This window comes from Haliotis asinina, chromosome 2, assembly GCF_037392515.1.
Source record: "Haliotis asinina isolate JCU_RB_2024 chromosome 2, JCU_Hal_asi_v2, whole genome shotgun sequence".
NCBI lineage: Eukaryota > Metazoa > Mollusca > Gastropoda > Lepetellida > Haliotidae > Haliotis > Haliotis asinina.
The window spans coordinates 89,195,889-89,340,067 of record NC_090281.1 but is presented as its reverse complement, the minus strand read 5'-3'; the positions used below and the strand labels follow the sequence as shown (position 1 = coordinate 89,340,067).

At 40.2% G+C, this 144,179-nt stretch overlaps 3 protein-coding genes and 1 pseudogene across 12 annotated transcripts; 3 read left to right on the top strand and 1 right to left on the bottom strand.

Annotated features, from left to right (window-relative positions):
- Positions 1 to 6,551: 6,551 nt before the first annotated feature.
- LOC137274547 (CD109 antigen-like) lies at positions 6,552 to 49,420 on the top strand. 10 transcript variants are annotated; one of them, XM_067807793.1, is made up of 37 exons: positions 6,552 to 6,694; positions 17,386 to 17,447; positions 19,790 to 19,944; positions 20,070 to 20,095; positions 20,633 to 20,786; positions 21,616 to 21,686; positions 21,915 to 22,040; positions 22,185 to 22,224; positions 22,891 to 22,975; positions 23,330 to 23,444; positions 24,012 to 24,239; positions 24,477 to 24,701; positions 24,996 to 25,094; positions 25,495 to 25,557; positions 25,691 to 25,876; positions 26,030 to 26,179; positions 26,495 to 26,665; positions 27,358 to 27,415; positions 32,481 to 32,661; positions 40,913 to 41,030; positions 41,255 to 41,368; positions 42,416 to 42,517; positions 42,688 to 42,816; positions 43,154 to 43,292; positions 43,701 to 43,877; positions 44,371 to 44,452; positions 44,639 to 44,795; positions 45,273 to 45,347; positions 45,555 to 45,726; positions 45,916 to 46,130; positions 46,350 to 46,499; positions 46,864 to 46,926; positions 47,349 to 47,458; positions 47,921 to 48,068; positions 48,428 to 48,530; positions 48,985 to 49,067; positions 49,272 to 49,420. In XM_067807793.1, exons 2-37 carry the CDS (start codon positions 17,395 to 17,397, stop codon positions 49,287 to 49,289), a joined length of 4,341 nt encoding a protein of 1,446 aa, XP_067663894.1. In that variant the 5' UTR covers positions 6,552 to 6,694; positions 17,386 to 17,394; the 3' UTR covers positions 49,290 to 49,420. The 10 variants fall into 10 exon arrangements, with proteins under 10 accessions (XP_067663894.1, XP_067663896.1, XP_067663897.1 ...); XM_067807795.1 differs by lacking the exon at positions 32,481 to 32,661 and adding an exon at positions 39,829 to 40,006 and having other exon boundaries at positions 6,642 to 6,694; XM_067807796.1 differs by lacking the exon at positions 32,481 to 32,661 and adding an exon at positions 37,845 to 37,995 and having other exon boundaries at positions 6,642 to 6,694.
- An 11,992-nt stretch (positions 49,421 to 61,412) lies between these two features.
- LOC137272088 (CD109 antigen-like) lies at positions 61,413 to 98,524 on the top strand. Its single transcript, XM_067804452.1, has 34 exons — positions 61,413 to 61,439; positions 64,139 to 64,164; positions 64,565 to 64,718; positions 65,439 to 65,509; positions 65,738 to 65,863; positions 66,522 to 66,561; positions 67,652 to 67,736; positions 68,267 to 68,381; positions 69,335 to 69,562; positions 69,788 to 70,081; positions 70,488 to 70,586; positions 73,145 to 73,207; positions 74,434 to 74,628; positions 74,769 to 74,918; positions 75,323 to 75,478; positions 75,817 to 75,883; positions 78,244 to 78,391; positions 84,418 to 84,535; positions 85,105 to 85,218; positions 85,503 to 85,604; positions 86,398 to 86,526; positions 87,696 to 87,834; positions 88,585 to 88,761; positions 89,650 to 89,731; positions 89,844 to 90,000; positions 91,545 to 91,619; positions 92,656 to 92,827; positions 93,330 to 93,544; positions 93,996 to 94,142; positions 94,590 to 94,652; positions 94,774 to 94,883; positions 96,623 to 96,770; positions 97,062 to 97,164; positions 98,391 to 98,524. Exons 2-34 carry the CDS (start codon positions 64,153 to 64,155, stop codon positions 98,522 to 98,524), a joined length of 4,188 nt encoding a protein of 1,395 aa, XP_067660553.1. The 5' UTR covers positions 61,413 to 61,439; positions 64,139 to 64,152.
- Positions 98,525 to 101,826: 3,302 nt separating this feature from the next.
- LOC137272981 (CD109 antigen-like) lies at positions 101,827 to 143,763 on the top strand. Its single transcript, XM_067805419.1, has 37 exons — positions 101,827 to 101,853; positions 103,025 to 103,083; positions 106,002 to 106,156; positions 111,680 to 111,705; positions 111,894 to 112,047; positions 112,628 to 112,698; positions 113,157 to 113,282; positions 113,774 to 113,813; positions 115,517 to 115,601; positions 115,831 to 115,942; positions 117,192 to 117,419; positions 117,978 to 118,205; positions 118,449 to 118,547; positions 119,241 to 119,303; positions 119,442 to 119,633; positions 120,802 to 120,951; positions 121,075 to 121,185; positions 126,316 to 126,370; positions 127,155 to 127,365; positions 127,744 to 127,861; positions 128,192 to 128,305; positions 129,787 to 129,888; positions 130,612 to 130,740; positions 130,981 to 131,119; positions 131,550 to 131,726; positions 132,015 to 132,096; positions 132,786 to 132,942; positions 133,431 to 133,505; positions 133,844 to 134,015; positions 134,322 to 134,533; positions 134,790 to 134,939; positions 137,719 to 137,781; positions 140,013 to 140,122; positions 140,715 to 140,862; positions 142,256 to 142,358; positions 142,851 to 142,936; positions 143,638 to 143,763. Exons 2-37 carry the CDS (start codon positions 103,034 to 103,036, stop codon positions 143,653 to 143,655), a joined length of 4,311 nt encoding a protein of 1,436 aa, XP_067661520.1. The 5' UTR covers positions 101,827 to 101,853; positions 103,025 to 103,033; the 3' UTR covers positions 143,656 to 143,763.
- LOC137272980 (uncharacterized) lies at positions 122,267 to 123,185 on the bottom strand (annotated as a pseudogene).
- Positions 143,764 to 144,179: the final 416 nt, after the last annotated feature.

The window sequence follows — 144,179 nt, the reverse complement described above, 5'->3', positions numbered from 1 at the left end:
TAAGCCAAAAACCCAGCCAGACATCAGGGATGGTAACTTCAAAATATTTCCAGCCCAAGAAGGATTTAGTCAGACCAGATCTGGCGAATTTACTCAGATGAATGGAACATCCAACATGTCTTTATTATACATTATTAGACTTTATAAGGCATGCTATCTGTAAATTTAGACTGTTCGTCAGAAATCTAGCCTGTTACAGGTGGTCAAATGGGCCTTACTTCATACACTGATGGCATAAGGCTGGTCGTACAAGTGTGTAGCCTTCACATTCCTGGTTGTTATGACCTAGTTGGTTGTTATGACCTAGTTGGTTGTTATGACCTAGTTGGTTGTTATGACCTAGTTGGTTGTTATGACCTAGTTGATTGTTATGACCTAGTTGATTGTTTTGGACCTAGTTGATGGTTTTGGGCGTAGGCTTTCATGGTTACATGTGAAGACATTTGTGTTGTGTTTCACACAGGACAGATTTATCTCACCATGTGTATATATTAATGTTTTTTATTAGGATACTCCCACGTCCATTTGATTTATACTACTCAAAAGAAGTTAAGAAACACCCTGGCTATGACAGTTTAAATACACTTGTATGAATAAATCTAGATATTCTTTAACTTTTCTTTTAGCAGTGTATGGTGTTATATATTGATTGATGTTGATTACATATTCAGCACCTGGAAAATTGAATGAGTTAACATGATGGTTTGCTAACCCAGTGCCTGAACTGTCATCTAATTTCTTAAGAAATTAAATTAAAAAGTAAGAGGGAACACCACAAATTATAAACTACAATTCGTTTATTGTCATTCAGCCATGACATCACAAAGGCTTTATGACACTGACTTAAAAGTGGTATCAACTTAGTTTCAATCAAGCTTTCTTCATTGTCACCAGAGATACCATATGGCAATCTGTAGAGTGTCATCTATGTTTGCTTTGAAAGGTTATGTCCCTTGTATTGGACAGGCCATTGGTCAGCATGGGTTTGATTCCTTGACTCCTGTATCTTGCATTTCTAGGTTTCTAAACTCGAACTAGAGGGTTTCAACAAGTTTATAATTTCTGAGGCATTTATTGCTTAAAGCAGGTTTTAACTACACTAACTCACTCACTGTTTGAGTTACTCACATGCTGTCAGTGTTTGTGTTCACTGAGGAGTGTTTAATGTTTTTTACGTATTTATCATAAATTGTACTTTGATGAGTTTTTACTTTCTCACTCAAGGATGTGCTTCCACTACAATTGTTCATTGCAGGTGTTTATTTTAAACTAATTTTTATGTAGTCATTGTAAGTTTCGATGGGATTTTTACACAGAAACAGAGTGTCTAAATCAGCATAACATCAAATAAAACTGGATCTCCCTGATCAAGGCTGTTGGAAACTAAAACTTCCTGACCACTGTTGAGCTGAATCTGGCGTCACTGTCAGACTTACCAAAGCTGGATGTCATGTTTCTTCAGTTTGGTTTATTGTGGTTTTGTTACAATGGAACTTCCTTTAACATGTTGACTGAGGGTGACCTGTGTCTGTTATAGACAGACAGACAGACAGACAGAAGATTTATTCAGTATTTCAAACCATTTGACATACAGTACAGTTATGGTATTCTGAGATTTTACAGGTGAGTTGCACCCCTTGACATGTTGGTAAAACAATTGCTAGATTTGGCTCAGGTTCTTTAAACTTTTGTCATCTTTTCAATGATGAGTGAACACCTTAACCACTAGGCTGTTCCGCTGGGCCTTATTGCACAGTCCTATAATATGTTTATGTAACTTGCATATAATGGTGACTCTCTAAATGCTTGCTGTCTTACATTTGGGGTTTTTGTGTACCTTTGACGAACATGGTGCTAGATATGTGAACCTTGGGACCAGATAGTGGTAGGAATGGAGAATCACATTCCATTTGCCAGAAACATATCAAAACATATTTTTAGATTCAATTTTTGATGGAACAATATCTTTGGAAGAATGCATGTAATGAGATATAGAGAGGACATAGGTTGTGCTGTGTGTATTATTGACATTGTCAAGGATAGGCACAGTTTTCCTCTGCCTTACTAGTCAGGGAATGAGCTTGTCAAACCAGTAACGATAGCTTCCATGACTTGACATTAATTGGGAGTTTGAAGGGAGCTGCATTCACATCCTGGTGCAACCTGGTGCAGTGCATGGATTGTGTGCAGTCAAATAGCTGGAAGCTTTGAACCCATCCTCTCTGCTAACTTTGCTAGCCTCTGTACACCATGATGATTATATGCATTATTGAGTTATAGTGCATGTTTTTGCAATATGCTAAAATACAATATTTTACCCAGATTCCACCCTTTGAAGAAACAGGCTTCCTTTTATGCATTTTTTTGTAGTGATGCTGAAAGTCAAGGTCATGCAAAGTTCGTCATTTGATGAAGGCTGTCCATATTTCATTTCTTACTCAGTTGAATTCTTGATGATTCTAGTGCTTGACAGTATTGAGTGATATATATTATATATAGCTTCTGCTGAATTAGTATATTTCAGTATATATTCCATATTAGCACATTACTGCCATAAGCCATTATTGTGAAACATATGGGACCATTCCAAGACCCGGACCATTCCAAGAGCTCTCCTTTCATGTGCATTGCATATTTCATAGCATTTTCATAAGGTTTTACAATGGAAACCTATCTCATCAACCATTGATTATTATATATTTGTCAAAAGAAGAACATGATGTTTTTCATAAGACAAAGTCTCCAATGACGTCTTTTCATATCACTAAAATATTAATGTAATCATTAAATATGCCAAAATGATTTTCAGGTATTTTCAGTGGTGTATATGCCTCAGTTTTTCCTTTAATTAAGAAACAAAATATATAATCACACAAATATACATTCATATTATTTCATTTTGGGGTGGAGGATTTGCCATGTTATACAGATAACTAGACACAGTTGCTCTTGTTTGTGCACACCCATTTTTCACAAACTTTACTGAATGTGACTTGACTATATTTAGTTACTGATTTCCTGTGCACGGCCATGACAGTATGTGATGTACGACACAGCTATTGTCTGGTGGAACTCGAAGTGTGCAAGCTTCTGCACTATCTCAGCCTTTGACCTTTTATACCCATTGGGATTCTTTGTTTTATGTGTCAATGAAATTAAATATGTGAAATAAGTCGTCTTGCGCTGGTTATTATTACTGATTACGTATCCTGAGAAGTGGTATCAACCACAGTGGTGGAAAGCAGTCTCTGTAGAGTGGCGGTGAAATGGCCTAGCCTTGTGGCTTATGCCTTGACTCATCATGGAATGTTTGGATCCATGGTTGAAATTCTACCTCTTGTTAATCTGCTCAGTGCTTGACATACAGGGGGTATTATAAACACATATCACCTCATATATGCTGTGAACGAGTGGGATATCCACTGTATTTGTCCATCTACCCTAGGTACAAGCACACGCATACTCGTGTCCATGCACACTGATGAAAAGATCAAGTCTCAAACATATTTTAAATCCATGAGGGCATTTAAGTATTTTCAATTTCAAGTCCACCACGCGGCAAAACAGCAACTAAAATTTTCCAACTTTTCTGCCCTACGAAAACCCAGCCAAGATCCGGGTTAGAATCGGTCTTCAGCAACCCATGTTTGCCGTAAGAGGATCGGGTGGTCAGACTCGCTGACTTGGTTGGCACATATCATCGGTTCCCAGCTGCGCAGGTTGATGCTCATGCTGTTGATCACTGGATTGTCTGGTCCAGACTCGATTATTTACAGACCGCCGCCATACAGATGCAATATTGCTGAGTGCGGCGTAAAACTAAACCCACTCATTCACTCCTTATAGAATTTCTAGCATTGCACTAGAATTTAAAATACTTCACATGGATGTTCCAGAGACACGGTGACACCATGACAGAATTCTAGGAGACATCTGGCTTTACAGCACTCCCACGTGTCGTTACGCGACACAGCATCGCAGCTGGTTGAGATGTAAAAACAGATAATTCTCTGGCGCATGTCGCAACGCAACATTATCAGTAACGACGTCCTTGCGATTTAACATGTAAATAAGATTTACCCTTTATGTGTCACTCTTGACTCCCATGCTATTCCGACAGCGATCTCTTGCACCATACAGTCCATTTCAGCTACATCTGTTGAAGAAACAGCTTGATGTCTGGGTTTTTAAATCTCTTGACCTGCGTTAGAATGAGTGAGTGAGTTTAGCTTTACGCCGCACTCAGCAATATTCCAGCTATATGGTGCCGGTCTGTAAATGATCGAGTCTGGACCAGACAATCCAGTGATCAACAGCATGAACATCAATCTGCGCAATTGGGAACCGATGACATGTGTCAACGAAGTCGGCGAACCTGATCACCCGATCCCGTTAGTCGCCTCTTATGACAAGCATGAGTTGCTGAAGGCCTATTCTACCCCGGGACCTTCACTGGTCACCTGCGTTAGACGTAGCTAGGGGTCATGCTCCTGATATGCTATGTAGTCGCAGTAGAGATGTGACAAGGTTTAGAAGTGAATGAGCTGAAAAACTGTGGGTGAAAAGCATGTCTAATTCTAGGAATTGAAACGAAGCATTTTGAGGCTAGGTTGTGAAACGCTGTTTCATAAAATAAAATTAAATACGTTTCAAAACATTAATTGTAGCACTGTGGGTTTAGAACCCTGGTGTTGCAATTTCGCCAGTTACTAGTCTATGCAATCTATGTTTACAACGGGTTTTAGAAACATTGCATATCAACAAGAAACTCACCGAAGACTGTCAAGCAGTAAGCTTACTGACGTGACTTAAATACTATCAACCCTTCATACTGACACTCTCTCCAGACCAACAGAGGGTTACTTGTGTACGATACTGTACATATACACTATACATGCTGACCGCACACATTCATTATGTCGCATACTGCCCCAAGGCGGGGATTGTTCTCCACAAATCATATTGTAATACTGTGACGTTTTAGAAGAATGAGCAGAGGAAGCATTGACATAATTAACTGATTGCACTCCATTCTACGATGCTCATCAGTGACAAAAGCGACAAAACCTTCCTTTGTTAATCGAAATCTGAAAACTTCTGTCATGCATTACAGTTTAATGTGTGTATTTATTATTCGATACTCAACAGAAGCCACATGAAGTATTTCCAAAGGCAGAAGGAATCTCCACAAGAAGTGGATGTTGGAGCAGATTTGTGAGAATGAATTTTAGCCATCCCACTTTGAAGTGGTCTTTTGCACCCCATGCTGATGAGATCAGCTGGTCTGGCTTGATGACTTAGTTGAACACATTTCATCGTATCCTAATTGTGTCGATCGAGCTTATGATACTGATCACATAAAATGATCGATTAATCCAGACTCGAATTTTTACAGACCACCGCCATATAGCTAGAATATAGCTGTGTTAAACAGTAAACAATACATAGGAAGCAAAACAACCCACCCACCTACCACCCAAAAAACAAAAAGGAGAGCTATACGTCAGTGGAGCCCATCACAAATACATGTAAAGTCAAGCCAACTGTTCACTTACAAACAGCATACATCAGTTCACATGATACAAACAAGAAAGATAAAAGACGTGTTCGTAACAAAATCGCAGTCGCCAATTGCTTTTGGAAATAACGTTTTCGTACAGATTTTAAAGGATGTGTTTCCTTTCAGTCATCTTACATTGGCAATTAGGCTGACTTTTACTACGTAGTTCAGCCTGCTGACTTTGGAAACAAAACAAATAACATCTTATTATAAGTTATCGTGTTTCTTTATTTGTGGAGTAAACACGCCTCTGTCATGGTCTACATCTCCACGAACATAACTCTTGTCGTCAGTCTGTCACCTAGCAACAGGATGTGGTGACGTCATTTCTAGAGCAACCAATAGGGTTAATCGTGTTATGGACACTTGTTAAACGTGTCACCTTACAACCTGCACGTAACTGGCCTTGCTTCCGTGTGTATCTGTCACAGAATTTCAGGTCGTTTTTTCCCCTCAAGGGACAGATTTCCATTTCATTCATAAAAGAAATGCTAGTGAATGTTATGAATAGAAATGAACAATCTACCTGTATACGAAAGATGCATTAAGTCTATGAAATATTATATCTCATATTCTAATAATACACTAAGTCGTGGAAATTTTAAACACCTGAAATAGTTTGTAATTTTAGCTCAAAGTAAGGCGAACATGTTATGTTTCTAACCCAGAATGAATTTCTTTAAATGTTTAACCTGAAAACCCATGTATTACATCTATCTGTTTTAAAGCGTTTCAACTTGTTTATGGTGTGGAGAGAGAGAGAGAGAGAATAACTACTTTTCACACATTTGTATCAATTACTGTTTTGTCTATTAGATACATTGTATTTCAGTGTTGATGAATGTTGACAGCAGATGGTATTTTGAATACCTTTTCTCCAGTTTTGTTCATACCTTTAAATAAACAATGTTTATGCTAGGCTGACTCATTATTGAGTGACTCCCGTAAATTCTGATATACATGTATGTAAGTTATTTTTCTTCATGTCCTGAGGGGCGTTTCTTTACGTAATAACAACACGCAATAACAACCAATGCTCGCCTCCTCTTTCAACATCCGGAATGAAACAAGAAATAAAGGGGGCCCATCACTAGCTGACAGCCTCATAGGACCTAGTGAGAGCCTAGAGCACAGGTATGTACACACTCAGTCTCCCGATGCTCCACATAACGATGTCGCGTTGTGGTGTGGACCATGTGCACGTTAGTCGTGTAACCTTCCTCGGAAATAGATCAGTGTCAACACGTGTAGTCTGATATATTTCTGCCATGGTTTTGTTGTGACTACGACAAAAGAAATGTGTATTGATATATTTATTAATGTTTCATAATGTGCACGTGTGGTAGAGGTGGTGTGTGGTGGGATGGGGTGGGGGGTTGTGTTGTGTTGTGTTGTGTTTACAACGCAGGCTCGTCAAGACGTATATCTGTATAACCGGACAGTTGTATGTCATGCCTTTTTCCTTGAACCCTTCCTCTAGTACTCTACATGTGACTGAAATATGGCTAGAATGACACTTTCCGACGTGCAATGGTCGTGCAATGCGAACACGTCGAGCAAGCAGAGAGTGAGGTCCAAGTAACTGTAACTAAACACCTTGTAACACTTTCCAGATGACTCAAAGTCCTACGTACAATGGACTTACAATGCTGACACTTTGAGAAATTAGTAGAAAGCAGGCTACAAGTAAACATGAAGTAAATATGAAGTAAATATCACCTAAGACCTCGTTACACTATCAAACTGGACCATGTTTCGTACCTCTGTTGTTGATAATGTAATAAGGGCTGTGATTAATTTCGTAAAGTTAAGATCATAGATTGTACTTCTATACTGCAGTCGATGAACATTGTTATTTTTTGTATTTTTTTCTATTCATACCGGAACATTCATATTTATTCGGAACCTACATGTTCACTGATGTTCACTTAATTGTTCAGTAATTTCATGTTTTGCTATGGATTAAGCGTCACGTGGGCTGAATTCGTTTATTAATGGACGTACAGGGAAAATATACTTTGATAGACTTGAGTTGCAATGTCTAAATGTCTTTATCTGCATATTAAGTAAATTTACACGCCAATGTAAAGGATAATTTGTTCTGCTCATGATAATGCCTCGGCTTGCTGGCATTCTTGTTTCATGAACGTGCATCTGACGCAGCAGTTGTCATCAGCAGAGATGCCATGGTGGCGTACTATAAAAGGCGAACAGCAAAATTACTATACTGCTTCGTTACTGTTTCTGTTTTGTCATCATCATCGTCGTCGTCGTTAACATTATTATCACCATCACCATCACCATCACCATCACCACCATCATCGTTATTATCATCGTTATTATCATCAGGGCGTTGGGGCAGTCCAGTAGTTAAGCGTTCGCTCCTCGCGTCAAACACTCGGATTCGATTCCCCACAGAGGTATGACCATTGAAGTCCATTCATCATCATCATCATCATCATCATCATCAGTGTCATCATTATATGCAATAATTAGATATATTTATAAACAATAATGAAATGCAAATTTTATCATAATGTCAGCGTCGTTACAATCGTTACAGTGCAGTGTTAGATACTAAAGATTAACAGTATTAGTCGTTGTATTGCAAGCATTCCCATTTAAACACTACACTTTCTCTTGTCAAACACAGCAGGTCTTCCCGGATGATATTCAAAACACGGCTTGTTCTTCTGACACCGAGGACTGACGCCTTGGGAGATGAACTCCTCCGTGCAGATTTTTATGAGTAATGGGTAAATGTGACAATTAATACTTTATACGTTTATAACTATATATTCAAAATTGTAAATATAATCAAATTCTTAAATCCTTTCAATCAGTCTTGCAGGACAACACTTTGGTTGTGTAACGTGTTATAAGCACTGAAAGCTTGGTCCCAGATGTCTGTGTTGGTAACGAGTAGTCACCATCAAACATTGCCAAGGTGTTGATTTGCTCTCGTTACATTGACTGCGAAGCTATATTTTAAGTATGCCAGCTGTTATACCTTGTTTATTGTGAGCTGCACGGTGGTTACGCTGACTGTGTCGACCTTCGTCACGTAATTCTGCGTTATCTCTCGCTATCAATTTCAACACTTTTTATATGACATGTGACGTTTGACATGTCAGGTCTGTTAAATCATCTACGCCGAGTCGCCGGACTTGATTTTTCTTAGTTTCAAAATAAATTTAATTTTACGAAAAAAAAGTATAGCTACGTATATGTATTCATTCACTGACAGTCGACATCCAGTCGACACGTTGAGTTAAATATAGATAATCATATAATTTTATGAAACAATTAACAGATTTTGAGAACAGATGTGCAGATATTGGACGTTGGTAGGACAGAAGGCCCAATCATATTAGCGATATTAATCGCATATTCCTTTGCTCAAGTTGAACTCTGTTTGGGGACGAGCTCAACAGGGATGCACATTTTCTTATAGGAGCAGTTGCTCATAGTTAAATGACAGTTCCGGCAAGTGCGAATCGCCGGTATAGCAATTTACTTCACTTTGACTGTCAGCTTATTCGAGGCAAGGAGGGCCAGATGATCACTGATATTCAAACATATATGGTGGCGGTTCGTAAATGGACATCACTGACATGGATCATGAGCATTGATCTACACAGTTCGTGTACGATGTCCACCCGATCCTGACCACCCGATCCTGACCACCCGATCCTGACCACCCGACCACCCGTTTGTCGTTTCTTGCGACATGCTTAAAGACCGATTCTAACCGGAACCCGGTGAGCGGAATGGACTGCGTATAGAGTGTTCCAGTTTTATCACGTTGGTTGAATCTTGCTTCGGTTAAACCAACGCTGCCTAACCTAGGGACATAATCGAGGCCAATGTGTTTCGAGAGCAATCATGTGTTTCCTCGGGTGACAGCATATTGCGTCGCCTCATTCAAATGGGCAACTTGCGCCCTAACTGACAGGGTTAGATCGTTGACTTTGTGTTCTGACGATTAGGTACAGGATTTTGAGAGGGTGGATTTGAATCCCTGATTGTACTCAACCTAACAAAGTACTAGAACCTAAATGTGTGTGTTCACAGACGGACAGATTTCTCAAATCCGCGCAATAAGAACATTCACCGGGGCTGTGGGGTAACTTTGTGTGGGGTAGCCTGGTGTGGGGTAGCCAAGCCTTACGCTGTAGACGTGGGTTCGATTCCCCATATGGGTGCATCGTGTAAAGCTCATTTCTGAAGTCCCACAGCGTGATATTTCTGGAATATTGCAGGGGTAAAACGGAACTTATTCATTACTCTTGCATTAAGTGGGTTTCGACGGCAAACAAATTTGCTGGGAGTGGAGGTTTCACCTTGGCGTGTGCACTTTCTGAATGGGGAACCGGTTTGAATAAACGCACGTCCTGAAGAGCTAATCCCATCACTGTGTTCCAGGAACCTGTTACATTCAACGGGTTCCGGGACGGTCTTTGAGTTTTAGTGGGAGAGTCCCAAAAACAGTGTTTGAGTGGATAAACATCCTTTTAGAATCACAGATACGTGTTCTAGGTGAATTGAATTGAAGTGTGTACATATCGTCATCAATGGCCATGAGCTATGTCAGAATATACGTTCTAAACCAGTGAGATGGGCATGTCTGTGATGTCATACGTGTTACATAGTTCATCTGAATAATATGTTTTTACCAAAATAATTGTTACATTCGTGTACGATTATTGCATGACAGAGCAAGTATCTGTAGAAGTAGGCGACATTCTTCGTAAAAAACTCACCTCACAAGTGTGTATAATTAGTTATGTGTCACCTGCTCTTGTAGTCGTCAGTTTGACTCACAGAAGAAACACGTAAGCAATTATTATTAAGCCGTGATCAACTAACGATAAATGTATCTTTCCTCCGCGAAACACTCTGATACGACAGCTTAATTGTGAAGATCTACTTTAAAAAAGTAATATGATCAAAGGGGTAAATAGTGATTTATTGATTTAAACAAGTTATGCAACATGACAGGATAACGATACTCACACATAGACTCGATGTTCTGTATCTTACAAGTAGTATATATCAGGGAAGATGTTAGGTGTGATGTTATCATTGCACTAGGGATCTAATCAACAGGCTAAATCATTACCTCTACTTTTGTAACCGAGCTCTCAGCTAGGTCAGATACAGGCCAGAAAGTAGCACATACATTTAGCAGTATTTCACGTGTGACACAGCGTCTGTCCGAGGAAAGGGAGCTAACTGAGTTTTACTGGGCATTCGTTATTCGTATTTATTATTTTACTGGGCATTCTTTATTATTAACTAATCGCCTCTTTGAGTGACTCACAAGAATCTTGCCGGAGTGACAAGACCAGTTCCGAATGAAGTCTACCATTGGTTATTACGAGTGTCCCTTTCATTTCACTGTATTTTCACCAATCAGATTCGGCCTATTTTACCAAATGTATTAGTTTTTTTTTAAAATGGTGTGGCATCCAATCAGAACTATCTGACCGATAACCAAGATCTTGCATCACAAGTACATCAGATCACCGTGATTAAAAACCTGTTGAAAATGGGGAAATTCTACCGTACATAGAGGTTCAGCGCACGGTAATAAAACGGATACCGATTTTATTGCGCGAGTTCAACCAAGTTTGTAAAGGGTAGAACCTTTAGTTTTACCGTCAATAACCTTGTCTCGCAAAGATAATAAGACTGACACCTGTTACAAAAGGAGTCTGCAGCCAGCAAACAAGTGATCGATATCATGCCCAAAATCCAAGGCTGCCGTGGTAGGATATTCATGTCTTCTGACCAGCCCACCTTCCGCCTGACGCCAAACAGATGTTGCAAGGGACATGCAAAGCAATACACAAGGATAATCCATACTTATCCCACGAGTGGACCCATGAAGATAAGGGGTAGAATAGGCCTTCAGCAACCCATGCTTTCCACAAAAGACGACTATGCTTGTCGTAAGAGGCGAATAATGGGATCGGGTGGTCAGGCTTGATGACTTGGTTAACACATGTCATCAGTTCCCATTTACGTAGATCGATGTTCATGTTGTTGATCCTGGACTGTCTGGTCCGGACTCGATTATTTACAGACCGAAGCCATAAGGCTGGAATATAGCACGGCGTGAAACTAAATGTAATCACTCACTATTCCAAGAGTGATTCATAGCGTACTGAATCGCATAAACAAGTACATTGACGGGACAATCCATCTGTGTACTCCATCCTAATCTTCTTTTGACGTAAGGTCATTTTTGTGACGCCGTAACAACACTGTGTTGTTTTCTCTTACAAACCCTTCTTATACCCAGTGAAAGAACTATTTATATGTCGAAAATCTTAAGTTTTTTTAGTTGACTGTAGTTAATCTATAATTCTATAATGGTATATCTACTTAAACAGTGCCCGTTCTTCAACTTCGTTTGAGTAGTATAACTACTGTAATCTAAACTTAAGATTTCCGACATATAAGTATTCTTCCACTGGGTATACCTATATGTATTTGAAAATATGCCGTGCATTGCGGTCACTTTGTACATAGGGGCTTTGTTCTCAGCGCGGTTAAAAAAACAAAAACAAACGAAAACATCCTAGACTAGTCCAAAGTTTAAAACAAAAGGATCACAACAACAGTACGATCTACACCCTTAACCTCATGAGATAACACGAATAACACATTCCCGTGTATCCCGACAAGACGATAAGCGTGTTTACCGATAACCAATAGGTGTCAAGCTGGAAAGGGAATATTGACCGAAATCTCAAGAGAGTGTTCATATGCAAGCAGAACGTAGCGTCCGCACAAATGCGTCATTGACAAATTAGTATCTTTGAAAGAACTTCAGATTTTTGCGTTCTGTAGTGTGCCATTCACGCATCTTTACGACACTTCAAATACAAATTTTACCCTTTATTTATGATTTATAAAAAATGATTTATGAAAAAAAGTAATTTGCTGTTGATCGCACGGTTGTCTGGCCTTTCACAATTCGACAGATATTCCAGACTGACTATTCACAAGCGCTGACGGGTTACATGTATATTTATTTGTATGATGTCAAACGTAACGGGCGCGGTTATTTTCATATATTGAACAGTGAGTTATTTTACTCCAAGTCATCAGTACTCCAGGAACCATGAAGATTCGGGTTAGAATTGATTTCCAACCAATGCTTGTCGTAAGATTCGACTAACAGGATCGAGTGGTCAGGCTCGTTAACACATGTCATTGCATCACATTGCAGAAACCGATGCTCGTGCTGTTGATCACTGGATTGTTTGGTCCAGTACTCCGTTATTTACAGACCGCTGCCATATAGCTAGAATATTGCCGAAACTAAACTTACTCACTCGAAACTGGGATAGGAAAACCAGTGGTTAATAACATGAACAACAATCAAGGTGGATAGCGAAAGATGATGCATTGTCAGGTTACTAAGTTCACAACTGTTCATGTCCCCATTAAATTCCCAGGTGGGTGGAGACAAGGGACTTGTCCTTGGTGGAGGGTGTGTCTCTCAAATGTGCCAAGGGCAGTAGATAAAGAGAGGGAACCCCAGGCAACACAAAGGTAAACAGGATATGACAGTGATGACACACTGAATTTGATAGACCACGAGTGACTATTTGGTGACGTTCTTTAGTTTCTATTGAGTTTTTGCGCGTTTGGTACCTAGTGGTTAAAGCGTTCGCTTGTCACGCCGAGGACCCGGTTCGATTGTACTCACCTGAATACAATATAATGTATACCCTACTTCTTGAGTCCCCCGCCCTGATAATAGTGGAGCATTGATTGATGCTGATTAAAACGTACTCACTTTCTCTCTTTGGAGCATTTCGTAATCTGGACTTAAGCTTTATTCAAAAGCTCAAACCAACAACAAACGAACAATTATAGAGTATGTGTTAAAATAACACTGCGGTGTGGGACTGATGTCTTCGTGATAAGAATCAATTTCCAATGATGTCGGAAATCATCGACTGTTAGCTTAGATACATAGCGTTCGCTGACAGTCGAGAGTGAGACAGTGCACGTGGATCTCATGTATGATCTGGACATGTTGGTCACAATGGACTGGTCCGGATAAGCCTTCCGTCCCTCCTGTTGTCATAGACTGCACGGATACCGCAGATCTGTAGATCCATGTGCTAGGTTGTGCTTTTGTTTGTGCATTTTCTCTTTTTTTTGCGATATTCTTTTTCAGTGCCACAGCAGGCAAATAGCAGATTTTGACTTGGTTAAAATATGGTATCGTATATTATTGATAGTGTTTGATGTTAGGCAACTTGTCACTGTACGTTTATTTTATTTGCCGTACATATTTTATCTCTACATTCTGTCAAGTTGCTTGAGCCGTCGGCTCGTACATTATCACGTGTCCACCTGCGTAACTCGGACAAAGTTCAATGTGATCGTTCGCTCTGGAAAGTTACCGAAAAATTTGCTTCGTTTGCAGATAGTTCAGATTTTAAGTTCCATCTAATGTTGTTTACAGAATAACGCTTGTTGCACGTTTTAAATATAAATAGAAGAATGCAGTTTGGATACGAATGGCATAGCATTAACGTTGCATGAACCCTAGTGATGCCAGAATGTCTTTGTATATGGTTTATGCAAATTGATGATTTTACGAATATCCCAAGACACGTTTGCTTCATGATTTTACTTTAAATACGCATAAACCCCCATGCAAAGTCCTCCCCAAAACATATCTTAACTTTTTGTTATTTTGTGGAGAAGGTATATTTGGATTTAAAACCACATGTTACAACATGCTCTGCTTTTAGACACACAATTATTGAACACGGCAGTATATATATTGTGTACACCCCATGCTGTGGGTGCGCCTGCTTAATGTGGTTTAGCCTAATGGTTAAAGTATTCTCTCTGCATCCGATAACCCTGGATTGATTTCCCACATGGGTACAATGGGTGAAGATCATTTCTGGTTTCACTTGTTGGAATATTGTTAAAAGAGGTGTAACTCTAAACTCACTCTCTCTCCACGTTCATCAGAACATTCTTCAGTAGGTCTTCGTCAATAAGTCCTGAGAACATGTAACATTTACAAGTCACATGCAACCAAAGAATCAAACATAATTAAAACACAGTTATCACTTATTCGTGATATATAAAATGCATTGCTGATTAAGTAAAAATACCCAAGTAAACAGAATTATAAGCGTATAATCGCAAATCAAAAGTGCAATATTTTGTACTTGGGTTTACCTCCCTCGAAACGAAGCACCCGCGATAACGAACCCAGTCAGAGCCAGCGGGTGTGCATCTAAGTGTAACGCAGCTTTTCCACTGGCCACTGGTTCATTTGCCGATACGCTTAGTCGTCTCTTTGTTTATGGCTTATAAGCCCAATAGGTGTTAATTCCAAATTGGATGTCGTCAATGACTGAAGTTGTGCATTGCATAGACAGGCAGGAACACATAGAGGTGTGAATAAACCAGGCATTGAGTTTTCTTTGTGACAGAGTCTGCTTAGCAGAATCAACATGTTTTGTTTTGGTTTGGGTTTTGTTTTTTGATGTAACGAATAGATTTTTCACTTGTTTGTGTATACAACCAAGATTAGATTACTGCTCACGAGCTGTTACTTCGGGCAGGCATACTGTTTCAAGCTCCGCGAACTACGATTTCGAGAGCTATTATTTCAATCATGTCTTTATTCAACTTTATAGGTTGAATTGGCACTTTTGATGATTTGTTTCGGTAAGTATACACCGAAAGGTATCAGAATCTGCAAAGTTGTGTTTTACGTTGCATGTGACCTTAAGCAATTGAGCAAGTTTACCCACTCACTCACTCTTTTGAGTCACTCAGATCTAGTCCACGAATTCACGGTGAACTTGACCCAGATAACCTGGCGCCAAAGTGTCAATTACTCAGATACTGTCATACTTCAGTCAAAACATTTTCTTTTCAAATGGTTGAGTGCATGACAAATAAAGAATTGTGCCAATACCACGTGGCCTTACGTAACTCGCCTTTATGACGGAAAACGTATGTTAATTACCCTTGAACTATATCATCTCAGAAAGTGATGAATGTTCTCAACTGTTAATGTTGTCGTAACTTGGCCTCGTTAGCGCGTTGACCGTTTGCCTCACAATCTCCTGCATCTGATAACGGAACACTCATCTTCATCTGTGAAAACAGACACGCATGTGATTCAGACACTTACACGTGTACCAGCACACACATATATAACGATAGCACAAATATACACATACTCATTGAACGACTGGTGTGTATATAAATTATTTAGTGGTCAAGGCAACTTGGAGTTTTGTTGGTTAGTGGAAAGTATTGTTTTCATACATTTTTATGTATCTCCGCAAAGGAATACATAACTGGATAATACGTTTTGCCAATCATAGTCGCTTTGATTCAAGCGCCCAACAGTGAGTGAGTGAGTATGGCTTTGTGCCTAACCTACGTCTATTCAATAGCGCTAAAAGAGCTTCGAAAATCTAGACACAATTTCACTATAAACATCCATAGCATACTACGGTTTAAACGAACATACCTATAAGGAACTGACGAATATAACGAACTGCTTCTACCCGGCATTCGCTGCATATAGCAGCAAAATGCGTACACGAACTACAGCCCGTTTGATTTCATTTGGAACTAATGAATTGCTCACTTACACACAATCTAATCATTGCAATAAAATCAAAGCTTACTGCAGAATTCAGAGTAATTCACTTGAATATCACCTCATTTCAAGGCCAGGCCTGCTCAACGGCGCTTTTCAGGAAAGCGGTGGACAAGAGTCCACTGATTTGAGATCCACTGGGATTACACACACACATCTATATTCGTGCATTGCTGTGATACATCAGTGTAAATTATGTCAGTAAGACTGTAGCTTGAGTGACCCCGGCGAATCAGCTGATATAGCTAAATGTCACATCTTTAATCTCACCAAATGTGTACCCTGTCAGCTGAAAGGAACACATTTAAAAACACTTGAGATATGGTCGGTTACCCCGTTATCTCAGTGCTGGGACACTATATAAGTCCACCCGCTCGGGGCCCAGGTTAGCTTTGGGGGCTGACTTTGATAAGGTGAGATGTTTTGGATAAAACAGTCCATATGCATTGTCTTCGTTAGCTACATTTGGCAATTTTATGCAACAGTTGGTCATCACTGGATGTTAATCAACTGTTGCAAGAAATGTTTTCATAAAATGAGTAGAAGTCATTTCATTTTGATTTTTTTGCAAACATCTTGGAAATCAACCTCTGGTACATAATTTTCCCTCATCTTTCCGTTGATTAGTTATCGAATGACTCCCGATTATATATCTTTTATCTATTTATATTTTTTTTGTTTAAAAAAATGTTTTCCATCATAAGATCAAAATTTATTCGGAAATTTTAGCCACTGAGATTAGAACTTTATTCGTTAATGGAACATTAAATTTGATTGACACAGCGTTTTCAACTCAACGACTTATTTGACTCATTATGCAGAGCTGTCAACAAATTCACGCTTCCATTTATTGCCTGTCGCATACACAACATGATATACTGAAGGAAATATTTCTATTCTGCCGCCGGTTTAACGAGATCAAGTAATGAATTCTGTCAATGACGGTATTTATGTATTGCGTTATAAGTAACACAAGGCCCGTCAATGAAATAGGAAACACAATCGTTTACAGTATTGACGTAACTTCATGCTGATGTTCTAAGATCCGGCGCTTTGTTGTCAAATGCCAATCGGAACATTTCAATCTATCAAACAACGTGAATTAAAATATCACGCACATTTGAAACTGAAATTCACTTCTCATTTTGTTTTCCAGGTAGCCACGATGCTGAAGCTGTTCGTTGTAGCGGCCCTCTTGGGGGCCACGTTCGCCAAAGAGTAAGTAAACCAATTTTAGTTTCATCAACATAAACATAACAAGTTAAATTTTGTTCTATTGTACTCCAGTAGACTGAATTTCCGCTTAAGACGAAGTAAGATTATTACATCATTGTGGGAAAACAGATCTATTGTTACATTAGCATTACGCTTGTCTCGAAGTTCGACTTATGCAATACGCTACTTCTCTTGATTGTCACCATTACTTCGAGTTTCATTTTATCTTACATGTCCTACAGACGCTTTAACCTTAGGCTAATGGTTAAAGCGCCCGCTCGTCATGCTGGTGACTCGGGTTCGATTCCCCACATGGATGCCATAGGTGAAGCCCACTTCTTAGGTCTTGGGTCCGACGTAATTTGCTGGAATATTGCTAAAACCATACTCACTCACTCACTCACTCACTCACTCCTATCCAACATTCTGGACGCTTTCAGAGAAAGTCGATTTTATAAAAAATACTTTGAACAATAGAACCTGCTTCTAATTAAAATAACATAAAGAAATGCAGGCACACTTATGAGAAGACAATCGTTGAGATGAACTTCAATGTTTTTTAATAAATATACCATAGCTAGATTATTTAGTTAACAAGAGTTAGGAAACTACGCAGTCAATGCTGACACAAGACTGTTGCAAACACGCCTTACACGATCTCACAACATGACTAATGAACTGACAAGGTTGTTTAAATAAGGGTGAGAAGATGACCACGGATTTACCCCGACTATACCATTTTATATCCCAACTGGCACGGTAACACACCGTACCCTGGCACACTGTGGCCATGGAAAAACACTATACCCGATAGATGGTACCCCTATAACCTGTTCTACAGTGTATTAATTGAAACATTATCGAATCTAATTTGATTCAAGCTTATTCTATAACTATGGACAAGAATATCAAAACTGTAACTATCACCACTGATGATAATGGCACAGTAAGGGTGCCTCCCGATTTAATTACATCATGTTTTATAATACATTGTGTATGATGTTTCGTTATGAAACAGATCCTGGATGCAGGATCCGCTACAGTTGTAGTGCTTCCGATGTTCCAGTACCCGATGGCGTCCACAATATCATAAGACAGGACACATTCATATTATTCGTGGTATTTAACCCTTGCTTCGTTCAGTACAAACGTGGACGATGTAATTAGTTTTATGTCAGGAAACAGTTTACAACACTTACAGACTGACTAGGGCGGCTGTCTCAAACTGTATACAGACTGAAGTCTGGCCGATAATATGATAACAGAAGGGTAACCTACGCTCGGGCCTATATCTAGACACTTGAGTTAGCCTCAGGTAGAGTGTTGAAATGGGACATGTAGTCGGACAGGTTTGCCTTGAACATTTAGCTTAAACCTTTTAGTTGTTTCGTCTCCTTACGTCTCCAAACATTTGGATAACTTGCTGAACCCTGAAACGCCAGCCATTCTTGCGTTGGTGTGAGTAAATATCCAACTACCGCTGATGCAGTGACCTGCTCAGATGGTCTCTCCGTAATTTGTTCAGACCGCCATCTGGGCTCTTTACTGTTAAGTCAGATTAGACATTATAGTTTTGCACTTGTAGTTTTAGAATTGCATCAAGCACATGATGCAAGGCTGTAAATACAAACACGTGCGTCACGACAAGTATCGATAGAGTGATGCTGTGCAATACCTTGGTAGGCATAGGGATGGTGGCGTTCGCCTCAACCTGGTTCGATTCTCCACATGGGTAGTTTTTGAAACGATCCCTTGTGATATTTCAAGATGATTGGCATAGTTGATCGACATAGGGGTGGTGGGCTAGCGTTTGCCCCAACCTCGTTCCATTCCATATAAATGACTAGTTTTAAGATAATTTCTGTTTTAAGATAAGTTAGTTCCAGAACATGGTATAAAATGGTGTAAAGGTATACTCTGTTGATAGACGTAGAGATGTCTGGTTAGCGTAGTGGTCGAGGCGCGCCTTACCATATTGGTTTTGATAATGTCCTGCATTATAATGTGATTAGAATCATATACATGATGTATATACCAAGGGTGGCAGAGTTCAAATCCCAGCTTCTTCAAGATTATGTACATATCTAGGACTGTTAGAACCATAAGTGGTAAATGTGAGGGTTGCCCCAAGGGCTTTCCTTCACACAATGCGTTCTCACTGACGTTTTGTTCATATCTGCGTAAACAAATTGACAAAACATCGTGCAAACGGTCAACATGGCGAACACAATATATGTGACGTTAAACTCGCACACTCAAAATCACATCACATATACGTAATTATACATATATGTAATTATGCATGATATATATCAAATACAGAAATAATGACATTTCTGTTCCAGTTCCTACGTCATACTGTCCCCGACAACCGTCAGACCGGGTATGGATTTTGAGGTCAGTGCTAACATCCTCAAAGCCACCGGTAACGTAAATGTCAAGGCCACACTTGCTAAGGGGACGCAATCCATCGCTTCTGCAAGCGGACTTCTGACTCAAGGTAGGTAGCCATTCAGAATAATCACAATTAACGTTAACCCTTAACAGGCCAGTTGTATTCTAACATCCTTTCACCTCTGTTGCTATACGCAGTGTATTTTAATCAAGGTTTTATTCCATTTACAGGTCAGCCCCAAAGTATAACCATTAAGGTAAATAGAGCAGTTTTCAAGATTATATTGTTTGATGGGTCTATACAGGTAGCGTTATTCATCATCAGTAAATCAATCTCTAAAATGCCTGTAATATCTGTTAAGAAACCCGATCTGAGGATCGGGATTTTGGGAGACTGGGTCGTTGTGTTCATAATGCACAGGCCATCATGAAATCACTTCGATAGTGATGTTCCGGTAGATTTGTTTGATCATTTAATGCCACTCTCATCAATATTCAAGCTGTATGGTGGTGATTTGTAAATACTTGAGTCTGTACCAGACAATCCAATGATCCACAACATGAGCACCAATCTACGAAATTGAGATACGATAATATGTATAAACCTGCGATGACACGAGTCTGACCACTCCGTTAGTCGCCACTTCACGGGTCTGTGGCGTTAGATAACACTGGTTCATTTATTAATGTATGTCTGTTTCATTTCATGGATTGGTTGGTGAGGCATTACTTGATCTGAATACAGTTATATCATTTTTCGAATGTGTATCACAGCCGATTCCTCATATGACCAGGTACCCACAGATCTCGGAAGCGGAAGCTACAAACTGAAGGTTACCGGAAGTGGTGGTTTGACATTCAGTAATGAGACGACGCTGACCTTCAACCACAAGAGCATGTCCATCCTGATCCAAACAGATAAGGCCATGTATAAGCCTGGACAAACAGGTCAGTCAGCATGACAGTCTTGTGGGTCCTACTGTTTAACTTTCGGGAGCGTCATGGAGGTTTCGCCAAACGTCCCGGAGTTAAATATTGCATTTGAGTCCGTTAACATTCTCTTTAAGATCATACCTTAGTTCTGACCAATCCTAAAACAACCGGGCACACCTTTACTTCAGTGTTCAGAACGACCTTTCTTTCGACCATTGAATGCATTGCTTATCAGATTGGGAAAGTGACGAACGAAAATCATTTTTCAGTAACGTAACCTCGGAAAGGTAAAAGCAGTGTATGTGACCAACAACTGTGAGCTCTACTCTCTGTTGCTTCAGTAGGGTAATTATTTGAACAGAAAACACTTGCCATAGATCTCGACCACCGGCAAGACATTTTGACATTTGAAAATAGTGGCGTAAAACTTGAGGAAGCTGATGGCCTAATGTCGACCTCTTGCTAGTAATTACATTGGCAGTCCAAAGTCGGGAGGTCTTTCTGATATAACCTGTAGGTCCAGTAAACACGGGTTTATCACTTTTATTGACATTAAAAAGAAAGCATATAGTGTTTGTAGAACACGGTCTTCAAATTTCTAGTCTTTCATTTGATTCAGTTCCAACTGAAAGGTGTCATTGTCATTGTCGCAGGTTTCAACTATTTTCTAATAATTATGCCTCATCTTGGTTAAAACATAAACTAAGTTCTATAATCGAAGATAAATAGACTAAACGCATGAATCGAAAGTTTTAACCATTAGTCTTCCCAGCTCCCCCCAAAATGCACAAATGTAATATAATTTTAACTTGCTTTTAATATAGATTTGTTTCGTTAATTTCAGTAAATTTCCGGGCATTTTCCATGTTCCCCGACATGAAACTGTACACCGGCGCCATGAACATCGACATCTTCGTGAGTAACATCTACAGTTTTACATCTAACACTTTATGCTGTTTAAAGTTAAACACGCCACTGTTTACTAAACAATGCGCCTAAATAGTCCGTTGGAGATAGATTGGGAAAAGCACCCCTCACCAGTGTACTGATTTACAAATATAAAAAATTCGAAATTTATATATGTTAGTATCGCAGGAATGTTGTTTCCATTTCATTTACATAAACTGTTTTCAATGTTTTTAGGACCCCAACTCCAACAAGATCAAGCAGTGGGTGGGTTTGAAGGACGCTAGCGGCGTCATCACCAACTACCTCCCCATCTCGAGCCAACCAGTACTCGGTGACTGGAAGATCAAGGTCACCGCTGGTGTAAGTGTTGCTTATTGTAGGTAGATGGCACTTCACTGATAGAGGGCACATGGTGTATATATATGCAGCTAGCTTTGATTATATGTACATGTATATTGTATAATCCATAGTTGATAACGTGGTTCTAAATATTATCTTTTACAGAGTATGACAGAGGAGAAAGTGTTCACAATCGCAGAATATGGTGAGTTTTGTGTAACGGAACTCCTCGTAAATAACAAGCGATTGACTTGGTGAGATTGAGTAGGTGGTTTACCCCGTGTTTACAGTTTGGGTCAACACCATGTTGGGGAACAGCATATCAAAATCTTGTGGGTAGTCGGACGCGGACGCTTCAGAGTAGTACTTACTCAATTGTTTAGAAGTCTGCACCAGACTATCCAGTGATCAACAATATGAACTAGGCAACTGATGTTTAGAAGTGAACATGACAATCACTATCAATGACTGGAAAATGAAAACATAATCTTGACATTCACGAAGGACCGGGATCAGTGGGGTAGCCTAGTGGTTAACGCGTTCGCTCGTAACGCCGAAGATCCAGGTTCGATTCCCCACATTTCTGGTGTGCCCCGCCATGATGTTGCTGGAATAGTCTATGAGCAGCGTGAAACCAACCTGACTCACTCACTTGGAATCAGGTGGCCAGAATCAGCGTTGGTTGTCATGGCTCCACGATTCTGTGGGTCGTCACTCGTGCAGCAGTCACGGGTTACAAGGTCAAGACTCGATTATTTTCATTGATTCAATAATACTGAATTGCGGCTTCAAATACGCCACCCAGCCAGCCATTGTTGATCCATCTGTTATCGACGGGATAGTCACGGAAAGCGGTTCTTTTTCATTTCAGTTTTGCCTAAATTCGAAGTAACAGTGGAACTACCATCATATGCACTTGTAACAGACGATCACATCACGGCCACAGTCAAGGCCACGTAAGTAAAGGCTCTTCTTTCATAGGTGTATTTGAGGTTAGAGGTGATTAACTAGAGAAATGTAGTGAGCGAGGCGTTTTGAATCTGTCGTCACATCGGACATATGTCAGCCACATCGTATCGAGAAAAACTGGAGTAATGTCGTTTGAAACATGTATCAGTCGATCTTAACAATGCATGTTTAGTATGATTTGCAATGTTCTTCTCGTAACAGAACGACTTCAATGTCTGTTCATCAAGGAGGAATGTTAGCCCAAAATGTGCGATTCTAGTACCATTTTCTCAAAGCATAGACTTACTCTCAACGCTTGCTCTGTTTCATTCTGTCATCATTTACGACAACCTCTTATTCAGGTACACTTACGGCAAGCCAGTGAAGGGAACAATCAATCTGCAAGCCAAGATGGAAAATTACTACAGGCCCTGGAATTATCATGGGGAGGAACCGATGGTTAAGAAGACAATGACTGTGAGTGTTCATTGAGATAGACTAAAGAGACAATTGTTGTAGCCAAAGACACAACAATATTTTCAATGTAGGGACGTTGTAGTCCTCGTCCATGTATTAGAAGACAAAGTAGATGAAAAAGGAAGAAATGGTAGTGGTAGCGGGGGTAGTAGTAGTGCGAGGAGGAGAAGAAGTATCGTAGGAGGAGAAGTTGTGGTAGAATAATGGTAGTGGCAGTAGCAGTAGTAGTAGTAGTAGTAGTAGTAGTAACTGTAGTAGTGTCAGTAGTAGTGGTGGTAGTAGCTCATGTAGTAGTTGCTGTAGTAATCAATGTATATTAGTCGTATTAGTAATACAGTGCGTTGGTTGTGTTCTACAGGATTATTTGTTGTAGTGTAGACGTGTTACATGCGTACTGTTTACAATAGTAGATGCCAACAGCGCATTCGAAGCACTTTCTGCAGTTAGAACAGTGGGTGGCAGCGGATATGTCATCTGCCGTGGTGTTTGTATTATGAAGACATGTAAAGCAGTTGATGACCGTTTCATTGATCGTTGTCTCTATCAGAGCATCATGTGCCTTTCCAGACTGATGGAGAGAGCAGGGTGACCCTCTCCCTTGCTGATATGAAGAAGGTGTTCCCTAATGGTCTCCAAAACCGGGAGATCAGGGTGTCCGCCAGTGTGACAGAGGAACTGACTGGGATAACTCTAAATGGAACCAGCAAGGTCAAGATCTACCAGTACGCCACTAAGTTGTCCTTCGCCCCGTCGGACCCCAAGACCTTCAAACCCGGGCTCAAATACATCGCATATGTAAGTTGAAACCCCTGTTTCATGGCACAAAACTGTCGTTAAACTTTCCAGCTGATATGCAAAATCAACAAAAGGAATAAACAGATTTTATGGAAGCTTTGGGTAATTTGTATATTTCTATCTTGATAAATGCATTATAATGTCTTCACCTGTAACTAAGGTAATTGCAAATATGAATGTTTCGATCACCGTCGTCCTTTCTTGAACTCCATGGCCATTGTCGTCGAAATTCCGCAGCTGCAAGTTCAGCAACAAGACGGCCGTCCAGTCCAGACAAGCACCCAGCGAGTGACCGTGAGCACTAGAGTGACCAGTCAGATCAAGGAGACGACCACTCATGCCTTCTACTATCCCAGAACGACATCTTACGCCATCCCGGACCAAACTTTCTCAGTGCCAGACACAGGACTTGTCCCAATTGAAGTCCAAGTCCCATCCAACGCTAGCAGCGTCAGTCTTACTGTACGTATGACCATACCAATGCCATAACAGTACCATACCATACCGCTCATGTACCATACCATTAACTGTATGTATGACCGTATCGGTACCATACCAGTACCATATCGTACAATACTGTTCCGTATGACGAGACCAAACAATACTGCTCATTTTTCTTTCGAGATACATTAAATCCAACATATTAGTACAGATCCAAATGTTCAGTTGATTTTAAAATTCAGTGATGTGACCTGACGTGAAGGTTTTCTTGCAGTAAATATATCAACACATATATGTCTGTGTTTTCTGTTGTAGGCAAAATATGGCAAGGTTCGCGCCAGCAAAAGCATTGAGAAGAGCTATTCGCCTAGTGACAACTACATCCAGCTGCTCCTGAAATCTCAACAACTTTCAGTAAGTATATCATGTAATTGTTTCCATCTTACCAGAAACCGTTTCCATCTATAGTTCAAGACAAAAGAACGGACAAGTACCTACCTCTCTCTTTGTGAGACGGTCCAGTCTGTATTAACGGTACAAATGTACAGTTCGACGTCTGTGCGTTTTCCACGGGATGGTCTTCTGTCTAAGCACTCATAGATTACTTCTACATTGCTGAAAAATATGAAAGATTCATTCTGTTAATTTCCCTCACCATTTTGTAACAGTTTCGGATACGTTTAATATTACATGTGAGTCACCCACGTATGTACCGTCACACAACACATGTACGTAGCAGACTGTGACGCATACCAGTGGGCGTCAAACCATATTTGAATAAACTGTAATGACACAATGTGTTGGTGGTTTACAGGCTGGAGGCAATGTGAATTTCGACGTGAAGGTCACCGAATCCATCAGTAAGCTGGTCTACCAGGTATGTTAAATTTAAATTGTGTCAACAGAGTGTCATGTAACAGGAAATCAAAAGTAAAAGAGATTTTGTTCAGTTCAAGCTTTCTGATCAAATTCCTTTTCTAGATGTTGACTTAACATGATATTTATTCAAGGTCATGTCTCGTGGTTCTATTGTGGCCACTGGCACAATCAGTCAAGCCAGCCTCGCATCATTCTCCATCCCGGTAACATCCAAGATGGCGCCTAATGCCCGGATCATTGTGTACTACGTCAGGGCAGATGGTGAAATTGTCACTGACAGTATCAGCTTTGATGTTGACGGCGCGTTCGAGAACAAGGTATGCGTAGCAACAGTCCTGTATCTAGTTGATCAAGGCATTAAGCGGATAACCGCAAATCTGGCAGAAAGAACTGACTGTCGAAGGTATTAATTCAACCCGACTAAGGCCACTTACGAAATCAGTGTCACTCAGTTGTATTTTCCACTTCAGGTGTCCATCTCTATGGACAAGACCTCTGCCCAGCCTGGTGACAGCGTCAATGTACAGGTCACTGCTGACCCCCAGTCCCTGGTCAACCTCCTGGCCGTAGACCAGAGTGTCCTCCTGCTCAAGTCCGGAAATGACATCACACAATCTGAGGTAGGTGAAAGATGATCGACGATGTCAAGGTTAAAGTTAACGAGGTCTTATGTGATTCGCACAATCTGAGGAAGGTCAATGTTAACTTGAAAATGAAAATCACAGGTAGGTGAAGGTCGAAAAACCAGTTACCTGTTCACACAATCTCAGACAGGTCAAGGTTAACTTGGTTTCTCTTTATATACGCCATCTCAAGTAGCAGGTAGGTCAGGTGTCACCCAGCACAAGTAATAAATGTTCAAAAATGCAAATTCTTCATCCCGACCACGAGTGAATGTAATCTTGAATCACTATTTACAATTAATTTGTTAACAGGTGATCAGCGAACTGAAGTCATACGACACCATCAAGAATGTAGGTGGGGGGTTTAGAGGCCCCATTCCTCTGGGTGCTGTGGCTCGTCGCAAGAGGATGGTGATGCCTTGGGGCGGATGGTGGGGATTTCCCACCTACTATGGCGGAAGTGACGCCAACCAGATCTTCAAGGTATGCAAACATTCAGTAACATTGTATGAACCTCTAGTTACACACGGACATGTCGAGAAAATTTTATTTTGATTGAAAGCATTCAATTTGTTTTTTGACGAATACATACTGGATTTTGAATAAAATCACCCAGTCAATCCTGCATTGAATAGGTTTTGGGAGCACGTTTTAGGCATTAACTTTAAGCCTATCCTCAATGCCAAAGAAGATTACTGCAGCTTGCAATCTTCCAGAGGTGGTTCTTCATTTGTGTTCCCTGTTTCTAGCTGAAAGAGTAAAACCGTTATATTCAGTTTGATAGAATTACTCTATACCTAAGCGTCAAGAGAGTGTAATTGGGATTTTCTCCTTTTGTACATTTTTCAGTTATTTATCCAGTAAAACCGTTATATTCAGTTTGATAGAATTACTCTATACCTAAGCGTCAAGAGAGTGTAATTGGGATTTTCTCCTTTCGTACATTTTTCAGTTATTTATCCAGTAAAACCGTTATATTCAATTTGATAGTATTACTCTATACGTAAGTGTTCAGAGAATGTAATTGGGATTTTCTCCTTTAGTACATTTTTCAGTTATTTATCCAGGTTACCATTTCAGTGAATAAAGACATCTGTCTTCGGCTGCCATTTTCTAAACAGCTGAAAGTTACATACAATATCGCCATGACTGGTGATATAAATATTTCATTCCAGAACTCCGGAGTGGCCGTAATGACAGATGCCCTGGTGTACAAATACGTCAAACCCTACCGTAAGTTGAATTCTATTCTATAGAGAGATACAAAACATACAAAATCCATTTTCATATAATCACCCAACATTTGAAATTCAATCAAATGACTTTCCTTAACACATTAATAGGCGAAATATCAGTATAAATACTTATTCAATTAACACAGTAAGAAATAGCATCTAAATTCTTTCATTTTTCGGTAAGAGTTAAATCAGAGGGGGTCCTTTTATGAAATACACGTTAACGATTTGAAGCTGTTTCAGGTTTTACACATACAATGGGCATACTGGGTATCCAGATACATTTAGAAAAGGTGTATTTTTTATCCTAGCTGTCATAAACAATTAACAGGGTTGAAAGTATTATATGCCCAATCATGCGAGCCCTCACTTAATATAAGTGGACGTTTATTTGATCGAAGCTTACACTTTGGATCATTGGCTTGTGTGGTCCTGCGTCGATTATTTACAGACCGCCGCCACATAGCTGCAATATTGCTGAGTGGTGTCAACCAACCAACCAAACAGCCCTTATTTGATATTGTTGAAGGAAACATTTGTTCCTGTTATTAATTGGTTGTGGATGACGTCAGATCCGGTGCGGTATTTCGAGAAAGAGATGGCCCTCCCGGGCGGAGCGGTTCTTCAAACAGATGCTCTCAAGGAAGTTGAGAAAGTTCGGTCAAATTTCCCCGAAACTTGGCTGTGGACCAACCAAACCAGCGGGTATTTAACACACGGAGAATGTATATATTCGAGATATCCATATCTCCGCTGGGGCTCCCCTGCTGCTCCTCTTACCCTCTGTGTTTCACCATCTTCCGCGATTCTATATAGTGCCGCAGCTGTGTTTGGCAATACCGTCATAAGTGTAAGCCACTATCATAATTTATGGCGAGCTAGGTGGGGGAGGTGATTGTGATTTTTATGGAGGAACATGTACAATGTGATGTGGACGAAGAGAACCATTGGGCAAATGGAAGGATTCTAATATTACTAGTGCGCATTGTCCACAGCTTGTCACATCCCCGTACTTACCACGCAGGTCCACAACTTAATATTTGATGATAAAGTCATAATATATATGGATAAGATATCTTTTAGCACTAAACGAAATATATACATAAAAAAGGTTTAATCCAAAATGAGGCTTAGTCGATAAATAAATAAATAAATAAATAAATAAATAAATAAATAAATATCTTCTTCACGTGATCAGTGTTTTTGTAGGATATTTATTGATTTGGATTCTTTGAATTTGAATCTTTTTTTCTTTCCATACTCTCTTTACCAGAAGCAGTTAATAGATAAACTTCCTAAGTTTAAAGGCATGCTGCTTTGAGTTGAGTTAAGTCGAGCTGATAATTTGACATTTGCAAGTGACTACAGTTCCTTTGGCTGTCATCTTGTCTGAAATATTGTTCAAGGCGGCATTGAACCCAACTCACTCACTCATGCATTCACTCACTCACTTACTCGTTATAGTTCCACCCATATACGAATCGATGTTGGGAGGTATGCCCAATATGGCGCATCATCAGGTTGGGCTGCCAACACAAAACCTGAAAGAGGTGGGAAAAATTCGAAGTGATTTCCCAGAAACCTGGCTTTGGACTAACCTAACCACAAGGTACAACATGGTAGCAATGTGCTGCATATATGCTGAGTGCTACACCGCCCCCTGTCTCTTGTCCCCTTGTTCTCTCCTTCATAGTTCAGAAAAAACAGCAATAAACAGGTTTTCTTCGGGCCGCAAACACCACACTAGCTTTACAGTGTTACAAAATTACAATATATATATGGGAACATCAAGTTAATGCTTTAGAAGTGTTAAACCGCGGACGTGGCATACATTAGTCATTGTTAAAATGTACGACAGATTACAAAACAATTACAATGGATTAAAATAAGTAGAAATGTGTTTAGCATTTGCAGCCCCATTTAGTTTCAATCCTTATCGAATCCTTTCCTATATAAATATATGTTTTGGCATTGATAATATTGATTATTTGACTCGAGTTCATAACTTAAGATTTTCAATGTCACATGATGTCCTTTCAAAACAATTATGCACACTTACAGCTTGTTCAGCGTGACCTGGGTTACTCTACGTTTGTATGACCCGAAAGGACAAATACCACAGACGGCTGGTCGTATTCACTTCATTAAATAGGGGAGCAGAAGGTGTTAAACGGCGACCTTTGTCTCGGCTGTTCTGACATGTCGACAATCACATGACAAAGGTGCACCCTTTCACAATAACAGACCCAGCTGTTACGGTCACGTAATGAATTAGTATTCACTTGGTCAGATCAGGCTGAACAAGTTCTACACATGGTGGCATATGTAAACTGTGGTTTAAGTGAATCTGTGAAAATGTGAAGCTCTTGTAACGCTTGGCATACCAACGTTTATCCTGGCGATTTACACACTCTCATCCTCAAACCCGTTCTGTATTGCCTCTGGTCACATTGACATTATCATTCATTTCAAGCATCAGCTGAAACAATAGATCAATGCAGTGAAGAAAACATACTATTGTCACGAAATAAATATGTCCCAGTGTCTGTTAGATACTATATAACGAAACTGGCTGTAACCAGATACGGTAGGACCAATCGTACTCTTTGGGGCCACGTGTGGGATAGGTATTGCTACGGGAACAGGAACAGGAACAGGAACATTTGTGATCGTATGTTCAGGCCTTTGCTATATTCTGGTTTCAGTTTTTAAAACCGATACACAGAAATATAATTATTATGCATAATAAACACCTAGAGGCGCTACTTTGAATGTTTTGAATGCGATATTTGCTATATATGAGTGTTTTATCGAGCACTGATTGCAGATGAAGAATCGACATCGAAATGTCGCTTAATGCCATAACCAACAGTTTTTCCATAAAACACAACTTTTCAACACTAGGGCAGTCACTTAATTTAAACCAAAAGGTGAACAGGCCTGTAAATTGCCTTTTGGTTCTGAAATTATTTACTGAACCAAATATTAATATGGTTGTAGTTTATAACAAAAAATGTCTATGATTGTACTTACAGTGTGCCGTAAGTCATACTAAACCTGATTTGCGAATATTTGAAAACATAGAACAAGGACGTCTTAGATCCGTCAGACAGTCTTAGACCACAAACAATCGCATAACTACTACCTGTGTGGATTATTCCTACAATGATACGTTGCATCTGTTTTAGGTATGTGTGTCAACACAGCGATTTATATACGTTGACTTATTTTACCAGTATATGTTCCAAAGTTCAAGCAAGTATGCCAACTTTTGTTTCAATTCCAAAAGCCGCGTCCGACTCTACATACCATCCTCGTGTAAAGGTGTTTAGCATGGGCGGATCTATCCCCTCTGGATCCGCCACTGTATAGCATCCCTGTTGATTTTCAGTCACATGCAAATTGTCGTTAATATGATCCGTAGTTAGTACAGAAAAAATATAATCCAACTTAGCTAGCTTCATGTTATGTACAAATCAACGACCATCAGAAGCCAACAGATGTTACGACATGCATACCGGCATTTACACTCCAGTTTATTGTGCTTATCTGATACTGCAGTGCCTGTTTACTATCCAATGATGGCCATGGCTGGAGGTATGGGCGCTGGTATGGTCAATGGGATGGGAGCTGGTATGCTCAATGGGATGGGCGGTGCTACAGGAACGGGAGCAGGTGTGATCGATACAAACCACGCACCACTGAAGGAAGTGGAGAAAATACGCAGTGACTTTCCGGAAACCTGGCTCTGGACCAATCAGTCTACTGGGTACATGGCAACTGAGTTTCTTACGTGCCACGCCAGTTCTGCTTGTCTGTCTGTTCATCTTTGCTTTGCTTTGTGAGAAATGTAATTAATAAGCTGATTCTGAGAAGGTGAAGCAGAGTCAAGTGAAAGTGTTTCCCAAAGTTGTGCGCAAACAGGCTCCGATTACTGACGCATTTGATCCCCCTCATCATTACTAACCGAAGTAGCCCTATGTCAAAAGCATCCCTAATACAGTTATGTCATTAATTTGTATTAGCAGGCCATCTATGTCTTGCAATGCATAAGTGGATTTAGGGGTAGGTAGAAAGTATCAAGGGAAAGTTGAGAACACAGGTAAAAACAAATAGTTCCAACTATCTGCAAAATACAAACTTGTCAGTTGACGAAGTCGTAAAACAGTTTATGTGTAATCGTAATGTAGGTCTTCATTTCTTCTGGTCAGGGCCCCCTTTCAGAAAACACTACGATGATAGTAAGTCACTAAGGTAACCTTAGTACAATGTTAAACAATAGGAGTTAAGGGTAACCTTAGTAAAGGTTGCTTTGTGAAAGGGGCCCCGGATTGTGAGGTAAGCGCAGTTACTGAAAACGTGTCAACAATGGAATCAATACTAAAACAAAAAACTAAAGTTGAAAAATAATGCTCAGAATGGTTTCTGACATAATCTGGCTTGCAACATTCAATATCTCAGGTGATAAAACCATAGAGAAACCATTACTCTACAGGAGTAATTCTCTTAGTGTTAGAATGAATGTTTTAAAACCATAATCACTCACTTATATATACTGATTGTTTACGTTTCTAAGTCAGCCTGCCCCCTATATTGTCCTTCTTTCATATGTGAAAAGGAAGATGTTTTCATGTGAAATGATAGATTTATGGGTATCACGACAACCCCCAGGATGAAGATATCTTTCATGATATAAGATCTATTGTTCTGTGATACGTATTCTAGACGTAGCGACTGTCTCGATGGATACACTCACTAGTGAATGACACCCTATCCATTTTGTCTGGATAGATGGAGATATCCTCAATCACTATATTATTTAAAGGCCCACCATCATACAGCTCGATTCTTACCGAGTGTGGCCATTAACAAGAAACAAACATACATTCTTCTCCTACCTGGAAGACGTTGAGGAATACAGTTTTCTTTCATGTTATTCTTTTGACTGATTATAGAATATACCGTATATAACAACTGGGTGGTCTTTGATTGCTTTAAAATAATGTACTTTGACTTTCCTTCAGCTCTAAGTAACATATTCATTCATGTTGTCATGCTTGTAGATCTGCGCCCTGTCTTTATGGCAAGAAGACAATTTTCTCCTATGGCAATGTTTGCTCGTGCACCTCCCCGTGCGATGGCCAAGAGCTCTCCGATCAGCAGATCGGCGCCAAAATTAGCAGAAGTTGAGAGAACAAGGGTTAACTTTCCAGAAACCTGGCTTTGGACAAATAGCACTGTTGGGTAATTCAGAACGTCTCACCTAAAGCCGTGGTTTGAAATTAACTCACTAATCCTTTTGTTGGATGTATGGACGGATACTAACCTAGCCGTATGTTTTCATGAGGACTCACGTTATGATTACCAACTAATGGTCAACGAACTAACATGTGTTCTCTTGGGATGGATGTTTTACAGGTTCTTGTTCTTATTTCTTATACCATAGTTGCATGTCCAAATGATGTATATATTTATCCTTGCATGTAGCGTTTAAGCCGACGTGGTGGAGAAGGATCATTTACGCCAGTGGTTCAATGAGCCATACTTGTGATTATACACATGGAGCAGGTGTTTGTATACCCCACTGGCAAGATCTGTGGTTACAGTGGGTACATGAAACGTTGCTTTCTTTGACAACATAGTTACGCATGTAGATGTTATTGCTGCAGAACATTTATCAGTTTGGCAGTGCATGTCAGGGTGCCTAAGCATGCCTAAAATAGCAAGTATTGAACATAACTGATGGTGCCACAGGTAGCTCACAACCACTATCAGAATTTACAATCCACCCTCAAAGGGTCCGGTAAGGTAAAGTAAAACTGAGGTGAGAGTGTTGTGTTTACATAAGAACCAGAACATGACTTATACGTGTGTGCGTGTGTGTGCGGGCGTGTGTGTGCATGTGTGATGTCTGTATTCAACTGATGTGATATGTGTTTGAACTTTCAGAAAGATCTTGCATAAACTTATTCTTCCGTTCAAGATAGAAAATCGTTGTCAAAATCCGAGATTTATTCGTTTTAGATCCCTGCATTTTTTGTGACTCCCTACGCCCTCCATCGGTATTGGAGTCCCTGGTTCACGGCCCAATGGCAGTAGCATCCCTGGCAGGCAAGGCCATAGGATCAGGAGTTGCTATACCTCAGACAGTTCCTATACCTCAGACAAATGGGGCGTTGAAGGAAGTAGAACACATCAGAAATGTTTTTCCTGAAACCTGGCTCTGGCAGAATCAGACTGTCAGGTACCACGATCGCATTATCAGTCATCTGGTCAGTGTGCTTGACATATTTATCTTGTCTGCCCCGCAACATTCTTTGCTTTGCTCATGTCCAATTCATTCGCCCTCTGAGATGCAGTGGGATGTTTTATGGCGCCAAAGGAAGCTCAACACATCTGATTTATATCAGTATTACTGTGAATTATTATATTATATTGCCGTATCAATGTGAACACGGGCATATAGTCTGGTTCATAATTATTGAGAATTTTTCTTCTTACTTTGAGCTATCCTAACACCTCAACTGATTCACTGATACTTAAAACTAAGTAATGGTATAAGGGAGGTAACTCATCTTGGCCTACTGAGTATAGTACAATTAGAGTTACCTCCCCTGAATTTGTAGCAGACGTCATTTTCCTCTGCACTGTCAACAATGTCTGCTGAAGATAAAAGAAGGTTGATTTTTGAGTTGTGTAATCAAGGAATTGATGATGTAAATACACTGGCAGAGAGAACAGGAACTCCTCTTTCTACTGTGTATAGGATTAGGAAGAATTTTAAAGAGGGAAAGGATTTTGGGCATCAGAAAGGAGCAGGGAGACCCAGAAAATTGGACTTCTCAGATCGCGTCCGGCTGGGAATTTTAGCGTCTAAAAAGCAAAGGGCAAGCATCTCCAACATCAGGTATGAAATGATAGAAAGGGGATCAACAGTTGTATCAAAATCTACAGTTAGAAGAAATTTGATTGATCTTGGATGGGAGAAAAAGACTGGAATTCTTTCTCCTCTCATGAAACAAGAACATAAAGACAGGCGTGTTGAGTGGTGTTTGGCACATGAAAACTTTGACTGGGAAAATGTGATTTTTACTGATGAAAGCTCAATATGGGTATATCCCAATAATGTGAAAATATTGACAAAGTCTGCGTCAGCACCGTTGTATCGACGACCTAAATACAGCCCAAAGTTTCATGTATGGGGAGGGATATCCTTATTAGGAACGACCCCGCTGTGTGTGTTTGAGGGAAATCTGACAAGTCAACGCTACACTAACATATTAGATAATTTTCTGCTTCCAAGTGCACATGTGTTTTATGGAAATGACTGGATTTTGCAGCAAGATAATGATCCTAAACACACCGCAAAACATGCCAAGCAGTGGTTTCAGGAGAAAAATGTGACTGCATTACCATTTCCTGCATATAGTCCTGACTTAAATCCCATTGAGAACATTTGGGGGATGATGAAGGAATGTGTGAATCAAAAGGGGTTGACAAAAATTGAAGACATGAAGAGAGAAGTGGTCCGATACTGGGACAGCATAACTCACGAGACACTAACCTCTCTGATAGGAAGTATGCCTACCCGTCTTAGACTGTGCCGTGAAGCTCAAGGAGACTTGATAAAATATTAAATTGTTACCTACACAACATGAAAAGGTCAGTTCACTTTCACAATACATTCAATTTTATCTGATTTGTTCTCGTTTAATAATATGAAATGCTTTAGCTATTCTCAATAATTTTGAACCATACTGTACATTATATCGTCTGTCACAGACTGTCGAGCAGTCGTGAAACATTCAAGTTTGTTGCCATGGTAAGTTTACTTCTCACGAGCCATGCTCAAACGACTGTGACCATCTGATGATAGTACATCAGTTTTAGCATACAATGATCTATCAATACCCATAATGGTTTCTTAGTTCCTGGCAAAATCTTGTAACGTTAATTTTGACTGGTGACAAATATGAATGGCTTGCCCAAAATGGACCCCAAACATATACAATTCTTAAACGTGCGATTCCGCTTCTTAACCCCATTTCTCCTCTTCCACGACATATCACAGGAATGTTGCCAAAAGCAGCATAGACCTATGTACCCTCATTCATATTCATCGCTAGATGTTATTTTCAGGTGACCCAGCCTAAAATGTGGCTTTTCGCAGTATGGTACCGCCTCTCATGTACATGTGATGATCCATTTATGGGCATCAAGACAACATGATATGGGGGAAATATCTTTTCATAGATTTTATTATGCTGTCAGAAATTCATTCCGCTAAAAGAGGCTATTTGGATGGGATGGTCAGGTTCACGATACAATAATGTTCTTAATGTAAATGACGCCAACATCAGTTTATTTTCCAGAAACGATTATTAATAGGGTGTCATTGTGTAGCCGAAATATTACTTTCTTTGCCAAATGTTTCCCACACCGTCTTGTTTCGGAATACTATGGCATTAAAGAAGCACAGTGGTCGGTATTTGTTTTTAAGTAGTATGATCTCCTTCCGCTTGAAGTAACATATTTACACATATTGTCATGCTCCAGTTAGACCCCGCTACCGGATGGCTAGAAGATTTAGAGCTAGGGCAAGATTGGCATCACCCGGTATAATGAGTAAATCGGCGCCGAAATTAGCAGAAGTTGAGAGAATACGAGTTGACTTTCCAGAAACCTGGATGTGGATTAATGAGACTATTTGGTAATTTAGAATGTCTAACAGTCTGAATCCTTTTCCTCTGGTGGTCCATGGTTTGAAATATATATATTATATATCAACACTTTTCGGGTGGGTGTACTTACCCTAGGTTAGTCGTTTTCATGACATACGTTGCCATTCGCTCCTTCCTAATGGTCGAGGAACTAACTTGTTTCTCTTGGTCAGGTTCTTTTTTATCACGTCTTTGTTAGTTGCATGAATCACATGCCCAAATGATAGTCATGGATTGTTGGATCAGTTGTTACCCTGGGGTAACGCAGTGAATATTTAATCCAGTGCACGGTACCACAGTGCCTGCGTGTGACAGGCTTACCACGCAAAGATGATGTTATTTTAAGATGAATGTTATTTGGAAAGGAAAGCTTTTGTCCAAGACACGAGTGCACTGAAGGCATGTTCCACATAAAGACTAGTATGGATTTCCGATTTTACTTTTATTGAAACTTTAACTATTTTCAATTAAAAAGAGTGATTACGAATCTATCACAAATATCCGGTTTCCTTCATACATAATGTAATTTCAGTGAGTGCTTACACGGTCTGAATATAATGTTCTCAGAAATTATTAAAATATTACTGAAACCATAGGATTCCTAATTGGATTAGTCAGGACTTAGTTAAGTGTGATGAAAACCTGCCAGTAACAGAAAAACATGATTTTGTTTATATTAATTAATTTATGGTACTTAAAGTAGATGTAATATGGTATTGTTAAAGTGGGTTATTAAACTTTGAGGGTTTGTTATTAGATTATATCCGGTAATACTAAGGGAAGAGGGTTGTATTCAGGAAAGCGTGGCCAGGTATGACCAGAGAGCTGGGGAATTAATTGCTAAAAGGAAGGTGTAGAGTAGTTTTGGTACATGAGGTCAGTATAATAGTGGGACTGGGTAACAATTTGAATAGTCAGAATCTTCAGGGAAGGAAGAAGGTTAAAAAACTTGTTGTGGTTACTTTGGTATATGACAGAAGCATGAATATAAATATATAATTACGTTTCTGTCAGTTTTAGCACAGTGATCTATAAGCGCTCTCAATGGTTTCTCACTTTCGGACAGAAACGTCTTGTAATGTAAGTGAATCTGGTAATTCGCTATGGCAATCTGAACAAGTACAATACCAGAAATACACCCAATACATATACCATTCTGAGACTTTCGATTCCATAGTTCAAACCTATTTCTGATGTTCCCCACCATGATATCACTGGATTTTTGCTCGATATCCACACATACATTACCACACAGTAAACTTGCCAATCTCTCATAAATGAACTTGAAGAGGTTTATATTATGTAATGATCCATTTGTCCGCTTCAAGATAACACCATACTGAGGACAGATGTTTTCATGGCAGAAGTTTTATTGTTCTATCATATATCAATTCAGGTAATGATGAAGATGAACTAGATTGGATAGTCAGGATCGTCGTATTGTGATTCTGTTAAAGCGATATACATCAGGATCTTTTCGAGAAATGATTATTTATAGAGCTGCGCCATGTAGCCCGATTTTTTTCTGTGTTCGCCTTCTAAATCGGAATAAACATACCTTCTTCGTTGCGTAATGATTTCCAAATAGAAACTTCCTTATGAAAAACTATATTAATATGAATGAATCCTGTGGCCTTTAATTGCTTTTAGGAAGTGAAAGCTACCTCTGCTTGAAGTCATATATTTACACATGTCGTCATGCTCCAGTTAGACCCCGTTTCGCCATGGCTATGAGAGCAGAGATGGCAATGTTTGCTGTTGCTGATGTACACAGCATATCGGCACCAAAATTAGCTGAAGTTGAGAGAATACGAGTTGACTTTCCAGAAACCTGGCTGTGGACTAACGCCACTTCTTGGTAATTTAGAATGTTTTACAGTCCTAACCCTTTCTCCCCGTGGTTCATGGTTTGAGATAGAACTGACACATTAACCCTCTTTGGTGGGCGTGCATATCCTAGGTTAATAACCTACCCGCTTGTTTTCATGACACACGTCAACAACGGCTCCTAATGGTCAAGGAACTAACTTTCGTTCTCTTGGGAAGGTTTCAGATTCTAGTTTTTATCACTTTTTTGTTTTCATGGTGGCATGTCCAGATAATAGTCATGCATTGGATAGATTAGTTGTTACCTTGGACATTGCAGTGAATGTGTATCGCCTGGCTACATAGAGAGGCTGTTGATTTAATTATCTGTATCACTTTGTTTGAACATACCTAGACAGGTATTCATTATTAATGATGGCGTTACTATCCGATTCATGATTTACATAAAAAAGGTATACCGAGGTAAGTGTGTTCTGATATCTCACATGAAAATCACACATAGCTGATTCTTGTGTGTATATGTGCGCGTGTGCGTGTGCGTGTGCGTGTGCGTGTGCGTGTGCATGCTGGCGTGCGCCTTCATCTGACGTGACGTATGTTTGAAATTTTAGAACGACCGTGCATAAAATAGTGTTACATAGTCACATCGCTGTCAAAATCTGAGATTTATCTATTTTAGATCCCTGCATATTTTGTGACACCCTGGTTAATGGTCCTTTGGAAGTGGCATCCCTGGCAGGCAAGGCCATAGGAGCAGGGGGTGCTTTACCGCAGACAGTTGCTGTACCTCAAACAAATGGGGCGTTGAAGGAAGTAGAACACACCAGAAGTGTTTTTCCTGAAACCTGGCTCTGGCAGAATCAGACTGTCAGGTACCACGATCGCATTTTCAGCCATCTGGTCATTACACTTGACATCAATATCTTGTCTTCCCAGTACCCATATCTGTAGCATTCTTTGCCTTGCTCTCGTATTTAACGGTTGTCAAAAGGCCTTGCCTCGAACATGCAGTGGACGATAATGGGCGTTGTACGAAGTTCACCGCTCGCTCGCATGATCCCTGTTCAATGGTCTTGCATTGATATATCCTGCATATGTAATACCCCAAGGCATCACCCAGGAAAATGACCAGTTCCTACAAGAAATGCTGATTCATCTAAAATTGTTTTCTTATATCAGAAGGAAACTCCGTGGAAATATTCATCTACACTCAGTGGTGACTGGATATCACTTTTGTTCTCAAAGACATGTTTCTATTACGCATACATGTTTCTCTTCTGCATCCTCAATGATTCTGTTCCAGTGAAAATGCCCGTTGTTCCAGGGGAGCATTTTCGATGATTTTTGCCATTTCTGTCCCGGAGGACTTAGAAATAATCAGGACAGAATTACGACAACATGGCAGTGCTAGAAATAGTCGAAGTAAAATATATCTATGTTTTCTACTGGGAACTAAATTATCAATCTGTGGATGTCAGTTCAAACAGTGTGTACCTTCCACCCTCTGTCACACTGCAAACCTGGCCACATCTCTCATGTTCAATTATGAATATCTAACCGGCACTCTACATGTGGACATTTGCAGAACATCTGAACAAACACATGCTCCAGTGCGTAAGAAAGGATTATTTTGTAACATTAAAAATGTCATTATATGTATTTGCCCCAGAACATGATATACTTGGAGTCTATGGTGTCTAACTAATAGACGGATGATACAAACTGTAAAATGGGAGACCCGATACATCTTGAATTTGACTTTCTCAGCAAATTATGTACAGACGGGTCCATCTATGTGAAGAGGTTCCAACTGTACATTAGGGAAAGAGGTTCCTTGACTACAGAGCAATTGTGTTTCGTTTAGATTTCCCCAGGTTCCATGGATTTCTGATGGGTGGATTGGGGCCCATTGAGCATGTTGCTTCATCAGTAACAGATACAATTCCCAAGCCGAACTCCAAGCCCAACCTGAATCTGCAGGAGGTTGAGAGAGTTAGAACCGTTTTCCCCGAGACGTGGTTGTGGACCAACACCAGTGCAGGGTACTGCAATACATGTGTATGACAGGCTTAGCTTGCAAAATGACGACCAGAATACTCTCTCTTCTGCGTCTTCCATAACCACGGAACAAGATGTCAAACAAAAAAACCCAAACAGCGTAGTTTAATACGACAGAAGAACTAGAATATTCTTTATACGCCAACGTGATGGCCTCTGACAATCTGACACATGATGTATGTGAATATTTCGCTTCCCCAACAGTAATGGGTTTTCTTTGATATTATTAAGTTATGTTACTCTATTAAACATGGGGCTACAAGATGACCTCCCAAAGTCCTACTCTGAAATGGCATAACGATGATTTTGGCGTGTGTTCCGTGACAACTCCAACTTTAAGACACGCAATGCTTTCGTAATTATGTAAAGTGCCACAAGTGATGTTTAAACTTTGCCAATCTAATGCTACTTTAACAGATGTTTTCACTATGCCTCTGTGCCTACCCTAGACCATGTGTTATGTTCATGTTTTGTGCATGTCCTGAGGCTATTTTGTACATGTACTGGTCTTACCCTGCTAGTATTCTTTTGTATGCTTAACGCAAAGCTTTTTGTGTTCTTGTTGAGATTATATACCTTTATGTCAATGTTTATCTGTTTATGTGTGTGTCTGTGTGTATATGTGTATATGTGCGCGCGCGTGTGCGTGTAATCAGTTTGCCACCTGTGCATGATTATCTTGAAGACTATTTTATAAGCGTTCTCATATCTATTGTTAATACTACTTATGGTTTTATGCAATATATGTAAATCCCATAAAGGTTTATTCTGTATTCGCTGATAATCGAGGTAAATTGTTCCGTGGTTTTGATGGTGTATGATATTTAAGCTGCATTCGTTAACCATTTTCATTAGTTCCTGTGATCATTTCTTTCTTTTGATTACCTCAGTACCGATGGTAAAGCTATCATCACGACAACAGTGCCAGACACCATCACGTCGTGGGTGGCCAGTGCTTTCGCCGTCAACACCCAGAGCGGGCTTGGAATTGCCCCTACCTCTGCTAAGGTAGGTCACTGATGTACAGCTCCTACGTGTCTTCGTCTTCAGTTACGGTTTCCGATATGTGACCTGTTGTGTCAGGCTAAACAGTTCGCTTTTTATACATGTTCAAAGCAAACCAGACCGCTAGCAGTCAATTAATTGACACACATGTAAATATTGTTCATGAATCTACTTTATCAGAGTTAATATGTATATACACTTTATTATACTTGATGTCTTGTGTTCAGATCCGCGTGTTTCGCCCCTTTTTCGTGAGCCTCAACCTGCCGTACTCTGTGACCCGAGGGGAACAGCTGGCTCTCCAGGCCATCGTCTTCAACTACCTCACCCAGGACGTCGACGTGAGTAGTAGACGTTGACCGTCTAATTGACGTCAGTCCTTAACTGCCAAACAGAATGATAGTTTGCAAAATGATAGTTTAACTTAATTGAACTTTAGCGTTGCAACTTTGCATAGTGAAACACATTTCTTTTTATATATGATATAGTGAGTGACAAGTCACTTGATTCAGTGTATGTATAGTTTACGTTAAATCAGTTACAACATATACAACATATGGTCAGTCTGTACATCAGTTCATCCTGAGATTAAGTAGTGGCTCATTGAACTGGCACTGACTTATGCTGCTGAGGTCATTTTTGTATCTCTTGTTTTCCTTTCAACAGTTTACATAAATCTCTGTTGCTTTGCATTTAAATGTCACTGACAATTTTACTCCATCTTCCCGTTGCCTTTGGAAACGCCATCCCGTGTTCGTGAAGGTCATTGTTTGATGGATTAATACTTTGGATGCAGTCATACTTCTGTCATTGTTTGATGGACTGATACCCTGAACACAGTCATACTACAGTCATTGTTTGATTTACTAATACTTTGAATACAGTCATACTTCAGTAATTGTTTGATGGACTAATGCCTTGAACGCAGTCACCATGAATGCAGTGATACTTCGGTAATTGTTTGATGGACTAATACCTTGAGCACAATCATACTTCAGTCATTGTTTGATAGGGTAATGCCTTGAACACACTCATACTTCAGTCATAGTTTGATAGGCTGATACCATAAACGCAGTAACATTTTAATGTGACTGACTGACTGACGTGTCGAACGGAAAGTAAGGGAATGTTAGGGAGTGTTATGTATCGTGTAAGGAGGCTGAGCTTCATAAAACTCCACAACAAGGTGTCGGGATCCAAAAACTTGAGCTCGAATCCCAGATTCGGTCGGATTTTGTCACTGCATTATTATTTGAACACACACACACACACACACACACAAACAAACACACACACACAAACACGCACGCTCGCACGCACACACACATGCACACACACGCACTCGCTTGCACGCACACACATTCTAAAATGATTGGTATTCCTTACAGGCTGTTGTATCCCTCCCTCAATCTAAGGACTACCTGAATGTTGTCATTGATGACAATGGCCGTGAACAAACGGAATCTAAGGACCAAACAAAGACTGTGCATGTAAGTACCAAGTCCAATCACCAAACAACAACATTTTGTCACCAGTTTATATTGGGCAATATAAATGACATTTTAACTACAGTAGGTACATATTCAGTTTCCCAATATGTCAAAATTTGAAAAATGCTTGGTATTCAGTAAATGAAAGTGTATAATCGCCTTTTCTCCAGGTGAAGGCAGGCAGCGCCTCTTCCGTATTTTTTCCCATCATCCCCGCGGGCCTGGGTCAGATCGACGTGACCGTTTCTGCCCGATCCACCCTGGCAGCTGACGCCCTAACGAGACAGCTCCTGGTCGAGGTGCGTCTTTATCTATGCTATATATGATACCAATAAAACAATGACATTGAAACACTTGTCAAGCATGAAGCAGCAGAGTAATGATAGCTACAAGAGATGAACATTTATCATTTGCATGTCCTTTTCAACAGTGTGAATGCTTTACACATCAGCAGTAAACTAATAAAGCGAACAAATATTTGTCAGCCTAGGGTTTCAAAGCTTAGGAAACGATTTTACAGATCAAGAATCGCTTTATGATAATTGAGCAATCTTCATTTGAAAATACATGTATGTCATTACATGTTTTCACTATCCTCAGGACGACGTTCCATATGTTCATATCATTTCTCTTCAGCCTGAAGGAACCCCCAAAGAATACAGCGTCCCTATCCTGATTGACTTGAAGCAGGCCACCACCTTCTCCAAGACTGTCCCCATTACTCTGCCACAGAACGTCGTCTCTGGGTCACAGACAGCTAGAATCACCGCCATTGGTCAGTAATATAGTGATTCTGATGAACATCCGACTATATCACCAAACTGTTCATGGTAAATCAAGGGTCACGGTTTTGTTACTATAGCATCGGGGTATATAACGGCCGGTTGAACAATCACTCAGTTTATTATATATTGTCACTTTGTCAGTGATTTCCAGCAGATTATTGCCGAAATGTCACTGCTTCAGTAGTTTGTCTGCATATTTATTGAAATTTCAATTACGATATCTGTTATGTATCTGTCATGTTTGACTGTAGCATACTTAATAAATAGATTCAAATATATATATATATGATGTAATAAATGCAATTTATATATCTAAATGTCTAAAGTTTTAGTACTTTAAGGCGATAAACCTGTTATTCTATTCAACACGTCTCTCTAACTATGTCATGATCCACCAGGTGACCTTATGGGTCCAACAGTAAGTGGACTAGACAGTCTTCTGCGCATGCCTACCGGATGTGGTGAACAGACGATGCTGGGATTGGCCCCTGATGTGTTCATTACCAACTACTTGACAGCAACCAATCAACTGACGGGAGACATAGAGGACAAGGCAATCAAATTCATGGAATCGGGTATGTCAACATGCTAATTTGATTGTATGGTTTGATATTCGTCCTTTGTCTGACTGCACATATGTGTGCATTTGGATTGTCAGGGCCAGCAAGCGGGTAAAGCGAACACGTTCATAATGGTGTATAAATCCTACAATATAAGGCCGATGGAGTAGCCTAGTGAGGTTGCCTCACTCTACAACAGACTTTTCTTATATATGATATTTTACAGAAAATGGTTTTGTCACTTTTATTTGATAGTTTGCATTTTACCAACCTTTGCCTATCCTTAATTTTAGCTCAAGAGCTCAGTATCCTTGAAGTTCATCAGAGAGAGTCCCCCGATTCACTCTTAGCATTTGTCAATGTTTAGAATCAAATAATATAATTTTCAACCGAATAATGGAATTAATTGTTTGCAAATGGGATGGTTAATGTCTAATATCATTAAAGACATCCTGCAAAAGCATTTCAACGTTTACTATGAACTTACGTGTCCACCAATGTCCCCCAGGATACCAGAGGGAGCTAACCTACCAGCACAAAGATGGTTCTTTCAGTGCATTTGGCGACAGCGATCCATCTGGAAGCATGTGGTACGTACCGTCACGCCTGTTAAGAATAGACACTTTACTCAATACAATGAGTATATTTATTATCTCCTTAGTCTAAGCATATATTTGACATGTTTCCTGAGATTATGCATAGAATAATGGATATTTTCTAAGTGCTTATGCGTGACATTTGACGTTAATTAGATTGTATTCTGTATTTGCTCCCAGGTTGACAGCGTTCGTTGTGAAGACGTTCCACCAGGCTAAACCTTACACCTTCATCGACGACGATGTCCTTACACGAGCCATCAACTGGATGACTGAGAAACAGAACACCGACGGTTCGTTCCCTGAACCAGGCCGGATCATCCACAAAGACATGACAGTGAGTGAAGACCCGAATTGCATACTGAACAGAAAAAGAATCGCAACTTTCAAAAAATGAAATCTCATAAAACTAAGCGTTTATCTTTATGTCTTCTGTTTACAAGCTTGACGAAGTTGAGTTTCTTTTGCCGATCAGTATGTGAATATATTTGTTTATATAAAACCCACCCTAGGGTCGCCTACCTGTAATGTTATTTTCCGTACCTAATGGGATGAAAAGATCAACTTCTTTAGTAACACACTTGATGATCTGAAACTGCTGATCTCTTGGCATCGTCCTCAGGTCAGGCTTACTGACTTGGTTGACATGTGTCACTGTATTCAAATTGTGTAGATCGATGCTCATGCTGGCGATCACCGGACTGTCTGGTCCGGACTCTATTATTTACAGACCTATAGCCTCAATGTTGCGACATCGATGTGATTATCTTAAAACAGGTTTACGTTCATCACACACTCTTGATTTCTTCTCTAGGGAGGGTCAAACAAAGGTGCTGCATTGACGGCATACGTCCTCATCGCCCTTCTCGAGAACGACGACCTCACAGGGGTAAGTAAACGCATATGAAGTATATAGCAGAATAACTGAAGCAACATCGAACATTTGTCTCAGTCACAGATGAACACAAACAGGCAGGCTTTACATTTCAATTGATCCTGTTCTTTTATTTCATGGACCTATCATTGAACAAATTGTTTTGTAATGATTCCTGATTTCAGGAATTCTTCATGGAATTCTCTTTTGTAATTTCAACAGAATGTCCAACAGAGGATAAACAAGGCCTCAACCAAGGCTGTTCAGTTCCTTGAGAATCAGACGCCGACAGATGACTACTCTCTGGCAATCATCACCTACGCCCTGCAACTTGCTGGCAGCACCAAGGCCGACTCTTCCTTCGCAACATTGAACTCTCATGCTATTGTGAAAGGTAGGTATGGCTGTTCTTTCAACTATTGTATAAGGTCGTTGTATCAAGCAATGGGTCGATCGTCAAAAAGTCTTTTACACCAGGCATATGGTGGTATCAGGGCCTTTCTTGGCAATCTGTCAGCTGAAACTGTATGGGTAATTATCTTTCTTCTTTTGAATTTGAGTGATTGGCTACCTACTTTTTCAGATGGCTTCAAGTATTGGCACCGTCCAGAGGTCAAGACAACACAGTCTACCCACAGTTACTGGAAGCCACCATCAGCCAAGAGGGCCATCGACATCGAGATGACGGCATACGGTCTGCTGATATACGGCGAGAAAAACGATTTCAGCGGTGGCCTGAACATCATGAAGTGGTTGGCGTCCCAGCGTAACCCCCACGGCGGATTTTCATCCACCCAGGTTAGTGTTGTGTCTGCACAGTCCTTCATCACCCAGGTATTGAAGTATGTTACATCCTTCACCACCCTGGATTAGAGCTAGTTTGTATCATCCGTCACGCTGGTCTAGAGTTATGTTATATCCTTCGTCACACTCGTATAGAGCTATGTTATATCCTACATCACACTAGTTTAGAGCAGTGTTATATCCTTCGTCATGCTGGTACGTGGTGTTTTCCAGGATACGGTGTTAGCCCTGCAGGCTCTGTCCGAATTCGCCAAGATGGCGTACTCCACAAACTTCGACATCCAGGTGTCTGTGAATAGTGGCAGCTCCAGTCATCAGTTCTCCGTCAACCAGAACAACGCGCTCGTGCTCCAGAGTGTCGAGGTGAGTCACCTCCAATTCTCACCTTTCAGCAGTTAAACACTGACGCGCACAAGCATACCATTCTGAACCCTCACACATCCTCAAATCTGTAAACATCTCCACGCGATTAGTCACCGATGAAACGAACAATTCTGGACTATATAGAGTATACCATGGCGGTGCTAAATTATATGAAGTCCAGTCTGGGTTATGCAACTTAACTCTTTCAGATTTGCAATTGAAGTTGAAAAATCATGTGAAGAAGGCTTTGTAAATTACAAACGCTTATGACAGACTATTTGGTTTTCTGCGGATGCGGATCACTGTATGCCGTGTTTCATGTATACATGTATTTACATTACATCATCTGTTTCGTCATCTGTAGCTATCGTCTGTCCCAAGCAGCGTCAGTGTACAGGCTAATGGGGCTGGCATCGCGCTTGTTGAGGTGAGTGTCATCATGCGCATAATGCTAACATGCAGACGCGAGAGAATAGAGTTTTACGCCGTTCTAGCCGTGTTCCAGTAATATGCTTTGGGAACACTAAAATGGCTTCACATGTTATAAAGATGTACGAACGCTAACCTAGGTTTTCTACGTTACTAGCTGACCTTATATGCATTTTCAACACCTCGTCCAGCACTGTGATTAATCATGGCACATGTGCAAGGTTGCTTATTTTGGCGTGGTCGGGTGTCCTGCACATTGTCATCCAGTATTGATATCACCATTCCGTTTCCAAATGAATCCATACTCATTTGTGTAAGAAACAACTGAGAAAAGTATAAGTGGTGAGTTACATGTATTTGTATAATCCGTTGTGTGTTCAGCTAAGCCCGACAGCATATCAAGATCTATTTGTCGTTCAGGTCGCCGTGTTCTTCAACGTTGAGGCTGAGGTGGAGGAGCCATCTTTTGACGTGAACGTCAAGCTCCTGAAGGAGGACATCAACTCCATCACAGTTCAGACATGCACCAAGTGAGTGGAAGAACTATCATACCTAACACACGTGTGCGTGTCAGTGCGTATGTGTTCCACAACCGTCACACCTAACACACGTGTGCGTGTCAGTGCGTATGTGTTCCACAACCGTCACACCTAACACACGTGTGCGTGTCAGTGCGTATGTGTTCCACAACCGTCACACCTAACACACGTGTGCGTGTCAGTGCGTATGTGTTCCACAACCGTCACACCTAACACACGTGTGCGTGTCAGTGCGTATGTGTTCCACAACCGTCACACCTAACACACGTGTGCGTGTCAGTGCGTATGTGTTCCACAACCGTCACACCTAACACACGTGTGCGTGTCAGTGCGTATGTGTTCCACAACCGTCACACCTAACACACGTGTGCGTGTGTTTGTGAGAATGAAAACGTAAAGTAGACGTTATCCTTGACAATCCCTTCATTCATGTATACCACGTTTCTTCTGTAGGTGGCTGTTAACTGGCACCAGTGGCATGGCCATCCAAGAACTTGGAGTTCCCTCCGGCTTCGAAGCAGACCTTGACACACTTACAAAACTTAAGACCTTGAAGAGAATTGAGACTCCAAACAAGAAGGTGGTTCTGTATTTTGATGAGGTGAGATGTTTTCTGTCACCATAGCTTCTCTCATGTAATACAGCGTACAGGATTACATGTTTTATGTTAGTTGAATTTATAAATATCTACAATTCATGTCAGACGTATCTCGACTGAACACCAAAGACAACATGTTGACCAATATTTACATATAAGAAATCCCCAAATGAAAGTAAAACCTGTGCTTTAAAGTATATCCAAATAAGGTTTGGTATATTTCTTGACAATTACAATCCAGATTTCAAATATTCTCAACGATATGATTATATTGTCACACCCTTGCCTTATTTGACAGAAATGGATCACTGTGACAGTATCCTACTGTTTGTGTTACTAACTCGACTCTGTTGATATCACAGATCGGGACCACACCCGTGTGTCTGTCCGTCACCCTCCAGAGAACAGGTCTTGTAGCCAAGTCCCAGCCCGTCCCAGTCAGAGTCTACGACTACTATGAGCCCAGTAAGTGTTGACATTAACATCACTGACACTGATGAGTGACCACATGTTTAGAGTTACGTACCTTGGTCGTACCAGGACCTGTTGAACACTTGTTGCAATCCCACGACTCATGCCCTTGTAAAGGCAATCGCCGTCTTTTTTATTTTTATTTTTCCTTTAGTTCTCCTGCCATGATATGAATCATAAACTATGATATAAGGCGTTTAAAGCAAATCACCTTGAACGGTACACAAAGGTCTGAACTATACTATAGTATAGTAAACTGTACAAGCAAATATCCCTGAAACGTTGCCGGCATAAAGGACCCAGAACCAGAACAGGCTGTGGGTCCTGATCACAATTTGTAGGCACCATGTTCTAATATGGAAATATTTCTCTTAGTTATTGGGGATGAAAACGTTGCCCTGTAGGACCTATTTACCAGCCAGTAGAATGTCTTCGTTTCCTTTTTCAGCCAATCAGGTGACAGCATTCTACCAGTCCCAGCTCCTCAAGAATTCCAACATCTGTAGCGTGTGTGCGGAATGTGGATGCGCGGTGAGTAGGCCGAAGACACTGACTTTGATTAACTCCCACAAGTACCATTTACAACTGAACATCACCAGGGCTGTGAAGCACAGGAAGTGAGAGTACTTTGCTGTGTTAGTGGTAATGAATGTATGTAACAATACACGAATATCTCGGACACAATCCGCCTTACATGTAACGTCGTTAACCATTATTTGCTTGATGTATTTCTAGGTCAAGGCTGGGCGATGAAAACACCGATGACCACACCAACACGATCACGATCAACAGATCACGTCACATTCAGAAACATCAATAACATGAATATGTACTGAACATTTTATCTTTCACCTTCGTAAAATATAACTTTCATGTGAAATAGACTCTTCGTTCTGATTTATTTAACACCCTTAGCAGTTGATTGCATGTGAGGTCAAAGCCAGAGAAGATATTTGTTTATATATGTCGTTTAACGCCACACTCAGCTGTATCGCGGCGGTCTGTAAATACTTGAGTCTGGACCAGACAATCTAGTGATCATTTGCACGAACTGTCTACGCTACAAGTCTGTCTTCCACCTGCGCTAGACTGTTCTGTTTGGGCGCTTGAATCAAACATGCTGCTGTTTTGTTATATCATTCTGTTTTTCGTTCTTTTTGACAATGTTTCATTTCAATCAAACAATGAATATTGAATCAGTTGCTTCACTGCATAATCCTACATGTTTAAAGTATCCATTAAGCACACAAAAAGTTGCATTTCCCATGGAATATGAACGATCTCACCACGTTCAAGTTAAATATGACTATCGACTCTTTAGAGGCTGTTCCCATTCTTTTTGTTTGTATTATGATAATGGTCCACTTCTAACGCACTGAATCAATGCGCTGAATCTAAGCGCACATGTCCTAGAGGAGATGAGAGACGTTACACAGAAAAGGCAAACCTGAACAGGAAGGTTTTGAGTTGGGTCTTAACCGATGAGGCTTTAGTGGTTAAATATACAAATGACAACTATGTGCACGAGTATGGGGCTGCAGAAAGCACTCACTGCGATGTTATTCCAACTTCAGCACCAACAGGATAGAAAAAACAACTCTTTACAAGTGAAGCACAGACCTGCCTATCCCATCCTGTGATGTGTTTGTGTCTGATACTTTCATGTACAGTAGTAGACTTGGGACATTGTCGCCACCGCTGTCACAGGGCGGGCATTAGTGTACAGACTGCTTAGAGATATTATTGTCATGTGATTCAACGCCATGCAGCATGAGTGCGTAAGGCGACGAATGCAGCTTTCAAGGAAGCCGTGCTGCAATCTGTGATGCAATCTCGGCCGGATTATTGTCAGATTGTCTACTCTCAACACATTTGTTTATAATTTTTAGGTCGTGAACATCTCTGCCAACGTTCCCGCATTTAAAGCTTGAGACTCACCATATACTAATCACATTCTAACGACAAAACAGAAATGTCACGCCAAACTGGGTTCATATTCAAAAATAGATTCGTTACACAACACATAAATACGTCTGTATCCATCATTTTCAGCCATTTTCTAAGATATGGAATTTACAGTTAGACGTTGTCTTCGGGGGGTTTCAGGACCTGTTGGGCAGGGCGTCTCTTGGATCCACGCATCTCAAGCCTTTAACTGTTTAGGGAAAGGAAGATAGACATGTCAGTTTGACACGAAACTTGCACATGAAAATTCAAATTGGATGTGCGTGATTGATAACCAACTAACCGAGTCACCAAACTTCTAAATATTTTAGCTGTGTGTTAGCTGTCAAAGTGTTACTTTCAGAGTGGCGCAGTGACTCAGGTCTTAGACAAACCCAAGTCCACTGATACGATCCTGCCAAACAGGATCGAGTGTAAGATCAACTATTAGATTCATCAAAGCATGAAAATCGCTCTGAATTTCACGCGTCACGCTTTCAGAAAAACCTTATTGTAAAAGGTCTGTGAAACCACGATATGTTTTGAACAGATCTTCCAGTAAAGGTAAACACCTGGAACTGGGACAACATCTACCCATCCGAATATGACTTGTAACAGTTCTGATACTGCAGAAAACATGACACATATTGACGGACATGTTTTTTCGTTCTCAGTATTAATATTCCGGACACGACATAGTACGGAGACCTTGCAGATGGTACGGAAATCTTGGGGATAGTACGGACACCTTGGAGGTAGTAGGAAATCTTGGGGATAGTACGGACACCTTGGAGATAGTAGGAAATCTTGGGGATAGTACGGACACCTTGGAGATAGTAGGAAACCTTGGGGATAGTATGGACACCTTGGAGATAGTACGGAAACCTTGGGGATAGTACGGACACCTTAGAGATAGTACGGACACCTTGGAGATAGTACGGAAAAGTACGGAAACCTTGGGGATAGTACGGACACCTTGGAGATAGTACGGACACCTTGGGGTTAGTACGGAAAAGTACGGAAACCTTGGGGATAGTACGGACACCATGGAGATAGTGCGGACACCTTGGGGATAGTACGGACACCTTGGGGATTTATTGCAGTCGTCATTACAGGAGAGCATTGTTGCTCAGTGTCATTTACTTTTGGATCGTATCAGCCTGGCATATATTTAGCAACAAAACGGATGAAACTTTAGACCAGTAAAGAAATAACAATACGTAATTCAAACTATTAATGGCAATTTGTTTGCCTTTTTATGCTGGCGTCATTAGACCACCCCAGACCGCTACATTCATGGAATCTGGTTTGTCCACTCATGATATGATCAAACGTTCACAGCTGGTCTTATGTCGACTAGTTCACTCAAGATCCATATTGCCTTGAAAAAGCGTTCAAGTTATTGTACGTGAAATCCACCTATATTCATTTTAACAAAGTAATCAGCTTCACGAAAGTGTTAAAGTTAAAGAACCCACTTTTCTCTGTCAAGGAATATGGATGGGGTGGCTTCAAGTTCTAGTTTCAAGGTCAGAAAGGATTCACGAAGAAATATGTCAATAATAAGATGGTTTGGGGCCACATGAATTCTTACACACGTTGATTTCAATGTTTTCGTTTCTGAAAGCATTAAATCTGAAATACGTGAAACATTTTAGGCTGTTAAAACAAGATCAAGGCCAGTGAATATAGACCCTGTGGTTCGTTATAAACCAAAAACTAAAGGTAAACAGAAAACCCTGTCAAGATTCAAAAGAAATCTAACTGATCTCGATTGTAAAAGGTGTTGAGTGTTTATTTATTTATGTTGCGTGTACATACACATCAATACATTGCCTTCTGATACAGTTTCAGCACGTATGTCGTGCGAATTGTAGCTTGAGTGAAATAGGTTTTGGAATCATCTCAGCAGAGAAAGCTGATATCGTTGTCATCTCGCGGACTGCGTACCCTGTGTACCCAGGGTTCAAAACCACATTAGATAATATGATGCTTGATTTTGTTATTTCCCTGTTGAGACACCTAATTAGCTCACCCGCACTAGGCCCAGATGAGCTGCGGGGTTGAGTTTGTTAAGGTGGGAAGCTGTCAATAAGATGTCCCCTGTGCACTTTCTCTATGACCCGCCCTTTACACTTTAAACACAAAACACAAAAAGTACCGTGTTCTCTTTTTTCAGAGGTTCCACATCAATATATCCGCTCCAATATGTATATCAAGTCACGATTTGGTTATTGTCATAAACTGTCATATTCATACTGTCATGTAGTGAATCGATTTCATTTGATTCATCTGATAAATGTGGGTTCAGCATTAATGTTTGTTTGCCAAAAAAAGAAAAAGAAATGCTTACCATTTCTGAATTGACGTCGTTTCGCAAAATTGAGTCGTTTCGATTGTGACATCACATTTATGCGTTATATCGGTCATTAAATTTGATTGATATGACGTTTTCAGTTTATGACTTTTTTATTGCAGTTGACTCATTCAGAATTGCTGAACAAATGCATCGCATATCTCGGACAAGACAGAATATATTGGAGGAACACATGTCTATTCAATCACTCGTTTAACGACATCAAGGAATGATTTATGTCAGTGAGAATCGCAATATAAAACCGAGTAACACAAGGCCTGTCAATGAAATAAGAAACACAATCGTTTACGGTATTGATGTAATTTCTTGTTGGTGTTCTGAGGCCCGGTACGTTGTTGTCAAATGTCATTGGGAACATTTCAGTCTATCAACCAACTAAAATTAAAATATCAGGTACATTTGAAACTGAAATTCACTTCTCATTTTGTTTTGGGGAAGTCACGATGCTACAGCTTTTCTTTCTAGTAGCCCTTTTGGGAGCCACATGGGCTAAAGCGTAAGTATACATTTAAAGATCGTTTTTATTATATTTGCCACACAAATATTGATGCGTAATTTCGTTTTATTGAACTACTATATATGGAGCTTTCGTTTAATTAATAACTACATTTTAGTCACATCTTCAGTATTTCATCCATATTGTGACTTGATCAAGCGTTTACGATAAATATAAAACTGTCATCGAAGGGTAGAACAACAGCTAACTATATTGCACAGATGGATTTAAACTAGGTTCAAAACATTGACACTGTATGACTAGTTGGTAACTAGTGGGACACTGCTGCCTTGTAGGACACCCTGATCCCTATCTTTTGGTAAAATTGACAACATCAGTCATTTCAATGTAATCCTCCCAGTTATTTGATCTGTAATCTTCCTCGTTATCTGAGTTATTCACAATTTTCAGTTTTTCAATTTTTCTTGTTTAAGAAAAATCAATTAAAGGACCACTAAACTCAATTTTTTTGTACTCCTTTTATCATTGCATATGAAAGACTTTGGGTTAGTCATAAACGAAACACCCTTTTCTTTTAAAAAAAACTTGAGGTTAATTAATACCAAGCGCTTAAAAGTTGCTAAAAAGCCGTCTGCTTCTCTCTCGCCCGCAAACGAAACCGCAGACAGGCTTCGTAACTCTGTCGCCAGAGCCCTACAGTGATGTCATAGAAGGAACGGTTTCCCGTTAAATGTATAGAAAATGTGTACTAGGAAGCTCGTCATTTTGCTGATTTCTCGACCAAAGACATGCCGAATTGTTGTGTTGCTGTCAATTGTTCCTTTGGGTCAGGTGATTTTGTCACTATGCACAGATTTCCCCCAGACTCCGTAGTTTGTGCTTAAATTGGTTGTTAGTGTGTGCGAAGTGAGTTTTGTGGAAGCCTGTGGTATATCAGGGAGCCTATATAGAGAGGGGAGTGGAAACTCCTCGAAAAACCGCTGAACGTATGTCTCGCTTTGTCACGTGACCAGTGGAGACAATATGGCGGCAGCTTAGTATTAAAGATTGAGCTCGGTTCATTTTCAACAGCTGATTACATTCGCTGAGTGTTGTGACAACTCGGATCCTACACGTAGAACATAAGTCACCTGTTCTGTTACTTCAGTTCTAGTCACATATTTGTAATTAGTGTCAGTATAAGAAAATATGTTTGTAGTAAAGTTTCAAGTCGGCATCTTGTAACTCTCTGGCTTCAATTATCGGTACACAGCGAAGATAGACTGAGTTTCGTCAATAAAAGCTTCTTTCACACATTCCTTTATGTTTTAGCGGGAAATTATACCTTTAGTTGAAAGGTATCTGCAAGCAATAGTGATAGTTTTGTGACTTAAAAACATGTTGGGGTTTAATTGGGGGGTGTGAAAAATGTGGCAGATCGCCGATCTGATCTGATGCGCCATTGAAATACTACACGCCGTTGTTTGAAGTGTGTCTAGATATTGCTCAACACCGTCTTTCACATACACCTTTAATTTTTATGAGGGGAATTTACCATCAGGCGAAAGGTGTTTGCTGGTAATAGTGATAGTTTCAAAATCTAAAATAAATTGTTAGGACGTACTTGAGGTGTGTGAAATATGTGCCATCTCGCCGACCTGATCCGATCCGCCATTGAAATATTGCACGGCGTTGTTTGAGTGCTTTTGTTTCAGCTTCAAAAACTTCATTCACATACACCTTTAATTTCCATTAGGGGAACATACCATCTAGTGAAAGGTGTTTGGAAGTAATAGTGCTAATTTTATAATTTAAAAAAAATCGGTAGGGTGTTTTTGAGGTGTTGAAAAATGTGCCATCTCGCGGATCTGTTCTGATCCGCCATTGAAATAGTATAACTTTGAGTGTTTCTAGTTATTGCTCCAAAACCTCTTTCACATGCACCTTAAATATTTATGAGGGGAATATACAATGACCCGAAAGGTGTTTGCAGGTAATATTTATAATTTGATAATCTAAACATATTGTTAGGATTTATTTGAGGTGTGTGAAATCTCGCTGATCTGTTCTGATCCGCCATTGAAATACTACACAGCATTTTTTGAGTGTTTCTAGTTATTGCTCAAAAAACTTCTTTCACACACACCTTTAATTTCTGTTAGGGAAAAAAGTTCCATTTGGTGAGAGGTGTTTGGAAGTAATAGTGATGATTTTATGAATTAAAAAAATAATTGGTAGGGTGTATACATTCACAAGTATTTCATGTGTGTGAAAAATATGACATATCGTTGATCTGATCTGATCACTCATTACTACAAGCCAATGTTTGAATGTGTTTAGTCGTCCTAAAATTCATTTCTTTCAAATACACCTCTAAGTATTGAGGGGAATATTCTATCTGGTGAAAGTGTGAGGTATGACATATCTGATCTGTTCTAATCTGCCATGGATGCCTTTGATGCTTGAATGTTTTAGTTCTGAAACTATTGTTGATATTTGACAAAACTGCAAAGGACTTTTTAACGCTTTGTGATGGTTTTAAACTTTCTGTTTTTTTAGGGGGGAGTGACTGTGTCAGTTGACATTCTGTCAGTATCCATGCAATTGCGCACATGCAGGAAGACATCTGGTCATCTTCATTAACTGCCCTCTTAAAAAAAATAATTTCGACTTTGCCACGACCGTCCATTTGTCCATTATAGACTGAGTGTCTGTAAGAATGAGAGTGACTGAATCTACAACTCATTAACATGTGCTTAACTTTCCAAACTGTATTCCTGAAGGAAAAAGAAATAAAAATGTGTTCCTCCCTCGTCACATTTTTTCTATCAAAAATTAAAAATGTAAAGTCTTACTCGTCACTTTTGAAAAGAATGTGCCTGAGAAACATATTTTTATGCAGCCTAAGCATTCCACACAAACAGAAAACCACTGAAACATAATGAGACATTTTAATTGTGTAACAGGTCATTTCAAATACATATAATAACATAATAACCTTTAGTTTGCCATTTGGCCATCAGGGCTTGCTGCCACTTGCAGTCTTTAAAGTCTGCATACCCATTTTGTTGGAATCAAACCAATAAAAACAAAATAGTCTTCATTGTAGAGAGTTTCACAGTCCCTACAAAATCCATTAGTGAAGTGTATGGAGCACAGAGAAGTTTACAATTAGTTATAGACTGCTGACATTCCTATGCGGCACTGAATATAGTGAAACTGGAAGTTATCCTAACATGAGGGATCAAGGATAATTCCTGAACATTAATACAAATTATGGGCACGATGCTAGTTGAAAAGAAATGAGATCTAATTGACAGAAGTCCACATGGGCCTGCAGATAACTGAAACTGTTGGCCTGATACATTAACAACCGACGCTGGGCCTCTGGGCTGGCGATCGTTTCGAACGCTGTATCAAATTTGTCACATAAACAGAGAGTCTTTGAACAAGGCAATGTGTAAACACATTCTCAAGTCCTCTCATTAATCCACACATGCATCATTCGGCGACAGGAAGTGTAACCAGCTTGTTGTGACAACATTCAGGGGAGCCTAACTCCAATTTACCGAGTATTACTCCGGGAGATGCCGATAGTTTCCGACAGTAAACTGGTTGGAATACTGTTAAGCGCAGCCGATTTGCGCTGAGAACAAACCAAGTCGACGTGTGCAGTGGGGCATGACGAGGCACACGTTAATTAGTACAAATGGTAAGGAAAGCTAGCGAGTGACCAATCCCTGTTATAGAGTATCCCTGGGTATATACTAAATCGGATGGTTCGCCCCCTACCACGCTTCCAGGATAGAAAATGGAGTTTCATCGAGTTTATAAAATCAAGACTGCTTACTACACATTGCTGACCAAAAGGATTTGGCATAGATATAACGCTTTCTTCCTCGGAAACGAGGTTGTGGTCGAAGTGACAATATTATCGTAAGTAATATTATATTGAGCCCTTATATTGACCGATTCCAAGACTGAAATTGTTATTATGTTATAAGCAATGTCATGTAAAATCCTAATGTCAATCAAGAAAATACATATTTTACTACCAGTAGAAAATTAATTTTGATTTTGTAAGTCTGTGAAAACAAACTTAAACAGCATTCATCCTCAGACAAGGCACCGCCATTTTTGAAAATCGTGAAGTCACGGGCTAAAGTCCGCTAGAATTATTGAGATTATGATTTGTTTTCATCAAGTTAGAAAATCAAAACTACATTTTACTAGTAGATAAATATGCATTTGAATCATGGCCAAAAGGATTTTGCATGACACAACTTTTAACATAAGGAATGTTATATTGACCTCCACCTCACTTCCAAGAGTGAAATTGTTATGTTATAAGCAATGTCATGTAAAATCCTAATGTCCATAAATAAAATACATATTTTACTACCAGTAGAAAGTGATTGTCCTTTTGTAAGTCGGTGAAAACAAACTTAAATAGCATTCATCCCAAGACCGGGCGCCGCCTTTTTTTAAAATCGCGAAGACAAATCCATTTGAATTAATGAGATTATGTATGGTTTGTTTTCATCAAGTTAGAAAATCAAAACTACATAAATATGTATTTGAATCATTACCAAAAGGAGTTTGCATGACACAGCCTGTAACATAACCTAAGCGAGGTCGGGGTCGAAGTGAAAATACTGCTAAATTTACTTGGTTTGTAGCGTTCACTCACCAGTATGTAGACACTTGTCAATAAACGTCTTTATACTTGGTCTGATAATCCTAATTACTTTATAATCATACTTGTATGCATTTTGAAACTTAATAAAAAGAAGCGATCTGCAAATGTATAACAGGAATGTAATATGTAGACATTTCATAATTTTCTATATGAATCATAATTCTCACCCACGCCCTAGCGTATGTCGTCTGCATCATTACACTTCACAACGAAAACAATGGTTCTGTTGAAAGCTACGACAACGTATTAAAAACAAAAATGCAAATATCAAAATTAAAGTTTTAGGAGCAATGTCAGGCTATTACTTTGTTCGAGGAATGTATCCATCAATATCCACAAAAACAAGTGATATATAATTCATCTGCAGATTTTCCAAGTGATGTTTCTTTTAACAGTCTAATATACGAAAACGTGATGTATCGTTTCAGATTTTTCACATTGCTGTATACTTTCATTGGTTACCCAAGATAGCACCCCTGGCAACCAATGTATAATGTGCAATGAATGTGTCATTCTTTTCAAAACGTTATTTAGTAAGCCAATAATGAGCCAGCAATCAATGTATTGGCGGTTAATCCTTTGAAAGAAGGGTATTATTTTACATAGACAAAGACACGACAGAGTGTATTCAGTATATATTAGTAAATGTACATACATAAACACTACCTTTTGACAAATCCCCCATTTAAATCCCCATAAAACTAATTAATCAATCAGCGTGTTATCGGTTAATCCTTTGATCGATCCAGACAAAAGAAATGCCAAATGGGGGCCTCTGTCGGGTAATCTAAGTGGCGTTACCACTAATTATACCTGTTATAAATTCATTAACTGAGCATCAAGTGAATGATGACAAATAACGTGTAGGTTTATACCACCTAACACGGATTACAACCTAGCGACACCAAGTGATTTTGCCAGAATCGTCTATGAAAACAAGGGTTGTAACTCGAAAATTAGGCAAAGCAGGAGACAAAACTAAATGATAGTAGATTGTGAGAACATATAGCTTTCATTTTTCTCAACAGCTTTCGCGATTTCAGGTTTGTACAAACCTGTAAACGAAATAGTTCAACCCCTGAAATGTAGATGAATACTGCACAGACCCTCATTTCTATACCCACTATTACGTCACGGAGACGCGCCGCTCTAAATGGTTGAAATTTCGTTAGCGGCTGAGAATTTTGCACTGTTGACAAAAAGGTCGATTTAAGGTAATTAAAGATCGAAGTGAACATTTTTAATGACGGCGTTTCATTTATGATGTCAGCAAGTGATTTTGCGTTTGTACTCTATTAGAGTATATGTGACCTTTAAAGGACATAATTAAATGAGGAAGAAGATTGCACATGCTAGTGTTAGAACCCTTTGATTTTCTGGATCACGACCCATGCCTTAGACTTCTGTGTATGAAGATTTGATTTTGGACTGAGTGGCTTTCACGTTGTTAAAGAGTACACCGTGGTTTAGCATTTAGTTTATTCACCACAGGATAGAAATATGCTCAACCGTATACTGTGCCTGTGTTTTCATTCCTTGCTGAACAACGCTTTTCATATGTCATGACTGGAAGTAGAAACGGGGGTATACTCGTCATCTATATTGTTCAGAAAACATACACTTTAAAACATCAGGATATAAAATGTGAATTAGCCTTTTCATCCTCCTCTCTCGATGAAGCGTGACCCGCCTCTGGTGTACCAGGGATACTCTATAACACTCTCTATACTCTCTATATAGGCTCTCTGGTTGTACATGTATTTGTGATGTGTCTGTCCCTGGTGACGTTGCCCATTCGTCATGAGGCATATCCTTTGAATCCTTTGTATGGATTCAATCCCTTGTCTTTAAGTGTAAACCTCCTCGAGTATTTACTAACAACAGAACTCGTGTTTCTAGTCAACAATATTTACAGACTGACCATGGCGACTGTTTGAAACTGCATTTTGACCGAAGGTTTGTTTATCACCATGACAACAGAATCCTTAAGCCTTGACACATAGGTTAGCTATAGGTATAGTGTGAGATGTAGTCTGGCAGGTTTGACATGAGCATTTAACGTTCATCTTTTTAGTTTCGTCTTTTCCTTACATTTGGATACGAACCCTGAAACTCCAGAAATGCTTACGTTGGTTTGAGTAAAAGGCCCAACTACCGCCACTGTTGTGAGTTATTCAGATGGGTCTTATCTAATTCGCCCTCTGGTCTGTATGCTGTGAAAGGTTACATAAGACAACACAGATTCGCCGTAATTTCTATATGATGGTTTCAACTACAGGTCAAAGCGCTCTCCAGTCACGTCGCAGACCCGTCTTCAGTTCCCAGTATGTGGCAAATGTGTTACACTAATTTCTGGTGTCTCCCTAGCAATGTTTGTGGACTATTGCTAAAATTGGCGTAAAACAACATTCCCCCAATTTGAACGCTGCGGCATTCTCAACAACAACGCAGTTGTGGAACTGACAACAGCTAATGTTGACACATAGGGTGAAGCTACATTTTCAACATTATGCACCAGGGCACCATCTGTACATCTGAAAATACTGATCATCATTGATTATCTTGAAAAAGGTCAAACTATCAACGGCAGATACTATGCTGATCTACTGAACCAGTTGCAAGAAGCTATCAAAGCCAAACGACGAGGGATGATCGCTAAAGGTGTCCTCTTCCACCAAGACAATGCCCCTGTTCACAAATCGGTGGTGGCCATGTCAACAATGCGCGATTGTGGCTTTGAACTCATTGACCATCCTCCTTATTCACCTGATTTGGCTCCTTCTGACTTCCACCTGTTCCCCAAAATGAAAAAGGAACTCGCCGGTCGCCATTTTGCAAGTAATGATGATGTCATTTCCGCTGTGACTGATTTTTTAAGGGTAGCTGAAGAAGATTTCTTCCTGACCGGTAACTTTTTTTCACAGTGAGGCTTAGAACTTTTCAGCCAACCCTCAACACTGGATAAACCAACGACCAACATTGCAGTGCAGTCCGCAGGAACTTGTACTAGAACCCACCATCAAAGTTTTCTTGGGTTCTGAAGCGATGCAACTCTGCACAGCTAACTGCGGTGCCGACATGCAGTAGCCATGACGTGACGTCAACAGGTACCAGACACGTGGGCTCTGTTCACAGCTGCGTAAACCTACAGATTTAAAATCGTTAAAACCGTATTCAAGGAAACAAAATACGCGACGTTAAACACATTTACTCAAACACGTACCATGTTATCAATATCATGTAGTTTATACGTATATAGACCAAGCATTCATGAAGGGCATTTCTGTTTCAGCTCGTACGTCATACTCAGCCCGACATCAGTCAGACCTGGCATGGATTTCAATATCAGTGTCAACATCCTCAAAGCACCCTCTAACGTCAACCTCACGGCAACGATCTCTAACGGGGCGCAATCCATTGCCTCTGCTTGTGAAGATATACCGCAAGGTAGAGACCCTCATATTGCCCACTAAACCCCATAAATCTAGTAATTGCAACAAAACCATAGTTTGCAGTCACATGAAATCAATAGACTAATCTGATGATTTGTCTCATAATTTGGGGCACCCTAATCAAACAGTTGTTTACCGAACGATTATTATTGTGTTGTCACTTATCGCTATTGTTTTACCACGGGGGCAACATGCTGGTAGAACAGTCAGATGTGCTAATTTTGAAATTTCACTACACACGCTGGTTGATTACACGCTAGGTAGACTAACTAATCCCAAGAAGTACAGTTCAGGATAAAATTTTGACCAAACTATGTGAAAGCAAAATCTAGCAACGCAGGATTCACATAAAACAAATGTCATGAAGTGACCAATACTTTATCAAAATCTACATGTTATCATTCAGTCTTTTGGGGATATAAATCAATTATTTCAAATAATGTTACTGTAATTATTTAAAATGAGACTAGCAATACATATTCTGGGAAATATAGGACTGTAGCTTAATTATAATCCAGTCGAAGTGGCAAACATATCCGTTACAAGGATGAAATATTCCTAGCGGTTGTCATTGGTGTTAAGGCAACGTTTCTATTGCCCAATTATACGTCTGTCAAATACAGAGTGACATTGCTTTGTAAACTCTAAAACGTGACTAATAACTGAATAGTAAGTGATTGTGTCATTTTTATTTAGAAATGAGATGTTCGTAACATCGTTACTTACTATTTCAGATGAATGTCAATTTTAAGTCTTTGGTGATTTTACATATCCTCATGACTTCCCAGGTTGGATAGGCGTCACGTGATATTTGAAAAAAGTACCAAACCTTCACAAGCTATATAGTTTCAAATACCCTGGTAACGAACATTTAAGTAAGGGAGATTACTTTCTCTGGTAAATCAAGCAGTAAGTTACCATTAGCTTCACACACGCTTTGACTGATATTTCCATCTGACATACTTCGTGTTCTAAATATAACTTAAAATATATGAAATGGAGCACACTTACCTGACTTGGCGGTGGTTACGGAAATTTCATAAAATCCATTTATCTAAAGAGAATGCACTGGCTGAACAATTTGCAAAAAATGAAACTTGTGACCAATATCAACGTACTAATATCCAGGTCAAGTGGAAACCCTCAAAACCGACATTTCTTGGGACCGGCAAAATCAACATAGAACTTTTCCTTTTTCAACCTGAAACTGATCTTCCGTATGCCGTAAAATATGACTGAAGAACTCTTGTTCATTTAATTCCAAAGCAAACTGAATAGCTTTCTCTTTCAAAACAGGGTCAGAAATGGTCATGTGTTTACTACATGTATATATACAGGGAGTCAGAAACGCGTCAGTGACGTAATATGTAAAATTTATTGTCTTTATTCACACGACAATTCATTTGTAATACAAGTCACACGTATCACTCAGTACTTTACCGCATCAGCTTAGGTCTACGTCTTATCCGTACAGCACGGTATTTTTATGATGCAACATCAAAGAGCTTAATGACGACTGTGTTTAATACACGTTCAGCCGACCTTCAGGAGAGTCGATATACCGGATGCCGGTTACGACAGCGTTAATTATTGTACAAACAGTCGATTGGGCGGTCTTTGCTGTGTCGCAATACCGAATAGATAGACGCCGGATTATAGGACGTATAAATGACCATAAATTAACTAGCTTCTGATTACAGGGCTTCCGGTTTAAAGGGCTTTCACTCTCTTTGTATTATAATACCAAACTGCGATAAGTTAAACCGCAAAGTTTTGCTACCGTCGACAGACTAGAACATTTCAAACTGATCTATTACCTGAGCTGTAACAAATATACTTTCGGAGTTATTGGACTGTTTACGCACGATGTTGGACAGATTGGTACCATTATCAGGCCATACTAACAACATTTGCTAATTAAGTTTACGAGAATCATGGCGGCGACAGCATTTGTACCGTTATTGAGAATGAGTGAATAATGAACCGAGACTTGTTTGCTATTAGGGGATGTCCCATATTCATGTAGATAAAGTCAGATAAAAGTACTCATATTTTATTCTCATTTATAACACTCCAACTGTATTTTAATGTCCTATAAAATATGCAGTGTTATTTCACGATTCCCAATTTGAAATTAAACAATACACGGAAATCAATTCCCAAAGAACTCGATGTGAAACAATGCAAAACAATGCAATTTGAAATAAGTATAACAATTGTAATCTAAATTAATATAAGTAAACATATTAACAAATATCGCCACAAATGTGTTATAGTACCAATACAAATTCAAAGGCAGTGAAATACAAAACCAGTGATAATAGCAATAATTTACTATATTTCAAGGGATAATATTCGCCTCACTGCAACAGCTGTGAAGTTTCCTAGACTTGTATTACGAGCAGGTATGATTTGTTAGTGCGCGTGTACCTTGAGATATAATGGGAGATGTGAAGCAAGAGTAAGATCCTCTTATGTGCCAAAGAAATAGACTCCAGAAGATTCTCTCACTGACTGGGTCTGAATATAGTGGAAAAGTGTGTGAGGATATAGTACTCAGTTGTACCTTCCATAACAAAATATAGCACAAGTACAACTATAGCAGAACATGTACTTACCCAATAAATAACACTGTCACTTAACAATGGATATATTCATTGCATCACTTCAATCAATGTAATATTTTATTTACAGGTCAGCCCCAAAGTATGACCATCAAGGTAAACAGAACCATTTAATAAATTATTTTGTTTTGTACGTCTGTGGAGATAGCATTCTTCATTATTAATAAATGTCTATCTTAGTGTATTGATCATCGTACCCTGGTGGCGAGGGTATGTGCTAGCTACCATAGTATCCCAAGTGCGTAGTTTATGTTCATACTGTTGATCACCAGATTGTCTGGTCGAGGCGTTATTATTCATAGAACGCTATCACATGGCTGGAATATTGCAGCGTTAAGCAACTACAACTGCGATATTGCTGTCTGTTTCGTTCGCTTCTATCAATATCATTTTTACTGATTGGTTTGGCAGGGCATCATGTTATTTAGATATAAACATTCACTGTGGAAACATTGTTTGAAAATTGGTTCTACATCTGATTTCTTGATATGATCAGGTACCCAACGATATCCCCAGCGGAAGCTACAGACTGCACGTAGCAGGAAGAGGTGGTTTGACTTTCGACGGCGTCACATGGCTGACCTACAAAAGCAAGAACATGTCTGTCTTCATCCAAACGGACAAGGCAACCTATAAGCCTGGTCAGACAGGTCAGTCAACGAAACAGACAATGCTGTGCGTTCTTCTGAATAATGTCCTTCGTCCTCCTGGAGGAGGTGTCCGGGGATTACATAATACATCGCAGTGCGGTAAAAACATTAAAACGTACCAGTGCCGTAAATCGGATCAAAGCTGCATTCACTGTGGCTAAAAGTCGGCTTCTTGTTTATCAAGTTCGTGGTCTGTTATAGTTTGAGTCTCATACGGGAATCAGAACAACCTCTGGGAATGAAGCACTCTGCTGCCTAGCTATTCTCGAAACTTTCGCAGCCCTACGAACTCCGTAAGCCCATTCTTAATACATTGGCTACCAACAAAGTTAAGAATTCCTAGGGCTACGAACGTTTCCAGACCATGGGCTCAGCTGGTCCAGTGTTATTGACGTGCGATAAGTCCTTCCTTTGTAGACAGAAAGACGGCAGTGTAAATAGTTTCTATTACTTCATGAGTAATACGTAATTAGACGTCTTCTACATTCTGTGGATTCAGTTCGATCTGATAAGAGTAAGTCTAAGTATTTTCGGATAAACACGTTCCCTGAAGTGTCCGGAGGTTCATGGAAGTTCTCGAAGATTCCCGACTGCTCTCACAAGTTGTTCTTCCTCAAAACGTTAGGGGCAGTCCAGTGGTTAAAGTGTTAGTTGGCCATGCAGAAGAAAAGTAGTCTAACTACGAAAAGATTCTAACTTGATTTGTTTCGGTAATTTCAGTACATTTCCGGGCATTTTCCCTGTTCCCCGACATGAAGCTGTACACCGGCGCCATGGACATCAGCATTTTAGTGAGCAACTCTGCGAAATTACTTATTTAAAAATGTCAAGCTGACTGTTGACTGTAGCCAACGTGCAAATACACGATACAACGCAGGACACAGATTTGAAAACGTATAGTAAGAAATAACACATAACAAGATAATAAATAACAGATTCATAGTAATTCACATCTAGTTTCTGTTAATGTAATCGTTTTCGATATTACACACACCATGATTTTGCAATTACACTTTTAGGACTCCAACTCCAACAAGATCAAGCAGTGGGTGGGCTTGAAGGCCGCCAGCGGCGTCATCACCAACTACTTGCCCATCTCCACCGAACCAGTACTTGGTGACTGGAAGATCAAAGTCACCGCTGGTGTAAGTGTTGCTTATTGTACGTATGTGGCACTTAACCTATAGAGTGAGTGTATATGATTTTATTCCGTTTTAAGCAATATTCTGGAGGGGGCACAAGGACAACTGAACAACATGTTTATGACGGTGCCACTGATGGGACTGGATGAGTTCACCTTTTCGCGAATACCTGGTATCATCAGTATTTCATCGTGATTGAAAAACACAAGCTCTGTCATCGTACTGCATAGTGACAACCTCTAGGTTGTCTGGTCTAGACATCGCACATGCTGAAACAAATATACACTCGTGGTATGTGATCTGGGAAGAGCTTTTTCGGTTTCGTTAAGACATTGTACTCATGAATGGAATCGAACACGAGGCTTCAACGTGACGAGTGGACGCTTTGACCGTTAAGCAGTCCCATCATGTAAGGTGTACGCTGTATATGGCCCATGTATGTACATGTCTTTGACAGAGTTGGAAATAACCACTGGCACAACCGTGTCTTCATTCAGATTTCAGGCTGGTGAATTTTCTCATGAGCTAATGACGTTCATACATAGCTCGCCACACTGACTAGCAAAATTCGGCAACTATTCCCCACGCTTGAATTTGATAATGTATTTATTTCCATATGATGTATATTGCATCGTCCGATACGTTCTATATCTCATTACAGAGAACGGCAGCAGAGAAAGTATTTACCGTCGCTGAATACGGTGAGCTTCATGTCACAAAATATCCCGTCAATTACAACCGACTGAACAATAGAATGAGCTAACGATTACTGTATGTACTACTTCTACTAATGATGTGCCCCTTTATAGGGCGCCAAAGTCCACAGTAGGTATGCTGAAATAATGAATAAAACGGCACATTATAACCCGGATAACCCACGCTGTCTGTTAGGCGCTGGGAGGTTGTAATCACATGACCTATCCCACCAGGTACCCATTTTCTACTTAGTGAGCAGATTCAGTTATGAACAAACTCACTTGCCTAAGCTGAAACCACATGAATCAGATGTGCTTCGTGGTGGGACAGGACTAAAGTCCCAGAAACCCTCAGGAGTCAAGCTGCCAAACACGGTCACCGATCCAATGATTCTCCGTGCATAGTGTAGCTAAACGTCACATGATTTGTGACCTGGGCTCCATGCACAGGACCACACACCACTCTTGTCGGGGAAAACATAGTTAACACCCTTGTGGGGAACTGAATGCGGATGAAGAGCGTTACGTGTAACCGCTTTGAGAAAGTACTGACCCATTTATTTAGAGGAACAAGATGTTTTGGTCAATGTTTGCAAACACGAGCGCGACACTCATATCAAAGAGGGACCAGAGGACCAGGCTCCGACAATGGTTGTCATTGTTCCATGATTCCTTGTAACTCCTACCCGTGAAGATCTGGCTTAGATTTGATCTTCAGTAACCCATGATATTCCTGAGAGGTGACAAAATTTGATCGGGTGGTCAGATCAGTTGACAAATTGGCACATGTCATCATATCATAATTCCGTGGATCGATGCTGATGTTGGTGATCACTGGATTGTCTGCTACAGACTCGATTATTTACAGACCGCCGCCAAATAACAAGAATATTGCACTCCTCACTCACCCAACCGCTCGCTCGCTCACTCAACCTTTCACTCACTCAATCACTCCTGCTTGTAGTCACTGGTTTGTCTGCTCAAGATTAGTTTGTTCTCCAGTCGGGATGGCATAGATTGAATATTGCAGAAATGCAGCGTAAATCCTCCATCTCTCTGTGTCTGTGACAATTACTAAAAGCTATCGCTTTTTCAGTTTTGCCCAAATTCGAGGTGAAAGTTGAATTGCCGCCATATGTACTTGTGGCCGACGATGGCATCAGCGTCAATGTCAAAGCTAGGTAAGTGAAGAGTCTTCTTGCACTGATATATTTGAGGATTACAGGTACTGAAACTGGAAGATACAAGAAGATGTAAGATACAACATATACTAGCTGATAATAAGAACTATTTAGATGTTTATGTAACAGTAAAACTGCCATGGCCCAGTTTCCAACTATGTCATGGATGTCTCCCCGTTACTTCCGTTTTATTGGATAGGAACTCAACGCACTGGGGTATATTGATGATCACTCACGTCCACATGAGCGAACTCTGACCACTGGCATGGTTTACTGTGGACATAACAATATGATGACCCTAATACTCAACAATAGTTTTCTATTCCCCACCCCTCTCCTTTTCGGGAACACACGTGCGATGTGCTTCCATGACACCATATACTGACCTTCAAATGAAACGCAACTCAAGAAATCAAAACATTCCTTTTCCCTTAGTTTATATAATCCCTGCCTGTTCTTCGCCAAACCTATCCTCTGAGAAAAGGTAGAACAGGATTTTAGTTTTAATCCACTGATGACAACGCATCCAGGTACACCTATGACAAACCGGTGAAGGGTACGCTCAGCCTGGTGGCCAAGCTGGAAAAGTACTATCGGCCCTGGAATTACCACGGAGAGGAACCGAAGGTCATGAAGACATTGGCCGTGAGTCTGTTTCTCTCTCAAAGCCTACTGGCCATTAGTAACTTTCCTTAATTGGTCTTTTAGTTGGCTTATGTCAAATTTAGATCCCTGAATTTGATTTACGGAATCGTAGTTGATTTACGGAATTTTGGTACATAATTTTGACAAGACTGGCGTTTGCTTTTGAACGTACATACCTTAACGTTTAAATTCTGGAATGTATTCAGATTGTGAATGATAGGATGATTCTTTCCTGGCCTGGTTTTCGTCGTCCTTAAACCGTAGTAACGCATGTGTGACATTACTAAGGAATTCGGAATGTACTCGTCAACTATATTGTTTAGTTCATCGGGGAAACATTTTATTGCACCCAGGAACGCCCATGTACGTTAATGTTTAAGTGTGATATGAACAAATTTGCCCTTTCCTTTCAAATCTATCTTGACAATGGAGGAACACCAGATGGATTAACAGGTTTTAATGTTGCAAAAGAATGATCACGTCCACAGATGTCGTCATGGATTGACGAGTCAATTTCAATTCACTTACCCAGTCCAAGTGATGCTTTACTTAGCATTCGCTATTAGTGATGTACGGTTGGCTAAATAACATGTTTACTTCTCTTGGTTTGTGTACTTAGTAATGTGTTCTTGATGTTGTGTGTTTGGATCGCTCATTTGCCGCTTCTCATTATAATTAGCTGACAGTAATATAATTGTGAATTTACACCATGTTTAGCAATCATAACAGTATACTTGTTTCGGATTTCGCAGGCTGAGGAGCACACTTGTGGCAGTAGCAGTAGTCATCGCCGTCTAAGTAGTGGTTGCTGTACTTGTGACCATCTGTGGTCGTATGGGTGTAGCGGAGATATAAAGAAATAGTATTTATATTAGTACCAGAAGCAGTATCGTTCAAAGATTTCCCATTGAATCCTTGGCAGTTTGTTACATTTCTTTGATCATTAATTCCAGACTGATGGGGAGAGCAGGGTGACCCTCTCTCTTGCTGATATAAAGAAGGTTTTCCCTTATGGCCTCCGCAACCGGGAGATCAGGGTGACCGCTGACGTAACCGACAGCTTAACTGGGATAGCTCTGAATGGAACCACCAAGGTCAAAGTCTACCAGGACGCCACCAAGTTGTCTTTCTCCCCATCAGATCCCAAGACCTTCAAACCCGGGCTCAAATACATCGCATATGTAAGTTAAAAATACCCTTTTTATAGAATAACATTTCTTTCCTGTTGATCTGCAAGAGCAAGAAAGGGATCATTTCTTCAGGTAAACTGAATGTATATTTGCTGCTGCTGACACTTGTATTTCAACACGAGTTATTGCCTTCACATGTCAGTTCTATAATATCATATGGTATCAATGTTTCAAAAACCAAGCCAATTGAGAACAAAATGTATTTCCGGTCCACAGCTACAAGTCCAACAACAAGATGGGCGTCCAGTCTGGTCAAACACACAACTAGTGAGCGTGACCACCAGAGTGACGGTGAAGAATAAACAGACAGTGATGAATAAAGTAACCGTCAGCAATGCATTGCGCAGACTGACGACACCACCACCACCCACTAATGAATACTACGGTTACGGTTACTATCCCAGAACCTCCTCCTATACTCTGTCGGTCCAAACCTTCTCCGTGCCACACACTGGACTTGTCCCAATTGAAGTCCAAATCCCCGCCAGCGCTGTCGGTGCGACTCTCACTGTAAGTATGAGCATACCAGTACAACGCCATAGCATGCGCGGATTCCAAATAACAGTAACAAGTTCACAACAGAAAATCACATCAAATACCCATAGTCAACCGCCTCGTGGAAACTTAGGAAACTACTGAGAAGTCCGCTTTCTAATACGACCAATCCTTACTGCATCCATTTAAATGCATGATGTATCTTCGATTCCCTTGATTTTCTTTTCTAGCAGGAGAACATTCTTATTATATCCAAACGGATATTTATATTGTACTATATTGCTTTTTGGTTTTTTTTGCGGAACTGCCAGCTAACCCTTTCTTTCGAGATACAGAAATCCAACATAGGGATCCGAATGTTCTGTTGACTTGAAAGTTCTTCTCATGCGTTCCCCTGACATGTTTATGTTCTGGGTTGCAGGTAAAATATGGCCAGGTTTATACCAGCAAAAGCATTACGAAGAGTTATTCGCCGAGTGACAACTACATCCAGCTGCTCCTGAAATCTCAGAAACTTACAGTAAGTATCTCAGGTTACCGTCCCCGACTTACAGTAATTATCTCACATTGGTCTTCCCCACTTACTCTAAGTATCTCACGTTGGTCTTCCCCACTTACTGTAAGTATCTCAGGTTGGTGTTCCCCAAATACTGTAAGTATCTCACGTTGGTGTTCCCCATTAACTGCAAGTATCTCACGTTGGCCCTCCCCACTTACTGTAAGTATCTCACGTTGGTGCTCCCCACTTACTGTAAGTATCTCACGTTGGCCTTCCCCACTTACTGTAAATATCTCACGTTGGTGTTCACCACTTACTGTAAGTATCTCACGTTACCACCCCTACTTACCGTAAATACCTCACGTTACCACACCTACTTACCGTAAATACCTCACGTTACCACCCCTACTTACCGTAAATACCTCACGTTACCACACCTACTTACCGTAACTACCTCACGTTACCACACCTACTTACCGTAAATACCTCACGTTACCACACCTACTTACCGTAAATACCTCACGTTACCACACCTACTTATCGTAACTACCTCACGTTACCACACCTACTTACCGTAACTACCTCACGTTACCACCCCTACTTACCGTAACTACCTCACGTTACCACACCTACTTACCGTAATTACCTCACGTTACCACACCTACTTACCGTAACTACCTCACGTTACCACCCCTACTTACCGTAAATACCTCACGTTACCACACCTACTTACCGTAAATACCTCACGTTACCACACCTACTTATCGTAACTACCTCACGTTACCACACCTACTTACCGTAAATACCTCACGTTACCACACCTACTTACCGTAACTACCTCACGTTACCACCCCTACTTACCGTAAATACCTCACGTTACCACACCTACTTACCGTAAATACCTCACGTTACCACACCTACTTATCGTAACTACCTCACGTTACCACCCCTACTTACCGTAACTACCTCACGTTACCACCCCTACTTACCGTAACTACCTCACGTTACCACACCTACTTACCGTAATTACCTCACGTTACCACACCTACTTACCGTAACTACCTCACGTTACCACCCCTACTTACCGTAAATACCTCACGTTACCACACCTACTTACCGTAAATACCTCACGTTACCACACCTACTTATCGTAACTACCTCACGTTACCACACCTACTTACCGTAAATACCTCACGTTACCACACCTACTTATCGTAACTACCTCACGTTACCACACCTACTTACCGTAACTACCTCACGTTACCACCCCTACTTACCGTAACTACCTCACGTTACCACACCTACTTACCGTAACTACCTCACGTTACCACACCTACTTACCGTAATTACCTCACGTTACCACACCTACTTACCGTAACTACCTCACGTTACCACCCCTACTTACCGTAAATACCTCACGTTACCACACCTACTTACCGTAAATACCTCACGTTACCACACCTACTTATCGTAAATACCTCACGTTACCACCCCTACTTACCGTAACTACCTCACGTTACCACACCTACTTACCGTAACTACCTCACGTTACCACACCTACTTACCGTAACTACCTCACGTTACCACCCCTACTTACCGTAACTACCTCACGTTACCACCCCTACTTACCGTAACTACCTCATGTTACCACACCTACTTACCGTAACTACCTCACGTTACCACACCTACTTACCGTAACTACCTCACGTTACCACACCTACTTACCGTAATTACCTCACGTTACCACACCTACTTACCGTAACTACCTCACGTTACCACCCCTACTTACCGTAAATACCTCACGTTACCACACCTACTTACCGTAAATACCTCACGTTACCACACCTACTTATCGTAACTACCTCACGTTACCACCCCTACTTACCGTAACTACCTCACGTTACCACCCCTACTTACCGTAACTACCTCACGTTACCACACCTACTTACCGTAAGTACCTCACGTTACCACACCTACTTACCGTAACTACCTCACGTTACCACCCCTACTTACCGTAACTACCTCACGTTACCACACCTACTTACCGTAATTACCTCACGTTACCACACCTACTTACCGTAACTACCTCACGTTACCACACCTACTTACCGTAACTACCTCACGTTACCACACCTACTTACCGTAACTACCTCACGTAACTGCTCTCCAGTTACAGTAACTACCTCACGTAACTGCTCTCCAGTTACAGTAACTGGATCATGTAACCACCATCACCATGGAGAAAAGTTTATATAACAACAAGAATATCTAGGAAATGAAGCTCTATTTAGTAAATTCACATTACATTAATATTCAAAAATGAAAAAATAGTTACCAGGCGTTACCAACACTATTTCCAGTAAAGCTTACCCGATAACGGGCAATAACCCCAGGTGTACCTCAGGATAAATGCTTGTGTAGCCGACATATCATGAGGTATGATTAGAAGGTGAATGAAGGGAAATAACACGTAACATAAACACGCCCTCCTACTGTCACGACCCGTCGCATACGATATGCACAAACCACGACAAACACTTTTAGAAACTTGAATGATAACATATGTTGGTGGTTTACAGGCTGGAGGAATTGCGAATTTCGACGTGAATGTCACCGAACCCATCAGTGGCCTAGCCTACCAGGTATGGTATGTCCTATGGTATGTCCTATTTATATATATATATATATATATATATATATATACACACACACACACACACACACACACACACACAAATATATATATATACACACACACACACACACACACACACACACACACACACACATATATATATATATATATATATATATATATATATATATATATATATATATATATATATATATATATATATATATATATGGGGGGTGGGGCGTTGTTGGGAGGGGGGTGGGGGGGTGTACACCACACATCAGTACCCTGTTGTGTTTCTGTGCGTGTGTGCGTACGCTCGTGCGCATGCGTGTGTCCCAAATCTTGCTGCTTGGCCAGCTATTCCCAGGGAGTGGGCAGTGTTAACGACTGGTCAAGTCCTTGGAGTTGGGTAATGCCACACTAAAGCTGTTTGACTGTAATTTTGTGTTATGAAGTTTGCTTGTTCAGTGTATTTTGTTACTACAATAACTTGAGACCATGGACCAAAAGCAATATTTGACAGTCTGGTTAAAACAAACAGCTTGTCAGTAAGTTTCAAGGAACACAATGACAACATAAAGATGTCTTTTAGCTAAGAGCAAACCAACAGCAAAAGAAACGAGAGAATAGAGTTTACTGAAAAAAAATAGATTTTTCATATCGATGGTCTGAACAAATTCATCAAAGAAGGAACACAGGAATGCCAAGTCCTTCATACCATTTGAGGAGTCATTATGTGATGCTGGAGGCAGGCCATAAGTGTGGACGTGGTAGAGAAAAACAGAGTTACAACAAATATAACTGTATTGGGCAATGTAGCTGCAAAAGTTGCATTTTCTACAAACATGGAAGGAAATTTAATTTTAAACATTTATTTACCGGAATGCTTGGATATGTTAGGTTGTAAGAAGACACCGTTTTGTCAGAATAAATATTAATCATGGTGTCTCTCATTTGGATTATTCTATAATCTCTCCTCATTCCCTGGCATAGTGCATACTGACACAAGAATCGCCCCATTTCCTATAAAGGAGACAGAGAGGCTGGCCGAACCCAGGGAACTGGGCACGACTCAAAAACTAATATATGAATTGACAAAACTTCCTGTAGGATCGCAAGTTACCTGACATCAAAAGTAAAAGATATTTCATGATTAACATGAAGCTTTCTGTGCTGTTCAAACATTTTTCATCATGCTACCTTGATGCTGACATATTTTACTCATTTAAGGTCCTGTCTCGTGGTTCTATCGTGGACACTGGCACCATCAGAGGCCAACGCAATTGCAAACTCACGTCATTCTCCATCCCGGTAACATCCAAGATGGCACCTAATTCCCGGATCATTGTGTACTACGTCAGGGCAGATGGTGAACTTGTCGCTGACAGTGTCAGCTTTGATGTGGATGGCGTTTTCGAGAACAAGGTATGGAAAGCAACGGTTTGGATTCAGGTTGATCATATAAATTATCCGGACAAAGGTAGATATGGCGTACAGAACTGTGTGTCAACTACTATCAGGCCACTTACAAAATCAGTGTGACCCAGTTGTATTTTCCACACCAGGTTTCTATCTCTATGGACAAGACCTCTGCCCAGCCTGGTGACAGTGTCAATGTACAGGTCACTGCTGACCCTCAGTCCCTGGTCAACCTCCTGGCTGCAGACCAGAGTGTCCTCTTGCTCAAGTCCGGAAATGACATCACACAATCTGAGGTAGGTAGGTGAACGTGTGATTTACACCTTCTCGGGTTTGCCAAAGAGAATAGAGAGTGAGTTAACATTTATTGTCACATCGGCAATATTTCAGCCATACCGTTATCAAAAATAATAGATCACCAGCATCTAAATGTTGATCGGTGTACTAGGGGCCATGAAGACTTAAGTTACTTTGGACCCTAGTTGCATTTACATCACCCTTTTAGTCGCTGGAGATTGTAGCAAAAAGTTAGCCGAATTTTAACAAAACTAAATGCTAAACATTTGGCAAGTTTTATTTTCAGTTTCAGATAAGTCATCGCTAAGTCAGGTGTTAACACCGTGACATATAACGATTGAAAAATGCAAATTGTTCATCCAATGGCATCTCGAATCAGAATTTACAATTCATTGGTCAAAAGGTTATCAGCGAACTGAAGTCATACGACACCATCAACGATGTAGGTGGAGGGTATGTTGGTCGCATTCCTCTAGGTGCTGTGAATCGCCGCAAGAGGATGGCTTATTGGGAATTCCCCATCTACTATGGCGGAAGTGACGTCAGGCAGATCTTCCAGGTATGGAGCTATTGGGGAGCACCACCCTGCATTCACTACACACATACCAATAACTAAAGTGAAATTCAATGTTATCTTGCTTTGATATCATTGCTTTTGCAAATAATTTTAGATTTTAGTTATAATTACTAAATCAGTCCACATTTAAGAGTGTATCTGTTGATTGAATGAGTAAGAAGTTTGATATGTTTACTCCGCCGGTAGTTGTCAATTGAATGTAAGGGGTATTTTTTTTAATTCTGAGGTGGGGTGGGGTTTCAGTTATCGAGCATTCTCTGAACATTTCGAATTCACGTAACAAACAATCCATGAAAAGAAATGTATTCCTTTCATTCTAGAATTCCGGCGTTGCTGTTATCACAGATGCTCTTGTGTACAGATATGTCCCGCCCATAAATTATTACGGTAAGTTACCTTAAGTTAACTTTCTACCTCCATAAATCTGACCTGAAAAGAATACTTAAATGGCAAAATCTAAGCCCTAAGGGAACAGTATCAACATTATCAAGCCATGCTTTTAGCAATTTGTATTGGACATACATTGCAGCATCGCAGTTACGTCACAAACAGTTATTCCAAACATGTTATTTCACCTCAGTTGATACTTTGGGATCTTTGGAGTTGCTAAATTAAACGGTCAGCTGCAAGTAAATGTCTAAAGATATATAGATAAAGCCGTATTAGAATCGGTACACATCCCGAAGACGACATAGAAGCCCGAATCTTTATAATAACTTGAGAAGGTTAAATTTTACTGACTTCCTAGAAGGTGGCTGTAGACGAAGAGAACTGCCAGGTAAAAGATACCTGCACTGGTGCATTCCTCACTTCTTTCAAGCATCCACATAAATAAGACAAACAGATACAAATGTACCTCGCATGTGTACTCGACCTTCATCATCTGTCCACATAAATACATTTAATGAAATAACCTTAACCAGACATAATTGTGCCTGCTATTTTCTTCTACTTGAAATGAGTGTTTAACTTAAGAAAGTGGACACATGTGTTGATAGATGCAATGTATATGATGGTCTTGTTGATTCATTCAGCAGTTACAAGGACAGAATAATAAAGAGCACACCCGTATTAGAAACACTGAATGGGATAGAGGGTACCCGGATGATCAAGGATTTCCACACGTGCGACATGAATCGTGCCTGAGGTGGTTAATTAGGTGAAGGAGCGTGTGATCGAAACCATATACCACTCACAGATCGAAACCATATACCACTCACAGAAGTTGAGACGACTCCCTGGGGAACCATCTCTGGACCAACCAATCTACTGGGTTAAACGAATCGTTAAATGTCTCGACAGTTCTGCTGTTCTGACCACATTTGCGTCTTCATCTTTCCCTTGTTCGATTTGTAATCGATGAGCTTCTTGTAAACTGGAGAGAGTGTCATAGGGAGGTATTTGAGTGGTGCGAGTAATACAATTTCTTCTTTAATTTTCTTCTTCCCTCTACTATTGACGATTACGTATCGTTAAATTTGTATTTACAATTTCTTTACGAATGCCAGTTTTTCCTGCAGTTCCAGGTGGAGAAAGGGTAATCACATGTGTCAAGGTATTTAGTTGTTTTAGTTAAAAATAATTAGATGTTTCCTAGGCGGGGACTGAAGCCACCAGACGAATGCCATAGAAATGTCCGACGTCTTTTTTTATTGATCATCTGAAATTACCGTTAGATGGTATACGTGATGCACACAGAGTCTTAAAATGACATTGAGATGGACATTGTAACCAAACTGATAACTTAATAACGGTAAAACATGGCATAGCAAAGTATGGTATGGATAAGTACTTCTTTAATATTTACTTCTTGCTCCTTCAACAGACGCCTAATTCACCGAATGAAGAGGCAGGAAGTAGTCCCGGAAACGTCGTGTTGTAAATGTTAAAGGAGGTGTAAATTCATACCTTTCCTTGTTATGTTACCTTCCAACTTCTAAACACCCATCAAACATCTGAGTAATATATGGACAAAAACAGCCTCGTAAAAACTTGGAACCTGTTTTCACCTAAATGGCAGCATTTTCCGTTTAGGTAATGGTGTCACATGTCATCGTCACGCCTTCTTTTGCTTTTAATGTTTATATTTTGTCCAGTATAAGTTAAGTATATAATCTGTAAAGTTGTCATGTTGTGTTCACTTGCCAGTAAACATTTTTAACCGAGTATGACAGCAAATGGAGGTTGGTTGCCGTGCTGACAGGCTTGCAGTTCTGGATGATCTTCCCCGATGGTGTCCAAATGTTGGGTATCTTATGCATGATTGCCGGTATTCTCGTTTCAGTCTTCAAAATAGATGGACAGAAATGAAGAACAAAACAATCTCTCTTACGCGTTGCTTCGCGGTACCTAAATAGCGATTGGTCTGCGTTGTATTATGGGATACTTATAGGAACACAGTTTTGGATGATAAAAACAATTTCCACACCGACAGCATTGTGTGCGACAATATTCGATGTATGGAGCAACTGTTTATATTCCATACGTTTCAAGGGTTCTGTTTGAGAGCTGTTCACCTCGAAGTTTCAATTATCGATTTCAGGCAACTCGTAAGGGATAATAAGTCTTTACTGCATCAACAGGAACATAAAGTGGGTGCATATGACCCAATATTAATAATATAGACCAAAACAGTGTCGAAAATGTGTGAAATTGAGTCTTTAATTGCTACGTGCACGTCCACTTTACATTTCTTTCAGCAACAGGTCACGTATTTCCACAAATTTTCATGTAACATGATGCTCCAGGTCCTGTGTTGATGTCTACGTCTGGGCCTTTGTTGATGGCCACTGCTGGGACAACCGTCAGTTCTCCAAGGAGCAGGAATTTAGCAGAGGTTGAGAGAACAAGAGTTTACTTTCCAGAAACTTGGCTGTGGACAAATACCACTACTTGGTAACTGAGAATGTCTCGGAATCCCAACTCTTTAGGCGTGGTTATGTTTTTCTGATGTTTTTGAAAAGTTCTTTTTCATATTCTAGTTCTTTATGTTTATTAGATTATCATTCATCACATCCGTCTACCCCGGTAGTATCCGTGCATGTAAAGAGATGCTGTTGATTCTTGAGGGTTTTTTTAGCATTTATTTGTTTACTTTTTTCAATGGGGGTGAGGTGTTGTTGTTGTTGTTGTTGTTGTTGTTGCAGAAAGAGGTAAAAATTATGGTCATTGGTGCACGGATATCAGAATGGAGATTTATTCCTGTTTGGATCCCTGTGTATTTTCCCCCGTCATATGGAAGTAGCATCCCTAGCATGCAAGGCCACTTGAACACAGTTTATCTCAGCCAGATGCTGTACCTCAGACAATGACTGTGAAGTTGGAGGAAGAAAGAATGCATAGGAAGTAGTCTTCCTGGAATTTGGCTCTGGCAAAATCAGTCTGTGAGGTACCACCCTTGGATTATCAGCTATCTGATAATTGAGCTTGACACCAGTTCGTGTCCGCTCTGCAACGTTCTTTGCCTTTCAGTCATTCTTTCCATCCAGTACCCCCAGCCAATAGTTTAGTTCCTTAGATGATATTCAGTTATTCCCAGACTCGAGTTCCGGGGAAATGGTACCAGTACAGAATGTCCTGACATTTTTCAGGTTCCTTTTCATTATTTCTGATCTATCTTTGGCCATAGATGTCTTGTTTCCCTTGCATATTTAATACCTCAAGGGCTCACCCAGGATAACAGACGAGTTCGTAAAGAAATCTAAGTTCATCTAAAATGGAAACATTCTGTACTGCTGATCACCATCATATGGAAAACCCAAGGAAATCAAGATGTACATCCTCTTGGAATTGAAAATCACCTCCTACTCAGATCTGTTTGGATAATTTTCAGTCTTTCAAGAACAAATCAGGACAGTATTCTTGAATTGGCAGTGCTGGAAGTGGTCGAAGTGAAGTACGTCACTCTGTGAGCCATATTAGCAGACTGTGGATTGTCTTTCCACCTAATGAATATAAACCGACACTAGACCTGGACATTCTGCTTCTTTTTATTACATCAGCTATTACATACTCCAGTGCTTGCGAATTTGAAAATAGTACTTAAATATGTCAGTATCTGCGATTGCTTAAGAACATGAGGTACTTGGAATACCATTTTTGTTGCTTTTGTTGTACAAGGCAAGGGACACGATGGCATGTGTGAACCAAGTCAGTGAGTCAGCTCACCCGTTTAGTCATCTTTCACGACAAGCATGGGTTGCTACGGATATGTCATTGTATCCCTGTTGCGTAGATAGATTATAAGGTTGTTGATCACTGCATGATGTGGTCCATATTTGATTATTTACAGACCACCGTCATGAAGCTGGTACATTTATCTGAGTAAAACAATAAAGAAAGTGCTGTTTATGGGCGTGGCCTTCGTCTGTGACAATGATACTTCGTGACATGGTTCGTACATGTACTAGAGGTATCCCGCCCACGATCGTTTGTTGGTAGTTTAACACAAAACCTTTAGCATTTAATTAAACCTATGCCGAACCAGCAAAGAAAGGCCACTTTAATGCACTTTGATTCACTCTAAGTAACAATTGAAACGGAGGACTGAGTTCTCGTTTGTCGGTTGTGGACTCATCACGTGTCCAAACCCTCAATCATGCTGCTGATACAAGGGTACGAACAGTACCTCAGCTTCCCATCACTTTGAGAAGAGGTGTTCTCATAAGATTACGTCATCACAGGCCATACAGTCACAAAGAAAATAACCGAAAATGGTATCATTAGGATGCCTCAAAGTCTCGTACGTGTGTATACGTGCAAAATATCAAAGGTCTCTTGCTATTAATTGATTTTGAAAAGGCATTCGATACTGTTTCAAAACCTTTTATCTATGCTGTTATGGAAAAAGTTTGGATTTGGCACAAATATACCAAAATGGATTACTCTTTTGACAAGTAACGCGACGTCATGTGTCATTCAAAAAGGCCACCTATCTGACGTTTTTTTCTAACTGAAGAGGCTGTCGTCAAGGTGATCCAGTTTCACTTCACTCCACTCTTCCTCTTTGTTGCTGAAATTTCAGGCATCACGATTCGTGAGAACAGAGATATCAAGGGTATTGTGTTGAATTGTAAGGAATATAAATTAGGTCAATACGCAGACGATACTCGACTTTTCTTGGATGGCACTGATACTAGTCTCAAGGCTGCTATAGACACACTCTCTATTTTAGAGAGTTTAGGTTTTGGGTATATTTCTGAATGCCAATCTAAAGGATCTACGGGTCATCAATACTAAAAAAAGACTGACTTCAATTTCGAAGATTTTAGGAAACTGGCAAAGAACGAAGTTGACTCTTATGGGGAAAATTACTGTTATAAAAACTCGAGCTCTCTCGTCTCTGGTTCATATATTTACGGCTCTACCCAATCCACCTGAAACGTTTATTAAAGACTTGGAACAAAGGTTTTTCTCTTTTGTATGGAACGGAAAGCCTTACAAAATAAGGAGAGTAACACTGAAAAAGACTATAAGGAAGGGGGAATTAGGATAACAGATATTACTTCTTTTATTGACTCACTCAAAATAGCCGCTCTAAAAAGATCTTTATCTAGAGCTAACTGTAACAACCCCTGCAACATTCCTATGAGATCTGTATTCCAGTTAGGAGCTAATATTGTTCAGTTCGTGAAAGTGGATAACCCATATTGATTAGAACAGATAAATTGCCTAAAGAAATGGGAAATTTTAACAAATATTTATACATCCTGGGACGCTATTTTTCTAAACTATAGAAAGTGTACAAAATCGAAAGATACATAGCCAGGGAAAATAACACTGTGACAAATATCCAGCAAAAATGGCACACGGACTTAACAGTACAACTGGCAACCTAGCTATTTGTTTCTAGTGTGCAGTATGTATTACCCACTGCATGTATCTTGGATATGTAAATGGTGCTAATATCTGATGTAACTTCCTGCCCAGTGTACCTGCGAGGTTAATGTCATGTTGGTCACGCCTGTATTACATTATTACATAAACGTCATGTATCCTGAATGTACCTTTTCACTCTGGACGGTTTGAGAACCGCTTTTCATGTCTTGATTGTATTTTATTTGAATATGTATACAGAGCCATTATGAAATAGTAAATATATTATGCTAATACTGTGTCAGTACCTATGTACACCTATACCATCTTCATACATCTATTTTCGCACATAATGGGAACTGCATTTGTGTAACAGCCTTTCTGAAATGATTATAGCTCATATGGCATATGGTAACACATGATGCAAATATTGTTATAAATCCCTTGTACATCCGTATTCTTGTCTGAAGATGTAGCTATGTAACTGTCTCACTGAAATGAATACAATATTATAAAAAAAAGTCACAGATTACGTCATCACAGGCCATACAGTCACAAATAGAAAATAACCAAAAATGGTATCATTAGAATGTCTCAAAGTCTCGTACGTGTATGGCCTCAATGGGCATTGATGACAGCGTTGAAACGTCTGTATATGGAATGAACTGACCCTTTGATTAAGTCGAAAGACACTTTGGTCCATGCTCTGATAATTGCCGGATCAAGTTCAGTTTTTGGCTGGAGTAAATTCACCCTTTTTTTTATCTCGTCCGAAAGGTGGTGTAATCCGGTCATTGCAGGGTTTGGATACAGTGTTGTGAGCACGAGTGTTGTCTTGCTGGAAGATATGATTTACGTGACGTTCTAGATGCGGTACAACTTATGACTTGGTCAATACACCGAGCAGCTATCATGCCATTTCCTCATCCTGGATCATGATTCTGGAACACCAGAGGGTCAAAACTCTCCCACACCATTATGATTAGACCACCGTACCGAGTCTCCTTCAACATTACACTCGTACTGAAAAGGCGATTGTGTCAAGCAAGAATGACGGTATACTCCGAAAACACAAACTTGGGAGGATACAACACTTGTTATGGTTGGTTGCATCCGTGATTAGTACTGCTGACAAAGAAAAAAGGTATCCCCCATGTGATGACGAGTTGTGACAATACAGCAAGTCATCCTTTATAGCTCTATCGAAATAGTGTTTAGAAGTCGTTACCAATGAATTTCTTTATAAACTTTATCACACCCTGTTCCTTGAGTCGTACAAGACGTTGCCCTTTCTCTTTGTAGACAGTTTTTAGCATAGTAGTAGCCATCTAGAACATGTGGGGCACCCTCGTGGACAAAACATAATCTACTATAAAAAAAACTAGGCTATAAAAGATAAGGGTAATATTAAGAGGATCATGTTTTTCGTCTGGGAACCAAGCAGTACTGTGATAAACGCCTTACGAGTTATTTAGATTTCAACGTTTAGGAAGACATAGTTAACTTTATTGCAAGACCAAAAAATGAGATTAAGAGATCAAGAAGTATTTATTTATATACCTAATCTTAATAACTTTATATTTGTCGGAATGGCGTGATGGAATATTCTATATTGGAATCATTGTAGTTTACGGTCATTGGTGCATCTAAATGGCATCTTGTTAGACTTTTTCCAGTCTTCAAATAAGGCCATTAATAAAATTGAAACATGAATACATTAAAACAGTAATAATCATTAAAATTGGGGTACACGTTTCTGATGACTTTAATCTTTACCCAACAAATTAGTGCAATTGTCTGGTATTCTTCTTCAAGACATTGTTATTCTTCTGCACTGTTGGTATTACTAGTGGCTAGAACTAGTGGCGGTAATCCCTTATGGTAGGGGACTGGATCAGACCATTCATTAGTCAGGGGTGACCGGCATGGCTGAATTAATTAGTGTGCTATTTTTATCTGCATTCTGGGCGTTTTGAGAGGTTTACCTTATATGAGTAAACCAGAATGCTTACACGCGAGGTTGAGACTCGTTATCATTGGTAGTGTTGTCACGTGCATTTTCATTTTCAAAGATGTCACCTTGTCAGTCTGTTAGGTGCGTTTGCTCAATATGTATTTCCGACAGAAAACATACCGATGCTGGTAATGACTGTCAGTTTGGACTGAAAAACACGTTAATAGAACGGTTTCATCATAATATAACAACGTCTTCCAAGAACAGTTTTACATTTGGTTTTGGAAAGTGACGTTTCTTTTACAGCTTAGTATATTTCAAGATATATATCTCCTTTAATCAATATCTTTACTAAAGTCGGGAAAACATGTTCTGGTCGAAAATACAGTTGTTTTTATTTGTTTTGTTTGGTTTTTTTAGAAAATCTAGAAAGGTTTCTCCGTCGTTCGTTTTTGGTTTTGGTTTCTACCCTCAGCAGAATCTGTCTCAGCGGACAATCGAGGTAATATTTTTCCTTGACAATCTGTTTTAATGGGTGAGTGGATGAGTGAGTGAGTTAATATTTAAAGTCATATCGGCAATATTTGCACAATATCGTCACGAGAACGTTTCACTTTGAAATGAAAGTGTAAAATATATGAACCTGTCGTCAAAGGACAATAAAAGAACTAGAATATCATGAGTAAAACTATTGTGCAAAGTTAAATCTAATAGCATTACTTGGACTTAACAATATAAAACCCGGACTACACATCACCAACAACTGAAGGTAGATCACCATACTAGGCAGACTTTCATTGCTTTTGTTTCCTGCATGGACCCACCAGAAGTAGGATTTACGCCATCCCTTATCCGCTGGCGATGATAGCCAGAATATGTAATAACAAAAATACTACGATTAAAAGTATGGCTTAGCAAAATTGACTTTCCAAGTTTTAGGGACTTACACTCCCTCTCATGGGGACAATAATTTTATGCTACTTAAACCCCTTTGCTAATTTATACTACCATGTTCAAAATACAAATGATCTATATACAAAAACATCTTCACAATTTATCTAACAATTCTGTTTCCTTCAAGCATTCAATTATCAAACGATGTTAATGTGTAGGAGCTCTTATAAGTATTTCATTCATGGTGTCCATGCCACAGTAACGATTACACAGCCGCCATCTCAGCAACAGTACCAGACACCATCACGTCTTGGGTGGTGAGCGCCTTTGCGGTCAACGTTGTGAGCGGTCTTGGAGTTGCACCAAACTCAGCCAAGGTAGGTTACAAAAATGTTACTCCTTGGATCAATTGTCGACATCTATTTCAGGACATATTAATTAATACCCACCTATATTAACGCTTTTTGTGACCTTAGAACTCGCTTGACGAGGAAAAAAAACGATTTGGTGGATTGGACCTGTCGAGTGGGTAAAAACTAGGAAAGGAATCAGGCAGTGTTAGACTGAACGTGTCTGTTAGGGCATATTGTCCATACAACATATGAACAATTGAGACATTGTAATTATCCAGTGATTTTCTGGATCAATACATGTTTCCAGTGTAGGTAACGTTTATCAAAATATTTGTCAGGGGGTTACTTCAGCTGGATTATTTAGGAAGAGGGACTGAGAGAAAAATCAGCATAGGAAACTTTAAAACATGGACAGATGAAAAACTGTATAGAAAGGCTCCGTATGTTTCATCTTAAAAATGTGATACCAGTAATCGTTAAAAAGACTTATTCCAATGAGCTCTTTTTCTATATCTACACACAGTCATGGAACTTGATTATCACAAGAAGACCCCTTTGCTATTTAATAAACATACGTGATATCTTGTGTTCAGATCCGCGTGTTTCGCCCCTTCTTCGTAAGTCTCAACCTGCCGTACTCCGTAACCCGGGGGGAACAGCTGGCTGTCCAGGCTATCGTCTTCAACTACCTCGGTCAGGACGTCGACGTGAGTAGTGGATGTTGGCCACAGCATCTTTTCCTTTGTATATGATATCATTGAGTTACATCTCATATCAAACAGGGCCAACTTAACACATGGAGATGCTGCTCTCTCTGGGCTGTTGCAAGGGCGCCTCTTAAATAGAGGTTTCTTATGCTAATCTATGTATGCCATGGTTGTGCAGGTTTGATGTCCAAAATGTCGTTTGATGCTGTTAGGACGGACCCAAACGTGTATCACATGGTCCTTCTGCATTACGCTGTCATACAGAAATACAATCTTCTTTGCAGGTTGTTGTATCCCTCCCTGAATCTGAGGACTACTTGAACATTGTAATCGATGCTAATGGCAATGAACGAACAGAACGTAAGAACCAAACACAGACGGTGAGTGTAAGTATTCAACACAACTGCTACGTATTACACCATTCTGTTGCATCTACAGTAAATGTTCGCCTTTGATTACTACCTCAGTTGCAAGAGTTTCAAATTAAATCGGATCTTGAAGTTCGTAAAATGTAAAGATTTTATCAGTGTCTGGTTTTCAAAAAATGAGTCATGGCAAGTAATCCAGAACCTTGAGAGACCTTGATCTCTTAATCTCAGAACCAGCCGAATTATGGTTTGTCCTGTGCAACCCAATGTCCTTGCAATATGGCTGTTGGAAGCACCCATTTGTGACATTCGTGTGGCCCCTTCTCGTTGTGCCAATCTTGATATTTTCTCGTGAGATTGTTCGGTCCTCATGACGAACAGTCTGAAAAGTGCTCATGCATTGGACAATAATGACAACTGTGCAAACAACTTTGTGCAAAACACGTGCTAATATTTTTGTTACATCTGAAACATGATGGTTGTGGTCTCTCCAATCAGGGTTCTTCAATAATTATACAGATAAGAACACAAATTTCGGATGCAGCAACAATTACACCTATGTACTTTGTTTGGCTAGTCAGTTTCGTTGTGGGTACAGCAACAGGACAAAGTTAACCCACCTCTGAATGGGTACCTCGAAACTGATGGGGACACCCCAGTGATTTGGTGTGCCAATATGGTCCCCAACAAGTTGTAGGATCGAGCCGTTAAGCCATTGAGATTGGCACGCAACGATTGAGGGAAGGACCCAGTCTCTTAATATGTGCGTCATATAATTGTCCCATTATAATGTATTTGTATAATTTTCAAGGTGAAGGCAAATGTCCCCTTCCCGGTATATTTCCCCATCATACCGGTGACCCTGGGTTATATCGACCTGAAGGTCTCCGCACGATCCACCCTCGCAGCTGACGCCATTAAGAGACAGCTCCTGGTGAAGGTACAGCTTTATCTCTGCTTATATCATACCAATAGAAATCATCCCACTCTGCTTAGTTCCAAAATCACATTCAACGCTCCCTAATTCTTTATGCATATCATTTTAAAACATTGAACGTTTAGACTGTAAAACACATTATTCGAAGGTAACACATTACAGTGACGCTCAGCACGATTTTCACAAAAATGTTTTGTCTTCATGTGTTTTATCGATGCTGTTAACAATGACAATACCTAGGGAACAATGACAATACCTAGGGCTGGGATAATTGTGATCGTCCGATTTACTGTCGTTTACGGATGTGTCCAAGACATTACAACTGACATGGCCGTTATTGCAAGGAGTGAAGGGACGTATGACAGTAACTCGTAAATCGTATCAAGACATTAGTTTGTTATACTTTTTGGTTTCACGCTGCTCTCAGCAATATTGCAGCTGCAGTAATGTGACAGCAGTCTACACAGTAGGAGTACGATGCCATTTGTTAACCGGGTCAGCGAGCCTGATCCCGTGATCCCGTTTTTTTTAAAAAATTCCTTCCAAGGTATAACATTTCATGGTATCATGTCTCCGTGATGGCTTTTTATAAGTTGGGAAATACAATACTTACAAACATATGGATAACAACTTGTCACTTTTTGTGAGTGGGCAAATTCGATAAGGATTCATATGCCATTGTTACAACATATTGTTGTCCATAAATATTTCAATATTGTCTTTTCTTATGCCTTGTGATCAGAGAATTGCTGGACACTTCTCATCCGTCATTCACCGTTACCGAATACGAAAATATTCTGAGTCTTATGCATTTTGTTGCTCACGATTAATGTGCTCCATCAATCTTGAGGTGGCAATAAGCATTGACTCCATCACAAAATAACTGCAATTCTCGATTATTTATCTGTTATAATCTTATGTTAAATGAATTCTATTTAACCTAATAACACTGTCTTGGCATGTGTTACACATGTTCAACGATTTCAATTTGCATTAAATGTGTAAACAAATATTTTATATTATACAATACTATCCGCAATACACGTCGTAGGAGAAATCACCATACATAGTAATTAAAATGCTATCATGACATGTTTCCACGATCCTATTTCTCTGAGAGAGGACCGGTTTTTTACGATGTTCCTCATAGTAATATGTCTATTTCTCTTCAGCCTGAAGGAACTCCCAAGGAGTTCAGTGTCCCCATCCTGATCGACCTGAATGAGGCCACCAGCTTCTCTAAGACTGTCCCCATCACTCTGCCTGAGAACGTCGTCGCTGGGTCACAGACAACTAGGGTCACTGCCATTGGTCAGTAATGAAATGTATCAAAGGTGACAAACTGGATATTGTGGTCAGGGCTCCTGTCTTGGCTGAACCATGTTAACGTATCCAAACCGCATACAACCATGCTCATGATGTTGATCACTGGATTGCCCGGTTCACACTCGATTACTTACAGACTGCAACCATATAGCTGGAATATGACAATGAAGCCAATACATATCTGGTATCTCTAAACTGTTCCAATATTATGTAAATTATGCTTCGCTTTCCTCAAAATCTGTGAAGTAATGGATAGCAATAAAAAACAAACTTTCATCACGCCCCCAAAACACAACAAAACCGTGCCACAACAAATAGTGATGAAACAGTAATGACAGCGATGAATATCCAGTTGTATCGCCAAACCATTCATAGTAAATCAAGAATACATTTCTTACGAAAACTGCAGGAATATATAAAGCCATGTCGACTCAATTTCACTTTAAGATACGCTGACACTTTGTCAGATTCTTTTGAAAATAACGATTCTCCAGTATGTTATCTGAGAAAATATTAACGGATATTTTATCTACAATATCTGTAAAATATCTGTTTTGTTCTTACAGCAGTATAGGGGTAACTTGGCAAGATATTGTGCAATGATTCGAAGTGTTTTAGGGCAATATTTACAAATTGCTAGCAATGGAAAGATATATAACAACTTCTAAATGCCGCTAAAGACATAATGTAATGACTGTTTTATCCAGCTGAAATTTCACTGTCATGGTCGACTAGGTGACCTTATGGGTCCAACTGTAAGTGGACTAGACAGCCTTCTGCGCATGCCTACCGGATGTGGCGAGCAGACGATGCTGAGTTTGGCCCCGGATGTGTTCATCATCAACTACCTGACAGCAACAAATCAGCTGACAGGAGACATAGAAGACAAGGCCATCAAGTACATGGAATCTGGTATGATTGCATGCTTTCGATATCTGCCATTTTAAAGACTTATCTAAGTTTACTTTAAATCTTCGCCACTTGACTGGTCTGTTTGGATTAAAATGATACCGATGAATCTAAAACTTCAAATCTGTTCATGATCAAGCATTCCTTTCAACGCAGAAGGTAATGAAAACATCAGATCAAATCCGGAGAATTGTTTTAACCATCATACACTATACAATACTATATCACTTTTTCTGCTGTTGGATATTGGAGGATTTTAATCTGGTTCGTGCACTCTATGTTATGAAGCATTGTCAGAGGAAGTGTTGGTACCAGCTGTTTCTTCGCCTATTTTATGAAACGTTTCACCATTTCTTTCAATATGGTACTTTCTGTTGTCTTTGGATTTCGCCTTGCGCACACAGGTGAACAATCAGTGCGGTTCCACTTGTCTCAATACGTTTTTTCAGCCAAGTTTGCCAAGTAACTTTATATTTTGGAGACAAACATTATGAATGTTTATTTCCAGAGTTTGTGTGATGTTTTCATTAGGTTCTGCGTTGTTGTGAGTGTTTGATTATGAACAGTTTTGGAGTTTCGTGATTCATGGGCATCAACAGACTGTAACGCCACTCTACTCTGATGTTCACCAAGGAATTCAGTATCCTCGAAGTTCCCGGACAAATGTCTCTAGAAATGTCCGTGATCATCAACAAAAACAATTAAAAACCTTCAATAAAACCCGTGGCGCTATTGTGGATTCGGATATATTGGTAATGCTTTCCTTTCATCAAAATCTTTGAAATAATGGATAGCAATTAGGATAATCGGGGTATCATCACGCCCAAATTGTATGCCATGACGACATTGCAACAATTACTGTGAGCTTACATGTCCACCAATGTCCTCCAGGATACCAGAATGAGCTGAAGTACCAACACAGAGACGGTTCCTTCAGTGCGTTTGGTGATAAGGACCCATCTGGAAGCATGTGGTAAGAACCCCCTGATATGTATAATTATTAATATATTCTCATTTGATAATAAGCTTTGTTTCGTTGTTGGCTTCAGCTTAAAAGTCATATTGTGTGCAATACCTACTGCCAGGTTGACAGCGTTCGTTGTGAAGACGTTCCACCAGGCTAAACCATTCATCCTCGTCGATGACACTGTCCTCACTCGAGCCATCAACTGGATGGTTACGAAACAGAACACCGACGGCTCCTTCCAAGAACCTGGCCGGGTCATCCACAAGGGCATGGCAGTGAGTGAAGGCCTGTATTTTATTGATATAATGTGTAATGTATGTTTTCGACTAGTATGCGATCTCGCCAGTTACCATACAGTGCCATGTTATCGACTGTAGACGACGCACAATAAACGTAATGACAACGTCTGCCGAGTTGTCTAGTATGTGACATAATGTATGTGTGTGTTTGTCCTGACATTGTACAAACCCCAGGGAATGATTCTATGCATGGAATATCATTTTGCCACACATCATCTACAAAGTAATTACAGGCAATCAGCAGTAACAACTGAATAACTGATACTGCTTAGCGACTGTCTGTAGGCTTTGTCCTTCCTAATCATCACACTGTATTTGTATGAAATGTGACCAGTGCATCTAGAAATAAAACCCTCTCAGTTTATATGACAAGCATGTAATATGAGTTATTGTAAATGTAACAGAGGTGTTCCTCAATAGTCTAAAAAGCCGAACACTTGTGGGGGGTTTCTAGGGATTTATTCCGGCGCTGGTAGTTTGGGATATGGAGATCCCCAGTTGGCCGTCAGTCCAGGTAATGAACTAACAAATACGCCCTGAATGATATTATATACATAAATGACTACATGTGTTTCATATATGCAATACATATCATGTTATGCATTCAGTATGATTAACACTGTACTATTGATATGTCTTATAACTGCCAATCATGCAGATTTAAGCAAAGGCATATACTCTGATCTTTACTTACATAAATGATAACTATAATTACAAATATATACAATCGCAATCAGCTGATTAATCATGCCAATCACAGAACAGCTACTACACATAGATATACCTACTATACATACATATACATGATATATATACATGATACACATTATAGGATTATGGTATAAAATACCTTACAGTTCGAATAAACGCATGCCAGTATACTATTGTACTGGTACAAAATACGCAATGTATTTGGTCTAAAATACGAAGTATGCATATATTTACAGACAAACACTGAACATGCGCTAGATATGATAAAATACTAATCTTTAAAACATGTCAGCTAACATACTAAATCCTATTAGCCTTGTTGTAATTTGATATGAAAAGATCTAACCTAACTTACCCCGTAATGTGCTGGTCTTGTGCTGTACTTATACAGAGAAAAATGTGGACTGCCACAGGTGAAAGGCAGTACAAAGCTTTAAATATAACAAGAGGCTGATATCTATCAAACAATAGAAACCTTGTCCACAAGCCAGTGCAGAGGTTGAACCTGACACAAATTACTTAACAATAGACCCCAAGTTATCTGCTACAACTAGCTTACCAGTTAGTTAGTGAATCAGTGCAAATGTTAGTGTTAACACAGACCTCTTTAGAAATGAAAAAAGTTGGTTTATACCTAAGTTTAAGATAATAAAGTTTAACGTATTAAAATGACATTTATTTAAACACTGTTACATTGTTATTCTTGCCCAAGAGTCAGACTGTTCGTCAAGGGGCCGACTCAAATATCTTTAAAGACATTTTACGTTAAAAACGACACTAATCTAATTATGACGGTCGTTTCTTTCAAGGGAGGGTCAAACAAAGGTGCTGCATTGACGGCATACGTCCTCGTCGCCCTTCTCGAGAACGACGACCTCACAAGGGTAAGTAAACAGTTATATGAAGTCAATGGTTGTAAAGATTCGATCCATGGCTGTAGAAAATGCGAGGGGATGTAAAAACTAGTGGGTCTGGACAGTGATAAATGCAGCTGTTTTTACCTTTGGCTTTTGATTATGACGGGAATACATTCAATACCATTTTGGACATATATGATATTATCTGAGGACATACCATTATCCAAGAGGTCCCAAATGACAAATTCTTTTCATTTTCTGCTAATAATTTACAAATATTATACCCCAATGTGTTGTGATGACTCATATCTTGTGAGCAATATTATCCACATATGTGAAACTTTGGATATTTCTTTGCTAATGATCCCTTCACAACAAAACTGAAACACTGAACATCGAGAATGCAGTTAGCCTCACTACTTTTTGACGACTCCTCCCCTCTAGCCCCCTGTTGTTACAAGCCACTAATTAGTACCTCTAGCCCCTCAACAACCTCCAGCTGCTTAATGAACAATCTACAGGGGAGTGAGTACAGCTAACAGAACAGCCCAACGAGGGGCAAGAGGGGCTTGCAACCATTGGGGGCCAGAGGGACGGGTCCTAGAGGGAATGATGCCTTTTTGACATCCCCACGTATTTGTGTATGTCTCTATCACTGACAAACAAAAACAATCCCTTCATACGGCATCTAAATCTTCAGTTCACTTTGTTCATTTATTTCAGGAACCTATATTTAAAATTTAAACAACAATAAAGATGATAATTATATAATAATTACTAGTACTTTTTATATCTACTTGTAATTCAATAGAGTAACGAAAGCAAAGAATCTTTATTTATAACAAGTTTTAATCACATTTGGGATTATTTTTTCAACGTTTACTACCCTTCAAAAGTTTAAACTCACTTGAAGCACTCAGTATATGTGATGTACATATGTATGTGGTTACGAAGAGCAATTTCTTCACTAACTCAAGGGAACCTCAAGGAGGAGGAATCAAATTAATGAAAAGTTATATCTCGGCGGTTTCAATAAGATTGATTCACTGATTGAATTCGACAGAGTGTCCAACAGAGCATAAATGGGGCCAAGGCTAATGCTGTTCAGTTCCTTGAGAATCAGACGCCGACAGATGACTACTCTCTGGCAATCATCACCTATGCCCTGCAGCTTGCTGGCAGCAATAAGGCCGACTCTTCTTTCGCCACACTGAACTCGCATGTTGTTGTGAAAGGTAGGCATGGTTGTTCTTACTTTTAGCTCAGATTTTTTACACGTTTTATATACGTCAGTCAGTAGATTCGTAGCCTTAAAGGTATAACACCTTTGACCGACACTTTGGACAACATTTTGAAAGCTACAGAGGTATTCATATGCGTGAGGATGCGATTTGAACTGAGTAGGTCCTTGGGCCGTAAGGAAATGTTCTACTACTAGAATTTACCTTTAATCAGAAGTGATTTTCCTTCCGTATACACGTACCTCGTGAACACTTCATCTTTGGTCAAGTGTGTTCCCTAGACTAACATCCAGTCTCTGAAACGAATACAGTTTACAGAAACAGGTTTCTACATTGCGATTACAAAATGCAATAAATAGAAGGGCAGAGACTTTCTTGCCACACATTGGAGACTTACATGGGCTTCAATGGGTTCCAGAGTCTGTGTGACCGATAAGTATGTTCACGTGAACTTCACTCCCTTGGGAGGTTGAAACATTGCTATCTTCTTTTAAAGATGGATTCAAGTATTGGCACCGTCCAGAGGTTAAGACAACACAGTCTACCTACAGTTACTGGAAACCACCATCAGCCAAGAAGGCCATCGACATCGAGATGACGGCATACGGTCTGCTGACATACGGTGAGAGAGAAAATTACAGCGGTGGCCTGAACATCATGAAGTGGTTGGTGTCCCAGCGTAACCCCCACGGCGGATTTATCTCCACCCAGGTTCGTGTTGTGTCTGCACAATCTTACGAATACAAGAAGTTGTTGTCCATAAAGTCTGTCCTATAATACACTTCCCAACTTCTAAAATGCCACTCAAACTGGTGTTTTATCCTTCATCACAGTGGCACAAAACTGTCATATCCTTCATCACAGTGGTATAAAACTGTCATATCCTTCATCACAGTGGTATAAAACTGTTATATCCTTCATCACAGCGGTATACAATTGTTATATCCTTCATCACAGTGGTATAAAACTGTCATATCCTTCATCACAGTGGTATAAAACTGTGTTATATCCTTCATCACAGTGGTATACAACTGTTATATCCTTCATCACAGTGGTATAAAGCTGTTATATCTTTCACCTCAGCTGTATAAAACTGTTTTATGCTTCCCAACAGTGGTATGGATCTGATTCCTCATCATACTATTATGTCGTGTATTCCCAGGATACGGTCATTGCTCTCTTTGCTCTGTCTGAATTCGCCAAGCCCTTCTCCAACGACTTCGACATCCAGGTGACTGTGAACAGTGGCAGCTTCAACCATAAGTTCTCCATCAACCAGGACAACGCGCTCGTGCTCCAGAGTGTTGAGGTGAGTCTCTTGCAGTTCTCACCTTTCAGCGGCAAAACACTGACGCGCACAAGGATATCATCCTGAACTCTGCGACCAAGTATCCACGTTTGACGTATTTCTGGTTGTCGTTGTTGAAAAAAACTTTAACCCTGAGAGTAAGTTGATGTTAAGGTATGTGACTTCCGATCACCTAAATCCCTAACATCGCTTTGAACAGCGTGCCATGGACTATACCCAGTGCTTTCAAGCATTGCTAAAAGTGTATCACGTTAAATCTGTTTTTTTACCGTCCATAAGAACTCGTCTGGATTTATAAACTGAATATTACAAATCATGGAAATGATTCTCTGTAAATAATTATCACTGTCAGGTGTACGTCTGGACGAACTGACTTTTACTCTCAGACTGCATAAAACATTTTCCAGACACAGATGCACGATTTCATATCTGTTTCCTCACATGCAGCTGTCACCTGACCCATGCAGCATCAGTGTACAGGCTAAAGGGGCTGGCTTCGCCCTTGTTGAGGTGAGTGTTATCAATGGAAAGCATAGGCGGATCCAGAGGGAGGTCGAGGGGTTGAGTTGCACAATCAATTGTGTATTGAGCCAGCATAACAAGTTGGGTGTACTCTCCATTTTTTGTCCAGATCGCCGTGTTCTTCAACGTTGAGGCTGAGGTGGAGGAGCCATCTTTTGACGTGAACGTCAAGATACTGAAGGAGGACATCAACTCCATCACAGTTCAGACCTGCACCATGTGAGTGGGACAACCAACATACGTACCTTATATCGTCAAACATAACACTGGTATACTCTTTCACATCGTATTGAAGTATGTCGGCAACTACCTGGGAGTAACACATTTTCAGACGCTGAAAGACATCTTCCCTTAAAGACATGACCAATACTGGCAAGATTAAGGTGAACGACCCTTGTGAGATACATCGTCTTTATATCAAGTTGTATGACAACTCTGTATTGCACAGGGATTTGTTACTCCAGTGGATCAACACATATTGATCTGTTGGGGTGTTTATGCTACTAGTGCTTGTTAAAAATGCGTTCTGGTTGTATTGTGTAGACCTGATGAAGTCGTCTTCACGGCCAGTATCTAGACATCTTTGGGTGATGTCTTTTGGATCACGTCACAGTTCAAATACGTCCGCATGTCTTATACAAACATTTTACAAAATAATGCAAGACAGACCTTATGGATAACAACTAAACTGGTCCACCTGAAGAAGGGACATGCCTTTTAAATGATTTTACCAATTATTGTCACCTTAATGAAATCTTAAAAATCACATATACTCAAGAGGGTGCAAATGCATAAATCACTCATTGACATCGTTACAACCCCGTCATTGCTCATTTCGATCTTTAATTACCTTAAATCGACCATTTTGACAACAGTGCACAATTCTCAACCGCAAACGAAATTTCAACCAATCAGAGCGGTGCGTCTTCGTGACGTAATAGTAGGTATAGATATGAGGTTCTATGCAGAATTCATCTACATTTCAGGGGCTAAGCTATTTCGTTTACAGGCTTGTACAAGAAATCGCGACAGCTGTTGTGAAAAATGAAAGCTTTATCTTCTCACAATCTACTATCATTTAGTTTTGTCGCCTGTTTTGCCTAGTAGGTTTTATAATAGACATAGGGGCGGTGGGGTAGCCTAATGGTTAAAGCGTTCGCTCGTTACGCCGAAAACCCGGGTTCGATTCCCCATATGGGTACAATGTGTGAAGCCAATTTTTCTTGTGTCCCCCGCCGTGATATCGCTGGAATATTGCTAAAAGCGGCGTTAAACCAAACTCACTCACTCACTCACTTATAATAGACATATATTTCGTTTCAGTATTAAATGTTCTCGTCACGATATGGCTGAGATATTGCCCATGTGACGTTAAATATTAACTCATTCACTCACTGTTTCGCCTAGTTTCTGAGTTGCAACCCTTGTTTTCATAGACGATTCTGTCAAAATCATTTAATGTCGCTAGGTTGTAATCCGTGTTAGGTGGTATAAACCTACACGTGATTTGTCATCATTCACTTGATGCTCAGTAAATGAATTTATAACAGGTATAATTAGTGGTAACGCCATTTAGATTACCCGAGAAAGGTCCCCATTTGATCGCTTTTTAACCCGTAACCTAGTTTCGTTTGCGGGCGAGAGAGAAACAGACGGCTTTTCGCAACTTTTAAGCGCTTGGTATTAATTAACCACATTTTTTGAAAAAAAAAGTATGGTGTTCCGTTTATGGCTAACCAGAAGTCTTTCATATGCAGTGATAAAAAGAGTACCCAAAAATGACTTTATTCGTTCTTTAAATCGACGTTGACGTATACAAGTTTGACAATGTCATGCAGTTTGTAGAATGATGAACATCCCAACTGCAGCATGGACGTGACTATACTTTCCATCGTGTTTGTTGTGCGGTAGTATCATTAACGGTCCCTTTGAACAATGGCACCACGTTGCTTCCCCAGGTGGTTGTTAAATGGCACCAGTGGCATGGCCATCCAAGAACTCGGAATTCCCTCGGGATTCGAGGCAGATCTTGACACGCTTACCAAACTAAACACTTTGAAGAGAATCGAGCCTGAAAATAGAAAAGTGGTGCTCTATTTTGATGAGGTGAGATGTTATCCGTCACCATCGCTTCACGTGGATTTACAGTGTGCAGGATTACTTGTATTTAAATAAATGTATGTATAAAGACTTGACAATTTTTCCCCAAATGCCAAATCTAAATTTGATTGGAGCACATTTCAGTCTGACAGTTACGATCCAGATTCCAATTAATTTAAAGTAATATATTTAAGCATATGGTTATATTGTCACACTCTTGCCTTATTTGACAGAAAAGAATCATTATGATAGTATCCTACTGTTTGTGTTATTAACTCGATTCTGTCGATATCACAGATTGGGACCACACCGGTGTGTTTGTCCGTCACCCTCCAGAGAACAGGTCTTGTAGCCAAGTCCCAGCCCGTCCCAGTGAGAGTCTACGACTACTATGAACCCAGTAAGTGTTAACTGCTACTGTCACTGAAGTATGTGGGAAATACGACGAAATGGACCTTTAAATGTCTATTTGCGCGGGGCACAACAAAAAAATGGCCTTAAACAAGAACACAGAAACTAATTCCAATGAGGAGTTTACCTTTTTCATGATATTATGTTTCTGTTTCTGAAAGGTAAGAACTCATTCAATAAAAAACAGAACAGGGAAGGAGAAGCCGTTTACATGGGTTTAACCTGAATACAGATTATGTATTTATCAAATTGCATAATGTATCACATTCCCCGATACATTCAACGATGAAATATGTTTGGGCCTAAAACTGTACTCCGAGAAAAGCTTTGCATCTCACGTACTGCACTTGTAAACTCCAATCTGATATCATTCAATTCATTTTGATAATGTTTCACAGTTTCTGGACTATTTCCGTCACAATGTATGTACGGTATCTTTATCAATGATACTGCGATAAGCATTCAAACCAGTCTCCACGACGATGTCAAGTGATTATGACTTCTTTGCGTTTTTGCGTTTTTGCGTCGACAAATTGTCAGATTTGATTTCACTAATGGTCAAACTGAATACATGTGTAACTGGAAAGTGACAACATATTTAGACTTCTATTACGTACCTTGGTCGAGCTAGGACGTGTGTGATAAAGTCCTTTGGTCATGCTAGAACGTGCTTGATAAAGGGTCTTGGTCGTGCTGGGACTTGCTTGATAAAGGGCCTTGGTCGTTCTAGGACGTGCTTGATGATGTGCCTTGTTCGCCCTAGGAAGTACTTTATAAAGTGCCTTGGTCCTGCTAGGACGTCCTTTGAACATGCACAGACGTGCTTGATAAAGTCCCTTGGTCGTGCTAGGACGTGCTTGATAAAAGGCCTTGGTCATACTAGGACGTGCTTGATAAAGTCCTTTGATCATGCTACGGAGTGCTTGATGAAGTCCCTTGGTCGTGCTACACCCGATCACAAAAAAGTTTGAAACGTCACTTTTCAGTGTCCTCTCTGTTCAAACGCCCTAATATAAATCATATAAAATTAAATAAGGCGATACAATCACAAACATCTTGTCATCCTGAGTAGTACACAGAGGTCAGCTACAGAATAGTATAAATCAACTGTAAATATAAGCATTCTCCATGGTGGTCTAAACAGGAGGGCCTGTCAAATTTTACCTAACAAAATGCTAGTTACCAGCCAGTAGAATGCGTTTGTTTCGTTTACAGCCAACCAGGTGACGGCATTCTACCAGTCCAAGCTTCTCAAGAAATCCAGTATCTTCAACGTGTGTGTGGAGTGCGATCGGGGTCTGGTGAGTTCTCACTGGACGTCATCAACAGCCGCTGAAATCATTGAATGATGGTTGGTTGTTGACAGCATTTTACGCCGCACTCCGCAATATTCCAGCTATATGGCGGCTATCTGTAAATAATCGAGTCTGGACCAGACACTCTAGTGATCAACAACATGAGCATCATTTTACGCAAATGGATACAATGACATGTGTCAAACAAGTCCACCCGTTTGTGCGACAAGTCAATTTTCTAACCGGGACTTTCACGGGTCCCACTGTAATAAAGAAGGTATTTATTCTTATATTGTTATCCTCCCTTAGGGTCAATATAATATCACAGGAAGCCTTACTTTCACACGTATCCTTAATTATTTCTGTCAGTATATTTGAGACGGTTGATTAAGACTTGGAATTTCAAAGTATGTTAATATTTGTTCATGTTATCTTCCACACAAACATACTTGTAAGACAATGTGTGGAGCATATGTGATGTGTGTTTACCTTCATGAGGGACATTTGACCTTCGCTGTGTGATGTGTAACTGCTGTCCCAGTCCACCCGACTGTGACTGGGTACCTGTAAGGATGGGAAAGCCACATTAACTTAGTGCGCCTTGTGGTTGCACGAATTGTATGATCCCCAGGAAGTTGAGATTGAACATAAGAGCTGTCGTTGAGATTGACATCCAATAATCAAGGGAGAAAACAAATCGCTTAGCGCATGCATGTATGTTTGATGGACTATAAGGCTCGGTCTTTTCAAGTGCCCGACGAAGGAGGGCAGTTAATGAAAGACCTCGGGCTTCTGCAAATGATAATGCCCTGAAAAATAGCGTTACCCTTATAATATAAATACCCATATAATAATACAATGATAAAAGTGGCAATATGTATCAGCTGTTTGACAACTTTGCGTCTGTATTTCCAGGAGAGGCGACGATGAAGACACTGATCCTTGAAAACAAAACGGAGCAGATCACTTAATATTCAGAGCGTTCGAGATTAAAGAATAATTTATGTTTCACCTTGATCTAATAAAACGTTGCAATTCAACATACTCCTCTTGTTTTTTTAACGCCATCGATGTATCGTTTGGGACTAAAGCATATTGTTTTGTCTTTGTTCAAATATTTCTTCTATAGTTGCGTGAGCACAACTATTAGTGATGTTAACGTCTTCAGGAGAAACATTGGCTCAGTTTGATTAAGTACAAGTATATAACGCCAAAGAATAAGATTCTGAAGACACATTCCCAAGATCTATGATGTTTCAAGTTGATCGTGAAAGGGCGTTGAATAGAACAAATGTCCATAGATAGAATAGAGGCGACCAACCCTTTCCACCTTCATAAACCTACCCATGAACACAAGAATTCTCTGCGTCATTGTCATGGAAGAACAAGAGAACAATGCCTGTTTATTCCCAACTCAAAATTGCAGTGTGTTTGTTGACACCGAAAAGTCAATATGACAGTAAACATGTAATGACAATATAAACTAAGGAATGAATGCTAATGGCCAGTAATTACAATTGTGAACAACACTTCCAAGAAATGGTTCGTTTTGAGAACTGAGATATACAAACAGTATCTTGGGTTACCGGCGTCACAATGCTGAACGAGCGATGAACTGGACGCAAGTGTCAGCCGATAGGTAAACCTGCTGTTACTTATCTTATGAACATGGATGATTTGTTTATGGACGACAACGTATTTATTGCAGTGGATGAGACGATTTGGTATAAATCGTTCCTGTTCATCACACCAGCTCCTCAATGCCGGTCAAAGACGTTCTAGTCCCTTATTCTCGAAACGTTCGTAGCCCTAAGAATTCTGAACTTTGATCGTAGCCACTGTGTTAAGAATGGGCTTAAGAAGTTCGTAGGGCTACGAACGTTTCGAGAATAGGTAGTCTGATCTGGTACCTAACGGATGCAACAGAGCACAAAAATGGCGGATTAAATGCGAATGATCTTCAGGCTTTTGAACAAAATGTATCACAAAAGTGTCTGTAAAATGATTACATTCAGCAATTATTTAGGCCCGGAACTGTAACAACATCTATCCATCTGAAAAAATGACTAACATCTCAACTTGAAAATATTGCACTGGTATTAGATTCTAAAACGTCATGTTAAAATATGAATTTTACCAAATATTCTGATTAATTCAAGGCACATGAATAAGGTATGCATGTGTAAATGGTTCGGTCATTATGTGATACTGTAAATCTTGAAATTAATGCGCCTAAAGATTAGAAGGTTCGGTCCTGATTAGCTGAAGGTTTGTCTAAACCAAGGATAGAACCTCACACCTCAGACTAGCTAACATATAGGGACAATGTCTCATATTATCACGTGAGTTTAGTTTTACGCCGCTTGTACCAAAAACAAAACCCAGCAAAATCATGGCGGGGACAACCAGATATTAGCTTCACACATTGCACCCATGTGGGGACAAGATCCCGGACCTTCGGCATAACAAGCGAACTCTATAATTACTAAGTTACCCCACCGCCCCCATATCTCCAAATCTGATACAACGCCGTTGGGATTCTCAGTTTTATTCGGAAACCTATACTACGGTGGTCGAAAGAGGCTGAGATAAGGACAATCATTTGGTACTTAAACCAGTGGCACTTAAACTTAAACCAGAACTTTAAGATTCGAACCAATAAGCAATAAAAATTATATAACTCTGTTGTGACACTTAAACATGCTCAGTGACTTGTCCCCAACCTGAGCGCGTGGGTACTTGCTTACAATATCGATGACTTAGATATCAGGTTAATACACACATGTATTTACTGGATTTCGTCACAGAACTCAATTATTTCTGTTTATGGCTTTACGTCCGTACCAGTGGAGCTGTAACGATACAGTGATGACAGATAGCCCCATGATAGGGCACACATAGACGAGCCCCAGGCCACACCACAGCATGTCTGTTCAGTGTTGGACGACCGTGACAATCATCCACCAAGAAAACTAAGCATCATAATTAGCATAACCCCAAGGGAGGCAACACAGGTTTAAAAGACAATTTGTCTTCTCCAGTTTATGATTGAGTTATGCCAGTTGACCAAATAACCCCAAATTAGTTTTTTTTTCTCTCTCATTTTTTTTTCTCTCAGCAATTAACATTCATATGGTTACGATGAAAAAACAGGTACCTGAAAATATCCAGCCAATGCACAGCTAAGGTTTTCAACAAGGAAGCTCGGGAATATTTACTATTGTAGATCCGGGCTTGTTTAAATGTCACCTAAGTGCATGTCTACCTCCATGGAATAGATTAACAGCACCTGCCATGTTGGAGTGGTAATTTGCTCAACTGTGGCCACACTATATAAGAAACAATTCCTTTGCCGAGGACGTGATAAGGGCTGACTTGTCAAGGTGAGAACTTTGATATTTGTGGAATAAGGTGATTTTGAATTTATTCATATTTACATAAACCTCATGCCCTTATTATTTACTCCAATTATTCTTGATACATTATAACTTAACGCCATTCTTAAATGTAGGCACAAAGTAGTTAACGTTACGGAACGCTGGTTACGGAATAATGCTGTATGTCACTTCGGCGTGGACAAGTGGCCTTATTATTATTAAATCATTTGAAGTTACAAAAATAAGGCCGAGGTTATACATGATTGTTTTCAAGTGTTATTGGGATACATATTCTCTTGCTTCAGATAATCTGTTAACCTAATGTCTAAGTATTCATCAAAACTACTTTTCACAAGGCCGAGGAGAGTGAAGTGATTCAGACCATGTTGCATCTTCACATGCAATAAACTGGTCTTAATGTGTTTGCCTAATTCTTTTCATAACCTACATATAACAGGTCTGTATTTCAATCTTAAAATTCAAGTAACAACAACCTACAGCTTATCACTGCCCATTCAGAAAATATGGTACCATACTGGTAAATACACATCTTCTGTGAAAATATTCTGTTCTATTAAGTCTGGTATGACAGACTCTTTCGTCTCTTTTGTTTAAATTCCTCTTTAAATCACAAGGAAAATATGCACGTCATAAACATTGGGTATTTGACACTTGAAACTTCTGCACGCTCCTTCCGTGAAGGTTCCGGTTAGAAATAGTCTTCAGTAACCCATGCATGTCGTACAAAACGATAAATGGAATCGGGTGGTCAAACTTGGTTGACACGTGTCATTGTATACCAGATGAGTAGACTGATGCTCAGTGTGTTGATCACTGGACTTAAAGTTGACGTCACACAAGGAACAGACACATATAGTAACTATCATTTTATATGAAGATGCTCAATCACACTGACAGCAACAGTGATAATCGTACATCAACATGTTAAACGTGTCCCGGAATAACAATTTAAGGCGTGCATTAGACAAACACAAACTGCTTAGTAACGCTGAACTCGGTTTTGTAATTAGGTGGTGTTATGTTTCCTTATCTTACACGGTATCGTTTTGTCTTTATGTGTTTACAAACGTCAGTGTTATTGAAAGGTAGTTTGCATAAATTGGGAACAGTGTCGGGAATCTTACGTGTTAAGCCGATATTTTGTTTAATCCTTCAGGTCGCCACGATGCTACAGTTCTTTCTGTTAGCGCTCCTTGGGGTTGCCTCCGCAACGAAGTAAGTACGCATATTATTGATCGTCTAGTGGTGGTGGGCTTGGCTTGTATATTTTGCCATGCTTGTTTTCGAACGCGTAGTCCCATTGAGTGTGGGTGAGTTCGACATCTCTCTTCGTATACTTCACCACTTGTGGAGCAAATGTCTGTAGTATTCGCCGTGATATTGCTGGAATATTGCTAAAACCTCACGCACTCACACTGAGCAAGTGATCCAGTGGATACGGTTTTACACCGCTTTCAGCAATATTCCAGCATTACGACTGCGAGTGAACACCAGAAATAGGCTTCGAACATAGTGTCCGTGTGGGGAAACAAACCTGGAACGAACAAACGCTTTAACCAGCATCCCAGTATAAACACAGGTGGGGTTCCAACATGATATCAGTCGAGAATCGAACCCGGGCGATAGCTGTGACATGCGAATGATCCACCAGACTACCATCGTGACCTTGTTTTAACCATACATTGCATTCCCGGATTTTGCTATTGAATCAATATCTATACAGCAAAAAAATTAAGGGAATTTTGCATCATAACTATTTTGTAAAACATACCCTAGCTATCTCCAGCTCTGCTCAGTACACCTCACCATCCCCTCAGTACACCCCACCATCCCCTCAGCACACCCCAGTATAAACTCAGTACACCCCACTATCACCTTTACTACAACCCACTATTCACTTTAGTACAGCCACTAGGTACATCCCACGATATTCTCAGTACGCCCCACTATTTGTCTCAGTACACCCGACTGTGACCCTCAGGACACCCCTCTATGCCCTCAGTAGGCCCCACTATGCCCTCAGCACCTCCCACTATTCCTCAGTACACCCCACTATCACCCTTCATACACCCAACTGTACACCTCAATACAGCTAAATGGTACATCCCACCATATCCTCAGCACACACCACTATTCGCCTCAGTAAATCCCACTATTCGCATCAGTACATCCTACTATTCACCTCAGTACACTCCACTAACACCCTAAGTACACCCCAATATCACCCTCCGTACACCCAACTGTGCTAACAGTACACCCCAATATTAACTTCAGTACACCCTACTAGTTTATCTGACCTGATTATGTATGTACCACGGAGTTAAATTAAATGCATGTAGTTATCGCTGACAGTTACACGTTTTGGTAAGCACAGCGTGTCCCTGAATTAATACCAAGATTACTGTGTTTAGAATTCGGGAGCTGCCGGATGACATTTCCTGGTTGGGCTGTTGGTGAATTTTTTTTCTTGACCTTTTCTGTCAACGTCAGCAGAATGCTCATAGACTGACTAAAATGAACTCAGTTACATTTCGAAAAGTCCATTTTTTCCAGTACAATTAAGAAAGGGAGAGGTGAACTTGATTTACCTCTTCCGGAAGAAATCCTGTGCTGAAGTTAGCTCTGGTTTCATCATATTGATGTGGCTATCAGAAAAGAAGCACGATTCATCTATGAACAAGTGGGATTTGTGTGTACACAGTATCTGACATTTTAACAGGATTACTGCGCTCATTGCGTCTCCAAGCATTTAGCTTTCTCGCCTGGTCTTGAAAAACGTCACACTGTTTCCATGGTGTCAATAAACACCTGTCTTTACTGCTTCCCCATGCGAAGTAATGATGAAAATCACTGTTATATCTAAGGTATTTTATAAAAGTATTTCAGTGTTCAAGTGTTCAACGTTTGCCGAATTAGCAGCAGTCATGGTAGATAATGAACCTTATTATTCAGTCCTGGTTTCCACACAATATACATAGAAGTTATTACTTTCGTGTTCAACCATTCGTTGACTGGTGCGCGCGTTAGTTTTCGGTTTAAAACTTCAAACCTGCCACAAAAGAATCTATTTTACTTATTCACATAAAATTTCAATTAATATAAAGAAAACCAATTAGTTATGCCAAGGCATTCAGTCCGTTCGTCCGAAGACGTTTTGTTCAACACTGACTTGAAAACAATTGCTTGGATTGTTTTCAAATTTGTTTTCCACACTAAAGGTGCAATGCAAAATTTGATTATGACATTTCATACTTTTTCGGGAATTACAGCAGTGTTAGAATTTGAAGTTAGAAAGGTTTGTTCAACCTATTGCCTTGAAAAGTATTGGTCAAAATTTGGTAAACAGCCTCGTACATAAGAAACACTGTGAAGACATGACGGATAGGAACTCATGTATCACATTTCAATGAATGATACAAGATGACATTAAAAAGTAAATATAATGTCACTGTCAGGTATTATGATTACAAATATTTTTGATAATATTATCAATCAAATATATTTTTTAAAAATTCACTGCCCATATGTTGTGAAGTAAGTAAACTCAGTGGTATTTGTTCACTGCTGTACTAAGGCTAACAAATCCTAATTGAAAGTCGCGTCAGCTGGCGTTTAATTTGAGTGCCCTATGACCGTCCAATCAAATCCGAGACGGCTGACAGGATTTAACGAATCCAGACAATAGTTACTGTTTAAGGTTCGGCGGGACTTATAAATCAGCATAAAACACAGTATATATGCAAAGGGCTTTCTGATGACATAGTTACCATTAGGTAATATTTCCACAAGTTGACATGCTGAAATACTGACAACAACAGCGACTGTTTACTCACCGTTGTTGCGTGCTGCATGTGAATTACTCGAAATCGATCATACTGAAAAGAGCGTTCGGGTACAGCTGGACTAGCCAATGACTGGCAAACTAACTCATTGTATCAAAATCATCCTTGGCAGGCTTTCATTCCTTACCATCGATTGTTCTACGTATTTACTATCATTTTCCATCATCATCATCATCATCATCATCATCATAACACGATCTGTATACGATCCCTGTATAAAGGAATCTGTACCAGTAGTCGTCTTGATAATTGATGTTCCAAATGACAAGAAGAATGTCCTGTCCCTTTCAGTTCCTATGTGGTACTGTCTCCAACAACCATCAGGCCGGGCATGGACTTTGAGATCAGCGTCAACATCCTCAAAGCCACTTCTGGCGTCAATGTCAAGGCCACGATAATGAAAGGGACACAATCCGTCGCTTCCGCAAGTGGTATTGTGAGGCAAGGTGCGTGCATCTAGGAGGATAGAAACTGATTCTGGAATTACGTTGTTGGAACTGAACATGGAAATTATAGTGCTGACCCTTTTTGTCACAACTGCATAATATACATTTCTGTCTCAACTTACTTCTTGTACTTTGTGATTTACTTTATGCCAAGTATCAGTGAGGCCAGGGAAGGAAAGAATAACAAAAACCTAAATTTGGATGACAAGGGCGCGATCAATTTATTACAATTTAGGGATGCTGATATTATGGCTCTATCATCGTATGCACAATGCTGCTATTTCAGTCCACGCTTGCTCAAGGGTGTTACAAGCCCTTGTAGTACCAGACAGCGCCCTACTGGTCGTCTAACTGCCCTCTTATGAGCCCAGTAGATATATGAAGATTCCAGTATCCAGATTTCTGAAGCAAACTTGCCTAGATGTAACAAAGAAACAATAATGTTGAATATGTTCATTAAGATTTCGCTAGATAATACTACGATAGTTACCAGTACCATGACGTACGGATATAACTGGCATAGGCAGCAGAGATGTAGATTTGTTCCACTGCCTGACTGTATCCTCGGGTACTTCGATTGTAGCTGCTGACGATGCTGCACCAATTCTAAAGCTGTGTGATTTGTAAAGTCTTCAGTCGAGTTTAGCAAACTTGACTGTCTTTGCCAATACTACGTTAAACTGAGATCGTGTGACAGGTTCACCATTAAAGTGCTTGTAGAGATATTTGCCTCCCTTTGACCTTATTGACAAATACCGCTTCATCGCTGACACTGGACAGACAAGACGTATCTTAATACTCGCAGTGTTGAACCCCTCCCAGCTTGATCTGTTTTGGAGTAGCGAATATTTACTGAAATTGAGGTAGTATAAACCAAAGGGCCTGATAAATACAGAGGTTTCTCGGTCTGTTCTGGGAAGCCAGGAAGGATTTCACCAATTCGTAAGAAACCAAAAAATGCTACTGTAACATACTTGTGTAACATACTTGTTGCAAAGCATCCAGTATTCGTGGTAAAATCTGCATGGTAATTGGTGCTCGTGTATCCTTACCCGGGTTCTGTTTCCTGATAGAATTTCCTGTCATTTTCTGTATGACATAATGATCTGTCGGGTCCTGATAAGACTTGAGATACCGTTCTGCTAATAGCTGACAGATGTTGTGCAATGGTACTTGATGCCCGGCGTTTGAGTGAGAGGTAGACAGTGTAATGACTGACATGACTGACACAGACTGGCAATACTGCCGACAACTTGAAATGGTCACAGAAAGATTTACATTCCTTTAACTGTTTTGTAGGCTATGTTGGTATTGTGTGAAACTGATTGCTTTTATCAGACGATGGGTCTCTGCATGGATAATTCCATTACTGCTCTGGTAGTGATGTCGCCATGGGTAGAGTATGGGGTACCTACTGTCGAAGAATATGAAATCTTAATCTGCTCAAAGAATCTGCTATAATGTTCTTTCTGTACTCAATATACTCCGCTCTTACTAATATATTGTGATTCAGACATAACAACACCAGTTTCCGAACAATACGCATCACCAAGGGAGAACGAGATGTGAACTTGTTGATGATAGCTACCATAGACTGATTGTCCGAGTAACACTGTACAGTGTTCCCAGAAATTATTGAGAAAATCTTTGTTTTTTTTCTAATGATGCTAAGATTGGAAAAAGGGCTTTCACTATGCACTAAGCATACTAAATAAGGGAGACAACTCTTGAAGGCTTAGAAGGCAGCTCATTACGTCAAGAGTTATCTCCCTTGTCTGAGCAGGCGGCTTCCTGTGTTGACATGGCAGAATTTACAGCAAGAGAGAAAAGAAAGCTCATTCTAGATGATTTTGAAAGGGGTGAGGCTGATGCTAAAGTGTTAGCTTGTAGACATGGTATTCCTCTGTCTACAGTATACAGAACTTTGAAGAATATTCAAACAGGAACCGGGATAGAGCACAAAGCAGGGGCAGGTCGGCCTAGGAAATTCAGTGTTGTGGATCGCCGAAGACTTGGGCAGATTGTGAGTAGGGGCAAATTGAAAAGTGTTGAGAACATCAGAAATGAAATGATTAGCAGAGGAAGTCCTCAAGTATGCAATGAAACAGTTAGGCAGGAATTACAGAGACTTAATTGGGTGAAAAACATGGAATTCCCTCGCCGTTGATGAAAGATGCACAAAAGGAAAAACGTTTAAACTGGTGTTGGGCTCATGAAAATCAAGATTGGGTTAATGTTTTCTTTTCGGATGAAAGTTCTGTTTGGCTTTTCCCTAACTGTGTGAAAATTTGGACCAAAGATACTGTCAAACCTATCTACCAGCGACCAAAACATAGCCCGAAGTTTCACATGTGGTGGCATATCGGCTCGCGGAGTGACGCCATTGTGTGTTTTCAAGGGAAATGTGACAAAAGAAAGATACGTTGACATTCTAAATGGTCACCTTCTTCCGACAGCACAAACATTGTATGAAGATGATTGGATTTTCCAGCATGATAATGACCCAAAACACACTGCGCGCTACACAAAACAGTGGTTGTCGGGCGTAAATGTTCAAGTTTTAGACTGGCCCAGTTACAGCCCAGACCTAAACCCAATTGAGACTGTGTGGGGAGTCATGAAGGACAGAATAAACCAAAAGGGACTGAGAAATATTGAAGATATGAAGGCCGAGGTGGTCCAATATTGGGATACCCTGTCACACGATTACCTACAAACTTTGATGGGTAGTGTGCCTAGGCGTATTCAGGCATGCATTGCTGAGCGAGGAGGTCTAACAAAGTACTAAAACAAGACTGAGACTGTAAAAGGATGATGTTTTAACATGTTTAAGTAAGTAAAACGCCAGAAGTTAATAAACGTAATGACTTACATGACGCAACATGATTCTCAATAATTTCTGGGAATACTATACTTTCTTATTCTTCAGCTCTATTCCCAAGAGCTTCAAGGACACATATATATCTGATGTATAACCCATGGTATGCCGTTGTCTTGTCGAAGTATATCCCCAAACCGATACTGCCGGCACTATCAGTGTCCAAACTCAAGTGTTCGTTACTCTCCCATTGTTGATTGAGAAACATAGTTGCACCATTGTGATTGTCGAGAAAGTAGAGCCACACAAATATATCCTCTCCTATTTCTTTGGTAATGCAAATGTGGTGATGTTTGTTGGTGATGCCGCACATTGAATTGATTAGCCTCCGAAGGAGAGTTCTACCCGTGTAAACTGCCCTACAGAAGAACTTCAGTAGCCCTAATTGTGACTGCATTACAAATTACTTAACTTTTGCTTCCCAAATGTGTCATAAAGAAGACGTTTTGCTTGCTGTATCCTCTCTTGTGAGATAGACACCGTCATTGTCAGCGTGTTCAGTTGTAAACCCCAAAAACATGATGGATGTACAGGGGTAGATCGTTTTCTCTTCAGTCAGTGGGACATTCGGGTAAAAACACACTTCCCTATAAACTTCCAAAACCTTTGAACATACATTTGTGCCTCTTCTGCCTCCAAATAGAAAATCGTCCGGGTAATGGAACATTTTTCCCCTCTTTACTTTATTTGACACAGCCCATTCAACAAACGTGGAAAATTTCTCAAAATGAGCGCAGCTTATTCTGCATCCCATTGGTAGACACTCGCCAAAGTAAAATTTGTTTAGGAATTTAAAACCAAGCAAGTTGAAATCCGATGGTGACACTGGTAAGAACCCAAAGGCGCTTTATATAACAGCCTTTGCAAGATAACATCCTTCCCCCAGCTCCTGAATCATGTGTACCGCCTTGTCACATTTTGTGTAGTGAACAGTTGCACCTTGGTCCGATATGTAATCACTCACTGAGTTTCCCGCTTGGTGGGATAGATGATGAGGTTCTGCGCCAATAGGTGATATTTTTAAATTATCAAAGGTGGGAAATCAATAGGTCCAGCGATTCTTCCCATATCTACTTCTATTTTCAATTGTTTCTCAACAAATTCTGCAAGCTCATCAGCTGATTTAAGATTTTGACAATCTGACGATTTACGAGGGCCCTTGGAATAGAGAGAAAAACCAATAGCAAACCCAGATACTAGCACTGCAGCTGCAGCAGTGTCAGGGTAGCCTGAACACAGCTGCCTTAGGTTCTCAGTGTTAATTAGTGTCCAGCCCCTGTCCAGCGGTGTTCTGACTGCTTGTTCCTTGGGTATTGTTTCCCTTATTGTGACTTCTTGGCTGACGAAAACGGGATTTTTGAGGGTGTTTGCCATTACAAGTGATACATGTGTGCATGTACTTGCAATCAGGTCTACTGCAAGACCGTTAGTTGTAGTCCCAGCAGCTGTTGGTGTGTCTCCTGGGGGCGCCTGGGAAACTATGGTGAATTGTCTCACTGTCTCTCTGATGACCTATTGCTACTCCAGGTGCTGTTGTCTACATGTAAAGCATCCACATTTCTGAACTGATGTTAACCCATGAGTGTTCTGGGTGTCTTGCTTGGTACAATCTAAACTGACTGTCATAACGTATCCAGTCTATTTGACACTGACATGCGAATCGTATGCATGTATTTAAGCAGCTGCCGCCAGCAAAGATTGTAAAGGCTGTGGTCCAGTCGTTAATATTCCTGATTTCTTTCTGTTTTTGTGACTTTGAAATTTCAGTTTGACCTAGGCTGTTAATTGTCAATACCTCTGATTGAGTTGAAAAGGCATCCTACTGTGCACCTCTAAGCAGCGGATTGAAATCAACGTATTCTCCCCTGGTGATTTTTTCCTCTCTGGGGTACGTACTCTCTCCGTATCTGTTGACATCCAGACAGGAGTGACGTCCTCGTTTGTATGGGACGTGATGCTAACGGAGGGTAACCCCAAATAACCTGCTGCATTTATTTCATGAATTTGCCTTTCCATCCCCAACTCTGTGTTGTTTGGATCGCTCGCCACTTGAGCGCAAGTAGGACGTGACCCCATGTTGTCAATGTCAACCGCATGCAGGTCTACGACATTTGGATTTATTGGCTCTCTACACATATCCTCATGAGGAAAGCTAATCCTGACAGGGGTTGAAGAAATGTTATCATTCACATCGCTTTGTTGGGAAATATAGGGTAGCCTATACTCACCTGGCGATGTAGCGCTGCTCCCAGGTTTGACCTTGGTAGCTCCCCGGTGTTTCTTGCGCTGCGGGACGTTGCCTGCAGCTCGCAAACAACTATTCTCAACAACCCCAGCCTGTTTCCTCTGAGAAGCCCTTCTCCTCTTAGTCCCTGAGCCTCTTCCCGACATAATGAAACACTGCAAATTAATAAATGAAACTTTTGCTGCAGGAAAAAATGGATTAGAATCTGAGGAAATTTGAAACCGTGCTGCGTGGGTACTAAGCACTAAAGAGACTGAGAAAGGGGGGAATAACACTGGATGTACCATCTGAGGGAATAGCAAAGTTGACGATGTAGGGGAGGTAATAGGAAAGAGAAATCACTGAAGCGCCATAAAATATTTTATCATGTATTACATTTAATAAAATTTACTTATTTCAGATCAGCCCGAAGGTATAACACTGAAGGTAACTACATATTCTCTGAAAATGTTACAGTTTGTCGTCTTGTCAATATATGCATAATTTCAATTGGTCCACCACTCGGATTTTTCATCCATCTCTGTTTCAACAGTCATGTCATGCTTTATGTGTGAACACATTTTGCCAACTAAATACCTAATGTCTACTGCACTATTATTAATACATCTCATTAGGTGCCAGGAAATCTGAAATATGGAGATTACAAGCTGAAAGTGACGGGTCGTGGCGGACTGAGATTCAAGAACGAGACGACCTTGATCTACAGTAGCAAGGGAATGTCCATCTTCATCCAGACCGACAAGGCCATGTATAAGGCTGGTCAAACAGGTGACGCTTGTTTAGAGTCATATCTATGGTACTATTCAACTGAAAAAACGAAGTAATGTATACGATCTTTGGTTTTACTATTTATCGGTAGAACACAGATTCTTTATAGCATTTCCACTAAGATCGAGTGACCTAGTTTCCGCTTTATGAGACTACGCCTCTCTTCCACTGCGAAACACCTTCTGGGCAGAATTCATTATATATGGAAGGTAACTGCAGGTGTAAAAAAAGGTAAGTGTAAAACATGGTTTAACATGCAAAACATGAAACTAAATTGTTAACAAAGTCATTATTTTGGTAAATCAATATTCTAGGGGAAAAAATTTACTGTAGATGTAATCTGAAGAAAGGTTTTGCTGCCATGGCGACGCGACGCATCAACAAATTTCAAGTCATTATACGACTGTCCAGTTTTCTTCTCCTTCAGTAAAAACCCATTTATATAGCCGGGCAATCCTAATCATGCGTACTGGCCAAATGTACTTTTGATAGGTAAATTAGTTATAGCATCCGCACGATCACTCTAAGGTGTGTAAGTACATTCGTGTTGTATATAAGTACTATCTTTTTCACATTTCAGTACATTTCCGGGCACTTGCCGTGTTCCCCGACATGAAGCTGTACACCGGCACCATGAACATCGACATATTTGTGAGCAACATCTTATAAGTCCGCACCGTGCACTTTGTTGTGTTGCAAAAGGCGCCATAAAACCCAACTCATTCATTCACTCACTCACCCACTTTGTTGCAATCCAAATTAAGCATACTGCAATTAATACACTATGTCAATAGACATTGTACCAATACATCATTCTATATACATTTGAAGGGACGGTGGGGTAGCCTAGTGTTAAAGCGTCACGCCGAAGACGAGGGTTCGATTCCTTACATGGGTACAATGTGTGAAGCCCAGGCGTCCTCCTATCATATAAGGAGACCATCACATTGCTGGAATATTGCTAAAAGCCGTGTAAAACTTTACTCACTCTATGTTCGAATACAATTGTAAAAGGTTTACAACTTATTTTTTAGAAATGGGCAATTCACTTTGGGTATAGATACCCTGCAAAGTCGACGTTAGTACCTATTTTGTTTATGTGTTGTTAGGACCCCAACTCCAACAAGATCAAGCAGTGGGTGGGCTTGCAGGACGCTAGCGGCGTCATCACCAACTACCTCCCCATCGCCAGCCAACCTGTACTCGGTGACTGGAAGATCAAGGTCACCGCGGGTGTAAGTGTTGTTGGGATTGAGTGTGAGTGTTGTAGCAGATGCCTCTGTCATGAGGTGAATATTCAAAATATTACATTTCAAACTCCGTATACAGGGAAGGATTGTAATACTGTATGTACCAAGATCCGCAACAAAATTTCATGACCTTTGTGATTTAGTGAATTCTTCTCACATTAAGCTCATATATAAGAAAATCATTAAATCATAACATCAAGTTAATAAAACAACTGTTCTTACGTCCTGTTCATATTATAACATTAAAACTTTAACATCTAAACTCCAGTATATATTTCAAAAGACTTATACCACTCAAAGCAAGTTAAAGTAGAATCACAACTGTGACGTTGCAACACATGATAGCTGTTGTATATTCATAATCATTTGAAAGATGGTCTGTTCTTAACTTCTGCTGAGTAGTATATAAAAACTATTACGACATTGTGCAACAATATTAGTTGTATACTGCTTATGTGAACGTCTATTTCTTACAGAAAGAATCCAAAGAAAAGGTGTTCACTGTTGCTGAATATGGTGAGCTATCGATTACGCGTATAGTGAGTGAGTGAGTTCAGTTTCACGCCGCACTCAGCAATATTCCAGCTTTATGGTGGCGGTCTGTAAATAATCCAGACTGGACCAGACAATACAGAGATCAACAACATGAACATCGATCTGCACAATTGGGAACCGATGACATGGGTCAACCAAGTGAGCGACCCTGACCACCCGATCCGTTAGTCGCCTCTTACGACAAGCATGGGTTGCTCAAGGCCTGTTCTACCCGTGACCTTCACGGGTGATTACGTGTATAAGGAAAATGAAGGACGATTATGGCATTCCCAGAAATTATTCAAAAGTTGTTCGGGAAATATCTAATAGATATATAATATAAACCGGAGAACGTTTACTTTAATGAATATGTTGAGACATGTGTCTTTCCAGCACTTGTGAGACCTCTTTGCTATACTCAGCTGAATACGCCTTGGTTCACAACCGATCAGAGATTGCAGGAAAAATCGTATGCCAATATTCGACCACTTCTTTCTTCATATTTCCTAGTCCTGTTTGGTTTGTTCTGTCCTTCATTAGCCCCGCACTCAATTTAAGATGGAGCTGTAGCGGGTCCAGTATAAAACTTGACCATTTTCGTCCGACAGCCACTATCTTGTGTAGCCCGTAGTATGTTTTGGGTCGTTTTCATGCTGGAAAACCCGATTATTTTCATACAGTGCCTGGGCCGTTACGGTGGTTATTTAAGTTGGCAACATAGAGATCCTTCGTCAGATGTTCAGTGAAAATACTCAACGTCGTCACTCCAGGTGATGATATCCCACAGCACATGTGAAATGTCGGATGATGGTTTGGTTTCACGGTATCTGTTGTTTCATACAAATCGGAAAAAGCCAGCCAGACCTGTCATCAGAAAAAAAACATTAGCCCAATCTTGATTTTTGTGAGCCATGCTCCAGCTTCAACGTCTTCCTTTTTTGCATCTTCTTTCAATGGTGAGAGAATTCCGCACTTTATCACCCAGGTACACCTTCGTCTTGTGATTTCATTACATTTCTGAGGACGCATTTCTGATATCCTCAACGCTTTTCAATGTTTTCCTTCTCAGAATCTGACCAAGTTGTCAGCTGTAGTGGTGAACTCCCTTGTCCTCCCTGTCTCTGTATTGTCATCAGTCCCAACTCCTGACTGAATATTCTTCACCTGGTTGTTCCCCGTTGCACTCCTCCCTCGTAACAAAAAGAGAGCTGTGTCAAAACTATGCTAGTTTGTTAAACAACTTTCTCTATTTTAGTATATTAAACCTCACAGAGTTGGACTGATAAGTATTATACATTTACCAGCGAACCTTTTTACACTGGTCACAACCCATTCACAATTCATCCAGAACCACCTTTCTTTTCTCTTCTGATGGCAAGTCTGCTCTGTCAACCAAGTCTGCTCTGTCTGCTACACGAGGGGAAATAACTCTTGATGTAGTGAGGTTCATTCTTATTTCTGCAAGTGGTGCCTCCTATACGGAGTACATCACTACATAATGTAACACCTATTTTAAAATTCTATTATTAGTATTAGGAAACTAAGGTATGATTTTCTCTGTAACCTTTGGGAAAACTGTACATTTGTTTGAATTGAAATAAATTTATCTAACGTTTTGTATTTTTAACAGTTGCAAAATTTAGGTCACTGTCAAATATCCAAGCCTGATTAACTCATATTTTCAGTTTTGCCAAAGTTTGAAGTCACAGTTGAACTTCCTCCATTTCTCATTCAAACTGACAACGATATCACTGCTACAGTTAAAGCCAAGTAAGTCAGTTCGCTCGCTCGCTTGTTTGTCCGTCCATACTTTGTTTATAAAAGTAGTAGTTACTGTACTATTCGACATTATGTCGGGTCTTATTCTTAGCTTTACGAACTTCTTAAGCCCATTCTAAGCACATTAACGGGCTACGGTCAAAGCTAAGAATTCTTAGGGCATGGGCGTTATGTATATACACGTTCTGTTGGTATGAGACTATGATGGCTGTCTATCCAGGTACACATATGGTAAGCCTGTGAAAGGAAGAGTGAACCTCGTGGCAGAGCTGGTACATTTCTACGGTCGATGGAACGGTGATGAGGAGCCGGTTATAAAGAAGACGGTGGCGGTAAGCAACAGTTACTGCATTTAAATCACGCATACGTACACCATGACGAGATAACGCCTGTGGGTGAGTTTAGGCTTAGGCCGTTTTTTTCGTAATATTCAAACTATATCACGACAGGGACATCGGAAATGGTCAGACATTGTACCCATGAGGGGATTCGAACACGGGTCTTTGGGGAGAAAAATTAAACCAACTCTTTCCGCATGAAGCTACCCAGTAGCCACGGAACATCCTAAGATTTGATGCAGAAATAGCAGACAGCAAACACAGGATCCAAACACAGCACTTATAACGGTAAGTTGGTCATTATGATTAACCGATAAAGGTGTGTTAAGGCAGACAGGCAGACAGTTTACCCAGCATTTTAGGCCAAACGACCCTCAGTACATTTACATACTTTCAAACTTTACATACCTGTCACGTTTGCTGTCTGTATGTAAAAAACATCTTTTCAGAAAACGAACACCAGAGGTATCAATATCTTCTTTCCTAGAATGTAGAAGATTTATCTTATATTGTTGCTCCTTATACCCTATACCTTACACTCTGTGCATAAGTTTGAAAGAATTGTGTCGCAGGTATCGATAGTGCTTACACACAAATAAAACATGGTATTCATCTTCGACCTGGCTGCTATTCCATTCTACACATAAAAAAATCACTTGGAATCAAATTGTTACATTTACTGTTAAGTTGAACAAATCTAAGGGAGGTATCATCTCAAACGAGAGTAATGGTGAATATACGTGATGTCTAGTAATGGTGTCAAGGATTATTGATTAAAATGACGGTTTATTTGGGTCTCTTGGGCATTGGTTTCCTACAACTTATGTGGATAGAAATGGTACATTTGTGAGTGAGTGAGTTTAGTTTGACTCAAACAAAATCATGGTGTGGCATACCAGAAATGAACTTCACACATTGTACCCTCGAGGGAATCGAACTCGGGTCTTCGACGTGACCATTGAACACTTTAACCATCAGGTTAAAACGTTACCTCACCCACCCCCCACCCCCCGAATTGAAGAGAGGATTGTAGTAGTTGCCACAGATCTAATGGTGTACTTTGTTTCTGTCGTATCGTCTTGTCCAGGTTTGCAAATAGTCTATGGCAGTGTTATAGCTTACTAAACACTGTAGCATCGCTTTATGACAGTGCTATAGTTTCTTAGTAAACGGTAACGTTTTACCCGAATCCGCTTTGGTATCCTTGCTGTCATTGTCTGCATTCACCAATCCAATTCTTCAGATTGATGGTGAGACCAAAGTAAGCATCCCACTGGCGCCGATGCAGAAGTCTTTCCCCTACGGCCTGTCAGGGCGGGAGATCCAAGTGACAGCTAATGTGACCGAGGACTTGACTGGGATCACAATGAACGACTCCAGCAAGCTTCGGATCTATCAGGACGCCGTGAAGCTCTCCTTCTCACCTTCTGATCCCAGCACATTCAAACCTGGACTCCAGTATATCGCCTATGTGAGTATCTACTGGACTACGCCAGGTATGGTCACCCCTATCCCTTCATAATGTCCCAGCCCTGCTCTTAACAAGGCAAGAAAAAGATCATCAGAAAGACACTTTTTCAAACGCGATCATGATCGTCATGTGATTAATAGGAAATAACATTGGGAACTTTACTAATCGTTCTATTTACTCAGGAATCAGTGTCTAGTTTTGACAGGTTTCTAGCTGGTATCTGAGATCTGATTCAGCACATGTGTGAGCCTGTTCTCTGGAGTTGACAGTGAAATCCAACAGAGCCAATGGACAAACAAATGTCAGGATAACATGTTGTACATGTTCCAGTAATAGACGTCGTTAGGAAAGCTGACGTTTGGGAAAAGATCTGGGCTTATGCTGTATATACGATTGTCATTTATGTGCTAATTCCTTGCATGGTTTAGGAATGGAGGTACAGGCTAGTTCCAACCCCAGGCGAAAGTAATAGGAGGATGTCATTTGCTGTTTATCAGTAGCACTTGAACCCAAACTGAATTGGTCGATGGGCTTAATTCATTGAATGCCTTTCCACAGCTACAAGTCCAGCAACAAGACGGGCGTCCAGCGCCAGTCAGCAGCCAGAAGCTTCGAGTATCCACTCGGGTAACAGCAGAGATCAAACAGACGACAACGCACATGTACTACTATTCTCCTAGAACGACATCCTTCAACCTCCCAGACGAAATCTTTTCGGTTCCCGAGTCAGGACTTGTCCCTGTTGAGATCAACGTCCCCTCAAATGCAACACGTGTCACTCTCGAGGTATATTCGTTTAGTTACCGTTAATGTCAAAGGAAAATAAATAAAAGGGTTTCTGCTTTATTTACAATATCCCATCCCAAATATACCATGTCATTACTTTTTGTACAAGGCATTCTGTAATCGTACTTTAAATCGATAGAGTATTTTTGCAATGGAGAAAAGCATAGGGTAGGATGGTGCAAAAATAGTCTGATTTTGTCATCGAGGTGTGCTTGGAATGAAATGTAACATGTTCTTCTTCAGGCGTGGTATGGTCCTGTAAGTGCTTACAAATCGATAGAGAAGAGTTACTCTCCAAGCGACAACTACATCCAGTTGATCCTGCAGTCGCAACAACTGTCAGTAAGTAGCCTACATTCAATACAAGGACAATTTCGTCAAAACAGGACCCTGATATCTGTTGCTGGGAACGGCTCGCTAAAGTCTGCCGATTGGCTGTTCGGTGTCACTGAAGTGGATGAGTTTTGTTTTACGCCGCTTCTAGCAATATCCCTACAATATCACGAGATGAAACCCAGAAATGTACTTCACACGTTGTTCCCTTGTGGGGAATCGAACCCAGGTCTTCAGCGTGACGAGCGAACGCTTTAACCCTACGCCACCCTTTCCTAGGAGACTAGATAGTTGTTCATGCTTTTGGCAGCTAGTGCCCAAGACCCGATTATTACCAACCTCATTTGCATGTATTTTTGGCCGGTATGGCACGATTTGTTCATGTTTTTAGTACATTTTTTTCTTCTATTGTTGTGGAAATGCCGTTTTCGTTCCCTTCCAAATATAATGACCAGCAAAAGAAACACAAGTTTCGAAAAAGTAAAATCTTATAAAAGTAAGCGTTCATGTTTATATGTACTATTTAAAACCTTGACATAAAACAGTGCTGCTGCGTTTCTTTTCCTGATCAGTATAGTTGGGCTCAACTGTGTCTCGTGTGGGGAGTCTCCTAAACAGATAGTCTCCTAAATAGGAAACGTCGGAAACACCTCCGATAACAGCAGTGCAAATGTTATCATGTTGTGTGTGATTTCATTGCAGGCTGGAAATGACGCTGTATTCGCCGTCAGAGTCACAGAGTCGATCAGTGAATTAGTGTACCAGGTATGTCCTATTTATACCCATGTGGATGCAGTTTGTATGATTTATGCGAAACAAATTAATTCATCATTAGTTGCATGGAAACTCAGTATACAGATGTAACTGAAACCATGAAAACCTCCAAAAAGATTAATATTTCAGGTAATATCTCGTGGTTCCATCGTGGCTACTGGCATCATCAACGCAAACCAGCAGGCTGATTTCACATTTACCATTCTGGTGACACCCAAGATGGCTCCAAATGCCCGGATAATTGTGTATTACGTCAGAGAAGATGGGGAAATCGTCACAGACAGCGCTAGCTATGACGTCGAAGGCGCATTCCAGAACAAGGTACAACTGATTCAGTAGTCTAAACACAGCGAAAAATATAATATTTTTTATCTTCAGATGAAACATGATAAATGAAAATGATCAGTTTGGGCCCTAATCCAAAACATATTACTCGCTTGACGATCGCGGCCTCGACCCTGCTGGATAGAATAAAGTATACACTCCTGTTCGATGGCGAGTGCCACAAAAAGGAAATGACCATTCAACACTGATGCAGTTCTTTTGGGTATACTATACTATCCATCAAAAGTCTCAGTAGTGTACATGTACTGGGTTTTGCAAAATATTCCATTCTGGTTAAATGTACTGTTCGCATATGAACTGGTGAATTGTACAACAACTTCGTAACGTTGAAAAGATTATTCTCGCGATTTCAGTATATGATGAAAATCAGTGAATAAATAAATAAATAAATACATTCATGCATGCATACACACACATATACATACAGTCGTACATACATACAGACAGACGGACATACATACATACCGACAGACATACATGAAGACATACATACATTGATACATACATACATACATACATACATACATACATTGATAGATGCACGCATGCATGCATACATACATACTAAATTTTACATGAGTAGTTTATATGTGTTTTTATCTTCGATTTACGCTGTTTCTGTGGTTTCTGTGACTGTTTTCAGGCTAGTGTCGTTTTAATAACAGTTTTAATATTTTGGTCATCCTATTTTCAAGAATGTTTAGCCCAGGAGTTGCGATTGATAAGACTGCTTGTTTCAGTTACTTGTTGTTTCAGTTACTTGTTTCAGACGCGTGTTGTTTCAGTGACTTTGGTGTGTTTAACCGCATTTTATATAAAAAACAAAACAAATGTACGTGAAGACTATATTGTCCATTTCACTGTTTAAGTGAAATACACACAGGGAGCGTTGATTGAACAACATCATGTACCTTCAGTGGTGTTAGCAGACGACACGACCCTGCTCAGTACAACACATCATGGACTGCAGGCTTCACTGAACATTCTGCACGATTATTTATTATGTACATAATCACATATCTTTGTATTCACGTCATAATTCACTGTACTCTCCGACATTACTGGATTCATTCATTCATTCATTCATTCATTCATTCATTCATTCATTCAGCCAAACCAAAGCATCGATTTTAAACATGCCTAGGTTTCTATCACCATGGACAAGACCTCTGCCCAGCCTGGTGAGAGTGTCAATGTACAGGTTACTGCTGACCCTCAGTCACTGGTCAACCTCTTGGCTGTAGACCAGAGTGTCCTCCTGCTCAAATCCGGAAATGACATCACACAATCTGAGGTAGGTCAAGGTCTCTCTCTCTCTCTCTCTCTCTCTCTCTCTCTCTCTCTCTCTCTCTCTCTCTCTCTCTCTCCCTCTCTCTCTCTCTCTCTCTCTCTTTGAATGAATATTTTCCGCTTGTAGGTCATCCGCGAACTCAAGTCCTTTAACTCCATTAACCAAGGGGTCCGTGGTGTTTTGCCTTGGGGATACTCTACGTACTACGGTGGATCTGATGCCAGAGAAGTCTTCAAGGCAAGTAGCCGACGTCCTACACGCCAGATATAATATATATCATATGTAATCTCAGTGTATTTGTATACGTAAGTTATGAACTGAACTTGCCAACAGTCTCGACTCGGTAAACACCGCCAATCCTCCCTGCAGCACTTGATCTGTACATGCAGATTTACTGGCGGTTGTTTTTGTATATGTGTAGAATTATTTGATTGAAGAAATAATCTGGTTTAGACAACATACCGGATTGTAGAGCTGATGATAAATGCACATGCCACGGGCGGAACTGAGATTTTATGCTCTCAAGTTTTGACATCTTGTCGGATTGGACAAATGCCGGTTTTCATAGCTTCCACTGACCCGGGTATTACTCCAATTTTGTATTTTGACCCGCGTATTACTCTGTAACATTGCTCCACAGCCGATAGACCGTTTTCTAACGAATGGAATTGTATCAAATGTATCACAGAGTAAAAAGATGTACAGCAGCCCCGTTGTGTACTTCACATCGGACTGTCGCCGCTAGAACAATTTAATTTTGTATTACAGGACAAAGGAATGTAAACAGTAAGAAAAGTATCTTTTCTGTGTAAAACAACATAATTCAGAGATGAAAAATCAGTCTTGGAATCATGCCTACTTTGCAAGCTTCTGCTTCTTACATGATTCCCCAGCAGGGTTCACGGTTTGGATACATGGCTTTTTGCAAGACAGGTGAAGACAAAACCATCACACACACGAAACAAAACATTGTAATCGAGGATTTCGATTCAGGTTGTCTCACGTGCCACTGTCCAGGGAACAATAATTGCACCTTTCTTCACCCCCTTGAGTGAGTGAGTTTAGATTTACGTAGCTATTAGCAATATCAGAGCGGGTGACATCAAGTCAAGTCAAGTATTTTTATTCCGTACGTAGGCCACAGGCCTATATACAGTATATACGCAATTGTTACAAATATAAGTTAATTATTACAGGGTATACATATCAATGGTACATGTGGATTGTATTAACAGATTCTTGTCACTATAAATATAACATTGTGATATAAACATATATACACACAAATGTAAATATATGGTTAAAATGTACGCACCTGTGGTTTGAAGAAAAATTATTGAAGTTTGATTGTCCTGCTTTTATAAGCATGATAGATATATTTACATAAATTTCTTAAAGTTGTTTCATTGTTCGTTGATAACAGAGACTTAAATTTATAGTAGTTTGGTTGTTTCTGATATATACATGGCAAGTATTTTAATCTTAGTGCGTTATATTCAGTACATGTAAAGATGAAATGGTACTCGTCTTCTACACCTAGATTACACAAAGGGCAGCTACGTTCAGCAACCTCGACATTCAACCATCTACCTTCATTATACTTTAGCCTTAATAATCCACATCGGAATTTGGTCAAAATATTTCGAAACTTTTTGTCCAATATACATGATAAATTTTTTTCTGGAGTTAACAGACTTTTAAACTCACGGTACATATGGTATCGTGAACTGTTATTCAATGTACTGTTCCATGATTGAAGAAATATATTGATTGCAACAGTCTTGAATCTACTTAAAAATAAAGCTGCGTCACCAACTGTCTGGGACATCCAGACGTAACCAAACCCATGTGCAAAAAGTATTTCTCTTATGTAAGAAGCATATGTCTTGTAGCCACAGTTATCGTAATACACTTGCATTTTGTACACTTTCAAGGGGATTCTATCTTCATGCATATGAATAACCTTTACCCAATATTTCAAAGTTTTACACAATGCGTTTATATAGAGAGGATATCTTCCACATTCGCCATATACAATAGCAGTAGGTGTTTGAGGGCTGACATTCAAGAAACGTTTGCAGGCTATGAAATGGACCTTTTCTGTTTTCATAAAATCTATGCATTCCCCAGATTTCTGCTCCGTACAGTAATATCGGCTGTATCTGGGCATCAAAAATTTTGAAGTACACACTGGGGTCTATTATTCCAATTCCATTTAAATTACTTATTACTTCCATTAAGGCCCGCTTGCCCCTCAATGCTAAATCAGTGATGCAATTTCTCATCTTGAATGTTGACGAAAATACAACTCCCAGATATTTATAAGTACTTAATGTTGTTATTGGCTGGCCATTTAAAAACCACTTCATTCCTTGCTAAGCGCCCTCCCCTTCTAAAAACAACTATATTTGTCTTGTCTAAATTTACCTCTAGACTTGAATATTCAGAGTACTTGTGCAGTATATTAAGTTGATTCTGTAAGCCTGTAATTGTATCAGATATAAGAACAACATCATCTGCAAACATAAGTAACATTATTCCTAATAGGTCGGGAAATAACTGCACTCCATATTTGCCATATCTAGATATGTCATCTGATAATCCATTAATGAAAAAGGAAAACAATACGGGGCTAAGAACACAACCTTGCTTTAAACCAATTGGACAATCAAAATATTCAGTATACCCATTATAACCTCTAACACAGGCTGTTACTGAACTATATATACTCATGATAGCAGATAGCATTTTCCCCTGAAGACCAGATTTGAATAAGCACTTGTATAACTTAGGACGGTCAATTGAGTCAAAGGCTTTTCTAAAATCAATAAAAGCAACATATAACTTTTTCCTTTTCTTAATTAGACATTTTTCTATAACACCATGTAAAGTAAAAATATGATCAATCGTAGAGTACCCTTGTCTAAAACCAGCTTGTGTTTCGGGAATTTTACTCCTTATATTTGCCCAGGTTCTGATGCGGACATTTAAAATGGACGTATATAATTTACTTAACATGCACAGTATTGAAATCCCTCTGTAATTATCTGGGTTTTTGCGATCGCCCTTTTTATGTAAAGGAATAACTATTGCTTTCGTCCAAGCCATGGGAAAAACGCCTGTATCAAAAATCTTATTAAACAATACCTTTAAAAAGGGCATAATAACATGCTTAGATGATTTCAACAGCTCAGTAATTACACCATCACTACCCGCTGACTTGCCATTTTTCAGATAGGAAAGACATGAACATATTTCCTCATCAGTGATAGAGGACTCAAGAATATAGCTATCAATATCATTTAAAGGAATATTCACATCAGGACAGAAAACATCATTCTCAGTGGTATCGTCAGCTAGATTTCTAGGTGTGAACAACCCTTTAAAATGATTATACAGTAAAGATTTGTCTAGTGGACAACGTGGGCTCTTTGTAGCATTCAGACTTCTCAGCTCTTTCCAGAACGCAGAAGTGTTATGGATGGAAGATTTTAACTTAGAACTTTTCTTTTGCTGAAATGAGACCTTAGCTTTTCTACATTCATATTTATAATTATTCCTCAGTTCACAGTATTTACGTCTACTGATGGCTGATTTAGTGTTTCTATAACGCCTAAGTTCTCTTTTAGCCTCTCGCTTAGCATACTGACATCTGCTAGTATAGAATCCACCTTTAGATATAGGGTGTATTTTTAAACACATCTGCCGATTTCAAAACGTGTTTGACAAATAGATCAAGTGCGTTATTAACATCAACATTAACTAAATCTACTAAATCATCAAGAGCCGGTAGGCGCTCACACAGTGTGTCTAGAAACGTTTGTTCCTTTTCTGCGTTCCATATATATTGAGTTGAACCTTCATTATCCTTACCACCACCGCTATCTACAGGTGCAGTCACATCTGCATCAAAGTTTAACATCAGACTAACAGGCATGTGCTTCGATTCAACTCTCGAGTGCACCGTTAAGTATTCACAATGTAAATGAATAATTACAGATGCAATGAAATAGTCAATAACGCTCGAACCAGCTTCTGATATATAAGTAAAGTTCCCCTCCCTATCTCCCGCGCATCTACCATTACATATGTACAAATTATGAGTAAAACAGAGGTCAAGTAATTTTCTCCCTAAGGTATTTACAGCTAAATCACATGAGCTTCTCGTATCGAGAGGTACACTTTCCTCCTCGGGAAACGCTGCTCTGTCGATCCCCGGCTGGTCAACTGTCTCAGGGGGGTTGTTACTAAGCCCGACCCGTGCGTTAAGGTCTCCGCACATTACAGTCTCAAAGCTGCCGTCTGCGTTGTGTGTGAGCCACTGTTCTACCTCGTCTAAGGCTGTCAGGTGATCTGTGGTGAGGTAGAAGGGAGAGCCAGTGGGGGGTATATACATTCCTAGCAGTACAAGGTCCTTACTCATTCTTGTCAAAGATTTATCTAGTCTGATGCCAATGACATTTGGTATACCTAGGTTCAAGTGTAGGCAGTGTTTAGCAATAGATTTATGAATTAGCATGTAAACACCGCCTGATAGTCTACCCGCACTAGCTAGTCTACGAGCATTTGCAACATAAACATCATAAGCAGATAGTCGGGGGATATTTATCTCTTTATCAAGAAATGTTTCCAAGAGACATACTATGTCGAATTTCAATAAGAAATCAATACATCCTTTGTCATTAATTTTTGACCTTAAACCGTCTATATTCCAAATAAGGATAGGCAATTGTTTAACACATGAGGAAGTAGTAGCACCTGGGGAGTGGGTGTCGACTGTTGGGGCCCGGCCGCCTCCCTATGCCTCGTCCATCATTTTGTGTGGTAGGAGGTCACGTGACATCAGAAATGGGCTTCACATATTATATTCCTTTGGGTTTGAATCCGGGCATTCGGCGTGACGAGCGAAACGCAAGGCTACACCGCCCCTTAGCCCCGTGATTGTCACTTCTAATAATAGAAGTTGGTGATGAAATCTCACCAATTTTATACATAAGGCAACCATTGACAAAGTATCAGGTGATTCTGTTTCTTTAGCAAAACCAAAACATTAAACGAGCACTGTCGATATAACACATGTCCTTCAAAGAATATGAATGGTGATGTGTATTTTTATGGGAAACCATACGCCTGCTCATCGCGAGGCAGGATCCTCACCTTTCCACAAAATACCCATTACCAAAGGATGTCAATTGGCAGTGTATGAAATAAGCCCAAACCCCAGCCAGACATCAGATCTGGTAACTTCAAAATGTTACCAGTTCAGCGAGTGATTTTGTGTTGAACGAAAACGTTTTAACATGAAACAGAAATGGGGATATATATTCCCCGGGGCTTAAACTGTTTCGCATGTCCACTTTATTCCAGAACTCGAGAGTTGCCGTGATGACAGACGCACTTGTATACCAACATCAAAGATACTGTAAGTCCTGCTGAGTTCTTTATCGTTTAGAGGATATTGAGTTGAATTTTGAAGTATACTGTAACGAAACAGAATACATAAATGTATCTCAGTTTAGCATGAGATAACGCTTAAGATAGGTGTTGGGGAAGCGGTTCATTCGACACTAGGAAACAGTCTAGAAAGGAACGGTTTCTGCATAGTGTAGAATAGAAACCTTCATACTTCGGAGAAAACACGTTTCCACCCTCGAGTCAAGTTCAAATGGATACAATTCATTATGCAAAGCAATAAATGAGGCACATGTATATACCGACGGATCTTCATACCAGCCTAGAAACACATAGAAACAGACAAATCAACTCACACACACGAGCACACAAATGCATGCATGCACACCAGCATAAATAACATGACTTTTAAAGACAACCTACATGCGTGCCAGCATGCCAACTAGCGAACAGACATGACAAAATACTATAACATATGTCATACTTGGGATTTCACTTTCTTAGTAAAGTACAAATTCTAGTACGTTTTTCGTTGAGTCCCATCCGGGATTCGAACAAGCTAGAACTTGTACTTTGCTAAGAAAGTGCAATCATAAATATGACACATGTTACATTTGACCACTTTCTAAATGGCATTGTGAAATCATGACAAGATATGCGAACCTATGTGTAAACATACATGCAAGCTTAGATATCGGATGCTTAGACGTAAACAGCTTTATCAACTGTCCTTGCAGTTTTCATTTACATGTGAAATTAATATTCCATAATTCGTCCCACCCTTCGTCATCCAGATGGCTGTCAGTATTGTGAATTTGGCTTCGCTGGGGGCCGTGGGGCTGCTAGACGTCCTGGGAGCGGCGGGAACGGTCCCAGAGGAGCAGAACCAAGACCTGCTGTTGTTGGACAGAATGCAGGAATTACTTCAGCTGATGGGCTGAAAGAAGTGGAACGAATCAGAACAGAATTTCCAGAAACATGGTTATGGCAAAACCAGACAGTGGGGTAAATGTTGGAAATGGAAGCGTTACCGTGTGTTGTTTTTGTTAACGTTAATTAAGTGAATGTAGTACTGGGCCTAGTGTTTTGAAGTTCTCTTAGCACTAAGATAATCGTAATTGACATACATTAACATTGTCTTAGCACTAAGAGAGCTACGAAAATCTAGGCCCTGGTCGACAACTACAACTGAAAAAATATATTGGAGAAAACCAACAGTTAATGGATAAAACCTTTCCTAGTCACGACCGATTTTTTTAGTATAAGACGTCATTTTCACCTGGACACATTGTTCATTATGAGGGAGCAGGAAGTTTTTGATTGAGAGTGGTCGAAAGCAGATAGCACCCCTACTGCTTATTTTGTCACAATTACATACCACAGTGACGACGGTAAAGCCGTCATCTCAACAACAGTACCAGACACCATCACGTCTTGGGTGGCCAGCGCCTTCGCCGTCAACACTCAGAGCGGCCTGGGAATTGCACCCACCTCAGCCAAGGTAGGTCACTAATGTACGCCTCCAAGAATCTTTTAAAACCTAATATCTCCGTCAGTAGTTTTGTTTCTGGCTTTCAGGTTTCTGCCTCATGCCCTGAACGTGTCGTTTTCTAAATACACGACGGTTGCAATTTTTCCCCATCACGATAACACGCAGGGACAAGACTAAATACAATCCACAATACGCTTAAGTAAATACGACTGTTCCAAGTGTTTGGCTTTTGTGTCCGTGACATGCGACAGTGTGGAACTCTTTGTCCCCCCAAGAAGTGATAATGTTCTGAATCTCATTTAATAACGTATTTACATCCTACCCATGTGTTGTGTTCAGATCCGCGTATTTCGCCCCTTCTTCGTGAGCCTCAACCTGCCGTACTCCGTGACCCGAGGGGAACAGCTGGCTCTCCAGGCCATCGTCTTCAACTACCTCACCCAGGACGTCGACGTGAGTAGTGGATATGACGTGATGGCAGTTTTTTTCCAAGTTCCAGACAATAATTGCTCTAGGCTAATGGAATTTTGAATGGGATCCTTTCATCTTTTGGATGGGCCTTTCTTTGTCAATTTCTACACTGTATGCCATGACCGCAGTACAAGTGTACGCGGTTATGCTGGTTGAGTTGTTCATGACTGTGGTTGTCTGATATTTAGGCATCAGTTTGAGCACCCACACCCAGGCATTACCTGCGAACACTTTGCCTAATTCGCTGTCCGACTGCTTGTACTGCCCAAAATGCACAGGTGGTGTCAAGTACGTGACTGTTGTATCACATAACTTTGCAAATATTTGTCGATAAAGATAAAGGGTCAGGCCCCCCTAAGTAATTGAAGGAATTACAGCAAATTTGAAGGAATTGCATCTCAAATGTAAATAAACGCAGCCCACTCGCGAAACAATTGCAGCGATATCGGTAGTTTAGCGGTAGTAACAGAAATACATCGGCCCTATCGGGAGCAATGTCGGTAATACTGGAAACACGATCGGCCATCTTCGGAGATTTTTCGGTCGCGAGCGGAAACTCACGCAGCAAAACATGGCGTCGTTGGAAGAAGCACCCGTCTCGGTGAGATTTGTTTTTAGTTCCTACTATTACATTTTTATACTTATCCATCTTTGACCACCCGTGTTGAATGCTTTTAGGTATGAGGTGTTGTCGGGCAATAGCTTATGTTTTTAGGAAAAGATTGTCACTGCAGAAGAGTGTCACAAGTCATGCCCCTGGAGATTGTTTACATCTGAACATCGACGTCGTGCCGATGATTACGAACATCATGAACGTGCGCCATGAAGAAGTTTATGAGACATAATGTTTCTTGCTACGAAGTGCAATTGACAAATTTAAACACATTTTACAAAAAAAATGATGTTATATCTGGCGCACGTTCGTAATCATCGGCACGACTTCGATGTTCAGATGTAAACAAACTACAGGGGCATGACTTGTGACGCTCACCTAGAGTGACTATCTTTTCCTAAAAACATAAGCTATTGCCCCGACAACACCTCATACCTAAACGCATTCAACACGGGTGGTCAAAGATGGATAAGTATAAAAATGTAATAGTAGAAACTAAAAACAAATCTCACCGAGACGGGTGCTTCTTCCAACGACGCCATGTTTTGCTGCGTGAGTTTCCGCTCGCGACCGAAAAATCTCCGAAGATGGCCGATCGTGTTTCCAGTATTACCGACATTGCTCCCGATAGGGCCGATGTATTTCTGTTATTACCGCTAAATTACCGATATCGCTGCAATTGTTTCGCGAGTGGGCTGCGTTTGTTTACATTTGAGATACAATCCCTTCAAATTTGCTGTAATTCCTTCAATTACTTAGGGGGGCCTGAAGGGTATCGTGTCTAGTGTTGATATTTTGCTCCAAAGCTTGTGTGATGCAGTCGGGTTCAATACACACAACATCTATTTAGGCTGTTGTGACTCTTCCCAAGTCCGCGGAATACAGGAATGTCGTTGTCCGTGGGAACAGACGTGAACGAACAGAATCGGAAGATCAGAGTCAGACGGTCCAGGTAAGCAGTCGATGTTGTTAGCGTGAGTGAGGGCAGATAGCGGTATAATTAATAACACATGTTGCAAACAGTTTGTTATGCCGTGGGTATTGTACATGTATTGCAATTTATTACCCTTAAAATATTCTTGATTTCTAATTGGTTAATGGGTTCGTACATCCCCGTCACATCTGTCACACCACACGGGCTGCACGAATGACCGTGACCTCAAATGGAGCTGATCGCATCTAAAAATTACGTTTGATGATTACAATTATGAGTATAAACAGAATTGTTGCCATAATTTCTTATTTATTTGTGTCAATAGATATATCGTAAATATAAATTGTTTCTGTTTCGCTTGTGTAACAAAACCTACAATTCGATCATGTTTGTTGAAAACTAAATCAACCCGACTTATCTCCCTTTATGATTGTTCACGAAAACTCGTGACGAAACGTTTTCTGCCAAAATGTTTTCTGTTAAATGTTGCTGCAAAGGGTAATAGATTCGTTACACGGTGTTTTGAATGGGTGTAGGGGACTTTAAGACCCTTGTAAACTCAGTATTTCCCGAGTCGTGTAACCAATAATATAATTAAACAGGTTTAAACAGTTACTTTACATTGGTGAATCATTTCACTAATTCACCGAATCCCGTTGACTATAATCACATATCTATTGGTTTCTTGACGTTACAGAATTATGGCATTAGATCAGTCTTGCTATTATTTTTGTAATCCAGGTGAAGGCAGGGGGTGCCACCTCTGTATATTTCCCCATCGTACCACTGACCCTTGGTAAGATCGACCTGACCGTCTCTGCACGATCAACTCTCGCAGCTGACGCCGTCAAGAGACAGCTCCTGGTCGAGGTAAAGAAACATCGAAACATTTTCATTCATTCTTCTGTCCTCCTAATGAGTACAATATATACTTATTTTCATAATGACTTTTCCCTCCTCATCCTGTAGTAACAGAATGTAGGTAAAATACTGTATTCACAATGTCTTTTTAATATTAAGATGTTCCTCTACCTAAATACAATCTCCCTTCAGCCTGAACGAACACGAAAGAAAGCAGTTTTCCTTTATGTATTCACAATTTCTCTTCAGCCTGAAGGGACACCAAAAGAGTACAATGTTCCTCTCCTGATTGACCTGAAAGAGGCCACCACCTTCTCCAAATCTGTGCCCATCACTCTGCCCCAGAATGTGGTCCCAGGGTCACTAAGAGCTAGGATCACCACAGTTGGTATGTAGCATCGTTTCTTTAGAACGTATGGCATCTCCTAACTGATTCATGCCCATGTGACATCGGTGTGTTTGTTATGAAATTCATACATTCTGGTCACTTCATATTAACTGCGAATGTAACTCTCGTGGATCGCTTGTGTGATTCCTTTTTCGTATCTATATGCTTTTGGTTTCAAATTTATATTTCATAATTATGTAAAAACATTATATAACAACATATTGTATTCACTATATTCACTAGAAACTGCATTAACGCGCCTACTTAAAAATACTTTCGTTAGAAACATGAACAATTTCTTGTTTTATTATTGAAAAATTAAAATAGAAAGAAAATGAAACTTCATGGACGTCTTTGAAACTCAGAAAGTAGTCCGACACAGTAATAACGTATTTGACTTTCGGTGAAACAATATTACCTCGTCCCATAGGCGACCTCATGGGCCCAACTGTGAATGGTCTGGACAGTCTCCTGCGCCTGCCAACCGGATGTGGCGAGCAGACGATGCTGGGGCTGGCCCCGGACGTGTTTGTCACCAACTATCTGACAGCAACAAATCAACTGACGGGAGACGTTACAGACAAGGCAATCAAGTACATGGAATTGGGTATGTTCCTGACATTATGAACATATGTTGTCGGCATTACATGTACATGCCATTCATTGTAGTAACACTTTCTATCACACTCACACACATCGTATCATACAGAAATATGTAATCATTGCTTAATATTATTAGTTAACTACTTTGGATAAATTGGTGAAGAGTCATTCAATTTTTTTCTCTCTACTGTTACATGTCAAAGATTGGTTGGAAAAGGGTCGTGTCATTTGCTGTTTTTCCCAATTTGTGTATTGTATCTTGTCACTGAATCATGTCACTCATCTCCCCCAGGATACCAGAGAGAGCTGACCTACCAGCACATAGATGGCTCCTTCAGTGCTTTTGGCGACAGGGATCCTTCTGGCAGCATGTGGTGAGTTTTGTAGGTTGATATGGTAAACTTAGCCCCAGTTGGTCGTTACACTCCTGCACTGGGTGTAAGATTTTAGTAGGATTTTAGCGTCAGGTAACCTTTAAGATTGATCAATCAGAGCACAACTTACCAAATCGCGAAAGTAAACATTCACACATCATGATGCCTTTTGAATTTTCACCCACACAAGGTTTATACCCGAACAATTCCGAATACTATTTTCCCAACAATCAGATGGCTTCCGGGTGATGCACATGGATCACGCCACAACAGTGAATAAACAATGGCTGAAAATAGCATATTTGGCAATATTCAAGGATGTCAGCTTATAAGCTAATGGTAACCATATCAACAGAACCTAAAATGCGTATATATGCTGCTGGTCAAATGTCAGTGTGCTGTGCGGATTTTCGTTTGTTGAGAGATTTTGTAAGTCCCACCAGACCTTAAGCAGTGGCCTTTGTCTGATTGATTAAATCCGTTTCGCATTTGATTGGACTGTCGCTCAAAAGTTACCCGACGCGACCTCCTACTAAGTTATTTTAGACCCAGCGTAGTAGTGTAACGAATAACACTGGGGCTAGGTTTACGTAGACAGTATGAGAACCCAATGTCAGAGTTGTGGAAGACGAAATAGAAACGTATGCAATGAGCAGAGTTGGGGAATGACACGATGACTCTGTTTCCAGGTTGACAGCGTTCGTTGTGAAGACGTTCCACCAGGCTAAACCATACATCTTCATCGACGATACAGTTCTTACCAAAGCCATCAACTGGATGATATTTAGACAGGATGCGGATGGTTCATTCCCGGAACCGGGGACTGTCCTCCATAAATCCATGGCAGTGAGTGGAGAGGCAGTTAACTTTCAGGGCTTCGGAAATGACTAATACTTTGGATCTACCGAGATTAATCATAATATACCTCATAATAATTTATTAATCGTTGTAAATTATTTTTCAGGATGAACAAATGACCTCATATGCTCGTATCAAAATAAGTTTGGCAATGTTGATATTACATAAAACAGATACGGAAGTTCACCCTCTCTCATCAGCATACAGTCAGCTTTTATCAATACTTGCATTCATCAATAAACTTCATTATATCAGCTAAACCTGCAGTATTCTTATGTTTAATATCGTACCCTATAGTTCATGCAAACAATCAGACACACTGTCAAGACTCGAATGAATCCTGTATGGAATGCCTTGTAATAGTCTTAGATGAAGTTTGACCAGGCTGCTACAGCGCCTTTTTTGACCCTACGGGTTACCACGTTCTCGCCATAAACAAGCACAGACTCCGCGGCATGCTCTATTGTGTTATGCAGGGAGGAGCTGGAAAAGGGGCACCACTGACGGCTTATGTCCTTATCGCCCTTCTCGAGAACGACGACCTTCCACGGGTATGCCATATGTCATGTATCATCATGTGTAAGTGAGTGCATAAATGAATGGCTCTTCTCAACACTGAAGTCAGAGGTATTCAACGTTAATAGTCACGTCAGGGCGTGTTAGTGGCTGAACATAGAACTGATATCTAAGTCTTTAAGTACCAACATTTACAGACCCAGGCTATCAATTTATGTCAGTCAACTGTAACAGTCATACGTTACTGAGGGCCAGTTCGTTCCTTTCTGGGGAAAACCTAAATATATTCTGTACTTCAGAATACAATTCACAGTAAACAAACATCTTGTCTAACACATGCCGTTCATGGAACTAATTTGCTTTTATGACACAGGATGTCCAACAGCAGATTCGTGAGGCAACAATTAAGGCTGTCCAGTTCCTTGAGAATCAGACGCCAACAGATGACTACGCTCTGGCCATTATGACGTATGCCCTGCAACTTGCTGGCAGCACCAAAGCCAACGATCTGTTTGACACATTGAACTCTCATGCCATTGTGAGGGGTAGGGATCGCCATTTTCCAGACCACATTTCACCTGTTTTCATTTTGCTTGGTTCCTTTAATAATTCGTTGAGTCCCAGTCCTTTCCAGGTATTTGACCTGTGAAGGGACTTCAGTGTGGATTTTCTGACACACTAAACTGTCCACCCACGATGTGGCCCACAGTGTTTCTGTTAGGCATACCCAGCAAGTCATTTGCGGGGTACCATCTTGGTTATTGGTGGTAAGCGTCTATTTCAATGTGGCCTTGAGTATATTGTATAGGACGCTGTGATATTGCTGAAAGGTAACTGACAAACCTTTGTAGATGGAATGAAGCACTGGCACCGCCCCGAAACTACCGTGTCTACATCCCGCCGTTACTGGAAGCCCCCATCACCCCAAAATGCTATCGACATCGAGATGACGTCATACGCCCTGCTGACATTCGCCGAGAGGGGTGACTTTAATGGTGGTTTGAGCGTCATGAAGTGGTTAACATCACAGCGTAATCCTTATGGTGGTTTTGCATCCACTCAGGTACCGACTTAGTCATAAGTACTTAGATATGTAATCAGTGCATAAGATCTCCAGTACCAAGCCTTGTTTTTTCTATAGAATTTGTGAGCAGGACGTCCTCAATTTCATTTTATCAGTGTCAGGTCAAATAGGTATTTTATATATAGTGTTAACATGTTTCAAAAGTACTGATACAATATGTAACTTACATCCGGGTTTGAACTGTTTTTTTTAGCAACACACAATTTTAATATCGTAGAACATATTATTCTTTCAGGACACGGTCGTGGCTCTGCAGGCTCTGTCTGAATTCGCCAAGATGGCGTACTCCAAAAACTTCGACATCCAGGTGACTGTGAACAGTGGCAACTTCAGTCATCAGTTCTTCGTCAACCAGGACAACGCACTCGTGCTCCAGAATGTTGAGGTGAGAACAGACACGAGAATGTGCACCCGCATACTCTCAACCTATAGGTGATACACTTAGTTGATCAAAACACAGAATACTGTCTTGAAATGCATTTCTGTTATCCAACATTTGAATTTGGGTACGTCGAAATACTCTTCCTTTGAATTACAAGTCGCTTGATTGACAGTTTCAATCAATAACTGTCAGTATTTCAAATGCATTACTGTACTATGTATGTACATAGAGAGTAATACCCTAGCATAGGTGTCGTGTATTTACAACAAAAGTGAATGGAAAAGGGTGTGAGCGTTTGACTCAATAAGACATGATGTACTCCTGAACAGTCTGTCTGAAGTTGGTATTAGTGGAACGTTTATTCGTGTAATTTTGTCGATGTATGCAAAACTTTGTGCATGTGTGAGAATGCCAGATGGAATTTCCGAGTATTTCAGTTGAAATATTGGCACTCGTCAAGGCTGTATATTGAGTCCTCAGATCTTTATACTTTTATGAACAAATTAGAAAAAATAATGCAAGAATGCGTGGGAGAGGTGTCTTCATTTCCCAGACATATGATAACCTAAGTCTTCTCATGTCTGCGGATGATGTGTCCTCAGTAGGTAGTTCTTGTTTGGAACTGCAGCAAAAGATCTTTACCTTAGAAAACATTTGCGATCAAACTTGAATGAAGGTTAATTTCATTACTTTACCTCCTAGTAGGTTACAAAATCAGTGTTATCAGATGCTTATGTCCCTCGATAATGAAGGCCGTGCTACTTGGTTCACACGCATTTGAGAGATTCTGTTTAGATTCGGGTTTGGTTTTGTCTGGGTTTCCCAACAGGTTGGTTGCATAAAATCTTCCATTTCTTTGTTCAGGCAAAGACTATCAGATAATTTGCAGCAGTCATGGACTTCGAGTTTAAGCACTTTTTCCAAGTGTAATTACTATAGACAGTTTAAATCGCTGCTAAATGTAGAATTATATTTGTTAGGTGATGTCCCTTATTACTTACAATGCTCACTGGCTAGATTTCGATGATTTTGATCTTGCCATAGAAACCGGTAGATATAACAAGAAAGAATTAAAGGATAGGGTTTGTCTCTTCTGTAAATGTAAGGACAAATATTTTATTGAAGTTGAGCTGCATGTACTGTTTATCTGTGAAACCTATGAAAATATGTATACCCGCTTGTGCCTTATGTTACATCTCATTATGTGTCTCAAGATATGGTGGATTTACTGACATCACGCAATGTTTTTACCTTGCATAGTGTAGGTTTATATTTGTATAAGGTATGGAAAGTCAACACCATTAACCCATAAGCATTTAGCCTAGCAGTTACACCTGGCACAGTAATGCCTCTACATTGCATTGTGGGTATCTACGTAAAGTATGCGAGAGTTTGCATTATTAATCCATAAGTATTGAGGGTGGGTGGTGATGGTGGCTGGGTGTTGTGGGTTTTTTCAGCTATTGCTGATACCATATGTGTTTATGTAAAGTATGGAAAACGAGAGCCATCACTGTTAATCCATAAGCACCTAGCTTTGCAGTTAGTGCTGGTATATAGTAATGTCTCTACCATGCTTAGTGAATCCTTTTATATGTATTCATATTAAGGATGGAAACACTGACCCACACACCAACTCAGCATATTTATATTTATGAGCAAAATGTATGTATTATGGGCCCAAGGCCTGTCACTTGAATAAATCTGTCTGTCTGTCTGTCAGTACGATATCTACGCAAGTGTGTTAATTTCTTTGTTATTTTCTACTCCTCAGAAGGTATTAATTACAAATAGCAGTATTTACCGGCAATTCAAATGGTGAAGGCAATCTATATATAGCTTGGAAGCGTATGAATGCAAGTACGGCAAGGTCAAGGTCGTTGCGCGCTGACAGGAGCTGTTGCAGGACTGAAAATCTAGCGCCAATTCAAAACAGACAAATTCTGACAAATATATAATTATGTAAAACACGACACAGTATCGATTGTAATATGTGTTATGTGTTAAAATCTAGTGTTTAATAGTGTTGATAAATGTGTCAGGCGGAGGAAACAAGCTTAATTGATGTTGTAGTAAACATTGTACCCGTAGTAAAAAGTACAGACTGGAAAAAGTAGTTCCGCATTCCAAAGTCACATGATTGTCTGTATCGCCCAATGAAATAGCCTCAGGTTCTTATACTGTGGCATTTTGAAAATGTGTCATCACTGAAGTTACTACATATCGAAAATAAAACTTGCAACAAAGTGGAAAAAGGAACTCTACAAGGTCTTACTAACTCACAAGATACAGTGTTCATTCAAAGCTGCGCACTGAAAATGAGTTATTTATAGTTTATTATTTATTCATTTTTAAGTTCATTTTGAATTGATGTTTTGTGTTTAGCAGATCTTGATTTGGTTCATTTATTTACGATATTTGAAGCACCCTCCTCTCAGAAAGGAGCTTTCACAGTGCCAAATCAAACCATATGCTTCCCAGGTTCGGCCTAAACATACCGGACAGTCATTTTTATGTTCATCCGTATGACTGGTGAACGCTATTCCGTCCCCTACTCTACATCAGTTATGGCCAGGGTTTTTTTCAGTATAAATATAAAGATGGCGTGTTTTATCAGGCACTTTTTTAGTATTTCGGGGTGGGAATTATTGACGGATTATTCACTGCTACAATATATACATTCACAGCCCGTTGACTGCCATCTACATATCTTTTTCATTGTCTTCTTTTTCATTCCGTATGTCAGCTCTTCACGTATGTCCTATTTCCTTCTTTTCTCCAGCTACCATCCGTTCCCGATAGCGTCAGTGTTGATGCCACAGGGAACGGCATCGCCCTTGTTGAGGTATGTGTATTTTAGAACACAACATACAATGTCAACACTATTCATTTTATATATAAGTGGCCATTAACGTCTTCGAGCCTGTGCATCACGTATCATCTTCCATGACAAGACTAGGTTTCTGAGAACTGTGCCCGGTATCGGTGGTGAGGGCGCGCCGCTGTAGCTTAGGTGTGACAATGGTAGTTAAAGTTTATAAGCATAATAGTTGTTGTGATTGTTAGTCGTAGAAAGACTGTTCCGTCGAGACCGTAAGTCCAGAATGCAGTACATATCATCTCGTGAAGTTTTCGTTTTCATGTTTCGTTCACATTACAGTATGTGTGATAGCATCATGGAGAAGGTGTTTTTGTCCTCGCACTGAAGGCCTGGCTACTATTCTGTAAGATGTATATTGGTGCCAAACTCAACAAACAGAGGACCGCGTTATTGACAACGAACAGGGCATGACTGCGTCATTGTCAACGAACAGGACAGGACCGCGTCATAGTCAACGAACAGGACATGATCGCGTCATAGTCAACGAACAGGACAGGATCGCGTCATAGTTAACGAACAGGACAGGATCGCGTCATAGTTAACGAACAGGGCATGACTGCGTCATAGTCAACGAAAAGGACATGACCGTGTCATAGTTAACGAACAGGGCATGACTGCGTCATAGTTAACGAACAGGACAGGGCCGCGTCATAGTCAACGAACAGGACATGACCGTGTCATAGTTAACGAACAGGGCAGGATCGCGTCATAGTTAACGAACAGGACAGGATCGCGTCATAGTCAACGAACAGGACAGGGCCGCGTCATAGTTAACGAACAGGACAGGATCGCGTCATAGTTAACGAACAGGGCATGACTGCGTCATAGTTAACGAACAGGACATGACCGTGTCATAGTTAACGAACAGGGCATGACTGCGTCATAGTTAACGAACAGGACAGGGCCGCGTCATAGTTAACGAACAGGGCATGACTGCGTCATAGTTAACGAACAGGACAGGATCGCGTCATAGTCAACGAACAGGACAGGGCCGCGTCATAGTTAACGAACAGGACAGGATCGCGTCATAGTTAACGAACAGGGCATGACTGCGTCATAGTCAACGAACAGGACAGGCCGCGTCATAGTTAACGAACAGGACAGGACTGCGTCATAGTCAACGAACAGGACAGGATCGCGTCATAGTCAACGAACAGGGCATGACTGCGTCATAGTTAACGAACAGGACAGGATCGCGTCATAGTTAACGAACAGGACAGGATCGCGTCATAGTTAACGAACAGGGCATGACTGCGTCATAGTCAACGAACAGGACATGACCGCGTCATAGTTAACGAACAGGGCATGACTGCGTCATAGTTAACGAACAGGACAGGATCGCGTCATAGCCAACGAACAGGACAGGACTGCGTCATAGTTAACGAACAGGACAGGATCGCGTCATAGTTAACGAACAGGGCATGACCGCGTCATAGTTAACGAACAGGACAGGATCGCGTCATAGTTAACGAACAGGACAGGATCGCGTCATAGCCAACGAACAGGACAGGATCGCGTCATAGTTAACGAACAGGACAGGGCCGCGTCATAGTTAACGAACAGGACAGGATCGCGTCATAGTTAACGAACAGGGCATGACCGCGTCATAGTCAACGAACAGGACAGGATCGCGTCATAGTTAACGAACAGGGCATGACCGCGTCATAGTCAACGAACAGGACAGGATCGCGTCATAGCCAACGAACAGGACAGGGCCGCGTCATAGTCAACGAACAGGACAGGGCCGCGTCATAGTTAACGAACAGGACAGGGCCGCGTCATAGTTAACGAACAGGACAGGATCGCGTCACAAGACAGGGCCGCGTCATAGTCGACGAACAGGACATGACCGCGTCATAGTCAACGAACAGGACAGGACAGTGTTATAGTCAATAATTTACTGGTGTAGTTTTCTTTGATGTGTTTGATCCACATCATACTTACATTGTAGTGTTTAGATTCATTTACCGAGTTACAGTTGGTCTTCAGCAACATATGCTTGTCGTATCAGGCGACTAAACCGGATGGTCAGGCTCTATGACTTACTCGATACACGTCACCGTATCCTATACTGATCTTACGTTTATCAGTGCTCATCATATCAATCAGTGGGTGGTTCAGACTATGGTTACTGGATATAACTGACTGCAAGTCGACAAATCAACCAACGTTTAGAGTTCTTATTTGTCGTTCAGGTCGCCGTGTTCTTCAACGTTGAGACTGAGGTGGAGGAACCATCATTTGATGTGGCGGTGAAGCTGTTGAAGGAGGACATCAACTCCATCACAGTCCAGACATGCACCAAGTGAGTGGGCAGTTTGCGACTAACCATCTCACATATTGTTGGGCTCTCTGGCATTTTGCAAAATGTCGTGACAGCTTCAAAACTAGATACACATTTTCGAAAAAATGTCTTTCAAAAAATCACTTTTATCGTCATGTGTGTACACGTTAGTCTCTTTGGGGTAACACTGTGTCGTTATTTGTCTGTTAGTTGGTGTCATGAATTGGCGTCATGTCATCTTGTCGATAGAGACTTAGGAGATAAAGATACTGTGTTGGAAAATCAGAGGTGTGTAACGAAATTATAATAGCTCTAAATTTGATTTAAAACCATTCTGCCATAACCGTGTTATTCAGATTTTAAACAAATACTTAAAGTGTTGGAAAATCAGAGGTATATAACGTGATTATATACCTCTGAATGACTTTGATTAACCAATCACAATCCAGTATTTACTGAAGTCATGGTAGAATAATGCTTACATACTTATCACATGTACACACATCTTTCTTTCATTCTTCACATCGTAAAATATCTTCACATATAAAAATGCCTGCCTGCTTAAACAAAGATCATTTTAGATGATCAGAATTACGTTTGACATTTGTCTTAGGTGGTTGTTAAATGGCACCAGTGGCATGGCCATCCAAGAACTCGGAGTTCCCTCAGGTTTCGAGGCAGAGCTTGACACACTTACAAAACTAAGAACTTTGAAGAGAGTCGAGACTGAAAATAAAAAAGTGGTGCTGTATTTTGATGAGGTGAGATATCTTTGTCCTATAGTCTTCATATGGCACAACACCTCATCCGAAAATATACTGAAGAGTCAAAAAATTAATGCAAGATTCGAAATCTCATAAAAATTCGCGTCCATGTGAATGTCTTCTGTTTAATCACTGGACAAAAACTGAGTTGTTTTTCTCTTGCTGTTCAATATATATTGGATATAATGAGAGTCCAGTATATAAGTTTGGCAATATGGATGGCATCCTCGATATCTCCAGGGTATACGTTCCGAAAAGTCTCCACTATACACTAGACGCATCTACGGGTCGGCCCGATAATTTTATTACCTCCCTTGGCTGGCTTTTTATCCAATCAGGTGTCTACGCTGGGAAGTTGAGCGAACCAGTCACAACTCACTTTCGCTTTTCAAATTCTCTAACCGATTAAACTTGGCAAACAAACCATGCAGAGGTTCTCTAAAAGGGGTAGATGGATTTCTTGCACATGTTTCTAAAAAAAGTTTCGGACCTATAAATTTGCCTGTATGATGTCCTCAAATTGTGAGTCACACGGCGAGCAAACCTTCGCAGTAGCAACTGCTACCTTTGTTGACACTGGCAAGTTCGGTTATAACGGCGGCCTTGCTGATTGGTTACTGTGAGAATGCGGAGCCAGCCAAGGGAGGTAATAAAATTATCGGGCGGACCCGTAGATGCGTCCAGGGTATAGTGGAGACTTTTCGGAACGTATACCCTGGAGATATCGAGGATGTATGGATGGAGGATCTCGTCGTCGTCGATGCTGCTACATCCCGTTGACGTGAACATTGTGATCACGACTGGCAAACTTCAGAAGTAGCTTCCGGTGTGTGTGCGTGCGTGCGTGCGTGCGTGCGTGTTGACGTTAAAAAAAAGAACGGTTGCGGGGATGATCTCTTCAATATTCTTTATGTTCCCCCGACCAAGAGGTTTTCACGCAGCGATTGGTACGGCGGGTGATTGTAAAACACCATGATGTCGACAGGGCATAGGTAACAAAGACTGATCATCGCTGGAACAAATGGGTAGACGTCAAGGAGAAGGAGATAATAATATTCAGTGAACGTCTGTTTTTGTCGGAAGGGTTGCCTATGTCTATGAACGTAAATATTTAACCACTAACATCCTCCAAAGGTTTTCTAAATGTACTTCCAAAATTAACTCAGTTGCATGGATGACAGGTATCTTATGAATGTGGCACTAGCAAAATTAGGTGAGAGTCCAAAACGAAATGCATCAAGCAAGATTTGCATGCCTTAGTTCCACTCTGCATGTCACAATGTCCAATTGATCGACTGGGGCACATATTAAACAGTTTGACGGTTTGACGGTTTGACGGTTTGACGGTTCCACAGCTTGTATTACTAACTCCTTTCTGTCGATATCACAGATAGGGACCACACCCGTGTGTTTGTCCGTCACCCTCCAGAGAACAGGTCTTGTGGCCAAGTCCCAGCCCGTCCCGGTCAGAGTCTACGACTACTATGAGCCCAGTAAGTGTTATCGATGTCATCGATGTCTAAGTATATAGTGTGACAATGATATGTTTAGAGTTATTTCCCTTGGTCATGCCAGGTTACGTTGACCGTCGGTTCGTTGACCATCGGTTCGAATCACACGATTGGCGTCTACGGTGATTCGTGTTTTGTTAGCAGCATATTCTTGCTCATAGGATCTGAAAGATTTAAACACGCCCTTTCTACTTCATTTGGTCATCTATTTGAAGAAGGCGTTAATTGACAAGACAGTTACCCACCACTGTGACGAGGCTAACAATATAGTGTGTTACTGATACAAAGCCGAAGTATACTGAAGTGTAAAGCATTAAAACGCCGTGATTGTTGCCTTTTCAAACACTTGTCAGGATGGATATGTTGCATGACAGAGAACACGGTGCTGTTTACCAGCCATTATCAGCTATGTTGCACGTTACACAACATGGCTATATTTACGAAACAGTAGAATGTCTTCGTTGCCTTTTTCAGCCAATCAGGTGACAACATTCTATCGGTCAAACGTTCTCAAGAATTCCAGCATCTGTAGGGTGTGTGTGGAATGCGAAAACTGCGTGGTGAGTTCTACTGTTACATTATTTGCGTACATGAGGATAAGTCTACAACGTGCGTAATTAAACATAAGATTTAACAAACACCAACATACAAGTGGTATGCCAAACATAATTATTTTTGTTGGCTACCCAAATGCAAATCCTTTAAAGTTAAGCAAGTTAATTAAAATCAAATTTTTGGTTCTGAATCAATTTATAAAACTGACGGATGATACAACTGATAACAGCAGTGCGCTATTTCCAGCATGTCTTTTTCAGTCTGTTCAAAAGTAAACAAGGTATTTTTTAGGTGCATGTACAACGTATACGGATTCCCTATATACGGATCTATCAATAACATGGTCGTCTTAAAACGACATACTCAAAGGCTCAGTGTCGACAACAAAAACAGGATGCAATGTCTATTTTCATTTCTGCATTGGATATACACATTACAAATTACTCATTCTATTTTTCATATCGTTACATCTGTTGTATACCCTCTCAGTAAAGTGCAGATTCTAGTACTTTTATTGGGTTGAGTACTTTGCGGTATACACCTCCTGGCACCTAATCGCAAGCACACAAAGTCTGCGATCTAACCCACTCAGCCACCTCCAGTTGAGAATAGCAGACAAATTAGCTCTTCATTTTCTATTTCCATTTCTTCTACATCACCTTAGCCACGTGGTCGACAGTAATGACATCAACTGTTATTGTTTCAGGCCAGACGAGGGAGATAGACTCAATGACCTGAGACAAACGAACTCTACATCACATCAAACCTGGCAAAGATGAAACGTTAACATATTCGTGTTATTTTAATGCAATAAAAAAATCAGAAACATGAATGAATTTGTTGTTGCAATGGGTGAATCTATATTCTGAATCCATAAAGGAAACCTATGCAGTGCATATAGAGGTAACAATATATAAGTACGTGTCACCACAGCCAGGTGTATCCAACATTATTAGGGTGAGAGACACCTGAAATGAGAGTCAGAATATTACTTCTCAGATCATTTTACAAAGTACAAGGGGTTATGGTGCAAAGATTACGATGAACAGGAACGTTGTGATGCAGTGATTAAGATGAACAGGAACGTTGTGATGCAGTGATTAAGATGAACAGGAACGTTGTGATGCAGTGATTGCGATGAACAGAAACGGTGTGATGCAGTGATTACGTTAACCAGAAACGTATAGTGATGCAGTGATTGCGATGAACAGAAACGGTGTGATGCAGTGATTAAGATGAACAGAAACG

What these genes read in the sequence shown, in the direction of transcription:
- LOC137272088 (XM_067804452.1), top strand. An exon ending in ATGACATCACACAATCTGAG is followed by an intron (nt 74,919 to 75,322) that starts GTAGGTAGGTGA and finishes ATTGGTCAAAAG; the next exon opens with GTTATCAGCGAACTGAAGTC. An exon ending in GACCCATCTGGAAGCATGTG is followed by an intron (nt 89,732 to 89,843) that starts GTAAGAACCCCC and finishes ACCTACTGCCAG; the next exon opens with GTTGACAGCGTTCGTTGTGA.
- LOC137274547 (XM_067807789.1), top strand. Translation starts at nt 17,395, where the DNA reads ATGCTGAAGCTGTTCGTTGTAGCGGCCCTCTTGGGGGCCACGTTCGCC. An exon ending in TCATCCACAAAGACATGACA is followed by an intron (nt 44,796 to 45,272) that starts GTGAGTGAAGAC and finishes TTTCTTCTCTAG; the next exon opens with GGAGGGTCAAACAAAGGTGC. An exon ending in GCGGATTTTCATCCACCCAG is followed by an intron (nt 46,131 to 46,349) that starts GTTAGTGTTGTG and finishes GGTGTTTTCCAG; the next exon opens with GATACGGTGTTAGCCCTGCA.
- LOC137272981 (XM_067805419.1), top strand. Translation starts at nt 103,034, where the DNA reads ATGCTACAGTTCTTTCTGTTAGCGCTCCTTGGGGTTGCCTCCGCAACG. An exon ending in TTATAAAGAAGACGGTGGCG is followed by an intron (nt 115,943 to 117,191) that starts GTAAGCAACAGT and finishes CCAATTCTTCAG; the next exon opens with ATTGATGGTGAGACCAAAGT. An exon ending in AGAGACAGCTCCTGGTCGAG is followed by an intron (nt 130,741 to 130,980) that starts GTAAAGAAACAT and finishes ATTTCTCTTCAG; the next exon opens with CCTGAAGGGACACCAAAAGA.